The sequence below is a fragment of the Chanodichthys erythropterus genome, chromosome 21, assembly GCF_024489055.1.
Source record: "Chanodichthys erythropterus isolate Z2021 chromosome 21, ASM2448905v1, whole genome shotgun sequence".
NCBI lineage: Eukaryota > Metazoa > Chordata > Actinopteri > Cypriniformes > Xenocyprididae > Chanodichthys > Chanodichthys erythropterus.
This window is the reverse complement of record NC_090241.1, coordinates 4,749,125-4,871,598: the sequence shown is the minus strand read 5'-3', so window position 1 is coordinate 4,871,598 and position 122,474 is coordinate 4,749,125. Positions and strand designations below refer to the sequence as shown.

The window sequence follows — 122,474 nt, the reverse complement described above, 5'->3', positions numbered from 1 at the left end:
TATCTTGCCCGCTTGTATCTGGATTGGTACAGTAAGAACCATTTCAAAACTGATATAAATGAACATTATGGACAAATTGTAAACAATGCAATACATAATTTAGCACCAAGTTTTGTGTCTAAGATCAGTCTTTTTCAGTTTGTATTATTAATATACTGAGTTATGTGTATTTTACTGTTTTCCCATTAGGAAACTCACAATGTTTCAGTATAGATAGTAATTATTGGTCCCACTTTATATTAAGTATCTGTAACTACTATGTACTAACATATAAATTAATCATTTGATACAATGCAGTTATGTACACAGCCTGTTCATAACTTTACCCGTATCCCACCTCAACAGCAGCGAAAGTGTTTTGCAATACAACATGAACACAATTACATTACAATTACAAAGTACATTGTACCTAACAATTTTTTTTTTTTTTTTATGTAAGTACATACAGTAGTTAAAGACACACTCTTATAAATAAAGGTTTCTGCAGAGATGCCATAGAAGAACCATTTTTGGTTCCCCAAAGAACCTTTTAAAAGTTCTTAAAAGAACCATTTTTTATTTTTATTGTGAAGAACTTTCTAATAATCTTAGGGTACGTTTACATGACAACGGTGTACTAAAAATTGAAGCGTTTTTTACAAATAGGTGGCAACAGTCTCAAAACGATCTCTGTTCACACGGATATATGAAGATGACTAAAAACATTGTATTATGCATGCCAGGCCAGTAGTTGGCGACGTCACTTTGTAAGAAAGACCACCCTCTATAGACCTTATGTGGCAGAGCAACGTGTGCACAGCCATCTTTAGAATTTTGTCTTTGAATTTAGCCCTGTATATTTGTATGGCATCGCTGTCAAAGAATAATTAGCTGGTGAAGTGGATTTACCTGTTGTAGAGTTAATGAAATAACCATAAGCATTGTAATGTTTAAAGCAGATGTTTTAACAAATGTCAGTAGATTTTAAAACGAGCAGTTCATTCATAAATAAGTAAGATGGAAAATACAAACCGGAAGACAAAAGACAAAGAGCGCAGTGCTGAAAAGGGGCGGGGCTACAAACTATGACGCAAGCGAGTTAGCATTTTAGCGCTTCTGGTTCCATTCTCCCAAAATCAATTGGTTTTTAGTTAAATGTCTGAAATAAGATCCATGGTTAACACAAACTCTATATACTTTTACTTTTTATTCTACGACATAAAATACGTCTAACCTACCCGTGATTTTTTTTAAGCTGTTACGTGTCTTGAAAAAGGCGATTGCTAACAAGTGGCTAAATGGGACTACAGAGGCTGTCGGCGATATAAAATGTCATCACGCCAAATAGGTAAGCATGATCCGCTTTTACAGCTTTGTTATGTTTATAATTGTGCTCTTATAAACTTGTTGTCAAGGGAACCAGATGATGCTAACTGCCAATTGGCCTACAAAGTGACATCATAGTTCCACCACTATCCGCTTGTTAAGTCGTGACGTAAAGAACGCCGTTTCCGGGTCCAAGCCTCGACTCATTTCACTTGAGAATGCCATGGACGGCCGTTTATGAGCGCTATTTATTCATATTAACCGTCAATCATTTAAAAAAGTTAAACATTTTAAATACTTACAGTCTACACAACAGTCTCCGTGCTCACAGCGTCACAGATATTAATATTTTAATGATTTATAAAAGATGAATCATTGTCTGGCCATCTGGAATTTTGATATGGAGATAAAGGTTGTAATTATATATTTTTTGTAGTATTACACCACATCGTGTATGTATATTAGCACCATTTGTTGTTTTCTTGTGGTATGAGATAGAGCGTTTTTTTTTATTTTATTTTTTTATTATGAGATAGAGCATTAGGACCTGGAAGCGCTGCCGCGTGACGTCAGACTTAACAACCGGATAGACTGACCATGCAATACGCGTGCATGACGTCAACATTTTCCAGAGATGGTCTTATTATTGGGAGATATGAGGCTTTGCTGTTTTCATGATTTTGCGTTTTTGTAGTTTACACAGAGACACTAACAGTACCGTTTTCAAAAACTTGCACTTTGAAACCCAGTTCAAAAGTTTGAAATGTTTTCAGGCACCCAAAATGCCATTGTCATGTAAATGAATGGCCAAAATGCAAAAAGAAGTTTTCTATTTTTCGCTTCAAATGGTGTTGTGTAAACTCCCCTTAAAGAACTTCTTTCCATTATAAAGAACCTTTTGTGCAATGGAAAGGTTCCATGGATGTTAAAGGTTCTATATGGAACAAAGATGGCTATAAAGAACCTTTATTTTTAAGAGTGTAATGTAAAGTGTGACCTAATTATTATTTAACAACTAAGATGCAACGGGTATAATAATATACTCATGCAAACTGCTGAATTTGTGACAAAACAAGGAAAATATAAACTATTAAACTAATCACCTAATAAATCATCAGATTGAAGTCAAACTCTTTAGAATTTGTTGAAATCATTGGTTTACAATGTCACTGAGCAAACAACATTCTTGCTTTCTTAAAATGTGTTTTTGCCGAAATTAAAGATGATGGTTTTACATTTTGTGGTCATATTGCACAAGGGCTGCATTAAAATCACCCTGGGAGTTCCTCCAAGCCCTTTCTCACCTCAAGGTTTTGTGCCAGAGGTCAAAACATGGTACAGCGTGGAGGCGGACGTATTTATGTCCCCCCGAAGAGCATTCCAGGCAGCCATAGACAGTCTCGCGCTTCTGATGCCCCATGCCACACAGGGCGCACGGCCCTTTAGGTATGTTATGGTTGAGTAGATTTACACGGATGTGCTTCTCATCCCGCAGGTAGGTCGTGGACAGGTCAGTCATGCTGGCAGCCTTCTCGTAGTAGTCCGTCACGACATCGTCCATGTACATATCAGAGTGAGTGAGCTCTTCAAACGTCCTGTCATCTACAGCAAGCATAAATCAAGAGTCATATTTAGAACATTTCTTCAATCATATTTTAAAAATTACACTTACATTTGACAACAGAAATGATCTCACCTGCTCTGAAAGGATTCCCATAGATGATTCCCGACAGGAATCTCCTGAGTCTTCCAAAGGAAAAGCGGCCAATGTATCCCCCGAGCTGGTCACGTATCTGTTCCCTCTCAAACCCTCCCATTGACTCTGGTGCTACACATATGTCTGACCAAAGGTACATCAAAGGCCATTAGTTAAATAATAAAAAAATAAAAAATAAATGGAGAATATGAATGGCTTGAATATGAAAATCAACTAATTTCCGAAAATGTTTAAAAAGTTAAAAAAAAAAAGTTACTTTATTTCACAGTGCCATAGTTACATTGTAATTACTCAAATAAGTACTGAGTACTATTAACTACATGTACTTACTATAGAGTTACAGTTAGGGTTTGGTTTAGGGTTAGTTATTTACTGTTAATACTATAGTAAGTACATGTAGTAATGTGTAACTACGGCACTGTAAAATAAAGTGTTACCAAAAAACAAAACAAAAAACATGGATGAGCTTCATATACAGTATAACTCCAAGAGATATACACTATTATTTAAAAGTTTGCCGTCAGTAATATTTTAAAATGTTTTTGAAGGCTGCATTCATTTGATTAAAAATTTAATTTATTCTTTTTGATGGCAAAGCTGATTTACTCCATTCTTTAGTTTCACATTAAACTTCAGAAATTATATGTTGATTTGGTGCTCAAGAAACATAACCAGTGTTGAAAACAGTAGTGCTTTCTGTGGAAACTGTGATACATTTTTTCAGGATTTTTAATAAATATAAAGTTCAAAAGTAATGAATGTATTTGAAATAGAAATCTTTTGTAACATTCTAAATGTACGGAGCCCCTAAAGGGACATGGTGATGAAAAAACAATAAGATGGGAGGAAAAATTATGTGTCAATGATTTCCCTCGCAAATGTTTTGCATTCTCTGAGAAACTTTTCATTCACTCGCAAAATGTTTGCGTTCCACCAAGAAATGTTGAGTTTGCATGAACGCAAAGTTTCTTGAGGGAACTTAAAACTTTTGAGAGAGAACACAAAAGAATCAAAATATATTTTTTCCTCCCATCCCATATTTTTCCACCACCATATCCCTTTAGGGGTTTTGTATAAATGTCATTTTTGATCAATTTAATGTATCCTTGCTGAATAGAAGTATTAAAGGCGCAGGTGGTGATCTGGGAAATGCTAACGTTAGCCTGCTAGTATTGAAAGCATATGATCCCTGCAAATCGCTGTCCAAATCCACGATTCCTCCAAAACAATGACAGCTGCTCTGCTCTCGACAGAGCGTCACAAGAGATGGCGTTTTCATGTCACAAAGCACATAACATTACAATAATAATGAATGTAAAAAACTTAGAGAGCTTGTTCCTGACTGCTGCAAATTCATTTCGGTGTTGACATGGATACGCATAATTCTGAATCTGACTGAACAGCTCCGGGTTTTATCACGTCAAGGGTTGCCATCTCTTCATTACGGTAGTTATGGCGTGAACGCAGCATAAACTCATTGATTTGATTCGGTAGGAACTGTAAAAGATGGCTGCTGTTTGTTTACGGTGCTCGTGACTGACTTTTGTCTGTATAAACTCTGCATAGCCTGAAGGGTGCGCGAGGGTATGTAAAATCATACATTGACAGGCAGATAGGACATTGTATTATTTCATTCGAACATTTTAGGGTCCTACACCTTCCACAGACGATATACATTTCTAAAAATTCATTTAAGACCGTTTAACGTAGTGATTGCCATCAGGATATGAGGAGACAAACTTTTGAGCAATAATGCACATAGAATGATACTGTCAAAACACATTATTGGTATTATGCCGTCATTTAATGCTTACCAAGACGTCCATCAAGACGCACATATAGCTCGAGCACACTGAATGCTATGGTCGTGTGGGCTGGAATAACAATGGCTTTATCTCGCCCTTTAGGATTTCGACCATCGTCTATCTGGAACTGTGTGGGACGATAGAAAGCATTAGAGAACATCAGATTTCACAGCTACATATATAGTTTGGCCTGGGGGCACAATAGCATTTGTTTACCCTCATGGTAGTTCCACGGACTCCAGCGTGGACGGTGAGGGAACACTGTCGTGTGGTGCGGATACTCTCCATGACAACGCACAGGATCGTGCGTCCACTCTCTTTGGACTGACGGATCAAACAATGATCCAAGTCCACTTTCCTGATATTTAGAAATAAATGAGAGGAGAATAGACAGAGAGATTTGTGAGAAAAAGCATGCGAGAATATATTGATTCATTTAATTTAAGAAGTACACGAGCAAGAGTGTTGCTGTTCCGAATATTAGCATGGCCACAGGTAATCACAGCCGTGCCGAAATAACTTACACCAGTAACTTAAATTTGAGACCCAATTAAAAAACTTAATTTCAATGCTTTTGTGAGTGAAGATTCTCAGGGGAACGCAATAGGTTTGTGAGCAAACACAAAAGTTTTGCGAGCAAAGGTACGTTTCTTGGGGGAACACATAAGTTTTGTGAGTGAACCCAATATTTTTGTGAGCGGACTCAAAGTTTCTTGGGGAATGCAATCATTTTGCGAGAGAATGCAACAGTTTTGTGAGCGAATGAAATTTTTTTGGAGGAATGCAAAAGTTTTGAGAAATGAACCCAAAAGTTTTGCAAGCAAATGCAAAGTTTTTTTCTGGGAATGCAATAATTTTGCGAGAAAATGCAAACGTTTTGTGAAGAAACAAAGTTTCTCTGGAGTCGAGGAAATGCAAAAGTTTTGCACATGAACTCAAAGTTTTGTGAGCAAAGTCAAAGTAGAACGGAATAATTTTGCGAGAAAACACAAAACGCTTTTATGAACAAATGAATTTTTTTTGGAGGAATGCAAACGTTTTGCAAGCAACCACAAAGTTTCTCAGGAGACCAGGGAATGCAAAAGTTTTGCGAATGAACCCAAAATTTTTGCGAGCAAATGCAAAGTTTTTTGGGGAGAACGTGATCATTTTGTGGGAGAACAAATGAAAAATTTCTTTGCTGGAACTGTCTAACTGTATAAAAACATATACACAATGTCCTTTACCTTGCATTGAGCTCCCTCAGTAATGTAGGAACCTCCACCTCATGCTTGGTCACAATTCCAAAGGAGGCTTTTACCGCCACCGAGTCTGAACCACTCACGTTTACTCCCACCTCATGGATCAGATGGTTGCCCAAACGCCCATTTAGTGAAACATCAGACTTGTCTTCATAGTTCAGAAGCTGATATGAGGAGACCCCTGTCAACCAGGCAGAAATACACTACTTTGATATCACTTACAGTATACACTTAAAGGGACGGTTCACCCAAAAATGAAAATTCTGTCATCATTTACTCACCCTCAAGATGTTTCAAACCTGTATGAATTTCTTTCTTCGGCTTACACAAAAGAAGATATTTTGAAGAATGCTGGTAACCAAACAGTTTTTCCCCTTCTATGAAAGTCAGTGGGGCCCATCAGCTGTATGGTAACCCATATTCTCCAAAATATCTTCTTTTGTGTTCAGCAGAAGAAAGAAATTCATACAGGTTTGGAAGAACTTGAGAATTTTTGGGTGAACTATCCCTTAATTAAAAAAATACATTAATTTATACGCATACAATGCGAAAAAATTTCAAAATACAGTATGTAATAAGTGTTTTTATGCATTTTGTAAGTACAATTTACGCAAAGATGCACATAAAATTCTTCACAAATGTGTATTGTTCACAAGTGTTCATCTATACTCATCAAGTTATTTGAATTTATTTCAAATTATGAAATCTTTCTCACCTGCTGTGATCTCTTTCTCTCCCACGAGTATGTCTTTCAGTGAGAATGGGGTAGTGGCATATTTGGTCTTCTTCCAGAAATGGCGTCTTCTCTTCCTCGTCACCAGGCTGAGGGGTTGATATCGGTCCGCTTCACTTAGACTGGGCACATGGACCAGCCGTCCAGTGTCTCCTACCTGCTTCACAAAGTTCTTAGTTGCTGCCGCAAACATGACTGTAGTTCACCGCAGCTTGAGCATATCGTTACTTTGTATGTTCATTCACAGTAGTTTGAATTTGACTCGGTACTGGCTGTGGCAACATCACTACCTGTTCAAAGCTAAATGAGACTGCGGAGGTGCTGCTTGGGTTTGTCCAACCACATCATAAATAATAAAGCGGTTGTAAGCTGATCAGGATGTCCTCTGCCATATGTGTAGTGTCTTATGGGGTTCAAATAAATAGACCTGACACCATCACATCTGTTATAAGTAACTCCCTCCAAACTAGAACAGAGTTTATAGTGAGTATACTGACCTTATTAATGCTTGTTCATTATTGCTTGATTTTATTTGTAAACAGAATGTAATTAGCTTAATTGTTCTGTAATCACCTAGTTTACATTGCTTGTAATGAGGTTTTAGTTTATACATTGGACAGATGATCTGATGACCTTCTTTTGTACAGCATACTAAGGTCAAACTAGTTTACATGAAGAATATTCGTTGATACAACACTTTATTTTACTGGTAACACTTCATAATAAATCTATATTAGTAAACATTAACTTACAATGAAAAATAGCCTAATTCTAAAGCATTTATTCATTTTAGTTCATGTTAATTTCAACATTTATAATACAGAACTAAAATCAAAAGTTGTATGTTAATATTATTTAATGAACCTGAGCTAAAATAAACAAATAACAGTTTTTATTACGTAACCTAATAAATACCTTAACAGTTGTATTGCTCATTGTTAGTTAATGCATAAAATACAAAGTTCTGTCATGAAACTCTAGATGGCGTAGGCTAATAGGTCCTTTAACTCAACCTTCTTGTAATCACATCGTTATCTATAAGGCACAGCTGATTGGTTCCTGCTGTATCTGTAGCCAATAAGCTTGCTTGCTCAAACTTTAAAATACTTGGGTAGCATTTGCCGTAGCAGTCTAGCAAGCTTTCAGAAACCCTCCACCTTCCCCAGCTCCACCTGTATTGATCTGCTATGGGTAAGTCATGTACGCTATATTGTACAGCAGCAGCATGTCTTACTCACAGCAGCATGTTGTGTATACATTGGCAGTAGCAAGTCCTGTACTTGTTCTGCAGCAGCAGCAATAACCTACAACAGCATAGCAGATCTATTCTGCCAAGACCAAACATGACAGTGAAAAGGCCTCCGAGAGTTGTCATGACAGAACTAACATTATGAAATGGGACCTTAGTGTACATTTTTGCCATTTGTTTTGTTTAGTTTTGGTTATTTCTTGTTACATACTGAATGTTTTAAAGTAGAACAGAAACAACATATGTAAGAGAAAAATCATATGTTATGTTTTACCAGAATAGCACAGCAACTTCTGCTTTGAGTTTAACTTAGTTTATGGTCTGTTATGTTTAAGATAGGCCAGAAATTTTACAATTTGTGATAATGTGTAATGTCCATTTTTAGGACAAGTTAAATGCTGGTGTTGCAGTATTTCACATAGATGGTGAAATAAACCATGGTTAAATGTGTTTCTTACCTCGTAACTGAACCAAGATCCCTTTGCCTACACTAACAAAACATGTGGATACTTTCTACTGTGGAAGGGAAGTGAACCTGTGAGTCTACATAAAGTAATTTGTTAGAATATTTCTTCTCTGCAGTGTACAAGGCTCATTTGGCTATAGTGTATTTACGGAAAGACTCACTCACTCATGACCTCATGTGGCTCCTCTTTATGTCCAGAAAGAACTGAGGTCCGTTACTGTTGAATGCACACTGCTAAAACATTAATGGGGAAAAAGAACTTTTGTAAAGAGTTGTTTATAGTTTCTATAACACAGTCTGTACACATGTACAGTAATACTTTGTGAGGCCAGCCAAGAACATCCTGAGGTCACTGTGTTAGTCAGGCAATTATGACGATAAGGTGGGAGAGTGTTTGCAATGGGAATAAACTTCTTCATTTAGAATTGTACAAACAACTGTAGGACATGAATAGAAGGGAAACAGTCTAACAACCTATATTTGTCTAGAAGTAATTTGCCTTCTCAGATGTAGAAAGATTTGTGCAATTAAGCAGGCCGAGTATGAATGGCCAATCCTGTACTGGTTTCAAAATGAACCCCGCACCCGCCAAAGTTTCGTTGTTAGAGGTAGAGGAGTTCACTCAAAAATCATTTACTCTTGTCGTTCCAAACCTGTATGACCTTCTTTCTTCTTTGCAACACAAAAGACAATATTTCGAAAAATTAAAAGTGCTTTTTGTCCATGCGATTAAATTCAAAAGGCTTAAATATTGAGGCACGCTAACATGGTTATTTTATGTATGTATGCACACTTACAGTTTGGGGTAAGGTCTCTTATGGCCACCAAGGCTGGATTTTTTAATCAAAAATATTATTATTACAATTTAAAATAGCTATATTTTAATACAATTTAAAATGCATTTTATTCCTGTAATGGCAAAACTGATAATTTCCCAGTCTTTAGAAATCATTCTGATTTGCTGCTCAAGAAACATTTCTTATTATTATCAATGTATGATGAAAACAATAAGTGGCTGTTTATTATTTTTGTGGAAACCTTGATACAACTTTTTCAGGATTAGAATGGTGAAAAGAACAGCATTTATTTGAAACAGAAATCTTTTGTAACATTATATTGTCACTTTTAATCAATTTCATGTATACTTGCCGAATTAAAAAGTTTTTTTTAAAGCCCAAACTTTTTTATAAAGTAAAAACTAAAACCTCCTTCACATGTGGGCTATATAATATTTAAATTACATTTACATACATATATAAATGTAAATGTAAATGTAAATGTAAATATATATATATATATATATGTATATATATATGATCATGACCTTCATCTGCACCTCCTGGCAATACAAAGTGAAAGACGGATAGGAATATCTCATGTTTTAACTCATGAATATTAATGAGAGTGCTGAGTTATTTATGTTCATTAGCTTAGCAAATGATCATGTTTAATACCTTATGCATTTAATACCTTGTGCAACATATAAGTGACACATTAATGCCACTATGAAGTTATTAAACGTAATTTCGGGAGGAGTATGCCCATCTAAGTGAATCTCAACCTTTTTTGAGTCATGGACCCCCATCATATTTGGAACCATCCTCAAGGACCCCAGAATAAAAATGGCGCATTGGTATCATTAATGTCTTTGTGAATACCAAATGCAATCAAGTATAATTTACTACAACTACGTTTGTTGACTTGTCCTATATTTAGCCGTATTGTCAGGTACATTATACATACATTATCTTCCTCTTTTATGGGAACATGTCAATGTCAAAATATACAAAAATTAATATTCAGATATTTTATAAGGACCCCCTGGCATTATGTCAAGGACCACTAGGGGTCCATGGACCCCTGGTTGAGAGACAATTAATACCAGGGTATAAAAATAGCCTCTTACCACTATTCCTTTGAAAAATGTTTAAAATATTTTGTAAGCATGTCAAGCTTTATACAGTGATGGCCAAATAGGATAGCTTATGATCCACTACACACTAAATTATTGTGTTATTTACCTATTCTACACATCTAAGAAATAAAATAAAGCCACTGCACGTAGTTATCCTATAATTAAATCTACTGGTGTCTGCTGAGTGATGCTGAGCTTTGTAGTGTTATGACAGTGATACATGATGCATTCTGCTTCATGTTCTTCATAAGTGTGCATCATCTTAAAGAAGACTGGAGGCTCGAGTTATTTTTGCTCCAGCTAGATGAGAGGCTGGAGAACCACAGGGCGGGGGTGCACAGGCTGCCTGGAGTTTTCATACAGGGAACGTCTGCGCAGAGGCTGGCAGCTGCGCTCTTGGGTACAGTGGGCGTCTTGTGGAGCGCATGGTGAAGCTGTGATTTTTTAACAGTCTACCTCCTGTGGCAGGCACAGGCAAGGCTTGTGCCCCCCAGTCGTGAAAATGACCGCAGTTCATCACCTCAGGATACCTGTATGGCTGGGGTTCTGTTTGGCCCAGGTGTTGTTGATTACGTGCCAGGACGTTAAGACCGGTGAGTAACCTGTCTCACACTTTACTAACCTGATAGGTTAAGTTGAAGAGTGATACTCTGTGTGTCTCTGTATATCAGTATGTATAACTCTAGTATTTGAGATAAATATGTAAGAAGTGCTTGAAAATGGTGAAATAAGTTTCACACTTACCTGTTTTGCATCATACACTAAAAAACAATGGCTTTTCTCACCTTTTACTTCAATATCTGGGAGAAGAACAGCTCTTTTATCATGGCACTCTGATTTTTCATGCATCTGTGGACAGTGTAAGATTATTATGGAGAGTTTAAAAATACAAAAGTTTGAATTTAAATGAAAAACATTTAGACTGAAGAGTTTTTAAGGTGCTTCATTTAGATTAAAAATGACTGAAAAAATGTTGGGTAAATAATAAAGCCCCATTTGTGTATTATTGCAGTAAAATTATGTTAATTATACAAGTAGCATGAGTGCAGATAAAGTGGGACACTTTATGTTAGTTTGTTTGATTAATTTAAGTAAGATCCAGTTGTCTTACCATATAGTTTAGGAATAACTTAATGCTTACAGTGGTAGTTAGAACCCAAAATTAAAACTCTCATCATTTAGTCAGCCTCATTTACAGTGACTCAGTCCCTATTCACCTTCATCATGGAAAAAAGAAGCACTGGAAGTCAATGATGAGTCTGTCATTGTGCCTAACAACTTTTTTAGTGTTCCATGGAAGAAGGAAAGTCATACAGGTGTGGAACAACATGATTGAACTATTCATAATTCATACTATTAAACGTAAGCAATAATAATGGATGTGGGAAACACCACAGAGAAGATTTTTCAGTCCCGTTTATGTTATGAACAGCAATAAAAATAATGAGGTGATGGAATAGCCATATTGCTGAAGGAAGTTAAAGTTGCTGTGAAGAAAGCATTCCACTCTAACAAAAATATGTCCTAAGAATGTTTTGCTAATGTTCATATTAAAAGTTATGAAAACGTTATTTCGGACTCTTTTTTTAACGTTCAAAACGTCAATTTTTTAAAATGATTTCTTGGTTATTTGAACGTTAAGAAAACATTTAATTTGAACATTCTTCAAACATTTAGGAACCTTACGTTTGAATGTTCTCTGAACATTCTGAAACAAGCAGTAACATTAAAAAACAAGCAAAATACAAAACAAAAACTAAAACGTTTCAGAAAACAACCTTCCATGAATGACGTATAAACATTATTGTGCTGACGTTTTGAGAAAATGATTAAAGATCATATTAAATGAACATTCTATACACGTTTCGAAAACAACGTTTGTTCATAACTTCGCCAGAACGTTCTGAAAACATTATCATTCCTTACTAGCACAATTTTGATTTCCTAATTTAATTGTGAACTTGCAAGCTGAATTATCCTGATCTTCTGCTTTCTCAGCTCTATCGGAGTTATAATTTCATGGCCTTGCATGTAATGATGTGAGGTTTTCACGGACCAAAGCAGGCCACCAATTGTGGTCAAAGTTCTTTCCAAAAGAGATGCTAGACACACCCAATCATGTGGCGAATGCGTTTGCCTGAAATCCAACTATGATGTTTTCACACTCATTTAGGTTACAGGTCAGTTCAGTTATTGATCAGTGTTGTTGGGTAGCTCAGCAAGAATCGAGTCTAAAATTATATTGAAATAAAAAAAATTTGCAAGGTGAATTCATACTGTCACACTCCAACCCTAGTTTAATGTACATCAGTCTGGTCTAATATACATAAAACAAGGTGTGTGACCCACTCATAGCAATTATTCCATATGGGGACACGTCATGAGAGCCAGCTTGTTATGTTTTATGAGGGGGAGGATATTATGTCAATCACAGGATCTGCAATACAGGACTTGCAAAGAAACATTGTATGACAAATGCAATGTCCATTCTATACATGAGTATATATTAAAGAAATGTACATTCCAAAGAGGATATTTTGGTTAAAAACTTCAGACAGAGGGCGTGCCTTTTCACTTCGACAGAAATAAAAGTTGCCCACAGCCTAACCTATAATAGAGGCCGCTGTGGTTTCCCTAAAATAACGCATGTGCTTTTCCACTAAATTGGTACTTACTGTCTTTTCAGAATCGTGCTTTAAAAAGGCCAGCTTCATACAGTTGAGTAGCAGCAGGTGTCCTTCTGGTAGTAGTTTTACTGCTCCAATACCATTGACAAGACTGAAAATAATATATATTACTTCAGGTCTTTAGCATGGTTACATGGTCACAAATTTATTTCCTAGTTTGAAAGCATTTAAGATGAGGACTTTTAGCTGTCTGTCTGTCTATCTAAAAAGTTATACATTTAAATATTTAGTTCACTTCAGTTATTTTTCTCACAAAGTATCTTATTTTGAAAAGTAAAGTGCAGAGAAATTTCACTTCGTCTTCTTAATTGCTTGGAATGTCTTTATGACATAATTTGGGCCTTTACAGAAACAATTACAGCTGTCACAAACGCCTTTGATGAAAGTAGGGGCAACAAATAATTCTTACCATGCATAAAGCTGTCTGCACTTACTCTGTGTTGTTGCAATAGAGCACTGTATTAAAGGCTTTCGGATAGTCATACACATTATTGCTGATTACAGCAGTGGAAGCCATGCTATAGAAGCCAGCCATCAGGATAGACTCTGATGCGACATACTTTGAGCATCAGAACCGGCATTTACTCTGTCTGCCGTCTTTGTCACGCTACAGCATTTAATCAAGAGTTAACACAGCCTGGAGCTGTCGCTCAGAGCCACAGACAAACACAACACAGACAACATGAGAGGATTTAATTAGGCATCTTCTCCTTGGGTGTGTTTATCATAAAACTGTGGTCAATATTCTGGCTGCTTATGTATTAGGTCATTTATTATGCATTACAATTATGTGAAATAGTTTTTTTTTACACCTGCTACTACTCCTTATCAACTTTCAGCTTGGCATAGCAGTAAATTTCATACTACCAAAAGACTACCAAAGCACTCATATCAAGCCATTCTTCCAAAACACTAGCAAAGCAAACACACTTTGTCATTCATAAAACAGTGACCTAAAACACTAACAACAGGTAGCATTATGCAATGTTTTCTTTTGTTAAATTTCTGTACAAAACAAAAAGACACCTCTGTACTGTTTAAAATTCACTGCAGTATGTTAAATGGTCCATGTTTACATTACAGTATGAAATTTTTCCCTTTTGTATAGATGTTAATGAAATCGAAAGACTATAAATATATATTCGGCTACACCTAATTGTTTTGATAGTAGCCTTTTTTTTATCTTAGCATTTTTAGATTTGGAATATATTTAATTATGGTATTACTGTAAAAATGGCAAATTGCTGTCTTATTCAGTTTTGTATTATGTTTTGAACTTAAGTTTAACAGTTAAAAAAAGAAGAAAAGTATGTAAACATGCAAATTGGCCTGTAGGAACATAGATTTTGGTGGTGGTTGTGTCTGACAATATAGACAGGCTGATTCCGAAATCGCCCTCTATACCCTCAAATAGGACATTATTTGAGGGGACAGCCATTTGTAGTGCACTGTAAGAAAACCCCAGTGAAATTAAAGAAATGAAAAGAGTTTGTTTCACTCAAATAATAATGAATAATTATTATGTATTAATAATACATAATAGAAAAAAGTTGCGTGAACTCAAAATTTCATTGTAATAAGCTGAACTTAATATGATTGAGTTGAGTTGCAGCAGATTTCTGATTCCCAGCAAGTTTTGCTTCAGACTGTATAAATAAATGTTAAAATTGACCCTTTGCCGGGAGTTTGATTGATAAGCGATCTAACCAATCATAACGCTTAATCCGCCATGTTGTCCGACAAAGCAGTCAGGGGAGTTAGAAGATTAACCTTGGTGGAACTGAACTTGAAAAATGGTGTGTATTGACGTCTTTCCATGTTTTGAAACAACATTCCTTCTGATGTTCATTCATGTTTATTTGATGTATTAAATTAACTAGTAAGAAGAGATGATCGGTTCACGAGCCGCTTGAGCTGAGGCACTACAGCAATCTGTTACGACACATTAAAGAGCCACAAAATGGTTTTTATTGTTCGAAATTTCGTAAAAAAATTACACAATTTGAAAGCTGGGACTTTGTTTAATATCAAAAGTAACCTGCTCTGTCTTGTCAGTGTCCTCTTTGCTCCGCGATGTATTTTTCACTCTATGTGGCGTGACAGTGCCATGGATTGTCGGACAAAGCAATAGTAACTAATGGGGGCGGGTCTTTGTGAAGGGTCAATTGAGTGTTATTTTGTGTGTTTTTCTGCACAAGATTAACATAGAAAGACATAAGTTAGTGTTTAATGTTGTGTTATGTTGATATTTACAGGGGGTTCTGTTGTGTTAGTTTTGTAGGGTTACCATTGTGGTTAGGAGTAGAGCCTGTGGTTAAGTTGAGGATGGGCTGCAAAACTTTTAAAGGATTAGTTCACTTTCAAATGAAAAATACCCCAAGCTTTACTCACCCTCAAGCCATACTAGGTGTATACGACTTTCTTCTATCTAATGAATACAGTCGGAGATATATTAATAAATATCCTGATGCATCTGAGCTTTATAATGGCAGTGAGTGGGATCAACGAGAATGAGCTGAAGAAATTGCCTCCATCCACATCCATCCATCATAAAAACAGCTCCGGGGGGTTCCTTCTAAAGCGAAGCAATGTGTTTGTGTAAAAAAACAAAAACATATTTAACAAGTTATGAAGTAAAATATATAGCTTCCACCAGACCGCCTTCCATATTCAACTTACGAAGAAAATGCAAAACTCTTGCAGTTCAAAACGCTTACACTACGTCCTAACCTTCCCTATTCAACTTACGGAAAAAACGTAACTAATGCGACGCCAGTTTACACTTTCTTCATAACTTGAATACGGAAGCTGGTCTGGCGGAAGCTAGATATTTTACTTCATAACTTGTTAAATATGGATTTTTTTTTTTAGAGACAAAAGCATCGCTTCACTTCAGAAGGCATTTATTAATCCCTGGAGCCGTGAAGAGTATGTTTATGATGGATGGATGTGGATGGAGATGGATGTGGATTATAAAGCTCGGATGTGTCAGGATATTTATTAATATAACTCTGATTGTGTTCATCATAAAGAAGAAAGTCATATACACCTAGGATGGCTTGAGGGTGGGTAAAGCTTGGGCTAATTTTCATTTGAAAGTGAACTAATCCTTTAAGACCACATATACTGTATGTTGTTTGATTATATACATGCAAGTATATAATGACAGTCTCTTTGATAGTTATAATAGCATGTGTTATTTGCTATCGAACGTTTAACTGAGATCTGAATGTGATGTTTATGTAAATTAACTGTATGTAATTAACATTATGACGAGTTGTGATTGAAGCAGAGCACTGGCCTTGCTCTGCTTCCACGGCTTTCGGCCCCACCCCACTTGTCACAACAAATTTAAGTTCTATTAACTTAAAAAAAATACACTACAGTGTGGTGTCCGAAACCATAGTAGATTTTATTGAGTGCACCCATTCTATCCCATATTGCACCGCAATAACATGTGTACAGACGATGTACAATCAACACCTGTCTGAATTAGCTCACTCGTTTTCATTCACTCCTTCAAATGAACTGTATTAGTGGACTAACGTAGGGAATAGTGATTGAGGGTTTAGGAGGTGATTTCAGATTTAGCCATAATGTAAGCAGAAATGGTAGGAACACAGAGAAAATGTTCTATATAGGCAGACCAGTCCCATAATTTGACATTGAAAAAGGTGGATTTCTTTTTTTTTTCTTTTCTATTTGTGGAATGTAGTCTTGATGTGGTACATAAAAGGTGCATCCTCAATAGGCTGAGTGAAAAATGGCTGAAGGTCTCCAGCTGCAGACCTCAATTACAGGGTGTGGCGTATGATGTGATCACCAGCTAAATGAGGGCAAACAGAATTGGATGAATGGTGGCATTGCTCTAGTTCTCATTGAGTCTAAAACATTGTACTTTATACTTTGACTTATAATTATAGTTACTTAGATGTCCTTGTCAAGGACAGATTATGGACCAGACCAATTCGGCCAGTGCTTTATCATGAGGCTCCATCTGAGGGGATGTAAAGTTGATATAGACAGACAACGTGTGCCACTGACTGTTGCCACAATGTGAAATAAATTATTTAAAAATGTTATCCATTTCTGGCACCTCCTCAGCACTAACAGTGCCTTCTGAACAGCTTTGATGTTTCATATAGGAGTCATAGTAAATTATTGTCTCTAGCAATGTTTACATACATGGTGTGTCTATTCTTGCGGCTTTAATTTCTTATACTTGGTTATACTATATGCAAGCATCTGAGAAGGCAGTTCATTTAAAAATATTAGAATGGTAAGCATAGATTACCATAAAGTAGTTTCATTACAGTTTTGGTTATTATTACTACTGTAAAATAAATAATTAAAGGTGATGTAAGCATGATTTTAAAATACTACACATGTCAACATTACCTGAATGATATCTAATATATGTGTTTTGAGAAATACAAATTGTTAATAGTCTTTGTGATTTCTCTTTTTTCTTACCTTTTTTTTTCCTTGATGAGGGTAGTGGTAACACGTTACGACTGTTTTAGAAACGATGTTTGTAGCACTAGCAACTACATGTTGGGTATTGTGGTTAGCATGCCAAGTTTTTGTAAGGACTGTTAGCTTTCAGTGTACCTTAAGACATATGAAGGAATATTTGTAATTTTTTTTTTTTTTTACCACAATCTTAGCAGTAAGTATATCCAAGCATAACCAGGGTGGAATTTTATGACGAAAATATCAAAATTAGCATTAAAGGATTAGGTCACCCAAAAATGGGTCATTTATTACTTACCCTCATGCCGTTCCACACCCGTAAGACCTTCGTTCATATTCGGAACTCAAATTAAGATATTTGAGTTGAAATCCGATGGCCCAGTGAGGCCTGCATAGCCAGCAATGACATTTGCTCTCTCAAGATCCATTAATTTACTAAAAACATATTTAAATCGGTTCATGTGAATACAGTGGTTAAATATTAATATTATAAAGTGACGAGAATATTTTTGGTGCGCCAAACAAAACTGAATTACGACTTATATAGTGATGGCCGATTTCAAAACACTGCTTCAGGAAGCTTCGGAGCACAATGAATCAGCATATCGAATCGTGATTCGGATCGTGTGTCAAACCGCCAAACTGCTGAAATAACGTGACTTGGCGCTCCGAACAGCAGATTCGACACGCGCTGATTCATTTATGCTCCGATGCTTCAGGAAGTGTTTTGAAATCGGACATCACTATATAAGTCGTTATTTTATTTATTTATTTATTTATTTTTGGCGCACCAAAAATATTCTCGTCACTTTATAATATTAATATTGAACCGCTGTACTCACATGAACTGATTTAAATATGTTTTTAGTACCTTTATGGATCTTGAGAGAGGAAGTGTCATTGCTCCCTATGCAGGCCTCATATTCTGTAATAAAAGACAGAATTTTCATTTTTGAGTGAACCCTTCAAGAACAAAATTATTCTTGACGCTAGACTGACCTCTGCTGGCGGATTGAATTTGTGCTGCTGTTTTTATATCTCACCTTAAATAAATAAATAAATAAAAAGAGCTACAATTTTGAAAGTTAAGAGTAAAGGCTACTTCCAGTTTAAATAAATAAATAATTGAGCTTTTCATTTTTTATGTGATTAATAAGAATGTAATATTTATGTATGATGACTGATCCTTTTTTCATCTTTGAACAGAGGACACGAAAAACTGTAAAGACGGTGAACAGAATTATTCCGAAAATGAGATTTGGAAGCCAGAACCGTGCAGGCTTTGTGTATGTGATAACGGCCGAGTGATCTGTGAGGAGATCGTCTGTGAGGAGCTGAAGGGATGCGAACAGTTCATGATCCCAGAGGGAGAGTGCTGCCCTGTCTGTCAAACCTTCGCCAGTGCGCATGGAAGGATCGGTGAGTCATACACGAGATGGCCGCTAGAGGGCAGACGCCAATCAGATTTGAAAAGGGAATTAATTTAGATGTTTTTTATCATTTAATAGGCTATTTTTATTATAATTTAGACTTTGAATACATTTTAATTATATTTTGTGTTTCTTTTGCAGAAACAATTGCGTTTAAGGTATGTGAATACTTCAGGCATACAGAGTAACATTTGTTATTTGTATTTTTTCCCATCACATATTAATATACATATACAGTTTTGATTAAGCCTGCATGTTTTTTCAGGGCCAAAAAGGTGAACCTGGTGACATTCCTTATGTGAGTCTATAATATTATGCTTCTGTCCATCACATGTCCATACAATATTTTGTGCCAGATATAAGATTATGACAGTAGTGTTAAAATGGTTATATACAGATTCATATTATTTTATTATTTTCATTAATGTTTTTTTCTTCTATTTTAGATCGTGGGAGTACCTGGGCGTCCAGGACCAATGGTGAAAAAATGCACGCACACACACACGCACACAAATTATATTTTTCACACACACAACCCTTACAGAAAACTTTCTGCATGTTTACATTTTCAAAAAACATCAATTAGTATGATTTATTAGCTGTTTTCCTCATGGGGACCAAAAATAAATGTCCCCACAATCTGGTCCATATATATATATATATATATATAATACCAGGACCACACATACATACACACACATCTCCAATCTTTTTTTCTTTCTTTTTTTTGCTCTCACTCTTCAGAACCCCTGTTCTTTGTAATGTCAATCAAAGTGATGTCCATTATCTTGTGTGTCACATCAAACAGGGTCCCCCAGGAGCAGACGGCCGAGCAGGATATCCAGGAAGCAAAGGAAGACGAGTATGTGACATTTACCAATACCCATTTTAGTCATTTGTATTCTGTTATGTGGCTATTTCACCTCAGAAACACCTCCAAGTTATGTACAAATAGTGACTTTCTCTCTTATTCCGTGGAACGTACTGTAAGTTATGGCTAGTCAAAATTACTTTGAGTGAATACATAGTGTAATGATGGACCTAAATAGTTAAAAAAGTGACATGCAATGTTTTTTTGTGAAGGGTGTTCCAGGTCCACCTGGTTTTGATGGGGAGCCAGGTGTCCCAGGCATGCCAGGTGAGCCTGGTCCTGTGGGCACTGCATTGCCTGGGGTGAGTTATATTATCTGTCAGGTTTTGTTGTCCTGCATTTGTCAGTGATTAGAATTGTAAAATGTGTTCCTCTGATCTGAATATGTACCTTATCGTTGTAAAAAAAGAAAGAAAAGGGTTTTAAGTAAAACAAAATCCTTTATTTCTTATAAAAAACAAAAATTATAAAAATGCTGTATTACTAGTGTACAAGTGATTTTAATGTTTCCATTTTAGTGACTATATATAAAACACAATAAAGCCCACCAAAATCAGACTTGATCCTGCTGTTTTTAAAAAACTTGCCTAAATGTGTTCTTATCACACTCTTATATATTATTTATAATATTTATTGAAAGTTAGCATGAAATGAACATTTTGATAGTCTAGCTTATATCCTAGTGAAACTGAAAAACATATGCCAGGACTTGATTTTGTAGATCAGGAATTGATTGGATCATTGTCCTTCACTAAATGGTCATCATAGACTGGGTTGCCAAGTATGTGGTTTTCCCACGGAATTGGGCTACTTTAACACTGTTGCAGCGTGTTGTTTTTCATGTCTGTGGCTTGAAGCAACCCTAAATATCATGATATTTAGCCCCTGGAATGTGAATTTTATTATAATGCGGATTTTACTCCCCGAAACACAATTGGGCTAGATTTGAGCAGCATTTGGGTGTGTTTTTTTTTCGTGAAAACCTGGCAACCCAGATCAGAGAAGAGATGTCATTGCAAGGGAGACTGGGGGAAGTTAAATTAATATTTTTGAATTAAAGGTATGAGATTTCTCAAAATCGTTGTTGAACACTGTTGATGTTTGAAATCAATCCAAACAAACACACCCCTCTCTTCATTGCTCCTCCCACAAAATGCATGAAAACGCAATGCATCAGTGGATGTCTCTTTATCATAGCAGAAGCGAAGCAAAATAATGACAAATGAATGACAAGGAAGCACAAAAAATGAACATTCAGTACGCATGAGTATACAAATAAGAGTGGACATTACACTCAAAACCAGCATTACTCATGTATAGAGCAGAAACAATGAAACCTGGACATCCATTTTCAGGCCTTCCCACTTAAGTCTCTCCAGCGCTGGAAAGCTTTTCTTATATTAAATAGGGTCTTGCTTGATCATAACCCTTATTTTTCCAGTGATATTTCTATGACCTTTTCTTTATTGTAATGTCTCTCGGTCATCACTCTTTCTACAGTCTTTCTTCAAATCCCCCTTTTGCTCACTCTCTCCTCCCCTATCATGAGTGGACACGCCCCCTACTGCCGATTGGCTACAAGTGTGTTGTGGTGCTCGGTCCGATCAACAGCGTTTTTCAAAAATCGCTTACTGCACCTTTAAGTTTACATAGGGGAGATTAAGTTTTTAATGATGTGCCTGGATAAGTCATCTGTAATAAACACAACAATATTCCGTACAAAATGCTTAATTTTGTTGCGATAGTCTTTTCTTCCCAAGGTTCCCTTGACAAAAACCAATAGGATTTTCCCATTGGCTTTTGGATTATTGCAGAAAATAAGGTCTTTGGCTAACAAAAGCTTATATGTTTTGTTCATTGTGATAATCTTCACAAAGGAACACAACTTCTATGAATTTTTAAGCATAATACAATTGGCCAAAGGTAAAAGGAAAAGGTAGGCTATAAACGAACTACACCACTGAAGCATGACTTCAATGTCATCATCACTAAAACTCTTTCCGTCTTTGTTTAAAAACATTTTCCCCAAAATTTTGAGGTATAATAGTTTGCAAGAGCACAATTATAAACACAACAAGGCTGTGAAAGTGGACTAGTTGACAACCAATGTAGTCCCATTTAGCCACTTGTTATGAACCGCCTTTTACAAGACAAATAAAAGCTTTACTGATGTATTTTATATTATAGAATAAAATGTGAAAATATCGTCAGCTTGTGTTGACCGCAGACCATATTTCAAGCATTCATTCCAACACCCAGTCAAAAACTCATTGACTTCAGGATGAAGCTAAAACTTGTTTCTGAAATATGTCATGCCTGCATCACTCTATTGAGACATATATCTGAGTGAAACGGCTTCTCTATTAAGACAAATGTAGAGTTGACCTTGATTTAGTCCATCGGGAATTGATTGGATCATTGGATGGTTGTGGTTTGCTATTGGTTGATCTCATGTGAGTGACAGGTTGTCCCGCCCTCATGTCATTAAACATGTCATCAGAGAAGAGAAAGGATGGCACTACATAAGGGAGGGGAAGTTTGATTAAAGATTACAAGGACACGTGAATTAAAAAAAATTAATGATGTGCATGGATACATGCAATATTCCATTAAAAAAACAGGAATTGTCAATTTTGATTTTCCTGGTGACTTGAACTTGCTGATCTGTAAATCTATGGTGACAAGTGTGTCATGACTGCACTTTTTTTTCAATTCAAATTTAAATAAAATTTATGTTTTACAGAGTAACTTTGTTTCTCAAATGGCCTCTGGATTCCATGATGGAAAGCATGGAGTGGCGGGGATGGTCTCTGGAGCACCGGTAAGGATCTTTCCACATTTAATAAAGACTTTTCTATAATATTTAGCTGGATTGCCATATAGAACCACTAAACAGAGATATAATGTATATATTCAGGGTGAAAGCGGACCAAGAGGTCATCCAGGCCCAGCAGGTCCACCAGTAAGTTCTCTTAAGCTTGGCGCTGTGTTCATGCAATAAATGTCTTCATTTCATGTTTTTTTTTTTCCTTGTTTTTTTCACACTGCATGTTTTTACCAAATTTATTTTTCTCTGTGACACTCAGGGGCCAACAGGAGCACAAGGTGCGCCAGGAGATGCGGGTGATCCTGGGCCCATGGTAAGACTAATGCGTAAAGCGCATGATAAATATTCTGACATTTACTGGTAAATTATTTAAATGTGCCTGTAATATTCATTAGAGAAACTGTCCATGCCATATAGATCAAGCAAAACAATTATGTCACTTTTTTTCTTTGTAGGGCTCTTTTGGTCCAAGGGGACCAGATGGTCCTCCAGGAAAAGCTGGTCCAGATGTGAGTAGACCAACAATTCGCGCAGTGATTGCGTTATTTAAACATCATAGTGAAGCAAAATGGAGTCCAATCTTCTGAAAATGCTGTGATGTGTTACAAAGTTTGAATACACTGAACAAAAGTAAGATGGGATTTCCTGTGCTCATGATAACACAATCCTGTTCCTCTCTGTAACAGGGTGAGCCTGGACCGCCTGGAAATACAGGAGACAAAGGATTCCCTGGCTCTCCAGTAAGACAATGCTGCTGTTCTCAGTCCTGTTTTAGGGGTGGTTGATATTATATTAGATGTTTTATATAGACATGGCTGCTGAAATGTTCCTTTTATACAGTATAGTGTAGAGTTAAGGGGCTATTCACACAGGATACATTCTCCATCATCTGGACACATTACCAAATCTGCCTTAGACAGACATCTCAGACCATTGTGATGCATCTCTCTCTTTTTTTTTTTTTCTTCAGTGATTCAGGTTCAAAGAAGTTTAGCTTTTAGAAATGCAGCTCATGGAACAGATGCATCTAGCTGTTTGTGAATGCAGGAATACAATACATCCTCTTAGGCCTTGTTTACCACCTGGTATTAAGATTCGTTTTGGTCCATCGGATTATAAATGGACGAGAGAGACACATTCCTGTTTACACCTGGTGTTTTAATCTGTCTCTTTTGTCCACTTTCAACCACTTCTGCCCTGATTTCTTCATGGGGAGGGTCTGTGGTTGGATAAATGTATGGGCTTTTTCAGATCTTTCGATTTAATGGCCAAAGTAAGCTTGCGCAATTTACATATGAACGTGACCACAGTCAACAGAAAAACATACAGAGAGGAGAGCATCAGCTTTCGTTTCTGCTCTGACAGCCGCAAGACCATCTGAACGCTGAATGTGTGTGTTAGAAATCAGGAAGATGAGAGAACATTGTGCTTGGTACATTTTTCATCTTTAAACCAAACTTGGGTCTTCAGCCCGTCTGGCTAGCGCGCTTCCCATAATGTTTACATATTAGGTCAGTAGGCGGAGGCTGTTCGCACCTACAAAGCAATCCGGTCGAATGCGTTTTGGACTACCTCTGGAAGTGGTCAAACGTGGACAAGCTCAAAACGTTTTAGACCCCGTTTACACCTGCATTTAGTGTCGTCGACTTGTGATCCAATAGAGCAAAATGCATCTTGCAGGTGTAAACAGGGCAGATTTCTAAGCATGCGCACTTTTAAGATCCACTCCAACCTTCCTAAGCATAATTGGTGGGGTCATAAGAAATATTGTACTTCTACTTTTGCATGGCCGAGAAAGCTTTTTGCCCTTAGAGTTTGCCGGCATCAACCAGGATGGGCTAGCCAGCAAACAAAAATATGTTCTAAGAATGTTTTGCTAGCATTCCTATTTAGTTGATGAAAACGTTATGTGTATGTTCTAAACCAGGGTGTCCAAATTCGATCCTGGAGGGCCATTGTCTTGCAGAGTTTAGCTCCAACTTACCACAACACACCTGCCTGGAAGTTTCCTGTATGCCTAAAAACCTTGATTAGCTGGTTCAGGTGTGTTTAATTAGGGTTGGAGCTAAACTCTGCAGGACATTGGCCCCCCAGGAGCAGGATTGGACACCACTGTTCTAAACGGATATTTTAATGGTTATGAGAATGTTAAGCAGACATTCCATTTGATTGTTCTTCAGCATTATGGGAATGTTACTTTTGAATGTTATCTGAGTAGTGGGCCTAACATTTAAAAAAAAAAAAACGTTAGACGAATGTTCAACTAAATAATTTCAGAAAAACAAAAACTTTCCATGAAATATGAATAAATAATGCTTTTGTGGTAACATTATTAAAGACCAGATACATTTTGACAGTCTGTTAACATTACTAGAAGAATTTTTGTTCAAAACCTTTCCAGAATGTTCAAGTTCTGAGAATGTTCCCTGTTAGCTGGGTAACTGGGCCATGTTAACCAGCCAAACCCTGACATCTTGATTTAAGTTAAGTTTAAACAATGTAACATTTGACTGAAAAATCTTTTTTTTTTTTTTCACACAATCTTCTGGCAATCTTTACAAGTCGACATAAAATTCCACACATGTCTAGGAAAACTACTGAGTGATGACTCCTAATCTAAATGGACTAAAACACTAAAACATGTTCTTTCTGGTGAGTAACTGATCTTTAGGCTGTCAAGCAATGTTGAAGAGTTCCAGACCACAATGTCAAACAGACTCAAATACAAATCAAAGGCTTTAATAACAATGCAACTGATAATAATTACAAGATGACTCAAGCAATACACAAGGAAGAACAACTCTGAGAGAGAGAGAGAGAGAGAGAGAGAGAGAGAGAGAGAGAGAGAGAGAGAGAGAGAGAGAGAGAGAGAGAAAACAATTAAACCCAAGACTGGAACTTAAATAGTGTGGCAGACAATGGCAAATTAAACACAGATGTAAACAATGACTAATTAATTCAAGGAAGCTAAGAAGCAATTAACACAGAATGCAAGATGCCATGGTGTGAACTAGTGGCTCACAGACTGAATTACTGTGTTGTGCAATGCTTACACAAATCAAAACATCAGATCTATGCACATGCTAAAAGAAGAGAGTGTGGTGATGACAGGAACTTTCATAAATACTGCACATTAAATGCTTAGTGTATCCTTACCAGTGATGATGTGTTTCATAGGGCTCCAGAGGGTTTCCAGGGTTACCAGGACAGCCTGGAATGAAAGGTCCAAAGGTGGGTTAGATTAGAACTTCCTTTCCAATATACTGATCATTGAATGACTTATTACTAGTATTTATTACTATTAAATGTACAAAGCAAATTACACAAACAGTGTAAAACCAATGAATCACATCACCATTTTAGGGTCATCCAGGTCTGCTGGGTGCAAAAGGAGAAGCGGGTGCTGTGGGGTCAAAGGTCAGAGGTCACATATTTGGAGTCAACAAATTCATGTGAAAATTTTCTTGAACCTGTGTCCCTGTAGTTTGAGTGTATTAGCTAATGCCACTTTCTTTTCATTATAAAAGGGAGAATCGGGGTCTCCTGGCACCATGGGACTTGTGGGTCCGCCGGTATGGAGCACTTTTGATTGCAGTTCTGATTGCGATGTTTCATATAAACTGCACTTTTTTGATACTAATATTGTTCTTCGCAGGGTCAGATCGGTATGCCTGGTGAGAGAGGACGCATCGGTCCAGGAGGGCCTGTGGTAAGTCAGCCATTAATGTTTTACAAATTTGGACTTGGAGGTGAGAGTTTAATAAAATAGTTTGCTTTAATTTGCTTTTTTAAAATTTCTGTTTGTAGGGAAAACGTGGTCTTTCTGGAAATGTGGGGAAACCAGGTCCATTGGTATGTGCCATTGTTATTTAAGTATTATTTATGTAACATTTTAGTATTTAGTCATATATTTTCTTTTCTGCTTTTATTTCATTTTCATATTTTCAGTTTTTAATTTAAGTTCCGATTAAGTTTTAGTAATTTTAGTAGATTTTTTAAAAGGTTTTTTAGTTTTAAGTTTTCATCTATATATAAAAACAACACTGGTATGTGCATCAGTCCCTTATCTGTCAGTTCTCATGTGTCTAGCCAATCAAAAGACATATATCTGCCTTTATCTTCAAAGATGCGGAGTATGTTCTATTATGTGTTATCTAACCTGACACTAATATCATTTACAGGGCCCAATGGGAATTCCTGGAGCCCCAGGATTTCCTGGTGGTCCCGGCATGAAGGTAAATATGATTGATGGTTATACTTAGAACAGTTGATCTGCTGCACCTTTAAAATTTACATTATTGCAGTTTTTATTTATGGCAGGTATAAAAAGTGTGAGTAATAAAACATAATTTTTTAAAATATTGTACAGGGTCAGGCAGGAGCCACAGGCCCACGAGGTACCAGTGGACCCCAAGGCTCAAGGGGAGAACCAGGCCGACAAGGCTCAGCAGGACCACAGGGCAACCAGGTGCAGTCTCATCTGTCCCACAATCTACTTTCTAATGATTTGTGTATTAAATTATTTCCATAACATTGATGTCATTTCTAGGGACCACCAGGAACAGATGGTTCTCCTGGAGTTAAAGGACCAGCAGTAAGTTCCTTAGACACTCATCCAAGAATACTACTTAATGCACTATTTATCAAATTCTGTGCTTATTATAATGCAGAATAACATTTCAAAGGTAAGCATTGCTATTATTATTGATCATTTTTAGAGTGATGGATTTGAACTCCAGCACCTAAAGGATTAGTTCACTTCAGAATTCAAATTTCCTGATAATTTACTCACTCTCATGTCATCCAAGATGTTCATGTCCTTCTTTCTTCAGTTGAAAAGAAAACATTTTGAGGAAAACATTCCAGGATTTTTCTCCATATAGTGGAATTCACTGGGGTTCAACAGGTTGAAGGTCCAAATGTCAGTTTCAGTGCAGCATTAAAGGGCTCTACACGATCCCAGACGAGGAATAAGGGTCTTGTCTAGAGAAATAATCAATCATTTTCTAAAAAAAATAAAAAAAGTATATACTTTTTGACCACAAATGCTCATCTTGCACTACTCTGTGATGCGCCACACATTACGTAATCATATTGGAAAGGTCACATGTGACGTAGGTGGTAGGGCGAAAAAACTCATCATCCAACATTTTTTTGTAAAGGGTGTATGACTTAGTCTTTGCATGTTCATTTTGTAAACACTTGCACTTGCTAGGTACTTCCACCTATGTTATGCGTGACCTTTCCAATGTGATTACGTCATGCGTGGCGCATCGCAGAGAAGTGCAAGACGAGCATTTGTGGTTAAAATGTATATCATTTTTTATTATTTTTAGAAAATGACAGATCGTTTCACTAGATAAGATTCTTATTCCTCATCTGGGATCGTGTAGAGCCCTTTGAAGCTGCACTGAAACTCACATTTGGAACTTCAATCTGTTGGTAGCTGTTGAAGTCCACTAAATGGAGAAAAATCCTGGAATGTTTTCTTCAAAAACCTTGATTTCTTTTCGACTGAAGAAAGAAAGACATAAACATCTTGGATGACATGGGGGTAAGTAAATTATCAGGAATTTTTTTTTGCAGACAGTTTTGCAATATCATCATCTGTTCATCATAGGGGATCCCAGGTGTGCAGGGCCCTGTTGGACAGATTGGACAGCCTGGTCCACCTGGACCTCAAGGATCAACTGGACTTCCTGGAGCCAAGGGCCAACTGGTAATGACACAATGCAAATTGGAAAATTACAAACACCATAGTGGGAATCACTTTTCTCCCATGTTTATATTTAAGGTTGATATGTTGATCATACATATATTTCATGTATCTCATAGGGGGATTTAGGTTCCCCTGGGTTTAAAGGAGAACCTGGAACTAAAGGAGAGCCTGTAAGTATTGACAACATTCAGGACAGTGCTTGAGATGAGAACACATTTATAGTTGAAATGGTATATCTTTTGTTGTAGGGCGCACTTGGAATTCAAGGAGAAATGGGACCGATGGGAGAAGAAGGAAAGCGAGGTCCAAGAGGAGACGCGGGGGCCATTGGAGCCCCTGGTCCAGCTGGAGAAAGAGTGAGTTTCATTATATTACTGTGAATGACTAACATGCAAGTCTACATATTCAAAGTTATTATTGCAGTGACTTCTTTACATTTTTGTTCTTTACAATAATATTTAATGTGTTTTTTCAAGGGAGCTCCAGGTAACCGTGGCTTTCCAGGAGCTGATGGTTTGCCCGGTCAAAAGGTTAGAAACCCAGCCAATAAGGTTTCAAAGGCTGATAACAATGCCAGCAAGATCATCACCAGCACATTTCTATTATAAAATGATTTGTTTTTTTCTATCATTCCATACCTACACTATATTCTCTTTTTTAATCCTCCCAGGGTGCACAGGGTGAACGTGGTGTCCCAGGCTCATCAGGGCCTAAGGGTGCAACTGGAGACCCTGGCCGACCTGGGGAAACAGGAATTCCGGGAGCAAGGGTTGGTAAAATAGATATGTTCTGTATATTTATGCTATACATTGTGTGACATTATGTATCACACCCTGTATGCTCTGCAGTTATAGAGTACTTAAATGCTTAATTTGCAAAATAAGGATCTCTGATGATATTGAGTCCACTTCATTTAAGGTGTTCACATATTATATGTCATGTCTCTTTAGGGCTTAACAGGCGTTCTGGGAATGCAAGGTGCAGAGGGGAAGATAGGGCCACAGGTAATATATGCAGTAACACATCCTTCCGGAATTAGCCTTCTGGCTTAGCCTGAATAGATCTAAATAACAATTTTGTGAGTTCTGTCACGTCTTTTGATGAAGAGTGGTGTCCTTTTTCCTTAGGGATCACCAGGAGATGATGGGAATCCAGGTTCAGCTGGGTCTACGGGATCCAGAGGTGCAGCAGGACCCATGGGTCTACCTGGACCCAAAGGCTTCAGTGTAATTCTCTAATATATATATATTTATATTAAAAAAAAAACACAAGATTATATTCTTAATTTTACTCATGTGTCATTTTGTATATTAAAATGTATCTCATAACACCTTCTGAGCAAAGAGTTTGAAGGATGATGAGGGCTACCGATCAGATCTTTATTCCAGGATGTAATAAATGATTTAATATAGATGGAAGCATTATTTGAAGACATTTCAGTAAACAAACATGCCTTTAATGGACAAATGACACATTAATATTGTAGCTAACATGGAAACATGTTTACTAAAAAGAATCCATAAGATGAATGTAGTGTTTTTTATGCTCTGAGTTTTGCTATAAATCTGATTGTTTACCCGTTGTGTTTTCCTGTTATGAAATGAGTTTCTCTGAATATGCAGGGTGATCCAGGGAAAGCAGGAGAGGCAGGATCACCAGGAGCTGCAGGACAAAGAGTGAGTCCTGGCTTACAATTATAGTGCAACATTGCTGTGGCAACCTTATAACATGCTCTAACATTTCACAACAAGCTATTATAAATGTCATTCTCTTTTTGCGTACAGACTTCTTGTGTAAAGACTGTCAGTATTGTATAGCATAGTGATTTAAAAGTCAAGTCAATCATTATGATTTGATTTGATATGATGGTTATGATTCCTACAGGGACCCAATGGGAAAGATGGAGAAGAAGGTCCAGCGGGAACTACAGGACCTCCTGTGAGTCTTCTGATTAGTCATTCATTGCACATTTATGGCTATTTACATTTTCTGTGTATTTTGATTGGTTGAAGCAGCGCTCATAGCATATATGGCTGGGTATATTTTATATATTTTCAGGGAATAGCAGGGAAGAGAGGTGAACAGGGACCTCCTGGACTAACTGGCTTCCAAGTATGTCCTTTTTTTCTTTGGTTATGCATTCAGTCAGAAATGACTTTGTTTGACTATGTTCAAATGCTGTTAAAGGGGTCATATCATGAGAAAGTTTCCTTGATCTTATCGCATAAATGATGTACTTTGATGTACTATGAAAACAAAGTGCAAGTTTTAAAACTCAAAACTGCCTCCCTGTAGTCCAAGAAGACAATTTATCAAAATCAAGCAAAACCAGTGATTTCTGAATCCTAGGATCCCTGCCCTACAGAAGAGGATTAGGTCCAAGCAATAATAAAAAAAATTTAATTAAATTAATTACATTATTAATAATTAAATACATTAAATTTGGAGAATAAAGTCGTCGTGTTTTGAGAAAAAAAACATGTTAAATTTCAAGAGAAAAGTAAATAAAATGTCAAGAATAAATGCATTCGATCAGTGTCATATTCATTGCATACTGAAAGAGGACATGACAGAGCTGGATCAATTAGTCAAGTTATATTTTAGGCTTTCTTTCAATAACAAAAATATATCAGCTTTAGCTAATTATAACTGTATAATAAGTAGCATACAAACTTTAAAATTTGCAAGCGACTGGGTCTTTCTAGAAGAAAAAACATTAAAAAACAGAAAAAAACACTACAATTTGCTCAATGTACTCGCAAGAAAATGGGACGAAAACGCTTTACAAGTAAAACACTTATTAAAAGATCAAATTCTGTACACACCTTTTTAATAAAGCATATGTGCAGATAAGCATAATGACTTCACCCTGAGTGAGTGTGTATAGACATTTATCTTTTCTATTTTATCCTTCTTAGATTCACTGTTTTGCATTGCCGCCCTGAACTTCTGAACATGAGTTTGAGTTTATTCTCAATATTTTTTTTTCTCGAAATGTAACAATTGTTTTCTCGAAAACACAATGACTTAATCTCAATTTAATGAGTTTAATCTTGACCTTTTATTTAGACTTTTTTCTCAAAAGTTTTTTCTCGAAACACGACTTTATTCTTGAAATTTAATGATTTTTTAATCCTCTTCTGTACTGTCCACATCAACAATGACACTTATTTATTTGGTGTTCAGAAATTTTGACTGGGTCGTTCAAGGATGTAGAACACGAATTGTGGCAAAAATTTGGGAAAATCTGTCAAACTTTGTGCTGTGAGTGTCACACAAATCATTTTGGTATGAACTTGACTAACAATATACGTAGACCTCAAGGACAAATAAAAAAATGTATATAACCCATTTAAAAATTAAATAAACTTAATATGATTTGTCCCTGTTAGAGCTGAATCTATTATTAATTATGCTAAACTTCTAGGGTTTGCCTGGACCCCCAGGCCCACCTGGAGAGTCGGGAAAACCAGGTGATGAGGTGGGTTGATCATTTCTTTGTGCTCTTTACCTGATCACTATATTACAGTCTTTACTTCTTGTCATTTCTGCTGGACAGAAAGAACACAAATTGACTGACAATGGGAATTATTAAAGAACTCTATGGATTTTATTTTTTCTCCTCAGGGTATCCATGGAGAGGCTGGTGGTGCAGGGCAGACTGGTCCAAGGGTGAGCCTATTGTACTTACGCTGCAGTGTATCAGAGCACAGAATTTAGCAGTGCACTTAAGCAATCTCCCAGTATTTTTATCTGTCATTTTTTTGTAGGGTGAACGTGGAACCCCTGGAGAGAGAGGTGATCCGGGACCTAATGGGTTACCAGGATCCAAAGGAAGCCCAGGAACCCCTGGACCTGATGGTCCCAAGGTTAGAGTCATATTTTTACTCACTAATAATCATCAAGAATGCTGCATGGCTCAATGCATCCATTTAGTAAGAGATGATAAAATTCAACATGACATCAATAATCGCTGTGCAGGGTAAACCAGGTCCAACTGGAATTTTGGGAGAACCAGGACCACCAGGCCTACAGGGCATGCCAGGAGAGAGAGGGATAACTGGACCAGCCGGACCTAAAGGAGAAAGTGTGAGTGTGGTTCTGAGAGATAAGAGAAAACGGGTCTGTTTAAACAAAGGCTTTGGCACATGCATAACAAATACACTATATTTTACTTTCACGCTTTGCAATCAGTGCAACAATATTACATATAATAAATTCCTTGGTGGGTCAGGCTCTGTGAGGGATGACAGCTGACATATACTGGATGATTCACCAATATCCTCAGGCAGGAAGTTAATATTCTCTAATATTATCTGTGAAACATTATCTGTGTGGCGCTCTGAAGTAGTGAAGGAGACCACATCTGTAACACATCAATACAGAGTTCTCTGTATTTTTCTGAGCAATATACACAAAACCTTGTGTTTTAATACTCTTTATCTGTTTTCTCAGGGCGCAGTGGGTGACCGAGGGACTGAAGGGGCAGCTGGAAATGATGGGGCTCGAGTGAGTGATCTGTAATTTATACATAATTTACTGGAAAAACTGAACCTACCAGTCAATAATTCTAAATTATAAAATACCCATATTTCAAATTTCACACCCATTAACACAACAGAGGTATTTCTTTTATGTTTGTAGGGATTACCCGGACCTGTTGGACCTATTGGACCAGCCGGCCCATCTGGGGAGAAGGTTTGATTTTTTTAATAAATTAAAATAAATAAAAAAGTGGTGAATTGATCCCGTCTGTTCTGCGTCAGTGATTTTTCAGCAATACTGAGACTTTGAAGTTTCTTCTGTTTTTTAGAAGAACTGATTAAAAAGTACATTTTACAGCTGTTGCTACTTAGATGTACTCAGAACTGATTGTTCAATTACAGGGAGAACAAGGCCCAAGAGGCCCTCCTGGATCTCCAGGCTCCAGAGCAATGGCTGTGAGTAAAGCAGTTTACCAGGAGAAAACTGACATTTGCTGAAGTTCTTTACTCATGTGACTCACAATTCTTTTTGATGTATTGTATTTTAGGGCTCACCTGGTGAACCAGGTCCTACTGGTCCTGTTGGGTTTGCTGGGCCTCCTGTAAGTCCATCCATCCATCATAAAACATATTATTTTGATATAATATGCTATAAGCTATAAACATTGTTCTGTTTTTGTGCTAGGGTCCTGATGGTCAGCCTGGAGTTAAAGGTGAAACTGGAGAGGAAGGTGCAAAGGGAGAGGCGGGGTCTCCAGGACCTCAGGGAATGGCAGGAAAACCTGGACCACAGGTGAGCTATATATGAAGAGTTCAGATGCAAAAGCCTCTAAGTGCCATCTGAAATTTTCTTCTAAAATTATAATTTGTATCAAGCTTGTATGTTTATGTTCAGTTATTTCACTTTAATGGCAATAAAAAGGACCTATTAATTGCCATTAAAGTGAAATTACTGAACCTAAACATACAAGCTTGATAAAAATGCTCATTTTAGAAGAAAATTTCAGATGGCACTTAGAGGCTTTTGCATCTGAAGTCTTCATATATATATATATATACCCCTTTGAAATAGTTACTTTTTTTGTCGTACAGTCATAAATCAACCAAAAAAAAAAAAAAAATTTTATAGCTTTATTTACAAATTTTGCCTTACAACATCAAAGTAATAAAAGAAAAAGCAACAATTCTAAAAACTGATTAAAAAAACTAGAAAAACTAGAATAACAGGGTTGGAAAAGCAATCAATCCCCTGATTTAATACTTCATAGAGCCACCTTTTGCTTTAATTACAGCCATTAATCTTTTTGGATATGTCTGTACTAGCTCTGCACATTTAGATTGGGGAATATTTGCCCATTCCTCCTTGCGGAATTGCTCAAGTTCTGTCAAATTCCATGGTGAGCGGCAATAGACTGCTCTCTTCAAGTCCATCCACAGATTTTCTATCAGATTTAAGTCAAAGCTCTGACATTCACCTTCCTATCCTTAAGCCATTGTGTTGCGTGGAAGGTGAAAGATCTGCCCATCTTCAGCTGTCTAGCAGAGTGACGCAGGTTTTCCTAAAGAATTTGGATGTACTTGGCAGCATCCATTTTCCCTTTAGTCCTGACCAATCGCCCAGTCCCCGCTGAAGAGAAACCCCCTCGCCCCCTGTGTTTGCTTTTTGCCCCCCAAAAAATGAAAAAGTGCCGCACTCAGTCTCCTTTGCACTATGCAAAAACACACCTGGAAGACTCTGATGCCATCTGGCAAAAGGTGCTATGGCCTGATGAGACCAAAACTACTGGTCTACTTGGACTGAAATCCAAGCGGTATGTTTGGCGTATTTTTGTTGTAAGGCAAAATTTGTACATAAAGCAGGAAAAGGTTTTTTGGGTTTTGATTTCAGGCTGTATGACAAATAAAGTAACTATTTCATAGAGGTATGATGATTTGAAATAGGCACTATATATATATATATATATATATATATATATATATATATATATATATATATATATATATATATATATATATATATATATATATTACTGTTCAAAAGTTTGGAGTTTGTGCTGTACATAAATATAAGTTGACAAAGAAAAAAACATGTATAAATATAATACTTCTTTTAGGGAGTGGCTGGAATTACAGGCCTCAAAGGTGGCAGAGGTACTCAAGGAGCAGCTGTAAGTTACAAAAGTCATGGTATCATAATCAATGTTTATCAACTTAGAAATACTCAGAAATGCTTTTGTTGCTTTTCGTTCCCTCTTTTGCGGAATCCTCTTTGGTTTTCTCCTTTTGATAAAAGGGTCCCAGTGGGTTCCCAGGATCCCCAGGAGGTGTCGGCCCGCCAGGCTCTGCTGTGAGTGACAATCCCTAATATGAATTTAACCAACAAAGCAGTGATTAACAGCTTCAAATATTATTTGCAATGTGTTTGATTCTTTTTGACCAATAAATTAAGACACTTCTCATGTCACATACAATATGGAATCTATTCTGCTTACACTGGTATATTTCTCAGGGTCCAGTTGGCGAGCCTGGTCCTATCGGAACCCCAGGTAAAGAGGGCCCATCTGGGCTTCCGGGAGAACCTGGAGGTCCTGGCCGCCAGGGGGAGCGTGGAAACCCTGGACCTGCTGGTGTCCCTGGAGACAAAGGTGAACCGGGAGAGGACGGACTGCCAGTATGTGATTCCTTTTCACAATATAAAACTTTCTGTTCTTGCAGAATCATTCTGTGCTTTTGTGAGTCATTCATATGTAAAACTGAAAAGAAAACCGAGCTTTTCACACTGCTCTTAAGCCCAGACTATCACTTTGTAAAGGAACATTCACACTTGTTATTTAGAAGCGAGGTTAGCACAGCTTTTCACACAGGGTTATGAAACCCTGCTTTCTGGTGCCAAATGTGTACAGTGTGAAATGATGCGGTGTTAGAAAGTTACGGCTAGATGCTTAGCAACAGACATATTCACATACTTTGGACACAGAAACTTGGACACAGAAACTTCATTCTTACCTTTATAGTCCGAAAAGTCCAGGACAAATTTAGTAACATGGTAGTTTAGTCAGCACAATATAATAAGAGGATGCTCAATGCTAGTGCCTTTATGTAAACAGCTCACGTACAGCGTTTGTCCAATCAGTTACATTGACACTGGAAATATGCAAGTAAGGATGTTAACCCAGGGTTTAGGAATGAACAGTGTGAAATATCCGCTTATAAATACCCAGGATTCATCTTGTGAAACAAGATAACCAGGATTCCATTTACCCGGGGTTTAGAATGACCCAGGGTTAACTATTTCAAGTGTGAAAAGCCCTCATGTATTTAGTATGTTCAGAAGATGCGTAATAAAGGTGTTATTATTACCATATAACAGTGAAAATGTGGACTGCCGGAAAATTCTGTAAATGGCAGGGAAGTGCTGTCTGATAAATTACTGAAAATTCTGTCAATGGTGGGGAAAGAGTAAATACTGTATTCCAAAACTCATATTCTTCATATTCTTACTTTCTTAGGGCCCAGATGGGCCAACAGGCTCTGCCGGAACTCCAGGACAGCGGGGACTTGTGGGTCTTCCTGGAATGAGAGGAGAGCGTGGTATGGCAGGCCTTCCTGGACCTGCGGTAAGTCAACACTTCTATCCTCTTATCATGCAACTGAATAGATCAAAATGTGTCTTTTAGAATTATATTTTGCAGCCGTTGGTTGGTTTTTTAAATTGGTCATAGAAGATAATAGCATGGATGCCAAAAAAGAACTTCTTTTACTCCTTATCTGTTTGGCTTTTTCAAGGGTCCACCAGGAAAAGCTGGCACCCCAGGTCCCCAAGGAACCAAAGGTGGTGCTGGACCTGTTGGTTTGCCAGGAGCAGCCGGACCCCGAGGAGATGCTGGTCCAGAGGTATGAGATGTTAGTGTGAAAAACACAGTGAAAATGATTGATTACATATATATATAAAACATTATCTTAACGACTTCCTTCTTAAATTAGGGTTTGGCTGGAGCTGATGGAATTCAAGGAGCAGATGGCATCATTGGAGCCAGAGTAGGAACCCATTCATCATTTGACATGGTCTAATTATATTTTTTTTAACCAAACCAAACATGGCCAAGTTCAAATGATGTGTTAACTTGCTCTCAGGGTGACAGAGGAGACCCAGGTTCAGAGGGTCTTGCAGGTGGCCAGGGAACCCCAGGAAGCCCAGGACCTGTTGGAACTCCTGGAGGTCCAGGACAGAGAGGAGATCAGGTTTGTTTGCTGTATCCATTGCAGAACCTTCACAGTAGATTGGTGTTTAATATGTTTATTGGTCCCATTTTATATTAGGTTTCTTAAACTACTATGTACTAACATTTAAATTAATCATTTGATACAATGTCCTACACGGTCCTGTTTCACAGACAGGGCTTAGATTAGGCCAAGATTATGCCTTAGTTAAATTAAGGCATTTAAGTAGCTTTTATAAATGTGCCTTAGAAAAAAAACATGTGTTACTGGTGTGCATCTTGAGACAAAACAATGGCTCTGACATATTTTAAGATATGATAGTACAAGTTGCTTTCAGTTAAAACAGATCAAACATGGGACTAGCTTAAGCCTTGTCTGTGAAACCGGGGGTACATGTTTTTACATTGTACTTATATTTAAGAAATACCTACATGTAATCACACTGGTAATTTCTATAATTACACAGTTGACCCGTCCCTTTCCTTTTAGCCCTCCCTTAAACCTAACCATACCACCAAGCCTGTCCATAACCTTAGCCCTATCCCACCTCAATAGCCACAAAAGAGTTTTGCAATACAACACGAACAGAATAAGTACATTGTACTTATTTTTTGTACATACAGATGTAGTTAAAGACACCTCTGATATAAAGTGTGAACCATTTATTTTTATTAAAAGCATGTAGACTGAAATTATTTAAAGAAATAATCCTTGCATAATGTAATGTAAGAAACCATTTCTTTAATCTTGTTACCTTTCATATATGCAGTTTTTTTTTGTTGATTTTGCTGACAGGGTGCAAGAGGCCCACCTGGTCCCGATGGTCAGGCAGGAATCAGAGGGAAAAAAGTAAGTCTGCATATCCACATATTGGACACATCCGAAGAAGCAGATTTATGATGCTACTGAAGTTGAGTTGTTAAAAATCCCAGGATGTCCTTCGAAAAGAATAGGGGTGTAACCCTGACATCCTGTCTAACATTTGCCCATTGGCGTCTGTCAGTCATGGCCTCCTAATCATCCCCATACATTGATTGGCTTCATCACTCTATTCTCTCCACCAATAAGCTGGTGTGTGGTGGGCGTTCTGGCACAATATGGCTGCCGTTGCATCATCCAGGTGGATGCTGCACATTGTTGGTGGTTGAGGAGATTCCCCCTTCCATGTGTAAAGCGCTTTGAATACCCAGAAAAGCGCTATATAAATGTAACAAATTATTATTAACCCATAGCGAAAATGACTTCTACTCAACCTTAGGGACCACAAGGACCGATGGGAGACAAAGGTGACAAAGGAGAAGCGGGTGAGAGAGGTCAGAAGGGCCATCGTGGCTTCACTGGACTTCATGGGCTACCTGGAATATCAGTATGTATAACTGACAATATGTCACCTGTCAAACAATACAGTATCCATCTCTTGATTATCATCTGTTAATCATTTCCTTCCAGGGTGCCACAGGGGATGATGGTGCTATAGGAATCATTGGACCAAGTGGGCAAAGAGTGAGCAACAGATTGAAATATCAATCATAACTGATTTCACAAAGCACCAGCAATACATGTGCATGTTGAACAGAATTTAACTGTAAACATGTCAATGTTAGGGACCCCCTGGCCCTGTTGGACCACCAGGAAAAGAAGGAGATATCGGTCCACCTGGAGCACTGGGGGCTCCTGGATCTCGAGGGGACACTGGAGATTTTGGACCAGAGGTGAGGCTTGAGATCATGTGTATGATGTATTTTCTTTTTATTATGAGATGAGAACTTCCTGCTGATAAAAAACAGCTTAAACCAGCCTAAGGAAGTTTGCTGGTCTTAGCTGGATTACAGAGATTTTGGGCATTTTTCACAAGAAAAAAAATATCCAATCACCATCTCGGATGCAACAGCAATACTATAATTTATACAGTGTTTTTTCTTGTCTTTGGCATATTCCACCCTTAATGACTCATAGTCAGATACATTTTGTACATGGTTAATTAGCAGATGCTGCTAATGTCATTAGATGTTTAAACACTAATGTTCAGCATAAACAGTATTCACCCATCTGTCTGTAGGGACCGCCTGGAGAACCCGGCCCACCTGGACCCCCAGGTACACCTGGACCCCCAACAGCTGCTGTAGATGACCTTTTTGGTACAAACTTCGACCTTGACATCGAATCTGAGCCAGAGGAACCCCCACCTCCCCCGCCAGAGTTCAACGAGGATGAAGCAAGACCCAATAATGGATCTGATGCGGTTCTGGTCGACAGTGAGGTTCACTTGTCTCTTAAGAGTCTGGGAAGTCAGTTGGACAGCATGCGCAGTCCTGATGGCACACGCCAATTTCCTGCCCGCACGTGTCAGGACCTGAAACAGTGCTATCCTCTGAAGAAGAGTGGTGAGTGAGATGAACTAACACACATTTTAGTATTACTGTAGCTCAGAATGCTTTAGTTGTACTGGCCCTGATCAGGTACAGTATGAACCAGTACATCCTGGTTTGCATTTATATGACATCTCTGTAGGAATGATTCACCAAAAATTAATCATTTACTCACGCTGTTCCAAACCCAAATGACATACTTTTGTAGGAAACAGAAGGAGATATTTATTAGGATATATTTATTTAGGATATATCGTCTTCTGAGGTGATTGACGTCAAACCTGACATGACGTGTGTTGGTGTCAATGAGCTATGGAGATTAAAATTTCGGTCTGTTCCAAATATCTCATATGACGCATAGAACACATGTAATATAAAATATATATATATATATATATATATATATATATATATATAACTATTTTTTTTTTTTGTCTTGTTTTGCAGTAATATATTCAAACATCCGAAATAAGATAATTTTACTTGAAAAGTGATGCAGAACTGCATGAGATATAAAGTTGTCTGTTTAGTGAATGTTTTTAATGCGAGTGTATTTTGTCTCATTGCAATGGCAGTAGTTTTAAGTATAAATGTGAATTTTAAGTATAAATGTGAAAGTGAAAAAATCATGTAAAAATGTAAACAAGAAAAATTACAAATTTCTCACAAAAAACAAAAAACAACAACAACAACAACAACAAAAAAATGATATGATTATAATTTGATATGCAGTTTTCCATCTCAGGTAAATTTATTATTTTGTTATAAGGATTACTTTTTAAAAACTAGGGTTGACAATAAAAATAATTATGATTAATCTCATTATTTATAATAATATACATTTTTCAGTGTTAAATCTTGTGTTAAACATATTTAATTAATATCTTAATAAATTAACATTTTTGTTGTGACAGTCCTACAAAATACATTTTGTAGTCTTTGTAAATTTTCTGCAATTGTTCTGAAGGTCCCTAGACCACCTGAAAAACGTAAAAAAACAAAAAAACAAAAACAAAAAACTATGGTTTTTCATACTTTTTTGTAAAAAAAACATGACCTTGAACCACAGATGATCTGGGGCACTGGGGTGGCCTCATAGGATAGTAAAGTGTCCAGTGAATGTGCACTTCAGAATCTTGCTAGAAGTAGTAGGTCATCCGGGGACTTTTCACATGCTGTTTTTCGAATACTAAATCAGTGTTGTTAAGTCTGCGTTTTTCCTGCGGAATTGGGCTACTTAAGCACAATTGCCACAGGTTGTTTTTCATGTCCGCAGGTTGAAGCAAACCCAAATAACATGATATTTAGCCCCTGGAATGCAAATTTTACCAGGGGAACCCCACCAAGTAATGTCGATTTTACCCCTGGAACACAATTTTTACCGGGGACGCCCCCTGAAATGAGATTGCGGTAATTTTGGTCTAGTGTAGAGTAGCAATTAGACAGGTTTTGTTGTGAAAACCTGGCAACCCTGTACTATATAGTAGGGGAGTATTCAATTTCAAATGCACCAAAAGCTAACCAACATAAAATGATTATGTAATATTTGACAGGATACTTGATTCCCATCCTTTCAGGAGAATTCATACACAAACAGACAAGTCAAAGCAAAATCCCATTATGTCAGGAATAAAACAAACACAGCAGTCCACAGTAAGCATGGTTGTACCATATCAGGAAACAGATGGGCGGTCATCTGTCAGTGAGCTGAACCTGAACCTGAATAATGACCCAGATTGCTTGGACTAGACCTCAAACCAAGTAGTCTGAGTAAAGAATGAGAACCTACTTACAGCTTTATTTACAATTGCACTCGAAATCAAAAATAATCACCCCAAGGCCATTCAAGATGTATATGACTTTCATTCCTTAGCCAAAGAGAAATTAAGATTTTGGAGGAAAAACATTCTAAGATTTTTCTAATGCAAGTGAACGGTGCCCATTAGTAGACCATTTTTGACGGTACAAAATCCATATTTAGGCAGCTTAAAGGGAGTCCACACAATCCCAGCCAATGAGTAAGGGTCTTCTCTAGTGAATCAATCAGTTATTTTTGGAGGAAAAAAATTATAAATACTTCTTAGCTACAAAAGCTCACCTTGGTCCAGCTCTGCGAAAAGCGTTCATGAGGCAGTTCACAACCTCTTGCATGACGGTCAGAGAGTCAGAATAAACCAGTTTGATCTATATGTAATAATCAAGGATATACTGTATGTGTGTATCTCACTGTATAAAATACAACTCTCTTTCCCATTGTATCCCAGGTGATTACTGGATAGACCCGAATGAGGGCAGCGCTAGAGATGCCATCCAAGTGTACTGTAACATGGAAATGGGGGAGACCTGTATACCTGCCAACCCTGCCAGTATCCCACGCAAGACCTGGTGGATTTCACGTTCCAGCTTACCAAAACCTATCTGGTTTGGAGCGACCATGAACCGGGGAACTAAGGTTAATATGATTACAATGATGACCATTTCAAATAAAAAAAAAAAAAAGAAAACTACAAATAAATAGTTACAATTATGTCACTTAAATGTATACTTCCTACTCTTTTATTACTCCTCTTCAGTTCACCTATGGAAACAAAGAGGCATCAGCTAACATGGTGTCAGTCCAGTTAAGATTTCTCCGCCTGCTGTCAAAAGAAGCAGCACAGACCGTCACCTACCACTGCAAAAACAGTGTGGCCTATAAAGATGAGAAGAACAGCAATCTGAAGAAGGCTTTAGTCCTAAGGGCTTCTGATGGACAGGACATCAAGGCATATAGCAGCAACCGTCTGAAGTACACCGTCACCACCGACGGCTGCTCTGTATGTTTCGATTTTTGACTGTATTGTTTGGCAGTATTTATTATTTACGTGACATGGAAATCAGCAGTGGGGAAGCTACTTTTCAAGTTTTGGAATGGTCATTAGGTCATTTAGCTGCTGCAAATGATGTTTTTGATTATGCAAAAATGCTACCAATGAAAAACTCACAATTCTCTTTGTTCCTCTCTCCAGAAACCCAACGGTGAATGGGGCAGGACTGTCTTTGAGTACCGCACACAAACACTTTCACGGCTGCCTATTGTGGACTTGGCTCCAGTGGATGTAGGTGGCCAAGATCAGGAGTTTGGCATCGATATCGGCCATGTGTGCTTCTCGTGAAATCAAGGATAAAAGCATCATCATTTGGACTGGAGTTCTCAGCCAATACAGTATTTATTGTCAAACGCCATCTGTAAGGGCCTTGAGGAATTTCTGACCTTTATTTCATGATTATTCATGATGATTTCCACTAGCCTGTGGTGTATGAGTGCATGAGAGACTATATGGACCCTTTAATTTATACTTTATGCACCATGTGTTATTAAAAATATGTGAAAACCTTCATTGAAATTAACTCAAAAAATCATGTTTTACAAATATCTTGGCTGTGCTGTTTTGTAGATGTTGTTCATGCTTAAATTGCAATCATTTCTAGTGGATTTTAAAGGTTAAATGAATCTGGATGAGAGAGACGAGTTTGTTTGTGTAGTATTAAAGCGGGATCTTCAATCAATTCCCCAAGAGTTCTGTTCCCAAACCCAATTGACCATACGAGAGAGAAAACCCTATGTTTTATGTTGATAGCAAACTGTTGGACAGATGATTCATTTGTACTTCATTATTAATGAAAACTCTCACGGAAGCCAGTGTTGGTCTCGTTAAAAGCCTCATTAGCCCACAATACATGACACAAAGAAACTCTTTATTCAGCTTTTTCAGCAAGGCCGGTTTGTACTCTTAAGGGGGAGGGGGGCAGCAACTGTTTGTAATGAATTCCAGATTAAATATTTAAATTCCTTTTCAACAGACCTCAATTGATTTTTATCATGAATAAATGTCTGAAAACAAGAAATGCTTTCTGTTAGTAGAGTAACTGTTTGCTGCTGTTGAAAAAAAGCACAAAGCTAATATAGTGTGCTATAAGTTTTCATTTATTCACCATCAAAGAGCAAGTGATAAGCGTTTAACATATTAAAACAGCCATCAATGAAAGTGAAAAGGATCAGAACATCTGGAAATATAAATGGATAACCTCAGCAATGATGATGCTGAACATTTTGATAAATTTATAACCCTGAACAAGTTTAGTGTATTAAAGGATTAGTTCACTTTCAAATGAAAATTCCCTGATAATTTACTCACCCCCATGTCATCCAAGATGTCCATGTCCTTCTTTCTTCAGTCAAAAAGAAATTCCTTGATTATTCTCCATGTAGTGGACTTCAATGGCATCCAAACGGTTGAAGATCAAAATTACAGTTTCGTTGCAGCTTCAAAGCGTTCTACAAGATCCCAGACGAGAAATAAGGGGCTTATCTAGAGAAACCATCACTCATTTTCTAAAAAAAAATAAATAAATTTATACATTTTAACCATAAATGCTCATCTTGAACTAACTCTCTTCTTCTTCTCTATTAGAATTCTGGCAGTGTAGACACTGCTAAGTGTATTACTGCCCTCCACAGGTCAAAGTTTGAACTAAATTGTCATATACAATATGCTAGTTCAAACTTTGACCTGTGGAGGGCAGTAATACACTTAGCAGTGTCTACACTGCCGGAATTCAAATAGAGAAGAAGAAGAGAGGTAGTTCAAGATGAGCATTTATGGTTAAAATGTATAAATTTATTTATTTTTTTTAGAAAATGAGTGATGGTTTCTCTAGATAAGACCCTTATTTCTTTTCTGGGATCGTGTAGAACACTTTGAAGCTCCACTGAAACTGTAATTTTGACCTTCAACCATTTTTTTGACTGAAGAAAGAAATACATGAACATCTTGGATGACATGGGGGTGAGTAAATTATCAGGAAATTTTAATTTGAAAGGGAACTAATCCTTTAATAGTTTAGATATCATAATATAACATTTTACTCTATAATTGCACCATTACAACATGAGCAACATCCTCTGCAACCACCATTTTCTTTTTAAAATTGGGTAAGGATTCTAAACATAACTTAGCCGTGAATTAATGCAATTTTGTATTTAAAACACCATCTAAATTTGGTCCAAACTATAGAAAAATTCTAGAAAGAGCTAAAGCACATTTAGCATCCATATCTCTTTTAACAATTTCTGTTACAAGATTAAGAAGTTAAAATACACAAATCATCAATCTTAAATGTTGATTTTATTATATAAAAATAGAAATGACCTCTACAGACCCTTTTGAGGCTCCTGCTACATTTCTTTCAAACTCAATTTAAAATGCAAATATTTAACGTGATTTTTTTTGAGGGTTTTATGGTCAAGAATCACAGCATATACAAAAACGTCTTTCCAAAATCAGCATCGGCTGTCCACCTGATCCAAGGAAAACACCGTTCCCTCTAGAGTCAGTCCCATTTGGAACCCCTCCTGCCAAAACAACAAATGTGAAATATGAACTAAACTGTAAGCTTAATAAAAACATGCAACAAGGTTAACAGTTAAGACTATATAATAACTTTCATTATTAACATTACAGATCAGTAGTTTATGTACATTCAAGATCGTTTAACAACAACAACAGTATAACCGGCTTCACACTGTGTAAGCGGCAGTGAAGTGTTAATTCTTTATTTTGTTTCCACTCAACAGCGTAAGAAAGCTGTTCTTCTGCATCTGTTGTTGTGAAATGATGACTTTAATGAATGCAGCCACAACACATGCAGCCAATAGGAATGAGTCCCTATCAGTGCACATTCTCAGTGTTTCTTCTTCATGTTACAAATTGCAAAAATAAGCTTAGGGCACAGTACTGCTTATGTGTGAGTGAACCAAAATTTCAATTAGTCTGAAAACACAGTGAGATGACATGCATGCAATAACCAGCGCCACACAGAATCTGCAACTGCAGAACTAAACGCCAGTCGTTGACTAAGTTCACCCCCGCCCTTTGTCTCTGATTACTAATAAGGGTGTAAAACTCTCAGCTCAATTGTAATATATTTGACCATAAATCCAATTCTGCACAATTTATGCATACTTTTAATCACAAAATAGATCCAGTAAATGTGGGAAAGAAAGAATTCAGCAGATTCCATGTTGGTCTAACATATTAGAGGCACAATATGTAAGTTTTTGGATTAAAATATCCAAAAACCACTAGAACAGTGTTATATATTTTGTTGACTTGTATACTTGCATTATCCCAGATATTTCCAAGAATGTTTTTAACCCAGAGAAATAAGAAATTTTAACCAGGACATGGACCGTGTCCATGCCTCGCCTATAAATTACATCATACCCATGTTACCCTCGATTTTCGGTTTTATTTTGTAGAAACCATTGAAACACCAAAGATGCATTAATATATGTTTTATTAGACAAGGGAACAACTGTTTGGATACATTTATAGAAAGAAAACTAATCACTGTTATATAGCTCAACACGTTTAGTCTTATTGTCTGAATCTTGTTTTTTTGATTATATTAATATGATATTCTAATATCCATCTAGCTTACTGAAGTGTGCAACAAGTGTCTCATAGCAGCCGCCGAGCGAACGCACAAAATAACGTTATAATTTATTGTATTTTCAACACACTTAAATGTATCTAATGTACGCTTGACTGGAAGAAGCAGAAGCGGCGCCTGTGGCATAATAAAAGTTCCTCTGCTCTCAAGCTGTGTGTTGTGCTCGCCTCTCATTACCAACTGCTCGTTCAGCTCCCACAGCACTCGCCCTGCTCTGCTTCATGCTACAGTAACGTTAATAATCTCATCCATGAACATGATTTCCCATCAGATTCTTTTCCACCGGCTGTTAAGTGAAAACATCATCTCCCACGATTCCGCACTCAATCTAAGCATCATCAAGCTATGCCTTTGTTTTGAATAGGCGACCTCTAGTGGTGAAAAATTACATATTGTGCCTTTAAGACATACAATACCATATAGACAGCAAAATACCATATACAGACAAAACAAAATTCATGCTTGCAAATCTTGTAAAACCATATCAAAATACTAGAGGATTCACTGTGAGGTGAATCACTAATGAATGTGTACAAACCATCTCTGCCGCTGAGAGGTTATGGGTGGCATTCAGGGAGAAAAGAGAGATAAAGATAATTGAATTATTCAGGATTACAGGGTTTACAGACACAGGAGTGCAAATGATACTTACAGGGTCTAATAATCTCATAACAAGTAGGATGTCCTCAGAAACGGAAACTTCCATAATCCTCTGGATTATTGGAATTTAAAACAGTCTATAATACAGTGAATTCAGGTGAATTCTGCCAGCCAAATACTGCTCATATGCTTCCTTTGATCTGTTCATATAGTTTGCCAATCACGTTGGCTGCTTCTGCTGTTTATTTTTGACACGTTATTGACTTTTCTCCTTTCCATATCTAGAATTCTGTCATAATCCTACTTCAAAGCATGTGAGCATCATGTTCAAAATTATTTACACCTTCGTTTTTAGCATTTAAATTTGGAGATGTACATATTGCACATTGCATCAGAGAGCAAACTAAAACTTTGCGATACATAAACAAGTAGTGCTGCTGTACGGTTGTTATATAAAGATTGCGCATGAATCCTACAATATTTAGTACATGCATGCATGACATTATAAAAATGAAATCGCTTTTAAAGAATAAAAATAGGTATGCATAATTTATTGATTATCCACCAATATTTGTTATAAATAACATGAAAATAATCACCATATTGATCAGAATTTTAATAATGCTGCATATGTAAGTGAACGATTAAAAAAATGTGCTTACCTGCATCTCATCCAGTTTGGACTGGATGTCTGGGGTGAAGACAGCAGGTCCACAAATGAACGGATCAAATGGTTCTGCTCCAAACAGGTCTATATCTACAGCACAACCAGACAAACTAGTAAATAATTTGCCATTTAGCATTTAGCAATAGTTCATAGATCACCCCTTGCAAAGCTTAGACCCAGAAAATTCTGTGTGTATATATATATATATATATATATATATATATATATGCAAATATAAATGATATAATTACTGTATATAAACCAAAAACATCTGTGCATTAGAAATGAAAGCAAAATTGACTAACAAATGTTTTCATCATACACTTCAAAACATCTACACTGGCTCCAATTGTTTTCAACTCAAATGGACCATCTTATGGAGAAGCATATGACATTAGCAATTATGGATTTTGCCTTCAGGTGTTTGAAAATGTGACACATTCATCTAAGTGAGACAGCATAAATAAAGAGCCCCCCACCTCTGTCTCTTGAAGGCAGGTACGGAGATGAGATGCCGTTACAATTCAACCGTCTTGTTATTGGAGACTCAGGGGTGAATGGAACCATATCAAATATGTCAGTGGAGGGCGCTCTAGCTTGTATGCTTCCAGCCTAATAACAACAGACATAATCTTATTAAGGCATCAGAACCAGCCCACTGAAAGATCAGACTTCTTTTGTTGTGTTAAGCATTTAACTGTACATTCAGTGTATACATTTATGTGCTCCTTGTTATTTAGGCATTTATTTATTTGGTAACACTTTACAATAAGGTTCATCAGTTAAACATTATTTAATGTATTAACTAACATGAGCTAACCATGAGCAATACATTTGTTACTGTATTTACTATTCTTCGTTAATGTTAGTTAATGAAAATACAGTTGTTCATGTTAGTTCACAGTTCATTAACTAATGTTAACATGATTTTAATAATGTATTAGTAAATGTTAACAAAGAATAATAAATCCGGTATAAGTGCTGTTCATTATTAGTTCATGTTAACTAATGTAGTTAACTAATGTTAACTAATGAACCTTATTGTAAAGTGTTGCCAGTTATTTTTTATTTATTCTTTTTGAAAGAAAAGATAGCAGTGGTTCTCAAAAAGTGAGGAGACTTCCCTAGCTTTCAAATATTTCAACGTTCAAATTTACCGCATTGGCAGCAGACGCGACAACCAATGAGGTTTGTGCAAGTTTCTTCTATGTATGGTGTTCACTGAATACACTGTAATAATGAAAAGTTGAGAAAACTCAAAAACTCAGTTTTTTGTCTTAAACTTTTAAGTTTTCTCAACTTTTCATTTTTACAGTATAGCGGTTAAACACAGGCTATGTTTAGACTTTCAGTCTAAATCAGATTTTGTGCATTTTCGATTGAAATCCGATCAGATTTAGCAAGCGTGAACGGCCAAAAATCACATGCACTGTGATTTTTATATTTCAGTCTGACTGCTTTGATCAGATTTTTTTGTGGTTTATGTGAGGTCTGTGTACGCTTTGATAGTTTTTTTTTTTTTGTAATTTGAAATGAAATAAGCAGAAATAAGAAAACAGTGCCTTTATTCAGCTTTTTGTTTGTTCAAAAAAAAAGAAAGAAAAAAGAAAAGAAAAAAAAAAAAACGAGATTACGGCTTGATTTTTAATTTTTTGATTCACCGTTAGAAAACGGATAAATTACTTCAAAATTCGTTTTCTACATGTGGGCAGTCACGAGACGCTCCTTTCCGCCATTTGGTCGATCAAAGCTGAACCGGTGACGTCATTAGTTGTTCCTCATTTCTGTTCAACAAAATAATAGTCCTCTGCTGCTTTAGCAGTACCGATTCATAAACTGTACAGGGCAGGTCCTAGATTGGGCTTTCTTCTGTGCAACTGAACGTGTTTCACAGAAATATTTATTTCAGATAGCGCTACCCACTAGACAGCCATTGTGAAGCACAGATCAATGTTTAGTCAAGTGTAAATACACAGCAGTCATAATTATATGCTCAGTTTTGGAGAAGGGATGGCCATTGCAAAATCTGTAATGCAAATCGGCTGAGGGTACCAAGGATGGTGAGGGGGTCGAGAACCTTTGTTAATAAAAAAAATATTTCTCTGTTTAATATAATTGAATTTGTCTTTGTTTTATTGTTGTTGTGTTTTCTTTAAAATAATAATGAACCACAAACTGAGCATTCATTTTAAGTGGGAAAATCCAAATAGCCTATCTTTCATTTATTGGTGTTGCATCGCAATTACAACTATAATAGTACTATTAATTCTCTTGAACATAACTTGTGGGTCTAGGAAATAATTGTGAACATGAAAAAAGTGAACATGCATTCCAGCAAGCTGTAAAAGCAGGGTCACCAACTGAGTGAGCCCAGGAAAAATAATTTATTAAAAAGAAATATTGTTAAAACAAATCAAATTTGCGCATCCAATTTTTGAAGGCAGGTTAGTGTCATCTGGTGGGAGTAAAAAAAAAAAAAAAAACGTTTGTAATGCCATGGTGTAACCACTAGATCCCTATAAAGCTCTCTATAAAAAGGCTTATCAGTTGTCTAGTTGTTTTTAGACATAAATACTTATTTTTATTAAGATTAGGATATAGATTTAGACATTCTCAAAAATGACTTTTTGTCAAGGTTTACATTTTGATTTGTTTTGTTTGAAATGTTGATTTGAAGTGTCAGTTTTTGCGTTAATTTTACTACAGTCAAATTTGAACACAGAGAAAGATATTTTGTTACACATAACATCAAAATTCGACTAAAATGTAACAAAAATTAACAGGAATGCTTTATCAGAGCTTAATCAACCTGATTTCAACCTATTTGAGTCTTCTGGCTCAATTCTGCCATATTGTGACAGTCACACCAGTTCATGTGTGTGCGGGGTGCAGAGGTTTTTACTTTCAAAGGGGAGTGTCCTAAAAGAAAAAAATGAGAACCACTGCATTAAAGAAATAGTTCATCCATTTCTATACTGCATAAATAATATGGTCTACTTGTATTGTATGTGTATTTTGCTTTTGGGCAATTTTTAGAGATCTGTCTTCCATGGAATAAAAAAGCCATTCAGGTTTGAAACCACATGAGAGTAAATGATCATTTTTGGATGAACTATCTCTTTACGAATGAAAAATTCAGATTAAAGAGTGTAAGACTGTACAGTAACTAAGTGAATCGTATGCAAAGTGCACTGTGTTATTTTTGTGTACAAGACATTTACACGAGGTCGTGGCACGATGTAACCACTTGTGGGCTGTAATTGGGTGGGCTTAGCAGGAGGAGGGGTGAGCAAGCTTGCTGATTGGCTGGAATCGGGTGAGCTGACAGGCGTTAGAGTGACAGAGGAGATCTCTAGGCTGGACAGTGATGTGACATCACCACACCAGGACAAGGCAGACGGCCTCTGCAAAATGTACGGCTCATTAGAGACATTAACATGCAGGTGCTGAAAAAGGGCACTGGGGGTTGGGGAGAGAGAGAGAGAGAGAGAGACAGACTGGAATAGAGAAAAATGGGAAAACGTGTGGCGTGGGTAGATAGAAGAGAAAAACAAACACATTCTGATGAACTGAAAGAGAGCAGAATCATTGAGATTAGCAGCATCTGACTGGAATGATAAGCAAGACTCATTTCCTACTGGACGTACTGGCGAGAAGCGAGGATCCATCAGCTGATCCTCCAGGTCTTTGAGCTTCTTCTTCAGTTTTGAGTTCTCCATCTCCAAATCCTGAATCTTTAATTAGCATAAGCACATAGTGAATAAAAAGATTCACATTTTTATTTGTCAATCACATGAAAACATTTTATGTAAGTCTTTGGCACCACAGCCTGCTCTCAGGATTATTCTGCTTAGATCTGCCTATCTAGTATTTACACTTCAAAAGGAAGCTGCATATAAGCAGCATACAGTACATTATGAAAAGGAGCATTTTACAGACGTTGTAATGCGGGTAAATGTATTTACGTTGGAATCAGATTCAGGGAAGAACTAAATGCTGATTCTTCTGCACAGCCATCAGAAAAGACACGATGGTTGAGAGTGACAAAGTTGTTGAATAAAAACGTTTCATTTGATCAACTTTGTCTCAAAATGGAATAATGTTGCCTGTTGCACATGTAAGCGGTGTTTTTTATATTTTAGCACCAGTATTAACAGGTTACAGTATTCAAAATGGCCACATAAGCCATGCGGATTCACAGACTGACATTGGCAAAGTTTCTAGTATGTCAGACTGAAACTTGTTAAATTAAATCTGTTTATTGACAACAACCCAAATATTAGAGCCCCCCCCCTTTCCAAACCCTTGTGTGCACCAGTCTACAAAAAGTTTTCTCCCCTTATCTCCCCAAGCACTGTCACATCCACATTTTCTTATTTTTCTCCGTTCTACGCAAATCAGTGCAAAACAACCGCAAGCCTTCCTTCATGATGCTGTTTGTTGACATGTTCCCAAGAAGCTTCTCTCAAATTGATGGGTGTTTCTTCAACTTCGGGCCCTTTTATGTCTCAAAGGTTGATTTTTATAAAAACTAACAGCTTTTTAACTCAAAGACAACAACTTTTTTATCATGCTTTCATCATTTACTTTTGCCACTTTTCAAATGACTTTTATGGATCCAAATCAATTTAATTTTTCAATAATTATGGCTGCCACACAGCCTCTAATGAAGTTTTCTCTTTCTAAAGTTAGTGAACATAGGCTACGTTCACTCCGCGAAACCTTAATGCTAATTAATTCCGATTTGTACGATTTTTTATTTTTTTATTTTTTTGCATAGCTGTTCACATTGTTGTTTTAAATGTGGTCAATATCAGATTTCCAGTGTGAACAGATCATGGTTCTGAACTAGACTTAGCCTCAGATGTCACGCCCATGGCTGAACGTCTGATGCATATGGCACACTAAACTGGAAACTCTTCAGGAGTTTCGAAGTCATCATCTGGTTGGCTGAATTATACAGGATGTCCGGGAGATGTGTGTGTCGCGTTCATTAACGGTCCACCTGGAAACAAATGCCGTGACGCTAAACCCCCTCGTAGAAGAAAAACACTGCCGTGTTTACCAGCGCTTACCAGGATCAACTAAACACTGGATTTTCAAAAGTATGTGAAGTTTATTGCTCTATGAAAGCTGCGATAGAGTCCAGACCTTCTGCAGTCAGTCTGAAGGTCTGGCCACGTGAGACTAGTTCGGATTGACTGCATGCGCAAAAGGATTCAAACAGGTTGCTAGGTTTTTACCATAAAATCCACTTAATTGCTTCTCAAAACTAGCCCAATCGCATTCTGTGGGGTATCACGGTAAAAAAAACTCTTCTGTGGCATTACAAAACATCTGACCTGTATCAGATTTAGTACCACATATGGAATTGATCAGATCCCATGTGGTTTGTACTGTTCACACTCTCATGGGTAAAACAGATATGTCACATGTGGAAAAAAAACATGTGAAAAAAAAACAAAATCAGATTTGGGCGACATTTACCTGCAGTGTGAACATAGCCTTAGTTACCAAGTATACTGCAAAGAGCATACTTGAGATTAAAACAATGTCTGAAAAAAAAAAAAAAAAAAAAAAAATCAAGATAAAGATCAAGAATATTTTTATTGTGTCATTTGCGGTCAAACTGTAATTGAGTCAAATTATGCAAACATTTAAAAATATTTTTTTCAATTTCAATTTCAATTCAGTTTTCAAGTCTGTGTATTTAGAACACATAATACTAGCAATAAAATTTACCTCAGCAAGACACAATTTTATTATTATTTATTATTATTTTTTTTTTTAAATGTTAAAAATCTAATTTCCACAACTATAATTTCCATCACAGAAAATTCTTAAACACTATATAAAATCAAGATGGTGGGAATTTTCATTGCATCAAGAAAGAAATTAGTGAAAGGTGTGTTTAGTGTGGCTTAAAAAAGTTTATTTTCCACAGGGCCAAAAGTGCCCAGATAGTTGAAGAATCACCCTGCTATGTGTGAATAAAGAATTCTGGGCTTGTATCTGCGTCTTGAACGTGTGAGCGATAATCCATGAACATAATCTTACTCGTTTCTGAAGGTTTCCAATCTGTTTCCTCGTCTCTACATCTTTTCCACCTGACTCTAGGAACTTTTTGTAGGCGAGATCAAAGGCTTGTCCAATAGCAAGTGTGATCTCCTCCGCCTGGGCAAGATTTGCACATATTGCAATCAATAAGCCAACCAGGTTTCTACAGTATGCAACATTTGTTGGGTATCACAAGCTTATTTACTTACACATTTTTCACTGTCAAACACGTAGCACAGGTGTTTCTTCGTCTCGGGTTCTGTACAGATAAAGGTGAAGATTCTTTTATCTGTTTTGTCATCTGCACAGAAGGACATTCTGTGAAGTTGGCAGTTATGCTGCATCTCCTGGAACAAGAAGGATGAAAAGCTCACTGGTATGACTGACCTATTTTGAAGCAAAAAGCAACAAATCGAAAACAGCCCAGAGGAGAATGCTCAGAGGTTTAAATTTTTAAGGCTCATTTGAGACTTGGACGAATTCATGTGTTCTCATTTATGTTTCAACAATTAAGTTCATTACTTTTCTTCAGATGTTTCTCCCAAAAATGAACAGAAGAACAAATTACATTAGCCTATTTCACATTATTTATTTTGGCACCCATGGATGTCACTTTGGCCCTGTTTACACCTGGTATTAAGATGCGTTTTGATCCATTGGATCACAAGTGGACAAGAGAGACACATGCCCGTCTACACCTGGCGTTTTAATCACCTGGTGTTTCAGTCTCTTTTGTCCACTTCGACCACTTCAGTCCTGATTTCTCTGAGGGGAGGGTCTATGGGCAGGTAAATGTATGGCTTCTTCAGAAGTTTAATAGGCAAAATAACTGCGCTCAATATGAATGTGACTGGAGACTATGGGAATACATACAAAGAGCATCAGCTTTCGTTTCTGCTCTGACAGCCACGAGACCGCGCTGAAGACGATAAGTGTATGTTAGAAAACAGGAATGTTTAGAGAACATTGTGCTTAGTACATTTAGTCTTCAAACCAAATTTATGGCTTCAACTGGCAAAGTTTAAATCCAGTCTAGCTAGCGTGCTTCCCATAATGTTTATTGTGGCAGTAGGTGGCAGGGTTGCCAGGTTTTCACAACAAAACCCACCCAATTGCTACTCAAAACTAGCCCTATCACATTTCAAGGGGATCCCCAGGTAAAAATTGCATTCCGGGGGGTGAATCTTTTTTGAAGGGGTTCCCCCCTGGGGAAATTTGCATTCCCGGAGCTAAATATCATGTTATTTGGAGTCGCTTCAACCTGCAGACTTGGCAACACCGGTAGGTGGTCTTTAGCAGCCATTCGAACACATTCGACCATATGAGCGTTTACACCATGAACGCAATCCGAGTGTGTTTTTGACTACCTCTGGAAGTAGTTGAAAGTGGACAAGCTCAAAACATTTTACACCCCGTTTACACCTGTATTTAGTGTACTTGTGATCCGATTGACCAAAATGCATCTCAATGCCAGGTGTAAACAGGGCCAAGTTGTATTAAAAAGTGCAGAGGGGAACAGGGGAGGGAGAATTTTTGTTAACTCATTACACAGAGACTTTTGCTACATTCACACTGTCAGTCCAAATCCAATTATTTGTATTACCGATTGGAATCTGCTCTAAAATGTATAATTTTAGAGCAGATTCCAATCGGTAACACAAATTTAGTATTAATTATAGTAAAGAGTATTAATTATAAAATGTCCACATTGTGTATCGCAAATGTTCAGATCCGATTTGTCTGTCCATGCCACTCTATCGTTTTATATAGTATTCTATCAGGAATATCTGCATTGGTTTCTATGGAAATGACATTGTGTTGGTAGGCATACACCAAAAACCACAACAGCAACACGGAGGGGTTTGTAATGGACATGTTGTCTTATTTACAACATGACAATGTGTAGCCGCCGCGCTGGGGGTTTATTCCGCCAAAGACTATAGATATAGAAAGACGGTTCACTCCTATTAGTTATGAATGGGAGCACAATGCACAATAAGGTGGAATATGTCCTGCCTTCTGATTAAAAGAGACAATCGCTGGTTGATAAAGCCATTGCGTCACTACAGTTGCCGCCAGAAGCTCTGGTTCCCATAGAAACCTGAGACTCGTGCTTAGGTCTGCGCATGCACATTGGCTTGTCTATCCTGAAAAAAAAAGAAGCTTTTTTAACACTATTTGAGCATTAGAAACAACATGTATGGGACAGTTTATGTTAGATTTCATTGCTGGTTTGAAATATGTTGTTTAATTGTGAGTTCGCCAAGCAGTTTTTGAGATTTCAGGATTTTTTAAATAGAAAGGACTTGGTCTTAGATGCCTGAAATAGCTGCTCAGAGGCGTTGCAAATATGGCCGCCGAGTGAACAGACTTTCCTTGAAAGGGACTTTGATTCCATGCTGTTGTCTACACCGGTTTCGAAACATGTCTCTGTTGTATTGTTATTTTCTACTCTTCTGGCACTTTGCAACAACACAACCTTGTTTCTGCAGCGACTTTCAGCATGTTTCCTATAACAAAGTCTGACATTTATGTTTTACGTGGTGTGAGAAAGTCACATAAACCACACGAAATCAGATGAGAGCAGTCAGACTGAAATGGATTTCCAGAAATGCGATTTGAATAGGATTTCAAACCACATATGAATGTAGCTCGAAACAGTTTGTAAAAATCACATTTCAAGTGACTTTTTGCCGTTCACACTTGCTAATCTGATTGGATTTCAATCAGATATGCACAAAAAATTTTGAACTTTTGAACTGACAATCTGAATGTAGCCATAGTTCTTGCTGACCCATTCATTTAATCTGCCCTATAATATAACATATTGTAAGCAAAATTGCAGTTGCACTCAGTGTATGTATAAAAAAGCAGGGACACATTTGTTTGCATTTTCTTTTGTGATTTCACTGGAATGAAAAGCGATAAACTGGAGCATTTGTCAGTGTAGTCTGTGCACAAGAACATTATGTTGTTGCCTTCAGCCACTGATAACAGCCTTAATGAGCTCTCATCAAAATATTCAAAATAACATATTCCAGCTCCAGATCGGCACTCATTTTATGCACATGAACAAAATGAAAACTCTGCTCAACAGCTGGAAATGCTTCCTCTGTAATGGATACATTCCAGCTGAGAGCTGTTTCAAAAACTGCTAATGATATGTCCAATCCCTCAGCACCATCAATGACGCATATGAATATGAACTGATTGCAGTATTGACACTGGCCATGTATGTTAATTTCCAATTGGATGTAAACGTGATCCCTTTTCTGTAAATTAGATTTCATGATGATGAAGTTTGTTGGACGTAGTTCTCAAAGGCCCACTTCTGAAAACAATTTTAGTAAAGAAATACTTTTTCTTTTTTTTTTTTTTCTTTTTTTTTAAATATCCAGAAATCACATTAATTTCAGTATATTACCCCCAAATCAATCTAATATCCAATAACAGAGACTCTGATATGGACAAAAGCAGTGTGCATGTGAAAGGGGAAAGTTGTATTGTAAATGGTGATTGATAAAGCATATTGATGGAACAACAACACATCTGACGTTATGCATACATCCTCTCTCTCATCCAGACTGACAAGCGCTATAGAGCATAACAAACTCACTGAAGTCTTAGGGATATTGCAATGAAATATCAAGCGCAATTGCATATTCACTTAGTGTTGGTCTTTCTCCATTGAGCATTAAAAGCCCAGAAGCGATCACGATGCCCAGAAGCGATCGCCATAGGTTATTGCGGTGTTTTCCAGTGCTTGCACAGATGCTGCAGATATCTAGCAAAACATCTCACGTTACTATACATGACAACAGAATTTCTCATGTGAGAAGATTTTGCTTCTAAACAACCTGCCACCTTTGCTTTAGAAATGGAAAATAGGCATTTGTTTGTATTCTTAACAAGTTACAAATGTAAACTCCATATTTAAAAAATATTATACAACTTTTTAGTTGTTTTAGTAGTTTATTGTAGTAACATAAATTGAAAGAAGAACAAGTATAATAGCTAAAATAATATAAAATGTAATATAAATTCTTATATAATCCATAATATAGAATACTAATACTTTTTAAAATTTTAGTTATTCTAAGCAAAGGCTAATTTATAATTAATAATGTAAAAAAAAAAAAAATCTTGCTTCTGGGAGAAACATCTGAGAGATATCTCATTTATGATTGTTCACAAACATTGGCTCTCTTTTCACATCCTGACAGAGTTATTTTGTTTTGAACAAACACATCTAATTGAATTAATCAAGTGCTAATTAGTTACTTTAGTTGCTGAATTAGTTAAATTATTTTAGTTTTGGAATGAGATAATTCTACCAGTTGTGCTAACAGAACATAATTGGCATGACATTAAACAGTAAATGTTTGAAAGATAAGATAGCACATTTAATTTTCAGTTAAATTGCATTTCATTGTTCTGTCAGAGCAGGTGTGAGGATGGCAGCGGAGTAGTTTATGGAGCTGAATAAATTGCTGTGACTTTTCGAGTCTAAATTAGGGCTGCCATGCATGAAATCACATCAACTATGTGGTTTTATCTTTATTGCTAGAGCCCTTTCTGTGACTGAACACAAGATGTTTTTATATGTGAGAAAACCTACCTTAGTTTTAGGGTCCAATATCTTCACACCATATATAGAGATCTGAAGCTCCACTTTGGGAGTTTTCTGCCCCTCTGACTTCTTGATGTGCCTTTGAAACTGAGGAAGCAAAAGTGATTCAGCACATGCAGAGGAAGTACATACTATCAAGGGAAAAGCAAACAGAGCCGGAGGTGTTCACCATTTTTTACAGGCTGCTGGAGAGCAGTAGAGCATCAGGTGAAATGAGGTGTTCAAACAGATCTCTAGAGCAATACACTGACCTGCAGAAAGTCCAAAGCTGGACATAAAATGGGCGAAAGAAATATCACCCAGGAATAGGACATCATTAATCGGTCCCCTAAAAATCCCATGAACGAGTCACTGTTCTATTTCAGTCTCATAAACAGTTTTAGTTATGAGCAGAGTCTTGTGTATTGACTGTTTGGTTCAGTTATTAAATAACAACAAAGCAGTAAGCAGTTTTTATGTTTTCTAAAAGAAATGTGAATGGTGTTTGCCAATGCAGCACACACAACTTTGTTTTAGGGTTGTAATTTTCATTAGTGAAGCGGTTTTATTAAAAAAAAAAACCTCACAGGGCAGAGGTTGAAAACTAATTTCTATGCTCCACATAATCTTTCCGTGTGTGCGCTATAAAGTTTACACCTCAGTAAAAAACAGCTGTGAGTTTTAGTGCATACAGGCACGTCTGCTTCATAATACGACATTAAAAAGCTATCTTTGTGGTCAAACGTTTCGCCCTCACCTTGTGATTGCTTGGAATTCCAAAAGGAATCAGATAGGATCTGTTTTAAAACCACATTTGGAAGTGGCTCAGAATGGATGCGAAAAAAATTGGATTTTTGTGTTTGCAACAAATTCCGATCTGTGTCAGATATGAGTAAAAAATCTGCTTTTTTGTGCCAGTGTAAACCCAGCCAATGATATTCTTGTCCCTGAATATGGCGCAGGTCCCTCATTTAATATAAGTCCATGGGATTTTTTTATTACTAATTCACCAAGCGAAATCACCTAGAAAAATAATAGTACACCAACTCTAAACAATTTAGTGCCATCTACTTAGAATGTTAATGTGCCTCTATTATGCTAATTTAAAGGTTCTTAATTTGTTTTTAAAGGTCTCCTACAATAGATTTACATACATCCAAGGTCAAAACACACTTTAATTTTCTCAAAATATACAGTGCAGCTTCAGCTCTTTTTTCACAGTGTCTGAAACTTTATTTTTTCCTTCACAGAAACTGTTCAATCAAAGATTCAGTCTCTCTAAACTCATCCTTTCCGTGAGCCTACTCTGCTCTGATTGGTCAGATGGCCATTGTGATTGCTCTACCGCTTACAGCATGTGTCGGAAACTACATGCCCATTATCTAATTTGAAATTCCGCTTCTGAGGTTTCCTCAGCACTTGAGTGATACAGAGATACAAACAGGTGGACTTTATGTTGGAATTAAACTGCTGTTGTGTCATTGACTTTTCATATCCTCATACTTTGTAAGTTCATGCAAAGTGGATCTGCTTTCGCAACACACAAAAAAATCTTCTTGACATGTCCACAACACAAACCAAAATCTTCCAGGCCTTGGCTACAAACCATACTATCCCAGGCCTTAGCTACAACTACAGTGTTTAAGAGCCGGTCAAAGTAGACGTTGTTCATCCAATTAAGACCATAGGCGGGCATTATGCAAATTTGCTACAAACATAGAAACTAAGACTGGAAACTAAGAATCCAAACAACAACTGGAATTACTCTTTTCAGGCAGTTCAGAATTGGCTCTTTCTTTTGGGAGACAATAACTCTTTGTTTTGCACTTTGATCTTTGAAACTTTGCAGACATTTTGCATTCACAAACAGCTATATAATTTAATTATTATCGATTTAATAATGAGTAGCTTTTGCCTTGTGTTAACTGGCATTCACATAAAATTGAAATGCAGCTTGAGTCTGATATATGAACTTTGGAAGTAAACTTAATTTACCCTTTTAAAATGTCTGTATATTTACATTTAATTATCACAGCAATTTCTGCCCTATAAACAGGCATGAAGAACCATGAACACATTTTAGAGCTCAGAATAGTGAAGCGCTGTGGACACACTACCTTCAGCTTCCTGACGGCCACACGGACCATGTCTGTCCCTTTAGGCTGCTCCACTTCTGTGATTCCCAAGAACTACATGAACACACAGTGGACACAATGTTATTAGTTTTAAGTAATATATCAATAATATAAAACTGGGCTGATAAGCATACATTATGTGTGTGCGTAACAGCCTGTACTTGATGAAAACTGATGAAGGTCAGAGAAGGGGAGTCGTGAGCTGCAGTAACAGTCCTTTCACACACACACACACACACACACACACACACACACACACACACACACACACACACACACACACACACACACACACACACACACACACACACACACACACACACACACACACACACACACACACACACACACACACACACTCAAGTGCATTTAGTACAACTTTAAACATCACTACATCCATCATACCAACAGCTTCAGTAGAGCAGGCTCATCTCTCACGCACTTACAAAAACACATCTCATATCCCAAAGTCAAAGACATGGGGCCCTATCATACACCCGGAGCAAGTGTTTTTTGCTAGTTTCAGCCCGACACAGTTATCATTTTCACTTCCAAATAGCAAACGCACTCACATCCATCCGTTCACCCATGGGCGTGCTGGTCTGAAAACTAGGTGTGTTCAGGCGCATTGTTGGCGTGTTGCTATTTTGGTCAATGACCAACAAAAACCTGGTCTAAAGTCAATGGCGCAGTATTTTTTTAAAAAATTTTTATTTAAAGGGTGCATTAGTAATATGCGCTTATAGGCAATTGCACAACAACACACATACACTCTGCTTGTTACACACACAGAGACGTTCAGCAGCACACAAACATTTTTAAATATTAAAAAGAAAAGGATTCCTCTCCGGAGAAGCGTTCAGTCCTTACGTTTGCAAATTCTGCCATGTAAATAGTAAATCCACCAGAGTGCAAGTGCACCTGGCTTTTAAAGGGAATGGGAGACGAGACTCTGATTGGTTTATTGCGTGTTATGCCCAAAACACACCCATGACTCATTAAGAGACTAGGTACAATCCATTTGGACCATGTGCCTGGTGCGCTGACCATTTTTTTCCATCATTAAACTAGCAAAAGAGGATTCGGACATGCCCTAAGTGCACCTGTGCCGTGCGCTTCAGACCATGTGCTTAAATCATTCAAATAGGGCCCATGGTGTACAGAGTGTGCATTCGCAGCGTAGCGCTGTCACTCCCCCTTTTGTGTAATAAATATAGAAGAAGCACAGAGAAACAGAGGAACAAATAAGAAATACGTCTCAAACTGTACCTTTGCATTATACACAACATGACTTCTCACCAAGGCTTCAGGTGTGTGCATACTTGGTTTATCTGGATGAAAAAAGAGAATAAAGATAAAGAATTTAGGTGTAATGGCAGATAACTGATATTTTCAGTAAGTCAGCACAAAAAGCTTGGAATGTTGTAAGAATTTTTTTTTTTAAGAAAAATATTTGGACTTTTTGAATTATGTATTTCTATGACAACACTATCAATTGCAAAATGTATATGCAGTGATCACATGGTCACAAGTCAGAGCTTTCAAAAATTACGAGTTCAACGAGGATGTGAATGCTTTTTAAGTCGGAATCTCGTAATTACGGTAATTCCACCATGGCGTGAACGCACTTACTGTACTGTACAGTTACTGACTTGATGTAATTTCATATATTATTAATATAATGTTTGCTTCTGAACAGCAAATTATCAAATTTTGTGCCATCTCACCAGCCGTTCTGCGTGTCCTATTGTTCAAACGGGCAGCTGAATGCTACAGTTTTTTTTTAACCGGGTCCATAATCACAAGGGTCTCCTGTCTTTCCATGCATCAATTTAAGTACTTTAAACATGAAACAAATGTCTCAAACACAAAAAAAGCCTTTTCATGTTTTTTTTGTTTCCGAGCATTTTTGAGAAAGGTGAGGATGTGAGGATAACAATACTGATGCAGTACTTGAGATAACAGCAATGCACAGCATGAATAAATCAAACTGATTACTCTTGCTTTTATTTATGCTGCTGTTGTTGCATTTGTTGTCAGTTTCAATTATTTTCATGTGCTCTTTAATCAGACCTCATCTTTTAATTAAATGTCTTCTTGTAGCTGGTGTGTTAATGCGCTTCACGTTTAATTAGAGCAGGGGTTTTCATACTGTCCAGGGAGTTCAGGGCCCCCCAGGCGGCTTCAAAGGGGAATTAGGGGGGTCTGCAGAAAAGGATATAAAAATAATAGTGTAGTAAATGATTATATTTTCTAAATGACTTCATAATACTAATAAACAAAAGTTAAAAATTACAATTTACACTACCACTTTACACTAAACTGTCACAAAGCACCATCCTTCAGATGAGACATTAAACCGAGGTCCTGACTCTCCGTGGTCAATAAAAATCCCAAGATGTCCTTCAAAGAAACAGTAGGGGTGCAACCCCAGCATCCTGGCCAAATTTGCCCAGTGGCCTCTGTGCATCATCATGGCCTCCCAATCATCCCCATATATATCCACCAATAAGCTGGTGTGTGGTGGGCGTTCTGGCGCAACATATTTTGTTTTTTCCCCCTGCTATACCAAAAACATACTGAACAAACAGTGACGAAACAGAGGTACGTACCGAACTGTCATTTTTGTGTACCGTTACACCCCTACAGTATGAGATAAATCACAAATTATTTTTTACAGATACAAAAAATATTTGAATAGACAGAAATTATTTTTAAGATAATGCTTTCAAGATATATTTTTTAATTTATCACAATATAAATGTCACAATCATCATAATCCATTGCCTGGACTCATCAATGATTGCTTTCAGCTGTGTCTCATCATCTCGTTATCCCTGCCTAAATAAAGCCTGGTTTATCAGTCACTCCTTGCTATATCTTGCATGTCTGTTTGTACTGCTTCCAGCCTTGTGTCCTGGTTTTCCCATGTCTTGTTTTGGATTCTCTGCCTGGTCATTTGGATTTCACAATTTACATCTGCCCTTATCTCAGTCATTGTTTGGATTGTTTACTTGTGTCTGACCTTTGCCTCAATTTGGATCCTCAACCCTTCGTGTCTCTGAGCAGTCCATAACAGAAGATCTAGCCAAAAATAAATCCAGCAGTACGTCTCGTCCACCTTTGTCAGGGAACTCGCTCACTCGAGGACCACATTCAGGACTTCCTAGGTATTGCTAATTTCACTAACCTCCCAGACTATGCTCTCAGTGACTTCTTTTGTTATGAATTCATCAACCCGTTGCAATCCACACTGATCCATGATGGTCCTCGAGGATCACTGAGCGAGTTCCTAGATTATGCCCTCCAGCTAACTGGATCCTCCTTCACTGGTTAAAAAGGACGTCTCATTTTTCGGGAGGGGGCAGTACATAAGCTCCAGTGGCCATGGAGTTTGGCACATCGTGGTTTCCAGCAAGCACCAGAGCCTGATCGCAAGATGGCCGCCACGCCAGAGTCATCAGCCAAGATGGCCGCCACGCCAGAGTCATCAGCCAAGATGGCCGCCACGCCAGAGTCATCAGCCAAGATGGCCGCCACGCCAGAGTCATCAGCCAAGATGGCCGCCACGCCAGAGTCATCAGCCAATATGCCAGAGCCTCCAGCCGTCATGGCCACCATACCAGAGCCTCCAGCCGTCATGGATGCCACATCTGTGTTTCTGGTCATCATGAGTATTGCACATGAAGACATCAGGGCATTCCCTAATCACTTGAGACTGGCTTCAAGTCTAGAGGACACACTGCTGACATTGGTGCAGCTGGCATCTCAGCGGTAATGTCAAGTCTGGGGGGTTCTGAGGTAGTCCCGTTGTCAGCGGTACTCCCTGTTATTGCAATGGCTATTGTGTGTGGGCCAATAGCACAATGGATGTTTATGAAATATATTTGGTCCTTTGAGAGTGAATCATCATATTTGGTGGTCAATGGCATCAAAATGTCTGAAGTGGAATAATGTGAGTTTAGGATAGTTTTGTCATGTTTCGCTGTTGCATGTCCTCATGTTGAAAGTTTATAGGCTGCTTATTTATTACGGACCTTTCTTTGAGGGGTCCCCCTGGAACTTTGGGGACCTCTGTGAATGCCTATATTACTTATAAGGCAGGAAGACCCTGAACAGGCAGCAGCAATTTTTTCCTAGCGGGCTGACTGACATGTTGTGTTTTATTTCCTATTGCCCTTGTAGGTGTTGATAGAGAGCCCCTCATTGTTCTTTCTTTTCTCCCTTGAGCTAGGAGTGAAATTATGGGTTGATGAATTGGCAAAAGGAGACCTCTATGGTCAGTGTATGCTGCCGTGATCTAGACCTGAGTCAGCAGGGCACGGCTTTAGAAAAATAAAGAGAAAGTGAAAAAACTAGAGCGAGAGAGAGAGACAGAATGAAAGATTAAGGGACGTAGAAAGAGACCAAGAGAGACAGCGAGTAAGAGAGATGGCCCTTAGAGTAAAAGAACTGTGATGCCGACAAAAAACAATAATATAATGAAGCTGACAAGCCGTCCAATCCTGTGCCAAAGAGGAGACAGCTCTCTCACTGTTTATTTGACACCTTTATAACACAGGCTCTTCAGCATTCACAGCCACGCAGGTACAAACACACACACACACACACTTTAATCAGCTGAAATCTCATACTGCACACCAATTAATGCTCGACACAGAGAGAGGACAAATGCTCAGACATAACCTGCTGCAGCAATGTCATGAGGACATAAGAAAAAACTGCTTATAGCTTTGGGTGGCACAAATGTCTTTACATATGAAACTTGATTTTAACAGTTTCTTAAGGAAATGTCAGTGCTTGCCTATGCAAAACTTACAAGTACAATGATAGAGTTAGACTGACAGTTTTTTCAGAATTAAACTTTCCTGATAATTTACTCACTTCCATCTCATCCAAGATTATGTTTCTTTCTTCAGTCGAAAAGAAATTAAGGTTTTTGAGGAAAACATATAGTGGACTTCACTAGGGTACACTGGGTTGAAGGTCCAAATTGCAGTTTCAGTGCAGCTTCAAAGGCTCTACATGATCCCAGACAAGGAATACAGGTCTTATCTAGCGAAACGATCGGTCATTTAAGAAAAAAATAAAATAAATTATATATATATACTTTTTAACCACAACTGCTCATCTTGCACTGCTCTGCGATGTGCCACACATTACGTTATCATGTTGGAAAGGTCATGTTGGAAAGGTCACGTGTGACGTAGGCAGAAGTACCAATCCAGTGTCTTCAAAGCAAAACTTTCTCAGTTGGGATCATGTAGAACTCTTTGAAGCTGCACTGAAACTGGCATTCGGACCTTCAACCCGTTGGTAGCCGTTGAAGTCCACTATATCAAAAACCTTGATTTCTTTTTTGACTAAAGAAAGAAAGACATAAACATCTCGGATGACATGAGGGTGAGTAAATTATCAGGAAATGTTAATTCTGAAGTGCAATATTTCATTAAAAAAAAAAAAAAAAAAAAGAATTTTGTTTTCATGGCGACTTTAACTTGAGAAATTATTTTTCTTCAATCATCTAATTATTAGAACACCTACCACCTTCTTCACCACATTTTGAGCCAGGAAAAACCCTGGACACCACAACCTTTTTTTGTACAGCAAAACATAGCAACACAATACCTCTCCAAGTACAGAAAATATGAGTCTCTACTTAGAAAACTGAGAGTCATGCGACCTCCAAAATTTATCTACTAGGTCATTTCAATATTTAATTTAAATACTGAAGCAAGTAAGTGAAACGACAACGGTCAAATTACCAGGTTCATGTAGCTAATTGGTCTTTGAACTCAAAAATAATAAACTTGGTGCAAAGGAGATGGGTCCATTTTTAGCTTTACCCTTTACTTTTCCCTGTACCTCGCTGAGCTATGAAAAGGTTACTGCACCGCAGGACATTTCTGTCCAGAGCTCAGGTCTAAAGGTCATTTTGTAATGCTCCCACCGATTAGCTGTCAGTTTAAACACAAATAATCATAAAGGGTAGGCATTCAAAACAGGTGAAAAGCAGGAGCATGTATGAGGTCACTTAATGTGCATTACATTAGATGTTAAATTACGACCTTCTACCAGAGTTATCATGACAGGCTTATTTCTCTTGTGAATACGATTTCAAATTCAACCTTTTGCTAAAGAAGACCAAAACTCTGATGCAGCTTTTTCACCTAAATAAAGTTCATCCCTAGTGGCAAAAACACCCTGTTCCACACAGGTAGTTTTCAGTGGTGTATAAAGGCCTTACATAATGAACCGTTATGATTTTATTATCTTAGAATGAGCCATTTCTAAGTCGCCATTTTGCGCCGGCATGTTTCTACAGTAGCCCTAAACGGACAAACTGAGTGTGTTTCACCACTATGATGTTGTTCTTCTTCTTCATTGGTGTTTTTAGAGGCAGCTTGCATTATCACTACATTGAATATGCATGGAGAAGTAGTATTAGTAGTATTAGTAGTAGTAGTAGTCATCTGGTTCTTTCTTAGAAGTAAGAAGAAATCTAAGAAGTTAATTTCCTGATTCAGTTCTCATTCACAAATTCCTGATTTAGTTAAATTCTGATTTAATTAACTGATTTAAATTTCAGAATATTTCAGTTATAATGCCAATGTTTCAATAATTACATTATTACCTAATAATGCATTATAGCACATTCCAGGTTCAGTAATGGCTTTTAGAACGGCGCTTTTCGATTTTGGAGAGGAAAAATATTTTATCCTACAATATGAGTAAAAATTCTGCTTTCTGACTGAACTGCAGTAAAAAAAAAAAATGTAAACATGGATAAATTCTTTAACAGTTTCATAATTTGTATGTTTTGGGGAGGCATGAATCATTCAAACTCATACAAAATGTATTTATGCCTAAAATCTGTAATATTCCTTTTGAATCGCATTCTGCAGAACAGTTTACACACAGCAGTGTCCCTCATTGACTGTAAAGGTCAATGAATGTGAAGTCTCACATAATTTCGAGTTCGTTAAGCAGCATTATCACTTTCTGAGGAATAGAGTCCTGTGAGTGTCTGTTTGGACTTAACGATAATTTCAGCGAATGAGCAAATCCCAATAGAGAGCTATGAAATATTCAAAATAACCCACTACTGCAGTGTCTGTGGCTGGAGATAAACTCGCCAAACATGGGCTGTGACCATGCCAGCAAGTCCAGAGGCTCTTCTGTCACTCCCATTAATAAAACATTAGCCTAGAAGGCACACTTTCTGTTGGAAGTAGGCTAACCTATGTCACCTATGAATCCAGGTCTGTCTGCCATGTTCAAACTAGCCAAAGTGTGTGTGGTGAGAAGGTTTGGAATTGGAAACAAAGAACAGAGGTAAGTGCCAGAAATGAAGCTTTGAAAACCTGAAGTGTGGGGGTGAAACTTGAGTGAATGCAGTTTGGGCATGGAAGTCATTACTTTCCCAAAGAAAATATGTCGAAACTAAATAGTCTGAGGTTCTTCTACCGGGAGCAAAAACCCCTAGGAACTGCATCCCTTATGGTGCACCTAATAAACGTAATTAGCAATCATATACAAAACATTTAGCCAACATGTTCTTCAGTGGCTTTGGTTTCAGGTAAATTTAATGTATAGTGAATCCTGTCACTCAAAACAAGTTTATATATAAACAGCCTGTAGTTCAACCAGCCTTATAAATGCACATTCATCTTCTTCAGTCAGTTAGGCTTGCTGGCATTTATTGGCAGCTGACATTGCAGGAACAACATCAACTCTATTCTCATACCCTTTCTCCTGTTAAAAGCCCTGTTCATTCTGCAGAGTTTGAGAAGTGCCTGTGAGGTGAGGACGGACTCCAATGAGAAGCCACCTGAAGAAAAAGCACAGAGAAACAATGATTGTGAAAAAGTGGTTTTAATCTCAATGTAATGTTCACTGTTAAAGGGTTTTTGATTTAGTCAATAACAAAGGCAAAACCAAATATATATGAGCCGTGCGATATGGCTGTATATCAGCACGGCTGTAATTCGGCTGTAGGTAATCACAGTGTGCTGATATGCAGCCACATCGCACGGCTATGAGAGTGATATTGCATTTATACAGCAGTTCGATGGCATGAGTGTGTAAATAAGTAAGAAATAACAAACGGAGTGTCTGTAAAACCCTCTTTTGTGCAGAACTACTTCCTTCCAACATGGATTCAAATCCCAAGTTGACAGTTTGACCAAGCCTCTGTTACTAAATCTAAAACGTCACCTTAGAACTAGTAACAAATTTTATTAGCTCACTAAACGCAAAACTTCGAAGAAAAAGCAAGCGTATAGAGCTGCTGACCTCAGTAACTCGGATGAGCCTGTGTTATCGGTTTTTAGAGGTTGTTATTGGTGAATAACAAAGGGGAAAGTGGGGTGTGTTGTGCCAGTTTTTACTCAAAGTGACTTTAAAGTGAAGCCACTGCAGAAATGCCTTCAACTTAAGAATGTACATATATTTCAGGATGTGGTGCATCCCTGAGAACAATAACTTTGGATCTGAAATAAATTGTTTCAGAAATATAGTTTTGAGGAAAAAAGTGGTCTCATGACACAACTTGCCCCTGGTGCGGGGTAAGTTGTGCCTTTGCGGAGAATACGTTGGGGTAAATTGTGCCAGTCATTTTTTAAGTAAAACAGAACATTTTAATGTTATGAACTGCAATGCTATATGAAAGCAAGACAAATTCAATACAAAATTACTCATTTAAGGTTTATTTAGATATTGTCACCCTATTAAACTGTTGGAATAAGCGATATTTTGTAGATTTTGGGAAAACACAAAAAACTTAAACAATATGATAAATATGATATTTGTGAATCATTTCAGGCAAAAAGGCTTTGGCAATAGATCCCTTTTGACATTCATAGAACGCTGTCCGTCAATAATATAAGAATACACCATGTTCCACATTATTATGCAAGTGACATATCAGTAATATTTCAGTATAAACATTCAGATTTTAGTTTTTCTAAGAAAATGTTTGTTTGTTTATTTATCCATGTCTTTTTAGATAACTGGTATCAATCTCAGACTAAATAAATAATTTGCCAGATCTATGGAAACCCCCACATTATTAAGCAAGTCAAAGTTCACATGCAATATGAGGAAGAAAGATCTTTCTGAAGATGAACATACCTGTTTGCTGCTCAACACTGGCTCTTTTTTTTTTTATAGCTGCCCTTTTAATACAATTTAAACTTTGAACTTTCATTAATAAGCCTTTATCTGACCGAGTTCTGCTGTGCTCTAAATCACTCTCAAATCTTACGATAATTCGATAATCTCCATTCAGTTTCACATAATATTAGTTGTTTTCATGCCTTTTGCACAACATTGCACCATTTCATGCTTTTCTTCTTCAGAAAGTGTTTTATAAGTGTGTGGCATGATGGGTTTCTAAAATCAAGAATGTCACATAGTTTAACTGCTAAAATGTAAGAGTACAATGTACAATTACAAATTAATAATATGTTGAAAATAATCATAGGTGGGCACAACTTACCCCAGGCCTTTTGGCACAAATCACCCCGGACCCAAAAGTTTGAAAAACTAGCATGATCCAGCAGTTAAGAACTAACATCATGCTAGCTGTATAGACTCATTGTGTAGCCTGCTAAAGCACTAAAACATGTGTGAAATGTTTTCAAACTTGTCTATAATTGTTCAGACACTACCATCAAAAAACCTTGATCATAGAAATTTTCCTTTGAAAGGAAAAAAAAATGTTTTTTGAGCTAAAATGTGCTTTCCTCTCATGCCATGTGTCTCTCTTCTTTGGAGGATGAGTGAAATGGATAGCTTTTCAAAATGATGTGGTCACATGACCAATTTCTTCTATGGTTTTCCAGAAACAATGGGTGGAACTACTTCCCCCTGGCACAAATCAACCCCCTCTCCCCTACCGTTGAATGGCACGATTGACCACTCAGAATCAAGTATTCTACAGAGCCGTGTAATAATACCCATTATAAATGACAATAGGAAATAAACACAATTGTGCAATTCAGTCAAACGTACAAAAGCAGTGCTCTACATGATGTAAGTTAAATATAGCCTTTATTAATTTATTTAATTTAGCCCAATTTGATTTGCTCAGGAACAAGTAATAGATTAATAAGACCAAAGATTGTCTTTTTTATGTACACAAAATGAATTATATCTCATGTTTAACCACTATAAGAGCCAGCGGCAAATCCCTGAAGCACTGGCTGAGAAGCTGTTCTCGGCAGGTACACGAGCACTGAACGGCCGCTGATGGCATGGAGCTTGCATCTCCAAAAACGTCTAAACATCGTAAAATAGGCACTATGATTAAATATGAGTCACATATTTCAGCTCTAAACAACTACATTCTAAAAAAAAAAAAAAAAAAAAAACACTCTTAAAACTACAGTTTGTGGTACAACAAGTATAGTATTTGTAAACAATACAGTGGATTTGCTCAGCCACAATGACAGTCAGGTTTCAAAGCGCAAGGTTTTGAAAACAGTACAGTTATCTCTGTGCAAACTACAAAAACACAAATTTATGAAAATGGTGACATCATGCGCATGAGTATTACATGTTCAGTAAATAGGTGCATAGTTTTTGTTTACAAAGTGACAGTGCCATCTACTGGCTTGACATGCATAATACAGCATTTTTAATTGATTTGGTGGATCCATGTGAATGGGGATCTTTTGACAAAAACGCAAAGGAAAAACTTTTCAGTTTTTAGCACATCGTTGTCATTTAAACATACCCTTAGTGCCCCTCAGTGCCCATGGCAGAACTTTGCCCTGAGGATGTTGCAGATTCATTCAGAGGTAGGGTGATCCAGCAAGTACTGAGTTACTGAAATAACAAAAATGCATTTACCATTGCACCCTTGAGCAACACACTTAACCCCAGTTTTTCAGAGTTTGCTGCAGCTAGACTGTCACCAATTAGTGTGGTATGTATCACTTGCACTTTGAGTGTTGGATGACAATCCTGTGTAAAGCTGACTAAAATTTTTTTACATCTGTTTAAATGTATCCTGACATAGTTTGCTCAGAGTGTAGAAACAGGATTTCTGTGGTTCAGAATATAGCCACCCTTAGTCATATAGCTGACGTCAATTCCTACTTTTGCTGTGAAGTGTTTGGTTGATGTTGAGTCGATGAGTGAGATGACATAGAAGTATGAAAGATCAAAGCCTCAAAGAAACGTCGGAGGCTGAGGATGTCAAAAACACTGAACCAAAATATCAAAAAGTAAATTCCCTCGGGCCGATCATTTTACATTAGAACACACACACTTCAGAGACCCCATGCATTTGACACACTGCAAACACAGCTTAAAATCTCACCTTGATGCCATGCAAAACACATTTTCTTTTAACCCTGTAAAGGCTGTCATATGAAATAATACTAAAAAAAAAGTTTCATGTGTGTTCTTTGGGTATCATATTTGAAACATCAGGCTTTTATGGCTCAAATAGTATGATATAGAAGAATATGGAGTTAAAAAAAAAAAACACAGAACAGAATTATGCAAATTGGTGCAGTTGCTGATATTTATATGACCCAAAAGTATATAGTATTTATAAGTAAGAAATAGCTTCTGAGATCTTTAAAACTGTCACGTACAGGCTTAGACACAATGAAGGTAGATAGATGGGTCAATTCAAACAGGCGAGTTTATTAGTGAAGCAGCAGGAACACGGTCCACAAACAGGTAAGATGATCTATAGAGAGATACTTCTTAGGGGCCTTTACACGACACCGTTTTCAACTAAAAACAGAAAACTTTTTTATGCAGCGTTTTGGGGGCCTGAAAACGCTAACTTTTGAAAACGGGTTTCAAAGAGCAGGTTTTTGAAAACGATACGCGTTTACTCTATAATTTTAATGTGTCTGGCTTCTGGTGTCATTCGCTTCCAGTTATTTTTCTTACCATATTATTTTAATGTATTGTCTTATTTATAAACACGCTGGTTTGTAGCACAAACAGTTTTACACTTCAGTGCACTTTGATATTCTTCTCGTTATTTCCCTATAGCTGCTAATAAATCGTAAGTCTCACACATTCACAGAAAACACCTTACTTCTGCGTTGCAAAAAAAGGTGGATAGCAGGGGTGTCCAAACTCGGTCCTGGAGGACCACTGTCCTGCAGAGTTTAGCTCCAACTTGCCTCAACACACCTGGCTGGAAATTTGTAGTATGCCTAGTAACTGGTTGATTAGCTGGTTCAGGTCCCTGTTGAAAAAACCAGCATATGCTGGTTAGGTATGTTCTGAAGCATTGTTTGAGCTGGTCCTTAGTTGTTCATCAGCTGGTTTAAGGTGGTCAAATGCTGGTCCTAAGATGGTCCTGAGCTGGACCAGCAAAGGATCAGCATAAACCAGCTCAAACCAGCTGCCTGCAACAAAACATACCTAATATGCAGTTTTTTTCAACAGGGGTGTGTTTAATTGGGGTTGGAGCTGAACTTTACAGGTCAGTCGCTCTCCAGGAGCAGGATTGGACTCCTCTGGTCTATAAGGCATGCATGTTTTGTGCGAGTGCTCGAATGCGCATGTGTGCAGTTGCATAGTTTTACTTTACAAAGTGACATCGCCAACTACATTAGGATTATTAGGGTTAAGGCTGCTGTGATTGCTAAGATAAAACACTGCAAATACAGCAAGCAATGTAATCATCACAATCAATGTCATCTCTACTGAAACTTTCTGAATTTCAGTTGATTTGATTTGATGCAAAGCTTCCAAAGCATTCTAAAGGTTTTGTGTCATGTTTGGCTCAATGGTTGCGTTTACACTAAGTCTCAATGCACAAATCTTTTGACCACACCCTGATTTTTTTTTTTTTTTTTTTTTTGTATCTGATATCTGTGTTTACATAAATCACAGCCCAAATTGATTACTGTTGGTGATCGTTTTACTATTCGACATGATGGCCCATCAGGTTTTGAATGGCTGTGCTATTAAAGTTATGTATATAATTCACGTTGGGTGGTACCATGATTATTTGCCAGCATGGATAAGTTAAAAACTGAAAGTGCAAAAACTGAATGGATAATAACATTTGTTATTTTATCTACTATTTGTTAGATCTAGAATTCTGTAGTGCATTAAGATTACATGTATTTGAATGAATTCAAATGAATTAACGAGAGAGGGAAAGAGAGAGAGATCGTGTGTGATTTACCTGTCTGTACAGCGTCTGTAATAGTGAAGCTGTGGGTTTAATTACAAAAACAGCAAAGTTGCTGAGAAATATATATTGTAGCTGTTTTATTTACAATTAATGGGGCATGGATGTTTCTATGCTCCTGAATGTTTCTGTGTTCGCAAATGGAAGCTTGTTTCTGCCACTAAAAAAAATTTTTTTTGCAACTGCAAGTTTACATCTCACAATTCTGACTTTTTTTCTCAGATTTGTGATATTAAATCTCACAATTGTGTGTTATAAAGTCAGAATTGTGAGATATAAACTCGCAATTGCGAGAAAAAAGTCAGAATTGCAAGTTTATATCTCTGAGAAAATAAGTCAGAATTGTGAGATGTAAACTTGCAACTGTGAGGAAAAAAGTCAGAATTGTGAGATAAAAAGTCCCAGTTACCTTTTTTATTTTTTATTTAATGGTGGAAACAAGCTTCCATAGTTCGCAATCTCTTACCAATATATACAGGCACATCTGCTTCACAATACAACATTAAAAAGCTATTCTGTCTTGTGGTGGCTTGGAATTCAAAGGAGAATCGGATAGACATGTTTAGATGTAGGTCAGATGTCCAGATATCAGATATGTTTCTAATTTAAAAACACATTTGGAAGTGGCTCCAAAAAAATCTGGGGAAATAAATCATCGGCTTGTGCGGATTTTTGTGTTTACACATGTGCAACAAATTCTGATTTGTGTCAGATGAGGGCTAAAAAAAAAAAAAAAAAAAATCAGATTTTTGTGCCAGTGTAACTGTAAACGCAGCCAATGACAGGAGCAGGAGTCAAGTGGCTTCTATGAACAACAGGGAAACACATCTCTTCCTTTTATCAGAGTCAAAGCTTTGCTCTCTGTCTGAACTGCAGCGCAAAAGACCCTTAGCTCGAAATACTTCATCCTTTGCCAGCACTTCAGCCGTCAGTCAAGAATCGTCCTCAGAGAAGGAAATGGAAGAATGAGAAAATATCGGAAATAGAATGTGCGGAAGAGTGAGGGCCAATTTGACAGACTGAGTTCAGGAAAGTTGCTAAACCGGATTTCTTTCTGCTTGAAGTGCTTTTTAATCTTTCAGTTTTGACAATCTTCCGTTCAGGATAAACGTGAAAAAACTTACGATCTTAGAAAAAAATGAGAGGGAAGAGCAACATGTTAAAAATATGCATGAAATGATACATTAAAGAGGCCACTCATGCATTTAAGGAAGGATTAGTTTAATGAGACACAAGGATTTATTACTCTTGACTGAGCATGACAGCCTATGTCTTAAAAAGGCACATATAATCTCACAACATTGACGAGGCAGAGAGGATGTGAAGCATGGTGACCTTTTTCTGGTTCAGAGCTTTAAAGGCAACACGTGTTGTTAAAAAGAGAAACTCTAAAACTAGTTGCTGTGCATTTCACATGGTTCTAAATATTTATTTTGTCTATGGAGAAAACCCTACATTTTATAGGGCTCCAGCCCTAATTAAACACACCTGAACCAGCTAATCAAGGTCTTCAGGGAGACCCTCTTTAGCAAAAATTTTGCAACTGGTAGGATTTAGTTACTGCACTTCTTAGTCATCATGAATGACGTAAATGCTAGAATTCGATTGGTTATCAAGGCATACTAAGGAGAAATAATAACAGACACACATGAGACATGACATACAGTAAGAGCATAATATAATTTGTTCTTGGAAAAATTTGATGATAAATGTTTGAGTTTCAATTCTCTCATCCAATTCGATCTCAAACTATTCAAATATTAAATCTCTCACTTTTGATTTGATCAAATCTGTTAAGATACTAAACTCTAGTAGAGATGTGAGGAAAAAGATTAAAAGAGAAAAAATTGAGAAGCAGGAAACATTACAGTCTCTAGATTAAAAACCATGAGAAAGTGAGATCAACTTTGTGATATTTCTTTCTTATTGATTACATTAAATGCACTGTATAAAAACCAAAAACAAATGACAGCTTTTTTTTTTTTTTTAACCAAAAAACTTTCTTTAAAATAAATAAATACTTTGCTAGCTAATGCAATGACATGGTTGCATTTGTAAGAGCTCAAATACTTTTTAGGGCTTTTTGAAAAAATCAGTTGTTTAACTAGAATATAAACATAAAAAAATGAAACATGCATGTAGAAAAGCGATAAACTGTGTGAGTTCTCATTTCATGCCAAATTTATTTATTTTTTGCATCAAAATATAAGTGTACTGTACAGTATATGCCAAATTCTAGTAAATGTTTGAGAAGTCTTGCTCTTACATACTCACTATTACAGATTGTTCAGCACATTCACATTAAGCAGGTGTGACGGACTTAAAACGGAGATATTTAAAATAATTCAGGAGAAATAATTTTCTTCAGCTAAGCTGAATTAGCACTCTCGACAAGACCTTACCACTCAATTCAAGTCCATTAAAATGTATTTTTGCTTCCGACGTTATACGAGTGTCTCAGCCAAGTGTTGCACTAGCTTTTTGATAAATCTAAAATGTGTTACCAGTGAAGGAAAAGGCTTGAAGATGGTTTTATATATTTAAATAAAAGCAGAGATCTGACAAATGTAAAATAATGGGTGTAATTATATTCCTTATGCAGAGACAGCTCAGTTGCCTGAAACTGAAAAACACTCTTGACAAAGTCATTTAAAGTTGAGGTGTGAAATGGTATAGAGACGGGTAGCGGGGAGCACAGGAAGCAATCTCATTCCAATCATATTCCATTTTAGGATACACATCAAATCACATTTAGCTGCAGATTTTAAATGGGGATGGAAATAAGTGTAGTGATTCCCAAGGTCCAAAACGGTGTAGACACATACACACACATGCCAGTAACTGTGACAGGAATCAGATTTTGACAGGGTGAGCCTGATGTCCTGAATCTTCATGAAGTTTTAATGGGGTGCACTTGTTCAATCTTTTCACACATTATATGCTCCTTATTTGTAATCTCTGCAGCGATAGCACACTTGCAAATGGATGATAGCTTATATGACATAAGCTAAATCACTATTAACTTGCAACACCCCTGGCAACCCTCAAACTCTACCTATAGGTGATGGATAAAAGTACAGTACACTTCTGTAAGATTTGGTTCAGTTTTGCTGGCTCTTCTTTGTCCCAGTGATACAGTGGAGTGGGGGAAAACACCCCCTTGGGGTAAAAGATACGTTTTTGATGTTGCTATGGACTAAGTTTACAAGAGTGATGTAGAAGTATTCACAGTAAAGCTTATACTGGCGACGTACCTGAGAAAAAATGGATTTCACGGTAAGTGATTTAATTTTCAATTTTAAAGCTTGCTGGTTTGGAGAACATCACAGTTATATAAGATATGAGAATAGTAATGCCTGTAGTTAGGGAGTACATGTTATTTAAGGAAAATATAATTATATTTTCAGAATTTTTTTTCAATCCTTGCCTGTGGGATAAAACGCCCCCAAGGGGGTATCGCTTCATAATTGCTGTAGTTACCATGTTCTGAACATTACATCCTTTGTTTTTTCATCAAATGTAAACTAACTACTGTATGTGGTTGAATAAAATATTTGGAATTTATATTTAAAAATGACCTCAAGTTAGCATCAGCTAACAATATTTTTCAAATAGGCTGATTTTCAGCATGGTTCATGAATAAATATTCCTATTTATCTACTGTTATTTTGGCTTGTCTTTTTTAATTTTAAGCTAAAACTGCCTGTACTCTACGGAAGAGGATTAGGGCCAAGAAATAATAAAAAAATAAAACCATCGTGAGATTAAAAGGTGTTAAATTTCGAGAAAAAGGTTGAGATAAAATGTTGAGAATAAACTTGTTAAATTATGACTTTTTTCTCGTAATTTAATCACTTTATTCTCAACATTTTATCTTGACTTTTTTCTCATAATTTAATTAGTTTATTTTCAACATTTTATTTCAACTTTTTTTCTCGAAATTTAACAACTTTAATCTCGAGATGGTTTTATTTTTTTTATTATTGCTTGGCCCTAATCCTCTTCCGTAGTACTCTGATTTTGCTGTAAATGTATGAAAGTTAAAGGCAGATGCGTTTAAAGGTGCAGTATGCAATTTTGACAGATAGCTGTTGAAATTGTCCAAATTCAAAATATTGGACAGAGTTGCCCCCAAGAAGAGTTATTTCAACAAAAATATATCAAATGTAAAGTGTCACGCAGGGAATTGTGGGAATGTCAATTTACAGTTTTTCACTGTAAATTTTACAATGAATTGTTATTTTTCACTTCCAAAAACTGTGAATTTAACTGTATTTTACCATAAAATTACATTAAATGTACCGTTAGATCTATTACAGTTATTCACCGTATATAGTACAGAAACTTTCTGTAAACCAATTGACAGTTTTTCACCGCAGCATTTTTACAGTCTTTTACTGTTAAAATCACAGTCCTTTTTTACAGTGTGGTATTATTCCTGCTGAAAAATCCAGCATAATCCAGCATGAATTCCATGTTGGTCCAGGCTGATTTATGCTGGTTAGAGCTGGTCTACCTGGTGGATCAGCATAGTCGTGCTGTTCTCAAGCAAAATGAGCTGGTGTAGCTGGTCCACCACCACTCCTGCTTCCCATGCTGGGGACCAAACCAGCAACCGTAAATGTATGAACCCAGCATGCAAACCCTTATGCTGGTGACCAGCAATGCAGGATTTGTCAACAGGGATATTGTTTAGTTTGAATGTCACTGGAAGTTCTATTTAAAGTAAATGTATAATCTTATTTTTTTATTTTTTATTAATAATAATAACATAGCCTGTACATTTGACATCTACTCTGACTCCGGCTATTGGCTACTTTCAGGAGTACAGGTTGAGCAAAGTCAAAGATAAATTATTTTGACAAGAAAATGACCAGATATGAGTATATGAATAACCTTCATATATAAAGCTAAAACTATCATTTATCACTGCAGGTTTTCTCCTTTAAGACAGAGGACAAGCAATTTCTTCTGCATTGCCTCAAAAATGCATGACCTGCAGCTCTATTAAGCAAAAAAGGACATTGCTATCAATCAGTCATGCATTCTTAAAGTGACAGATACACTGCAGGCTTCTAGAGAACCAGTACTAAAAACAAGTATATGGGGTCGTCCAGAGTACCTAGAGGAAGGTCAGGTCATCACTCAAGAAAAAAAAAAAAAATATCACAGCAGACAGACGTGCAAAAATCAATGCAGGCTCTCACATCCATTTTGAATCCATGTTTTGCAGTCTGCATCAGGCTTTTTTAAGTTGCTTAACCAAGACTTTCCTGGGCTACCAGCCTCACCATAAAGACAATGTCATTCAACGAGCTTCAACATTTACTTGATGAACATCTGGTCAACCATTTCAATTGCATTGTTGTAAAAAATGTACAGTGGGTACGGAAAGTATTCAGACCCCATTCAATTTTTCTAAATATCAGCCATTTGCTAAAATCATTTAAGTTCATTTTTTTCCTCATTAATGTACACACAGCACCCCATATTGACAGAAAAACACAGAATTGTTGACATTTTTGCAGATTTATTAAAAAAGAAAAACTCAAAATATCACATGGTCCTAAGTATTCAGACCCTTTGCTGTGACACTCATATATTTAACTCAGGTGCTGTCCATTTCTTCTGATCATCCTTGAGATGGTTCTACACCTTCATTTGAGTCCAGCTGTGTTTGATTACACTGATTGGACTTGATTAGGAAAGCCACACACCTGTCTATACAAGACCTTACAGCTCACAGTGCATGTCAGAGCAAATGAGAATCATGAAGTCAAAGGAACTGCCTGAAGAGCTCAGAGACAGGATTGTGGCAAGGCACAGATCTGGCCAAGGTTACAAAAAATTTCTGCTGCACTTAAGGTGCCTAAGAGCACAGTGGCCTCCATAATCCTTAAATGGAAGATGTTTGGGATGACCAGAACCCTTCCTGGAGCTTGCCGTCCGGCCAAACTGAGCTATCGGGGGAGAAGAGCCTTGGTGAGAGAGGTAAAGAAGAATCCAAAGATCACTGTGGCTGAGCTCCAGAGATGGCAGAAAGTTGTAGAAAGTCAACCATCACTGCGGCCCCCCACCAGTCGGGGCTTTATGGCAGAGTGACGGAAGCCTCTCCTCAGTGCAAGACACATGAAAACCCGCCTGAAGGACTCCAAGATGGTGAGAAATAAGATTCTCTGGTCTGATGAGACCAAGACAGAACTTTTTGGCCTTAATTCTAAGCGGTATGTGTGGAGAAAACCAGGCACTGCTCATCACCTGTCCAATACAGTCCCAACAATGAAGCATGGTGGTGGCAGCATCATTCTGTGGGGGTGTTTTTCAGCTGCAGGAACAGGACGACTGGTTGCAATCGAGAGACAGATGAATGTGGCCAAGTACAGGGATATCCTGGACGAAAACCTTCTCCAGAGTGCTCAGGACCTCAAACTGGGCCAAAGGTTTACCTTCCAACAAGACAATGACCTAAGCACACAGCTAAAATAACAAAGGAGTGGCTTCACAACAACTCTGTGACTGTTCTTGAATGGCCCAGCCAGAGTGCTGACTTAAACCCAATTGAGCATCTCTGGAGAGACCTAAAAATGGCTGTCCACCAACGTTTACCATCCAACCTGACAGAACTGGAGAGGATCTGCAAGGAGGAATGGCAGAGGATCCCCAAATCCAGGTGTGAAAAACTTGTTGCATCTTTCCCAAAAAGACTCATGGCTGTATTAGATCAAAAGGGTGCTTCTACTAAATACTGAGCAAAGGGGCTGAATACTTAGGACCACGTGATATTTCAGTTTTTCTTTTTTTTTTTAATATATCTGCAAAAATGTCAACAATTCTGTGTTTTTCTGTCAATATGGGGTGCTGTGTGTTAATGAGGAAAAAAAAATGAAATTAAATGAATTCAGCAAATGGCTACTATATAACAAAGAGTGAAAAATTTAAGGGGGTCTGAATACTTTCCGTACCCACTGTATATGCAACATGTGCCTGAGAAAAAAAATGTAGAAAGCCAAAACGAACATTCTCACAGAAGACATTCATCAATTCAACAAGATATTCATCAAGTTTCAAGGCGCAAGTATTGAGCACTTAAATTGTTCTCTTAAGTTTTGCTTTAGGAACCGGTAAATCAATTTTACATTTCCATTTTTGTAGAATCACAGTGAGTTCATGCTTTCATGTTAGTGTTTTCACATCGCAGTTTAAAGCCCTTACTTGACTGCAGGTAACCAATATTTTTCATCATTTCATATACTGTATGTGTGAAATGTTAGACCAGGATGGAAAGTTTCTAGAAACTGCAGCTAGGTTAATGTATGAATACGTTTCAATACTTTTCTCCAAACCAGGTGTCCTAAATTACCTGTTCAATAGAAAAAGACAAACACAATTCACAAGTTGTTTGCCTGGAAAGAAAAAAGTAGTCAATAACCATCTGTGCAGTATGGATGGCTCCAACATTCAGTTTCTGCTTCCAAACTATTAATAAATCAAGAAAAGTAGTTTTACATTACAGATATGGAGACCAAAAGGGACATGCTGCTCTGTGAAGCATATAATCTCATTATCAGGACTGTTAAGAAAGCCAATTAGGGTGTAAATCATCAGACGGGATAATTCAGCGCTGAATATGCAGCACGACGTCCTGCTGTATTGGCAGAAATATAGAAAATATCATCTCAAAAAGTCTTAACACCATCCTAAATCAGTGCAGACAAAGACCTTTCAGGATGTTGTTGTTTGCACTGCACTTCCATACAATATATAAATAGTTAAAATTTGCCTTTTGGACTTGTCATGCAGAATATCAAGGCTTTGTGTTATATGAAGGAGAGGACTTTGTTAATGATTGGTAGGGAGGTGTACTTAGCAAACTTAGCACATATTGACATTTTACTGTAGTCCTAGTGTGGGACAGTGGATAAACAGTGTATCAATGAGCTATAATGGCAAGTTCAAGTGTATAATCGAACACACACCAAGAGGCAAGCCTGTGTTGTTCATGTCTCATGGGCAGTGCATACACTTGACAAGACAAAGCACCCTGGAATAATGAAGTAGGTTCATAAATCTTAGCCGCTGACTTAGAGCATGCGTTAAATCCGTTTTTATAATTTTCCTCTAATCTTCATGGCTGTTTCTGTATGATAAGGACTTCCCCTGGTGAAATGCTGCAACTTCTCCAGTCACTTAAAATATGCCCATATTTTACTGTCAGGCATTGATTTCTGAGGGGCCGTTTTCTCTCCTCTATGAGCACCGGTAAAGCAGCTCAAGGACAGACTGAAGCAATTTCAGTCATTTGGCTTGTTTTTCGTCAAATAAATTTGAATGAGCAAGAGGCAGCAGGAGAAGGCAAAAACAAACTGAATGAATCTGATGTTCAAGCGGTCCTGTCAAAGTTGATTGAGCTAAACTCTCTAGCCAAAGGAATAACTGCTGTTTTTTATTAACTAAATGAACATCAAATAATGAGATTCAATGAGGTTCTAAATAAACATTTACAGCAAGTAAACAAGGGCTGTATCGGACTTCACATTGAACACAGTGTAGACTTTCTATGTATTCCCATCTAGGGCTGCACGATATTGGAAAAAACTGACATTGCAATATTTTGTTTGTATAATGAGATATGAAAAATTCATTCACCAGATGACTTGAATAGCTCTATTTGGAAAGAATTAATCATTCTAGAATCATTGGGGTGATTTTGTAGGAGAGTGAATATGCATTATAAAATAAAAAAATATTCGGATCAGGTTCGATTTTCTGCGTTTTTCGCATCCGTGGCACGCATTTTGAGAGACGTTTTGACAATTCAGAGCCACCGTACGCGAATGCAAAAATCCAGAATGCCATCTGACAAGTTGATCCACGTCTTCTACACCACAAAACAGCAGCACTGAATGACTAACAACGTGAGGAACACAAAGAGACCGAATATAAAGACAGATTGTGCCAGTAGTAAAGCATCAAACAGAGCCACTGACATTCTGAAGTAAACTTTGAAACGCTCGGATAATCCCGCAGCTCCTTGATGAGGTGAATTCTTCTCTCTCTATGCAATCTCGGGATTGAATAGACCCAATATTTCCTCTTTCTTTTTCTCTAGGAGACAACTAATCGTGCTCACTGCTTGAAGACTTCATTTTGTATTGTTTTGCGATTTGTTTTGCGATTTTTTTCGCAACGCATTCATTAATACGCATCGGACTCAGTGTGCAAGGTCTCGGTGCGTGACGAATTTTTAGGATTGCGAATACGAAAAAACGCATGCGAAAATTTCGGACTCAGTGTGCAAAGGCCTTAACGGTATTTAGGCACTGCGTAGTCTTCACTGTATAAATTAAATATAATTAATCTTTGTTAAAGCAACAGAAGTGATTTTCTCTTTGTGTTTTGTTTTTTGATTAACATTCATGACATAGACAGCAGCAGGAATATTAGGCTGCTGTCACTTTAAGACAAAATGCGCGGATCCAAAATACCGTTACACAATTGTTTACCTTCACCTAAGCCATAAGCAACTGTGCTTACGAGGATACTTGCAGAGATGTCACGTGTGTTTTGAACCATGGTGTCGGATTAACAATCCCTATACTAGACATCGCACAATGCAATATCAATGTTAAAACGATATATATTGTGCAGCCCTATTACCATCCAACATTGTGTTTTGTAAATCACCGTACAATTATTTTATAAAAATGTGATTAAACAATTACAAGTAGATTTACAACCATATTCAGCTGCTGTGTATGTGTTATTGCCTATGTGAAAAAACTCCTTCGACCCCAGTGAGTTTTATCATGAAGAAGGCATGCAAATATTTTTTACAGTTCCCCTGAGAAACAATTCTGAATAGTGCTTATACTGGTGTAATATTGTCTCTTTACCATGGGAGGGAATCAATAACAGAGCATGTCCAAGCTGCTTTCAACAGCAGCCTTGGAAAATCCATTTACATGCTCATATAAGCTCATTTTCAGCATTATTTATATTCTGAACCAACCTTAATTTCTCTCACCACAAGATACAGTTTTTTTTTTAATCCAACCACATTTCGAGGTGCATATATTAAATACTTTTTTCTATAAGAAAATAAAAACATGTTAGAGCCCACAGAGCTGCATTTTTGGAGCAGAACACTAAACAGAGCATATAATCCCTTAAGATACATTGTTCCTGCAAATGAGTGTGCGCTAAGGCTAGGTGATATGGCTAAAGATATAAGACCCAAAAATGAAAATTCTGTCATCATTTATTCATATCAACTTGTTGTTTCAAACCTGCATGTGACTTTCTTTTTTTCTGCGAAACACAAACAATATTTTGAAAAATGTCGGTAACCATAAGGTTTATTTTTATTCTTTTCATTGACTTCCACTGCACGGACAAAAAAGTGTTGTATGGTTATTCTGGTGGTTATTCAGCTTCACAAAATCAACAAAGTGCATGGAAGGAAAAAACAAGACAAATGTCTTTTATTTTGTCCATACCAGCAACACTTGTGAAGTGGAGAGGAAAATAATCAGAGTGCAGATTAAAAAATACTGTTTTACATTACTGTAATTGTTTATTTTAATGAAGAAGGTCTGTATGCCGGAATGCATTGGTAAAATAAATAGTATTTTTTCAGCCCTACTCTGATTATTTTGTCCTTTTCACTTCACAGGTCTTGCTGGTATTGGACAAAAGAAATGTCATTTCAAAACAGACATTTCTCAGAATATCTTACTTTATGTTCCACAAAAGAAAGAAAGTCATACAGGTTTGAAATGACAAGATGGTGAGTACATAATGATAGAATTTTTTTTTGGCAAGCTATCCCTTTAATGCGAAATAATGACTGCCCAACTCTGTAGTAACAGCTTCCCAGATGGAATCGATACATTTATACTGACAATTTGAACTGATTCACAGAAATGAATAAAACTCTAGCATATTTTTTGGTACTGATGCTTTTAAAAAAGAAACTGTATTAAAAAGATCTCTGTCTTAATGCTCTCATACTCTAAGACAAGACAGGACTAATGACCAAGTAAAAAAAAGTAGTGGCCAAAAAAAAACAAACAAACATTGAAATTATTGTGAAAATAATGCATCATAAATACATTCAGTCCTGGTATGCACTTAACTAAATAGGTATTTCTCATTCTGTAACAAGGCACAGAGAGTGGGTTTTTCGGTTGTTTGTATTTTCAGTCAGTCGCATTCGATGCACCATTTGATGAAGTGAAGGGCAGAAACAGGGAAACAAACTCATGGTTAATGAGCATGTTCTCCCCAAGAACTGTTAAAACTGACCAGGCCAGAATGTGACAGGACAAGAAACAAACAAAAACTGCAATAATTGTATCTGTGCATGCTGCCATTCCCTTGGCAACGCTATCAACATTAGGTCAAAAAAAGCAAATGGCAACAATTTATAATTTAGCATCATGAATAATGAAAGGCTCCTAAAATAATCTCAGCCAGGAGATGAAATGTGGTCTGGAACAAAGGCCATGCTAATACTTGGCACATCGTCACATTTACGTAAATAACCAACACAGGGTAAAGTACAGCACATGCCTGTGTGCAGCTTCTATTTTTTGTTTATAATGAACAAACCACCTAAATCTATGAGTTTAAATTCAGATAATATGGCTGATTGCTAGTCACGTCACTGTAGCTCGTCAAGGTAAAGGTAATCGCAATGTTAAAGGGTTAGTTCACCCAAAAAAATGTCGCCCCAAACCCGTAAGACCTTCGCTCATCTTCGGAACACAAATTAAGATATTTTTGATGAAATCCAAGGGTATCTGATCCACACATTTTCTGAACGCGGACTCAGTATTGCATGCGTTGTGCTGCTCACATGACCAGAGCCGGCCAATACTGAGCCGCCGTTCGAACAAACACTGAAGCTCTGCAACGAAAATAGTGTAGCAGTATGACAGGGGACAGATGAATTTGTTGAACAGAGTCGTTATTTTTGTTTTGTTTTTGCGCACAAAAAGTATCATCATCGCTTCATAAAATTAAGGTTGAACCACTGCAGTCACATCGCTGGTTTCAACAATTTCTTTAGTAACTTTCTGGACCTCAAAAGGTGCAATTTTGTTGCTGCCTATGTGTGGATCAGATACCCTCGGATTTCATCAAAAATATCTTAATATTCTTAAATTAAGGTCTTATGGGTTTGGGACGACATGAGGGTGAGTAATTAATAACAGAAATTTCATTTTTGGTTGAACTAACCCTTTAAAGGTACAATATGTAAAATTTTTGCAGTAAAATATCCAAAAACAACTAGGCTAGTGTTATATATTTTGTCCAGTTGATTACTAACAATATCTCTAATGTTTTCAACTACTTGTAAATCATGAGAAAATTCCCATTCTAAACAGTGACACGGGGCAGTGCAGTCGCCTGTCAATGACGTCAGTTCCCTGTTACCGCCTTTACTGACGTAAAAACCACATGACAACAGTGCCGTGGACAAATGCGGAAGTAGTGTCTAGCGTCCAGCAAACCACTAGCTTGCTTCAAGCAGTTCCTTATTTACTTCTTGCACATTTAATGGTGAATTGTGTTACTTATTTATGGAACATAATTACCGTTTACCATCTGCCGCTGGTTCTGTCGACAAGGACAGCTCCCGTAAACTCATGACCGGAAAAGCGGAAGCGGCGCCGGTGACTGTTTCATAATAAAAGTCCCGCTGCTCATGAGGCGTGTGTTGATCAATCGCTCCAGCTCCTCGTTCAGGTCCCACAACACTCGGTCCTGCTCTGCTTCATACTACAGTAACGTTAATAATCGCATCCACGAACATGAGTTCTTCCAGACTCCAATCCCTATTCTTTTGCACCATCCGTTGAGAATGAGACCACATGTCCCAAGTTTCCACTCTAAAACTTGGCGTCATCAAACTATGCCTTTGTTTTGAATAGGCTTCTAGCGACCTCTAGCGGAAAAAAATATCACAAATTGTACCTTTAAGTAGTTTAACAACAGCCTTAACAGCCTTTTGTGTTTTACAAGAAAACCCCCCAATGATTTGTGTGTGTGTGTGTGTGTGTGTGTTTGAAAACATTTTGGCAGTAAAACATTTTTTATTTTTATTTTTGAAGCGTGTAAAAAGAGTTTTGCCTGAGAAACTTTTTTCCCAACTGCCTCAAAAAAAGTTGCACAAATTATTTTTGGCAAAAAGAACAGAGAAAACGATAACATAGCCATATATTCATGCAGATATGCAGTACTTTCAAGGGTACTTTTGTAATTTTTAAACTGGCTATGTATGAATAACTAATCTAACATGAGAAAGCAAGCCTCAGTTACAAATGCTAAGCAAAGATTAGTAACATTCACAGTATAAGTGCCAGACATATAAATATGAATTAATTCTCCTCTCATCTATTCGCCACTGTTCACAAAGTTGGAAAGAACGAGAAGTGCTGTCATTCAAATCAATAGAAATTAGTCTTACATTCATCGTTTAAATGAATCATCTGAAAGAACCAATTCACTAAAATGAATTCTCAGTGCTTTATATGGATAAGAAAATGTACAGTAGGCAAGTGTGTTTGATTACATGTGAGTATGCAACATGCAACCATGTGCTGTAAGGGTTTAAAATGAGCAGTGCCAACTGTTGTTGTCATTTTCTGAAAGGGTTGGGGTTTGGGGTGGAAACTAATAGGTTTAAAATTATATCCATCCATCTTAGTTTGTGCAGCACACCTATTTATGTCAACCCAACAGCCGAGTGGATACCGCTTCATAAATGATCTTAATGCATCATGTAGCTTTTAATCATGTTTTCATGAATGATGCTGGTTTCATTTTGTGATAATGAGGGTTATTGTATAATTAATATAATTCAGAAAGGACATCATTACTTAATAGTCTGTGAGATATTCTGTCAAATGGATGCAGTTTTGTCCACATAAAAGGCACATCTCTGGATAAAGAACAAAGACAGGCTGTGAAGTCAGTGCCAAATGAAGACCAGAGCATTTGCTAGCAACATAAAGGGCTGTCTAATGCGCGCACACGCACACAAACAATTTTGGCATAGATAAAGCAGGCATAGCTGTCCTCTACATTATAACAATGAACCAGGCCAGCTCAAGCGCTTCACAGCTCACATCAAAAGCAACAGCTTTTATTTTCATATACTGCCATAAAGCCTTTGTTTTAGTGCTGCCTAATACAGACATACCAAGGGCAAGCGTTTGTTTGTGGGTTAAGTATGTCACCAGTAAATTAGAATGTCTTCCAAAATCCAAACCAGATCCTCTCTTGCTCCAATTCAGAGAAGACCCGGAGGGAAGACAAGAAAGCTGTGCAGACAACAAAAAACAAATACAACAACCCATGCTTCTGTGCGAACAAAGCATACGTACCTAACAAATGGAGGACGCATAGACTTTAGATTATCAATATGGACAATAAAACTCTACAGACCATGATTAAACTAACTGTGGAGTGTTGATAGGCAATGGTGAATGATGCACCAAAACAGAGGGCGGTGATATATTTATGGCACTTTCTCTCTAGAGCAGGTCTGGTACAGGAAAGATAAGACCCTTCTTCCCTGCACAGGTAGAACAAAACACCTGTAAAGTCACCCTGTGGGCTGTTCAATGGATTGGGGTTGAATGAAAAAGACACCAGTGGTTACATAAACAAATGCAGCAAGCTCTGGAATATACAGACTAGAACGTGCTTCTGAATGTGCAAATAGACCTGGATTATTAGTTGAAAACTGTCACCGCCTTCTTTTTGAGCACTGATCTGAACTAATAAGTTTAATTGATGATTGCTTTGACCTAAAGTTTGTCTCTTTTTAAAGGTTCCCTCGAATAAAAACTGAATTTATCTTGGCATAGTTAAAAAACAAGAGTTCAGTACATGGAAATGACATACAGTGAGTCTCAAACTCCATTGTTTCCTCCTTCTTATATAAATCTCATTTGTTTAAAAGACCTCCGAAGAACAAGCGAATCTCAACATAACACCAACTGTTACATAACAGTCTGGGTGTACGCCCTAATATTTGCATATGCCAGCCCATGTTCCCAACATTATGAAAGGCATTAGACAAGGGCAGCCAGTATTAATGTCTGGATCTGTGCACAGCTGAATCATCAGACTAGGTAAGCAAGCAAGAACAATAGCAAAAAATGGCAGATGGAGCAATAATAACTGACATGATCCATGATATCATGATATTTTTAGTGATATTTGTAAATTGTCTTTATAAATGTTTCGTTAGCATGTTGCTAATGTACTGTTAAATGTGGTTAAAGTTACCATCGTTTCTTACTGTATTCACAGAGACAAGAGCCGTCGCTATTTTCATTTTTAAACACTTGCAGTCTGTAGAATTCATAAACACAACTTCATTCTTTATAAATCTCTCCAACAGTGTAGCATTAGCCGTTAGCCACAGAGCACAGCCTCAAATTCATTCAGAATCAATGTATACAATATAACAGTATACAATACTCACATAATCTGACGCATGCATGCCGCATGCATGGCGAACACTTTGTACAGATCCATTTGAGGGTTATATTAGCTATGTGAACTTTGTTTATGCACTGTTCAAGGCAAGTGCGAGCTCCGTGGGCGTGGAGCAGGAGAATTAAAGGGCCAGCAGCCCTGAATCGGCTCATTTATAATGATGCCCCAAAATAGGCAGTTAAAAAAATGAATAAAAAAAAACCTATGGGGTATTTTGAGCTGAAACTTCACAGACACATTCAGGGGACACCTTAGACTTATATTACATCTTTTTTATAAAAGTTCTAGGGCACCTTTAAAGTAGACACTCAGCAGATTATTGCAGAAGTGAAAGCAAAAAATAGTTATAGAAGTTTACATTTATTGTAAAGCAAATGTAGGCTACTGAACTAAACTTTTTATTTTATTTTATTTTATTTTATACAAAATAGGTATTTTACAAAAAAAATTGGCTGAAGTATTAGAAAATCAAAGCCATATGTCTAACCAAGTTTTGTTCCAGTAGACATCACAAAAATTGATAATCTCCCTCAAGTGTCTTGCATTCTCCTGAGAAACTTTGCATTCGCTAGCAAAAGCGACATTTACATTAAATCGGGAAGAGCAGAGTGTGAAGGCTGAATACCACAATACCACAGCTACAGTATATATAAAATATTGCAATCCACACAACATAACGGGAGACATATCAGAGTTTAAGAGAGGGCAAATTGTTGAAACAGGTCTCATTGGCTCATCTGTGACCGGCGTACCTCCACGAAGGACGAGCCACATTCAACAGGAGTAACTGTCGACACAAAGAGGAAGCTGTCTGAAAGGGATGTCCAGGTAACCTGGATTGAATCCAAAAAAACATAAAACCACAGCTGCTTAACTCACTGCAGAATTAAATGCGCACCTCGACTCTCCTGTTTCCAGCGAAACTAATATCAAACTGCTGTATATTGATATAAACAGTATCGCCGCATCCTATTTCATTTATAAAATATTTATCGATATATCGTACAAACATGTTATACAACCAGGCCTAGTTGGCAATGACATGAGGATAAGTAAATGATGACAGAATTTTCATCCTTAAAGAATGCCTGGGCTGTCTCAGATGGTTTTAACTATCCATTTCACAGCATTGAGGAAGAAAAGAGGAGAAAACATTGTGCCAGTAGTATTTTTAAATGTCTTTAGAGTATGTGTCATAATAAATCCCATACAGTAGATAGATGTATTTAGAAAACAGTTGCATCTAACCATGGTAAGGAATGAGGGGTCATGCATGGCAAACCTCTTATGTGAAATCTGATATTTTATAATGATCTTTGATTGTGTGGGAAAAATTTGTTTTCCTTCAAATATTCTAAGAAATAAAAAATCCAGACAGAATAACATAACTCAGAGCTGTAAAGTGCACATTATGCGGTGCATTTCACCTGCCATCTAAACGCAACCATTAAATTTTCATAATAGTCTATTGTATGATGGATATACTGCACAGCTGGCTCTTTATCTCCACATTTTTCCCCATAATATCACATTGACTATGCACTCTGTCTTCTTCTCTATGCTTTTCTATTTCACATTTACTGTTCACCTCACAGCATTCTAGCTCTCTCTACTTCTTTCTCTCAAAGCATATTAAGATAACACTCTGTCTGAATATTGATTACTCATGAAATGGAAACACAAACTACTCCAGAGAAATATGAATGGAACACAAGTAAATCCCAAAAGAAAAAACTTGCTGTACTGGTTCAGAATTTACATCTCAATCTCATACACTGACAAAGTCAGCACCTGAAAATTAGAAATGTATGAAAAAATGCAATACATTTCATGACAAATCCTAAACAATGCATTATTAATCATTTCAACACAGAAGTTGAACACACACTGCAGCTCATAACTCAACACCTTGAATTTGAACAGACTGTCAGCAGTCAAAATATAGCGTTAGGTTCACCTTGACTGAACCCTGGCTTGTACATTACTGGACTGTGCCTGCAAACCTGCAAACTTCTGCCAAACAGAAGAGTAAGAGTAAAAGTGGCATTATGCAACTTGTCAAGGTGTCACGATGCACAGGTTTTTAAAGGGATTGTTCATCAAAAAATGAAAATTAATTTACTTACTTTCATGTTGTTCCAAACTTGTATGTCTTTCTCTCTTCTGCAGAACACAAAAGAAGATATTTTGAAGAAAGTTGATAACCAAACAGGTTTGGTGATCACTGACTTCCATTGTATTGACAAAAAAAAAAATAAAAAAATCTCAAAATATCTTTTTTATATTCCACAAAAGAAAGAAAGTCATTTAGGGTGATATGAGCGTGAGTAAATGATGACAAAATTTTCATTTTTAGGGAATGGTTTACAATGAGTGCTGTTGAGGAATAGGGTCAATGATGTATAAGAGTATGCAGAGTAAAGAAAAGGAAAAATCTTTGCCTTGCCAAAAATGTGCCAATTTTTGTCTATTACAATAATATGAAATTCTAGTTATTTTTGGATAGACATACTTTCTCAATTCTCATTTTTGTAGCTGTTCTTGGACCGGGACTACTGTGGCATTATTTGAGTTTTTTTCCCCATGCCAGTCTAGTATAAGCATTTGAGGGTTAAACGAGGAGAGTGGCAATCATCTAATATCCTATTCTTTTATACAGGTTTGGTTCATAAATCCTCAATTTCAATAAATAATTCACAATCAATAATTCTCGCCACAAGTGATAACCTTGAGAGTCCAAATCTTTTTGCTGTGTGCAATAATTCTTCCATTCATCCATGTTTTATTATTTGTGTCATCTGGAGGCATAACGCAGATTAAGTTAAGTGGCTGGCATAGTTTCCCCTTATGGAACAAAAACAATAAGTTCAAGTGTAAACTGGTGAGCAGCTGCACAGCACTTCCTCTACATAAAGAATTTGGAATTGAACCAAACAAGCAAACATGAATAACACCCTGCTGAAGTCAAAAGAAAAATTGACCCAGTAAAGACATGTGACAATTGCCTCAACAACAGTAATGCAACATATCTGTCACGAGAGCACAAATACTGTTAGGGATTATAGTTTTGCTAATCTCAGCCTCATTCCACTTCTCTTTATCCCCAGAGTTATGCTTCCTGTTTTCTCCTAGAGAGGAAACAATGTAATGAGTGCATTCTAAAGGAGGCGTTGGGCGTCTCCAGGAGCAAAATAGACTTTCCTGGCAAAGTCTACAATGTTTTTTGGACCGCACCCAAAGAGACACTCCCAGGAAGTCTCAGGGTGGACACCTTATCCACCTTCCCTGAATCTCTTCCTGTATACATTCTTAAGTTACAATACCATATGCCTTTCATCTCACACAGCTTGTGTTCCTATAAGCACATAGGTTTAACAGTTAATTCCCATACTTCCTCCTTTAGGGAAGGTCATTTTGGTGTACTATTTTTGGTGTACAAACTCTAAGGCTATATTTTGCAAATCCATTTAGTTTTTGGTAGTAAAAAAAAAAAAAAAAAAAAAAAAAAATCAATTAACAACAGCAACAAAAATGCAAAGTGTGCAATATAGTCCAAAACTTAAATTTTTGCTCACTCTTTCCTCATACAGCAAACAATGTTAGAGTATGTTCACCATCTAGTGAGCACCAAATGAGTTAGCGGTCTTTAAGTGCGCATGAATGTGTAAAACACAACCAATTATGTTCTTTCATGCGTCTCATGAGTTCAGCAATGCAGTGAGATGACATGATAGACAAGGGCAGGGGTAAATTCCCAGTCTTCCTTCCTCTCTTTCTACACTGACAGCTCTGAGAAAATCTCTTACCGTTGTTAGTAGCAACCGATGTACATACACCAAATATTGACTGAACAAATGGATCAGATTTCACTTGCAAAGTGACAGTGCGAAGTCAGTACATAAACATCAGATTTCAAAACAAATAGGATTTGTGTAGTGTGAACTCGCTTCACAAATATACTCGTTTCCATTTTCCCTAATGCTTTTAGAAGCTAATCTACTATCTGTCTACTAACACATCACCATCAAAAAGACCATTTTAGTCCCAATGCCTAGAGCTGCTATTGATATCTTCTTATTCCTAATCTATCCTAATGCTACAGAGGAGAGACATTTCTGCCAACTTACTGAGGGGAAAATGAGTTTATTAACACACACAGACAAGAGAAATGTTGTCTTCAAGATCAGGGTGAAGAAACATTCTAAAAATGGTATGTAAATCAAACAGCTGTGTGATATATAATGTTTATTCAGGTAATATTTACTGTTTCCATCAAAAGGCTACAACAATTTCATAAGGGTTCATTGAGTGTCAAAATGCTTTATTAGCACTGAAGAGAAAACAGCATATAAATCATGCATATTTTGTTGTGACCATGAGCCCCAGGCTTTAATAACTTACTTTCACGTAGTCTGTGACAGAATTACAGCGCTATAATGACAGCCCAATGATAGAACTGGGGACGTTTCTGGCCCACAATCACGATCAAAATAACAGTAAATTCACGGTTGGGCATATCACATACTCCTGAAGAATAAATGCATGAAATAATCCAGCCCACACCAGCTGTTCACTCCAGTTGAACGGTTAAGATATCAGTCACAGAAAACTGAAGACATAAAAAGATTGATGCAGGTCCTTCAGACCACTTGAGACACAATGGGACCTAATGAAATCTGTCCCTTTTCTATCATTCAGATGTGTGAATTACATCCAAATGACTTTTTATACAAATAATTAAACAGATCCCCACAGCATTTCTGTGTCTTCAGATACACGATCATAATCTATTAGACAATTAAACAGTAAAAACTACAATAGAGCACTCCTAAATCATTTCCAAAATAAGTGAATACAGTGAATTATACCATGGTCTTTTTTGAAGTCTGATTGGCTGAAAGGTGTGCGTTATGGGTTAGTTCACCCAAAAATGAAATTTCTGTCATTAATCACTCACCCTCATGTTGTTCCAAACCCGTAAGACATCTTCAGAACACAAATTAAGATATTTTTGATGAAATATTTGAGCTTTCTGACCTCCGACTGCAATGTTATTACCACCTTCAAGGCCCAAAAAGGTAGCAAAGATTTCGTTAAAATTGTCCATGTGACTACAGTCGTTCAACCTTAATGTTATAAAGCGATGAGAATACTTTTTGTGCGCAAAAACAAAACAAAAATAACAACTTTAATGAACAATTTCTTCTCTTATGATGTAGTAGCTGGACAATAATGAGCCAGTGTTATGACGTAGAACCTGGAAGTGCTGCACTGTGTTTACTACATAAACAGTGTAGGAGACTGAGATAGAACGACATGAGGGTGAGTAAATAAGGACAGAATTTTCATTTTTGGGTGAACTAACCCTGCATTTCACCCATCCAAGTGCACACACACAGCAGTGAGTATTGAACAGACACACCAGGAGCAGTGGGCAGCCGTTTTGCTGTGGCATCCGGGGAGAGATTGGGGCACCTTGCTCAAGGGCACCTCAGTTGTGGGTAATGAGAGTGGATGAGAGCTCTGTTCATTCACTCCCCCCACATACATTTCCTACCGGAACTGAGACTCAAACCCACGACCTTCAGGTTACATGTCCGACTCTCTAACCATTAGGCCACATCTGCCCAACTAGAGATCAAAGATTGCCCTATGCACAAACAGAAACATTAAGGAGCAGAAACCATTTGCCATCTGTATGTAATGACGCAAAGGGCATAAGATGATTATATCATGATGCATGATTTTCATTATCTTTATCGGATATCTTGGGAGTGAGGAAACTTTTGCGAGGAAACAGCTGAATGAACTGACATTATGTCCGCTAATCTTAAATGTGTTTACCATTAAACATTCATTTTGGAGTTTTTGGCTATATTTGGAGTTTGCAACAATATAAAAGCTGCAGAGAATTTTGCAACAGGTAGGATTCAGCTACTCTATCACTACTCTTTCATTTGTATGGTATCTGTCGTAAAATATGAAACTGATGTTTTTGATTTGACTGAATGTTTCGAATAGCAGATAGATTGTTGAGTGAAAAAGTTTTTTCGAATTTAATCTTCCCCTCTTCTGTAGCCCACACTTCTTTGTATTCAAACTTGCAATCATGCAATCGTTGGCTCGAGAAGGCTTGGAATGCAATGCAAAAGTTGTGTTGACTACATTCATGACAAGTTGGTAGTGCTTTTTTGTCATTTGAGAGCTTGACATCCACTTTTCTTTATAAAATTACATTTAGAAGCGTAACTGGTACAACACTTATGCTTTCACAAATTTGCATGTACATATAATCAGATACAGAACAGAATATGTGTATTTGGCTTGCTGTCCGAGGGGAGGGCTCCGAGCTCTGATTTTGGCCTGAACCCAAAGTACACCCCCCCACCACATCCCTGGCTGGGTTAGAAACAATCAAGAGTGAGGAGTTGGGGTGGGGGAGAAATGCTGCAAAACTGTTGCAGAACAGAGGTTAAGTCAGCTATATATATATATATATATATATATATACACACAACAGTTCATTCTGGTTCTCAAATCTGATTGGCTGAGAGGTCTTTCCAGCAATGTGATATTCTACCAGTATTGCTACGGGAACCGTTTCACCTTTTGAATAACTCCGCTTGCAGCATTCTCACAGCGAGTGTCATGACGGACGAGCAAACCCACCATATTTTTATATATACTACTGTTATTTTGTAACGGAATGAAGTTTTAAGAGTTTTTTAGTTGAGAATGTAGTTGTTTAGACCTCAGACATGCTAATTATATGTAAACATATAGCGTCTATTTGAAAATTTGTTTAGATGCTTTCGGAGAGCGAGCTCCAGGCCATCAGTGACAGTTCAGCACTCATGTACCCAATGAAAACAGCTTCATCTTGGCCAGTCCTTCGAGAATTTGCCGCTGGCTCTTATGTAGATAGTGTTTAAACATGAGGTGTAATTCGTTTTGGGTATATCAAACGGGCAATCTATGATCTTATTAATTTATTAATTGTTCCAGAGCTAACAGATTAGGCTTAAAGGCTATATTAAGTTTCATAACTTTATATTTTCATTGAAATTAAATCCTGCACTAACTAGATGGCTGTATTTTTATGTTTAACTGAACTGTTTGCTTGTGTTTATTTCCTATTTTAATTATACTGTTATAATAGCTATTTATGTTAAGTTAAATATTATCGTTAAATAAATAATATTTTATATAAATAACATGCTGTGTTTTTTGGTAATGAGAAAGAGTCAGTGATTTCGACTTCAGTGAAAGTTACATTAATACGCCATTAGATGGCAGCATAGACTGTCTTTACGAGTGAGTCAGTCACAAAAAAAAATGATATTGACATAGACTGAAACAAAGGACGTTGTTTTTACTTTAAACAACATATTACGAGACGCAACAGACAAATTCAGTGACTAGCGCTGCCATGGGAAATCCTCTTATAGAAGGACAAAGACAAAGATATTGCTTTCCACAGCGGACATTCAAACTGATTTTGTGATAATGAATATAAGACTGACCTAAAGAATATCAGCTAGATAATTAACTCGCTTAGTCGATCTCCCTCTCATAATACTCTGTTCTACATTTTACAATGAGCTTCACTGAAACGACTCAGCATTCCTTCGTTGCTACTTCTAAAGTGACGTTTCAGAATTAGTAACGGAGGCTTGGGCGCAACTGTTAAACTTTAGATTTAAATCCATGGTGGAAAGTATTAGTTCCTCACAAAAGAGGTTTTTTTAAAGACAGTCTGTTGTTTATTATTTATTTACACACTTGTGTTGTTGAACTGTTGTATAAATGCAATATCACACTCGTAGCCGTACTGATATAATGTGATATCGCATGGCTACTTGTGTGATATTGGTTATATATGTATGACTCCTCTCATGCTAACTGGGTAGATTATCTGAACGTGTTCCTCCCGAACTTTGTTAATAAAACATAATTTATTATGCCATAGAAGAAAGATCAACAGAAATGGAAGATGCCACAGATGCTGTCGATAAAGATCAAAAGTGATGTCAAAAAGGAAGCAAAGATACACATATTCTAGTGTAGTTGCAAAAAGTCTCTTTAGCCTCTCATGCTTTAAGGATGATTTAATGAGTAGTCTGTCATGAAGACAAAACAGGAATAATTTAATTTTTTGAGAAAAATCTCTTAAATGTGTCTTTTTTCTTTGTTATAAATATTTTGTTTTGTCCAGTCATAGGTCGATTGCCCTTAAAAGTGACTGAGGCACTGCTTGTTGAGAATCCTGATGACCCTGACATAGCAATTTTGTCTCACATCAGCCAATAGTGTTAGTTTGGGGCAGGACTATTTGTTTGTCCAGCCAATGACAGATAGGGAAGTGTTCTGGAAACCTGTTTTAAAACATTATTTTTTGCAGTTCCATTTGGAGATTTTGGCAACACTTAAGGTTTTTATTTTAACATTAGTTAACATTAGTTATTTGTTAACATTAGTTAACTACATTTGTTAATATGAAAAATTTATTTGTTAATACTAAAAATCAACAATCCTTCTACATGATTTATTAATCTTGGTTAATCTCAACATTTACTACTACATTTTTAAGATCAATAGTTGTATATGGTAACTGTATATGTTAACGAACATGAACATTTTTATTAATTAATGTTAACAAATGAGACCTTATTGCAAAGTGTTACATAGATCGTCTGCCCAGCACCCCACCTCACAATCATATAATTATATTTACAGAATATTGACATAATCACAGACATCTGTAAAAGCACATGCTTGGTTTCTTATTATAGCTGCACAAGTCATATTGCATACCCTGATTAATCAATACCAACATTCCTGATACCAACAAAATGGCAATAAGCAGGCAAATAAAAATGAAGAATTGGTCATAACTTGTTTACTCATTTATTTTTGGATCAATACGGCTGGTCAGGTTTGTAAAGAATCATAAGATTTGTGAGCTAAGTCATCAAGAATGGGCTTGATCCTCATACAAAAGATGTTGCTTTACTTAAAACTCACATTGTCAGTTTAAACGGAAACCTATCGGTTTCTACGCTTCATTGGAATCAAATGGACAACCCTTAGACTCATGCAGCAGCACCTGCTCAAGTCAATTACAGTTTAAAGCTCAAAAAACTCAAATCTAATTTGAAAGAGACAGCATGCAGACATGAAGTCAGATGCTGATTCACTGACAGGAAATGAAGCATCAGACGCCGTTGAATGATTATCTCAGTCTGGATGTTTTGAATGGGAGGGCTATGGACCCGCACATCATTCAGTCTTTGTGTCGCACATGTTTGTTTCTATTGTGTTCATGCCGAATGCTGTTTGTGAAAGCAAAAGGGATGTTGGCAATTACAGCTCAGAGACAGATAGATTTTTCTTAGTTACTAATCAATGCCTGGAAAACAAGTGCAGAGCTTAAAATTACTATGGTAATTTGTATGTTTCTGAAGATCAAAATGCCAGAAACATCTGTTTAGGTTGAATTTGTGTCATCTTTTGAAATATTTTCATATTTCAATTTGAATGAAAGTTGCAAAACATGTGATGATAAAAGCTGTACTTCTGAAGGGTGAAATAACACTCAACTTTTACTAAATTAGTATTCCATGTTAGGAGGTTTCTATCGGGCAGCTAAGGACATGCTGCTAATTTGCTCAGGGTAAAACTTGCTGGCAAACACAATAAATAATACTTCCCTGTGCACTAAGGACCTAATGTGAAAGAAAAAAACAAACAAACCTAATCTAGGGTAAATTCAGAGGCTCAAATCTCGCTAGACAAAAAAAAACAAAAAACATTGAATCTTATTTGTCATTCAAATTATGTTTCATTTGATGTGTACTTTATCAAAACTGAATGAGTGTGTGTGCCTGTGCAGGGTAAAAATATGTGTCCATGAGTATTTATGATTTTTTTATGATTGACAACTTTTATTATTTATTTTACTTCTCATGTTTAATTCATTTATTTTTTAATTGACTTGTATAAATAAATGTGTACCTTAATGTAATTTATGTCAATCCGAATAAATCTGATATCAGATTCTGAAAGTTTTAATTATATGTACTCTAAACTTTGCAATTCCATTTACATATGCATTACATGTTTTCCAAGCAAAACTTGAGCAAATGTGCAGCGCGCCCAGTCACCACATTTAGAAAGTCATAGCAATATTGTCAATGAAATTTCCGGGTAAATGGGTTATTTATAAGATCTACACCGCCCCCTTCAATCAATAGAATTTTAATTCAGATCAAGCTCAATCTGATTAAATTGTATAGGCCTACATGACGACATTTCAGTCTGATTGAGCCATCAATCCAATTATAAATGGATTATTTGGTTGCATGTAAGGCTTGTAATGATACTGATTCCACTGAACCAGATGTTGATTCAGCAACTTCTCTAAAGGGTTCAGTTCAGGTCATTTAGCAAAAGGTTTATCAAACTGATTCTTACAGATGACTCATAAGTATGTGAGGTTGATCCATTAAAAGAACTATCTCTTATAAGTCATAATTGTTTCATGAATTCGTGAAGAGAACACATTGGAAAGTCATGTTGTCTTGGCATTATTTTGCTCACATCCAATTCACATTTATCACATTCAATCAGACATGCTCACAACACAATTTTTACTGTGCTGAAAACTGCAATGTTTAGATAGTGCCACAGTGTTTTTAGGGGAAATAGACATAAAAATGATTTAGTTGTTTCTGCATAGAATGAAATGAATGTTTTAAAATTAAAACATCACACATTTAATCTTTAATCTCAAATTCTTCCTGAACCTCATTTGTTTTGACTGCATACTCATAAAATCATTCTTACACTTTGAAGGGTTGAAGAGGCTCATAACAAGAATATGCACTCTAAAAAGTGTGTGCTTTGCTTCCTTTTGGCCTGTAACAGCAGGAAATAATCAGCAGCCAGTGTTCATCTCAGTTCTCCTAAGACAAAGGCAATCAGGTTACCATGGGACAGCATTTTATGAAGGCCATCAGATCAAACTATAAGCCTTCTTGAGTCCAAATCCCATGCCAAAACCCAACCCTATAAGGCCCAATAAAGATTAGAACCCAAGATCGGCATTGGAAGCAAACCACTCAAGTACAGGATAAGCCAAATCATCAAATCAAGCAGATTATACATCAATCAGGCATAACATTATGACCACCTGGGCCACAGGCTACAGCCACCATGCAGGAATACCATTTCCATGAAAGGGTGTACATGGTCTGCATCAATGCTTAGGTAGGTGGTATGTGTCAAAGTAACATCCACACGTTGGATGGTAGGACCCAAGGTTTCTCAGCATTGGCCAAAGCATCACATTGCCTCTGTCGGCTTGCCTTCTTTCCCCAGGTAAGCGACGCACACGCACCCGGCCATCCATGTGATGTAAAAGAAAACGTGATTCTTCAGACCAGGCCACCTTCTTCCATTGCTCCGGTGGTCCAGTTCTGATGCTCACATGCCCACTGATGGCTACAGTCACTCATCTGTTGGATCGGACCATACGCGCCAGCCTTCGCTCCCCACATGCATCAATGACCTTTAGCTGCCCATGATGACCCTATCGCAGGTTCACCACTGTTCCTTCCTTGGACCACTTTTGATAGATATTGACCTATGCAGACTGGGAACACTCCACAAGAGCTGCAGTTTTGGAGATGTTCTGACCCAGTCGTCTAGCCATCACAGTTTGGCCCTTGTCGAACACGCTCAAATCCTTACGCTTGCCCATTTTTCCTGCTTCTAACTCATCAACTTTGAGGACAAAATGTTTACTTGCTGCCTAATATATCCCACCCACTAACAGGTGCCGTGATGAAGAGATGATCACAGTTATTCACTTCACCTGTCAGTGCTCATAATGTTATGCCTGATCGGTGTATGTCCTATAGGATCCAGTATACTGGACATGGCAAAGTTCCAAAGAAGGATTTCACATGCTTATCTCTAAATAGGTTAGAGGTTTATGATGTCATTACAGCATCAGTTTTTGTAGATACTGTATGGAAACAGACATCGCAGCATGTGACGCTAGCAGGGCTCATGCTTTCTCCTAAAAATCAATTGGAGTTTCTTAAATAATCACACGTTCAAGAAATGCATGACATTTGTGTCATGTGAAGATTATGCGATTTGTTACATTTTAATAACTATTTGATTTTAAAGACACCTGCAGATTTATTTAAAAAAAAAAAAAAAAAATGTTCCCCTGTCCTGATAATCATTCCATTAAAATGCATTCAAAGCCTTATGTAAATGTCTTGCCTATGTAAATGACACATGGCTCTTCAAGAATATGACAAAAATATATGCATCCTCACGAAAGACCTTTGAAAATTAAAGGAATAGTTCATCTGAACATGAACATGAAATTTCTATTAGAATTTACAAAACCTTATGTCATTTTAAACCCATATGATTTTTTATTTTCAGTTAAACAAAAACAAAATATTTCAAATGACGCACAACAACAGTGACCAGTGGCTAATGTATAATGTAATGTGTCATGTGGTTATTCACTGAAAATCTTCCCTGCATGCACCAGCCCAGTATGGTTTAACTTGTCTTGCATATGCATATGTAAATACCCTGAATGTTACCCATTAGACAGAGTTCTGATGGCATGTTAAATAAGTACAAATAATGCATAATAAATAATATTAAATAAACATATCATGTGCTTGAAATGGAAGCTTGAGTTACAAGTGGCAGCATGTCTCTCTGGATCAATGTGAAAGCTGTCAAACATCACAAATGTTTGACACTATTCTGCTGGAGACAGTTATTAACCATCAAAAATATGTGTCTGTGCATGTCAAGCATGTTAATGCCGAACGCCATTTATTATGTATCTTCTTGACTAATTGAGGGATAGATTTCTGGTAATAACGAATTCAATTTCTGCATACAAGTTAATGGCTTCAGAAGACTTGTTATTAATGCACAAAATCTAAATGTACGCTTTTATTGTGCTTTATTGAGAGCCTTTTGTTGTAGGCCTATGGAAAGGAGCAGCTTGCCTTGGACATATTTCAAAATATCTCTCAAAATAGGTTTGGAACAACATGAGGGTTTGTAAATTACAGGATTTTTATTTCATGTGAGTGAATCGTTCTTTTCACATCAGCACAGCTGGTTTAATCGTGAAATTTCATTTTGACTAAATCATATGTGGAGCATGAAGGTGCAATTATTTAGCAAGACCACATTTGACTGAAATTCTCAGAAGCAAATGGATTTTCAGTCTGTGAGTCTGGCAGCCTCAGTTATTAAAGCACAACAACAGTAGCTTGCCTGAGAATGTCAGAATGTCATTATGCTGTTCTCTCGTTTTCCTCTGTCAAGGGCAGCAAACGCGGTGGATACCGTGTCAGCAATATCATTATGAACATTATTCTGTCTGTGTCACTGCTGGGTCGGTGGCTGAGCTCTGGGTCAATGGATTTGGCTAATGCACAGCAGAAAAGTGCTGCAAACCACGGAACAGTTAAGCCGGGTGAACTGAACAACAGTACCAACTTTATAAATCGGCGATCACGCATGCACGAGTTTCACCGATACACCTGCCATTCTACATACAGTAAATGAAAACGTTTTACCACAAAAATATTATATTTGACTGTTATCTGTTTTATAGCACACGTAAAACATAGCAGTATAGTTACAGAATAGGCTAAATGTGAGGCGTAAAACATCTGTTTTTGAAAACAGCACGCGCACGCAACAGATCTACACTCAAGCAAACTACTTTTACTTTTATCTTTAAAACATTTTTATAATAAAAGCCACTAACCATATATTCACCGCAACAATAGTCTATTCAAAGAAAGAGAAGTTCTCTTACAAGGAAGGTTGATTTTGTAGTTATTCCCCGCAAACCTGAGCCCGTCCAGTCGCATCTGCAGCGAGGGGATGGAAGAGCGCGCGCGTGTGTGCCTTCCCCTCCGCGCGCACTCCAGCCGCTTAAAAAGTTTAATGACGTCAACCGGGCATTTTAAAACGCCGCTTTTTTCACAGGAATGTACGACGTGCTGTCTTCCTTAAAGAGACCGCACACCGTTAGGACCCATCACTGAAAGAGTGTACAGAATCAACTGTTGAACGTAGATCACTCAAAAACGACAATTTTGTCGTCGTTTGCTCACCTCATGCAGATTCTTTCCTTTGTGCAAACACAAAAGAAGGGCTGTTCAATCAAACTGGGTTTCCTGACATGATGGTGTCTTAAAAACACAGAACTCATGATGTGAACAGTAAGAAGCTCTGCAAATGCTGAAATACAACAACAATCAGCATTATTATACACCTTATTTGAGTAGGCGACACCAATTTTGACTTGATTGTGCAAGGCTTCCGGTGGCAGCCACTTCCGGTTATTTTAGCTGTATAAAACAGTTCATTTTGCTGCTTGATATCAAATTATTTTAATCTATTATAGAAATCATAAACACACTAGCTTGTAGCACAAATAGTTTTGCGGTATACTGCAGTTTGTTCATTTTATAGTTACAGTGTTTACATATAGTGGCTATTGAATAGGAATCTTGCACATTCACAGAAAATAGCTTGTGCATTGAAAAATAAGGTGGATAGTTTGCCATTGGGTGGACATTTGAATATGTGAGGTGTTTTTGTTTTAAAAATTGTTGGGAGTTTGTAACTTGTTGTTCTTAAAGGAACACTCCACTTTTTTTGAAAATAGGCTCATTTTCCAACTCCCCTAGAGTTAAACAGTTGAGTTTTACCGTTTTCGAATCCATTCAGCCGATCTCCGGTTCTGGCGGTACCACTTTTAGCATAGCTTAGCATAGTTCATTGAATCTGATTAGACCGTTAGCATCACGCTTAAAAATGACCAAAGAGTTTTGATATTTTTCCTATTTAAAACTTGACTCTTCTGTAGTTAAATCGTGTACTAAGACCGACGGAAAATAAAAAGTTGCGATTTTCTAGGCTGATACGGCTAGGAACTATACTCTCATTCAGGCATAATAATCAAGGAACTTTGCTGCCGTATCATGGCTGCAGCAGTGCAATGATATTACGCAGCGCCCGTGAGCCCCTGCTTGCACAGGGAACGTGCCTTGCAACCATGGAGACGTTTGTGAGAGACGCTGCGTAATATCATTGCACTGCTGCAGCCATGGAACGGCGGCAAAGTTCCTTGATTATTACGCCTGAATGAGAGTATAGTTCCTAGCCATATCAGCCTAGAAAATCGCAACTTTTCATTTTCTGTCGTTCTTAGTACACGATTTAACTACAGAAGAGTCAAGTTTTAAATAGGAAAATATCTAAACTCTTTGGTCATTTTTAAGCGCGATGCTAACGGTCTAATCAGATTCAATGAACTATGCTAAGCTATGCTAAAAGTGGTACCGCCAGAACCGGAGATCGGCTGAATGGATTCGAAAACGGTAAAACTCAACTGTTTAACTCTAAGGGAGTTGGAAAATGAGCCTATTTTCAAAAAAAGTGGAGTGTTCCTTTAAGTAAAAGGATTAGTTCACTTTCACAATAAAATTTCCTGATAATTTACTCACCCCCATGTCATCCAAGATGTCCATGTCTTTCTTTCTTCAGTCGAAAAGAAATTAAGGTTTTTGATTAAAACATTCCAGGATTTTTCTTCTTATATTGGACTTCAGTGGCCTCCAAACGGTTGAAGGTCAAAATTACTTTCAGTAGAGCTTCAAAGTGTTCTACGTGATCCCAGACGAGAAATAAGGGTCTTATCTAGAGAAACCATTGCTCATTTTCTAAAAAAGATTACAATTTGATACATTTAAACCATAAATGCTCATCTTGAACTAGCTCTCTTCTTCTTCTTCTTCTTCTTCTTCTCTATTAGAATTCTGGCAGTGTAGACACTGCTAAGTGTATTACTGCCCTCCACAGGTCAAAGTTTGAACTAAATTGTCATATACAATATGCTAGTTCAATAGTATAAAACCATTAGTTCAAACTTTGACCTGTGGAGGGCAGTAATACACTTAGCAGTGTCTATACTGCTGGAATTCTAATAGAGATGATGAAGAAGAAGAGAGCTAGTTCAAGATGAGCATTTATGGTTAAAACGTATATAATTATAATATTTTTTTTTTAGAAAATGAGCAATGGTTTCTCTAGATAAGACCCTTATTTCTCATCTGGGATCGTGTAGAACACTTTGAAGCTCTACTGAAACTAATTTTGACCTTCAACCATTTGGGCTCCAGTGAAGTCCACTACATGGAGAAAAATTCTGGAATGTTTTCATCGAAAACTTAATTTCTTTTCGACTGAAAAAAAGAAAGACATGGACATCTTGGATGACATGGGGGTGAGTAAATTATCAGGAAAATTTTATTTAAAAGTGGACTAATCCTTTAAATGCAAGTGCAAGTCCGTAAAGAATATGAAGATATATGCAAACATTTTCCGTAGCTGTATGACAGTGCAGTGGATGCATAGCAGGAGTGTGACTGATTTGTAAGCATTTCATCTTGTTATATCACTGGAACGGAGTGAAGATTGAACACTTCTGCTCTATATGCAACATGATCTGCATTGATGACAGCCACAGCAAATGCTCAGTAAAACTTCAAATTGCAACTTATTATATCACATACTAATGAAATGAAAACTTGTGCTTAACAATTCCTCTTTATCAGATGCAGCCCTGCTGCAAAATTCATCGTTTTCAGCAGAATAAAGCCTCTCATGGTGTTGTGAGGTCAAAATCAACCTCAGCCATATTGTTGGATGTAAATTATGCCTCTTGCTTTTTGTGTACAAAGCTGTGGTATAATGCTGCACAATTTAGCTGCAGATATACAGTCTAATAAAATTTTAAGCTACTAGCCAATACTACATCAAAAAAGGTACAACAAATGATATTAAAGGGTTAGTTCAAAAAATGAAAATTCTGTCATTTATTACTCACTCTCATGTTGTTCCACATCTGCAAGACCTTCGTTCATCTTCAGAACACAAATTATATCAGTGGTTCAGAGTGTGTATCAAACTGCCAAAGTCACTTGATTTCAGTAAACGAGGCTTCGTTACGTTAGTGTTTCGAAATTTCAATGGTTCACCACTATTCTCGAAGCTTTGTAATATTAAGGTTGAACCACTGTCTTCACATGAACTGTTTTAAATATAACTTTAGAACCTTTCTGGACATTGAAAGTGTTAATTATCTTGCTGGCAATGCAGGCCTCACAGAGCCATTGGATTTTATCAAAAATATCTTAATTTGTGTTCTGAAGATGAACGAAAGGCTTACGGGTGTAGTAGAACGACATGAGGGTGAGTAATTAATGACAGAATTTTCATTTTTGGGTGAACTAACACTTTAAGAAGTATTACAATTTTTATTAAAAATAGGCATGCAAACTATGTTGGCACATGTTTTAGTGAAAGGCCGACTGTTCGCAGCATTGATCGTTAAAGTTCCTAACCATGTTTCTTCTACACGTGATACTTAAACAGCCAGTAAAAAATGTTTTCCCATATAAGAAAAGTGGACTATAATTTATACTGTCAGGCTCCAAAAAGGAAGCACTATAAAAAATATCATAAAAATAGTCCATATTACTTGTGCATTCTATTGTAAGTCACTATCAACTTAAACAGTATGGAAAAGAACAACTTGGAAATTCTGCCTATAGTATGTCCTGTTGCATTTCATGTAAAATGTAAATAATATGGGGTTCGAAATGATGTAAGGGAGATGACAATGCCATATTGATTGAACTATTCTTTGAATATTACACCATTTACATTATATTTTACCGTGCCATACTAAGTGACTATAAAAGATGTCCGGTTTAAAGGGTTAGTTCACCAAAAAATGAAATTTCTGTCATTAATTACTCAACCTCATGTCATTCCACACCTTTAAGATCTTCGTTCATCTTCGGAACACAAATTAAGATTTTTTTTTATGAAATCCGAAAGGTTTTGTTATTTTTGTTTTGTTTTTGCACACAAAAAGTATTCTCGTCGCTTCATAACATTAAGGTTGAACCACTGTAGCCACATGGACTTTATTAACAATGTTTTTACTACTTTTCTGGACATTAAATATGGTAATTTCATTGCTTTCAATGGAGGATAAAAAAAACCTTGGATTTCCTCAAAAATATCTTAATTTGTGTTCCGAAGATGAACGAAGGTCTTACGGGTTTGGAACAACATGAGGGTGAGTAATTAATGACAGAAATGTCATTTTTGGGTGAACTAACCCTTTAATAAAAAACTACAGGATACTGGAAAATGATTTGATTGGTTTTGTTTGTTGGGACACTAATGTAGGAATGTCACAGAAATCACCTGTCCTGAAAATTTGAGACTTGACTTAAAATGCAAAATAAAACATGACCTTTGGTTAAATATAACTGCACTAATTATTATTAGCCCAGAAACAATGACTCTCATTCACTAGAAGCTATTAGAGTCACTCATTAGAGTGAATCTACCTTTGTTCACATTTTTAAACAGTTCATCTAATCAATCAACAGATGGTAGGTATACTTATACAATCTAGCAGTAACACTTACTGGCTTACAAGTGCAGCTGCTAATCATAAACTGGGAGAGCAATCAGTGCGTGATCTCCCTTCACCTGCATGCGTGATGTCTTGGTCTCGCTCCACATCTGTGCCTCTTAATTTCTAGAATAAACAATATCCGTCTCTTCTTGTGTGTCTAATCAATAATGTGTGCCATTCAGGCAGTATGTTCGAAAACCTGGATTCCATTTATCATTTGTCATCCACAACATATTTGCAATCAATTTAACTTCCTGCTCCGAGAGGAAAACATATGTTTACAAATGCACTGCACACGCAAATGTTCAGTGGGTTATGTTCCAAAATACTAATGTGTTTTTGTCTTTATTAATAAGCAAATATAAATAGATGGTTTAATGAATGGAATAGTGATTGACAGCCTAATTCTGATATTTATGTAATAGCAAATGTGCATTTTTGTTGATTTGTCCATCTATCCATCCTGATTCTTTTATAAATCTAAATGCATATGTTAGGTAACGTATAATATCTGAAGCCATGAAAATGAAATGTGTGTATTCTACAGCCCTCAGAGCTGTAATTGTTTCCTCTTTTTCTTCTATTCATTTCCTGTTCTATTTTCATTTTTAGCACACAGAAGGTATTGGCTTTATGTTTTTTCCAACAGTCGTTAATGAAGCACAGTAACTAATCTACTCCCATTCAGGGAAATCATTATTCATTAATTACTTTAAAGCACTGAAATGCATCTTTCTAAACAATCTCTTAAGCATCAGGAGCTCAACACACCATGCAGTGACACTTTTAAATGCAGACACTTTGACTAGGCTTAACAGGTTGAAAAAAGAATGACTATAAATAAAAATAACCTCCTTTCTTCTCCTTTCCCATCTTTTATCAAGTACAGGTACAGCTCCCACAATTTCAAGCGCCTCCCAGTTCTTGCCCTTTGTGAACAAAAGTGGGTGTGACTATAGTAAACAGCAGCAGTTTTAATTATAAATATGTGATCCTGGCCCACAAAACCAGTCATGGGGGTACATTTTTTGAAATTGAGATTTATACATCATCTAAATGCTGAATAAATGAGCTTTCCATTGATGTATTGTTTAAATAGTTTGAATAGGACAATATTTGTCCGAGATACAACTATGAAAATCTGGAATCTGAGGGTGCAAAAAAATCAAAATATTGAGAAAATCGCCTTTAAAGTTGTCCAAATGAAGTCCTTAGCAATGCATACCCAGACAGCAACATAGTGTGGCCCAGATCCGGTCCACATCTGATACATGTGGATTACATGCGGACCAGATGTGGGCCGGAACTGGGCAGACACTATATTGCTGTCACGGTATCCACCCACAAAAATACATTTTTGATATATTTACGGTAGGAAATGTACAAAATATCTTCATGGAACATGATCTTTACTTAAAGGTGCCATCGAATGTTTTTTTTTACAAGATGTAATATAAGTCTAAGGTGTCCCCTGAATGTGTCTGTGAAGTTTCAGCTCAAAATACCCCATAGATTTTTTTAATAATGTTTTTTAACTGCCTATTTTGGTGCATAATTAGAAATGCGCCGATTCAGATTGCGGCCCCTTTAAATCCAGACATTAATACTGCCCGCCATTATATAATGCCTCGATCATGGGCTGGCATATGCAAATATTGGGGGCGTACACGCCGACTGTTACGTAACAGTCAGTGTTATGTTGAGATTCGCCTGTTCTTCGGAGGTCTTTTAAACAAATGAGATTTATATAAGAAGGAGGAAACAATGGAGTTTGAGACTCACTGTAAGTCATTTCCATGTACTGAACTCTTGTTATTTAACTATGCCAAGATAAATTACATTTTTAATTCTAGGGCACCTTTAATATCCTAATTATTTTTGGCAAAAAAAAAATTAAAAATCCATAATTTTGACCCATTCATTTTTTCGTCAGCCTATCAATATGGTATGTCTTGCTGATGATCTATACACATACTGACAATATTTTTTTCAATCATTTATTGCCTTTAATTAAGTCTGAGAGATAGGTGAACACAATCTGACTGAATTAACTATTTTACCTGTAATTAAATCTTTTATTATATTTTTTTAATTTAATTTAATGTTATTTATTTGGTTTATTTGCATTTATTTAAGTGCTAAAACAAATATTAGGCATTTTTTAAAAACAAAAATTATTACATTTTATTTGAAGTAAAATTATTTGGATTTTTTTCTCATAGGAATTAGGTAACTGTGCTTTGTTTCCCCCTGCGTTAAACCACAGCCCCAAATATGTTATCAAGTGCATCAGTTATTTATGTCACATGTTTAACCAATCAATAAGGAGAAAGCAGAAGAGGTGATTTGCATAGCCTACCATCCCACCATCAGATACTTGGATTGAGAATTAAGCATTTTTTCCAGGATTAACTGTAAAAAAAAGGCTTTTTGATTTCATGCAATGTTTACAGCCCTACCTCTGAATATATTTAAACTGTGTTATTATACTTACACTGTGTGATTATAATCACATCCTCGTGTCTGATGGACTCACATCGCATCCAAAAAGAGAGCAGTCACACTTGTGTATCAATTCACATGAGCAGACATGACACAGATGTAAATAATCAGCCATGCACTGGGGCACGCTGGTGTTAGGCGATGGCCAGACAGCAGTAAATCAGACAGAATGTCTTATAATGAGTCTCTCTCCTGTCTGATCCTGCTAAAGATCTGCCTAGAGCAACCTCATTTAACAGAATCTCTTCATTTGCATCAGACACTTCATAAACAAGAAGTCCATTAAAACACTCTGCTAATAGGATTCTGTCTCATTCTTCTGCCTCAGCTTGTCATTTAAAAACACATCAGACCAATAATCATTAGAACAGACAACAGATCTTGTTACAAATGCATGACTCATAATGGACATTTTATCCATTTATTGCTCCTTGAGACAGCATTATAAATGTATTTTCCTCAAAGTCACATTATAAGTTGTGATATTTTGTTTAGAGATTAAACCATACTCATAAGTATGTGTATATTTTATTACTTTTCTACTATCGATTATTTTATAGGGTGTACTAATAAATGTCACAATTTGATCTCTAAAGAATAGCACCAACAATGCCATTACATCATTCATCAACTTATTTAGCATAGGCTTATTGTTTGCATAAATTACCCTTTTATTCATTCTCAGTCATCAAATTCGTACCATTTTAAACTTAATATGGTAAGACAGGCCAAAAATACAAATAAATTCAGAATTTACATAGCAAAACAACTTAAAGGTAATGCCATAAATACTTAATTAATAGCAATAATAATTAATATAAATAATAATAAGTTGTTTATAATGCATATTATCTTATTTATTATTGCAATCTATAATTACAAATAAATACAACAGGTTCTGCATATCTGTTATTGACAGATAATGAGTTTTGTACCAATTAAACTCTAAGTTAATAACTAGATGGTGTTAATCAAATTAAGGAAATTAATCACATATTAAATTAAGATAATTCAAGGGTATTATTAAATAGGCAAAAAGTGGCTTTCGAAGTCAATATATTGTTTTATTATTTTATCACTGAACAAAAGCCTAACACTGGCCTATAGTCCACAGAAATTCATTGTGAACTTGAGAAAAATTAAACTGAATTATTTAAAGCTGCAGTCTGTAAGTTTTGCCTCTTTGTCGCCATCTCTGTTTGAAACTGGCAATTGCAGTTATTTGCGGAATTATCATCTTTACATGGATTGTGCATCGGCACGGCTCCTCAGCGCGGATGAATCTAATGTTTGCTGTCAGTCACCGCATCGGTGATACTGTACTTCAGAATCACAGACTGTAGTCTTGAAGTATGAAGTATGACCAAAATAAGAATTTTCCCTGGAAAATATCATCTGAAGAAATAAGTAACATGTCTGCCCCTTTTGTTCTGACCAACTGAGAAAAAAAGCATTACAATAAATCACACTGCCAATGGTTATTAAATCTAACGTTTGCTTAGTGCAGAAACGCAACGAATACCAGGTGCTCCTGTGAGTTTGGTATTGAACATCAGTTATTCGTCAACTCTATATCTCTTATGACTCAAATATGAAATAAAATATTTTTTAAAGAACAATTTTGACCTTAAAGAGTAATCATCTCTGACAATATTTTATTTCTGTTCAACCGGAGAGAGATTTTCCACCTACCATTCTCCTCAACAGATTACATGCGACTGAGCAGAAAATGGCCGACTCAACTCATAGTTTACCCTAGTCGCCTGTAGGTGTCCCCATATCCCTTTCTTTTAGATGCATTTAATACATTCTATTCAATTAATATTTTAGAATTATTTTACAAGATGAAAAACATTTTGGCACAATTCATTACAAATTTCTTTTCCTTGTTACATTAGCCCGGATCACGCCAAACCGTGCAAATTATTATTATTGTTATACATTGTTCTCAAATTGTTAATGTTAAAGGGGCTCTGTGTAGGAATGACACCCAGTGGTCGAAATAGGTACTGCAGTCCAAATTCAAAATATTGTTTGCTCACAAAAAACCTACTTTAACAACATCAGCATTGCGTGACTATGTGTATTTAGTGTGTATTAAAGTTACCTGTAGATTTCAATATCTGTACAGTCTAATCTCTAACATTACTTTGTCATACCATAGAATCCGCCGTCAAAATGATGTAGAATTATTGCAGCTACTGTGAGAAAAGGCTATAAATGATCCGCCTCACAAGTGATATGCCTACCCAGATAGCATACATATCCGGGCCTCATCAGGGCCAACTATGGCACATATGGCTCAGTTCTGGCAGCGGTCATATGGGCCATATCTGGCCCACACACATCAAGCTGGGTTTAGTGTTGTGGCTCGCTGTGCATGGCCCAGATGTGGCCCATATGACCTGTGCTGCTACAAGAACTGAGCCATATGTGCCATAGTAGGCCCTGATGAGGCTCGGATATGTATGCTTTTGCCAGACACATTCAGGTTGAGTCAGGGAGATGTGGGCCACAACTGGGCCAGATGTCATTTGCTATCTGGGTAGTTAGCTGAGACTCGTTCTTTATGTAAACAGACGTGACGTAATGACAAATGGTGGCATACTCAAATTTCCCGCGAAAACCCACCAGTACCATCTGAATTATAAAACATTATTACAAGCTTACCATTGTGAATTGGGCTAAGGTAAGGAGATAGTTTTGAACACTGGCTGGTTTTGTACTTGCTCAATAACCCAAAAAAGTTACGGACAGCAGCTTTAAATTAAAATAGACACAACCTTGTGAGCTAACACTCATTCTTCAGTACGTCAGTTTGACAGAATGCAGAATGTTCTATAATTTTTTACACTGAATGCAACAGTGCATCATACTCTTTTGCAAAGTTATAGTTATCTCTGTGCGGCAGCTGCATGATAACAGAACTGAACAGCTGACTTCACCATTGCAGCTTGGTTGAATTCAGCCAGCACATATTCCACCTCGACTCCAATCTTAAATCGTAATGGCTCTAACTCTCAGCTCAGTACAAAAAGCTTCAGTCTGTCAGGTTTATCGATTTGTTCTCCACAGAGGAGCTGGGCAGCAGGGTGTCAGAAAGTTGCATCACATTGCATTGCTAATGATGCCATTTAAACTCTGTGGAAGATCATTAGCTTCAGTCTCGTTTTCCTCGCTCGTCTTCCTGTTTCCTCCGTGTATCTGTCTCTGGCAGTGGGAGTGAAGCTTCAGGGAAATGATATGAGACAGGGGTGATAAAACACCAAAGCTTCTGGTCTTTATAGGGCCACACAGGAAGGCAGATCACAATCAGGTCTCTCGTCAGATAGCGGTTAGTGCAATCAGAGCAGTATTAGCGGAACATAGAGATAGAAGAAAATATTTTTTGCCCCAAGCCTTTTCATCATAGTCTTCTATAAATAACTGAGCAAAACCTATTCTCGGCGGGGTTACCCTTTCAAAAGAAAGAATGAAACATGGAAAATAAGAAGATAAACTCAGAGCGCTGGCTGTTTTGCATATGAATTAGTTTATGTTTGGGGTTTGATTCTTTGACGTGTTGTAAACAAAACATTCAGAAGTGTCATCCCTTGGACATTGCGTCCTAGTTGTGGAATAACAACTTTATCTTTCTTAAGTACTTAATTAATACCTCCTTCAAATGTTGGCATTTAATTTCCACTTATTTTAATGTATGCTTAGAAAGCACGAAGTGAAAAACACATAAATAATAATTACACCTGCATTTCTCTCCTGCTCCACTAGAGCATTTCATTATCATTAGCCAGTGCTGTTCGTTTAAATGAGTTTTGAAAAACACCTAACTCATTATAATATATGTCTGATAATGCTGTGAGTGAATTAAATGGATTATAGATCCAGCTTTAAGAATTTCATTTCTTCATAGTGCCAAATCAAATTTGTATAAGATTTACCCGCTCTACAAACATGTTTTTGGTGTCTGCCACACTCCCATCCTGTCACAATACAGAATTATTGGTATGTTACCATGAGTAAGTGTGGGTGCGTGTGTGCATAGGATGTGAAAATGTTTGTCATCAGAAAAGCTCCCACTAAGCGTTATATGTGTCACAGATTAAAAATATATTAAAGATTTTCTGCAAATCAACAAAACACCCTTTCATTCATTTTAAATCAAATTTACATTCTGTCTACTGCGTGAAATGTTTATTTTTTCTCTTGTCCTTGCTCCTCTCACACACAAACACACATCCGCACACACACACACACATGAGCTGCGTCTCATTTCAAAGGCTACGTCCTCCGGAGGTCGCATTTGAAGGCTGTATACGTCATTGAGGCAGTCTCATTTAAGAAAAAATAACCATTAGCTTGCAAATAAGAAAGAAATTACAGTATTTTACACCTCACAAGGAATAACAATACATTTTATTATTGTTAGGGTGGGGAAAACACCCCCTTGGGGTAAAACGCCAATGTTTTTCCCAAAACAACCACCAGATAGAAGTCAAGACACATTTTTGTTGCAACTATTGACTACATTGACAAGAGTGATGTAGAAGTATTACACAGTGAAGCTTACACTGGTGACGTACCTGAGAGAAAACGTAAAGATTTCACTGTAAATGTTCAGCAGTAAGAAAAACAGTGTTTTAAAGCTTGTTGTTTTGTAGAACATCATATGATATGAGAATAGTAAGGCCTGTAGATATGGAGTACGTGTTATTTTAGGAAAATATAATTATTTAGTTTCTGGGGTAAAATGCCCCCTTCTCACTATCACGATTACTGTAGTTACTCTGTTCTTACATCAAATTCTTTGTTTTTCAATCAAATGTAATCTAACTAGGTGGTTGAATAACATTTTTGGACTTTATATTTAGCATCAGGTAGTTAGCTAGTCAGTATCAGCTAACAATATTTTTAACAATATATTCTTTTTCAATTTAATCCAAAATTGCCTGTACTGTGATTTTGCTGTAAATGCATAAAGCAACTTGTTTTAATGCATAAAGCAGACTGTCAGACTGGGGGCATTTTACCCCACCTGTACGACAAAACGCCCCCTTGGTACAAATGTAATTTTTTATAAAAATTTAAACATGAAAACTCTGGATGTTTTTCATACTTGCTTTATAATTTAAGTCATTGTCACTAAAACTATGATAGCTATTCTGGACACATTTAACTCCCTCACCCTACCCTACTTTTCTTAGATTAAATAAAACATCCTTGATGACGTATACAGCCTTCAAATGCAGCCTCCGAAATGAGACGCTGCTAAAGACGTACTCATAAAGTACACATCCTATTCAACAATGACATTTGCATGCTTCTATAGTCAAGTTAACAATTATTATCACATCCACAACAATCCAACATGCAGCAGTAGCTGTTTAACAATGTTGGATGTTTTCAGTTGTATCTTGGTCTGTTTATATCAGGACTCTTATTTTGAAGTGTAGTTGTATTGTTTTTGTCATATCAGTGTTTATGATTCCTCCCTGATTATCCTCAGGTTCCTTGTTTAGTCATTTTATATAAATACCCCTCATGTGTCTCTTGTCAAGTGTTAAATGTAACTTGTTGGTTTCCTCAGCTCAGCTCAAGTCAGAGTTCTAGTTTTCTTGGTTGAATTGTCATTTCTTTTATTACTGTTGTCTTTTTTGTTGTAATAATGCTGCACTTTGGTTCTTCATGTCACACCTTGTGAGTTACAGTCATTACAAATTACAGGCAATGAGATGTAGTTTCTGCAGGCTCAAGAGAATTAAGAAAATAGACAGAAAAAAATAGAAAAATACAAGTAATAGGGATGGTTGTAACTCCTTTTTAGCTAATTATCTCAAACTTTGATTTTTTTTTTTTTAATCATTTTGATATAATTTTGATATAATATTTCCAGTTTTACCTGCTACAAATAATATGAAACTCCTGCAGGTAGATGCTACACAACCTGTGGTATGATGTAATACAATATTTTGTAAGTAGTTTTCCCAGTAGGCTTTCAAAAGCTTTAATTGACGTTTTCCTTCTTCCACACTTCACATCTTCACATTTTTGCTAGTAAAGGGCTTGTGGTTTCATTAGCCAATCAGAATTACTATGATGTAATTTTCCTGTTCCAGACTAATTAGTCACATGGCATTTACAATACAGGTGATTGAGCCTGAGTTACCATAAACAAAGATCCCAGAATTCGAACTGATCCATCTGAGTGCCACTGAGATGGAAGGTGATGCAAACAGAAGGCTTTCTTCAGGTATCATAGTACTTGATAAACAGTGAAAATAGGCAGTATGTAACGTGTCATACCACTTGTTCAATAAAATATAATGGCTGTAATGGCTATTGAAGTGGTTGCGAAAGGTCACCTGTGGATAGAAACTGTTCTGATGTCTGTTGATCCTCCTGGTCTGAAAGCTTGCCAGACGCAAGGAGAACAAATAGCTTACTTTTTTATCTTTGTAAGTGTCTTGTAAGCTTTAATGCACTTTTGCAAAAACACCTTCTAATCGAACACTAAAACTTTTGCAAGAAAATAAATCAATGCAAAGACGTCACTCAGACACACTTTAGCAAATATTATAGCAGAAAGACTGAAGCACTGAATCATCTCAACCAGGCCCTTCAGTTTCTCTTTCTTCTTTGTGCCACCATTCCAGAAATGTCTGTTTTGCCATCTTTTCTTACCCCGTGGTGATAACAGATGGGAGTTCAGTGAAGCAGAAAGCTGAGTGATGTGAATTTATCCTCTTGCCCTATTCCTCTCCCAGACCCACAAGCGAACAATAAACCATATGATTGCATTGCAGTGTCGCAGCTACCAGCCATTTAACAAAACCAAAAACCTACATCATTCAACATCCAGATCGAACAGCAGGAGGCCTGAGTCACTGGTTCTCAATTTCACTTGTTTTTATGTTTCAAGTTAGACTGATTTCTTATAGTTGTGTGAATAGACCACTACTTATGAAATCTTCTAAACATGTTTCAAAATGATAACTCACCATGCATCAAATGCATGTAAAAATGGCTTTGGTGAGAAAAAAGGGTTACTCGCCAGTTGGCTGGTAACTAAAAGTAACCGCAACATTCATGGATTAATAATTGTAAGAATGATATTCTGATCCTTGCTGCCATAAGTGATATGAGCATTTGTGAGCCTCTTAACTATGGAAGCCCATTTTTGCCCGAGAAAAAAGTTTAAAATAGTAAAGTCATATGAAAAAAAAGTTGCAATTATAATAGTGAAAATTATAAGAATGTCATAATTGCAAGAAATAAAGTCAACTAAGAGATATAAAGCCACATTTATGAGTCACAATAACAATAAAGATATAAAGTTGAATTGTGAGTTAATAACAAGAAATAAAGTTGCAATGTTAAGACACAAATTTGCGTTTATGGGAAATTAAACTCTAAGACTCTGACTTCCATACTAAAACAACTTTTATTTTATTCTGAATTTTATCTTTCTAGGATACTTAAACTATTTATTTATTTTTTCACTTAAATTCCATGATGTGATTCATATCTGTTAACTCCTTAACATAGAATCACCCAGATGAAAATATGAGGGAAAAAAGCATAAATCTGAATGCTTTTGTGACAGGTGCAGTTTGACTGAGAGGCAGAAATTGTCTCATCTCATCAGATTTATGATATTCTGAGTGACAGAAATGTATATATTAAAATAAAATAGCTATATAATTCCGTTTACATAGGAACTAAAATATAACATATAGCAGCCATCACAGAGCCAAGCACATTAACTGCAAAAATACTGGTTGAACATATCATTCTGGTGATGAAATTGATAAGTCAGGGGATGATTAGGATGGTATATATACGCTTTCATCTAAAAATGTCAAAGAGGTGCAGAGTTGCCTCAGATCTGTGAAAAAGTCCATACAGTATAAAACATTTCAGGTTATGACTGTATTTCCCTGGGAATGAGACACTGCATCTTGGATTGACGCATAGACACAACAGATTACTTTAGGCAGGGTCAGAGCGTTAACCCAGGGTGCATCCAAAAAGGGATGTACATAGACCATTTAGTAGTAGAATCCCCTAAGCCATTATGTCCCATAAATATAGAAGTCCCTGCCTGTACAACCTTTCTACCTCCCTTATGGGCTATTCTGGCCCTAAAAGCTGAGCTCTAAGGAATAAAATGTCTCAGCTCTGACAGCCTCTTTCCACTTGACACACTCTTAGGGAATGATTGCCACAGGGAGAACAAATTTTAGCAGCAAACTTGTCCATTACCACTACCTCCAGGGGGAGATGCAACCTCATTTCTTATACAAAAGGCTGCAGTACAAGAATGGCACATATTCTTATAGATGCAACCGATTCTTGCAATAAACACCTCTGGAAAACACAGGGGAGCTGCAGCTCTACTTAATTACCGCAAGACAATAAAGGAGAGCACTCACACCATGCTTGCATTCTTCCCAGAATCCAGGCAGATTCCGATCACTTTATTAAGAAAATAAATGGCTCAAAGGGCAGCTTTGGCCCAAAGGGAGCTTCCATCTCTGATGTTGCTGCATCTCCAAGGGGAGCCTTAAAACAAGACAAGGCTCAACCCCAAGGTAGCCATAGGGAAGCCTAACCTTACTTCAGGACCCCTGAAGTGTTAGGGAGGTGGCTCAAACCTTGCTTTTAAAAAATGGAGCAAGGGACCTTACTTTAATACCCAAGACAGTCAGGGAGGGAGTAAAACTCACTCAACTTTACAACTCAAAGGGCAGCTCACCAAAGGGAGCTCAGCCTTACCCTCAGCCTTACTTCAAGACCCCTGAAGTCTGGGGGAGGAGGCTTGAACCCTGCTTTAGGTAGATCATTCCTCTAGGACCTGCTATAATCAGCGCCTATGTTTTTTCTTAATTATTTTACTAGTGCTTACCGTGGTAAGTGACAGATAACAAGGAGGGATGCCCCCTAGACGAACTTCCTCAACTTGTTAATGTTGCCATATTGGAAAAATAATGCCAGCTAGAGGTGGCTAAAGACCCTCTCCTCTAGGGGAATGACTGCCTCTATATGATGACCCAACAGTAGTTGAGGAGGGAAAGCAAACTGAACAGAGTGGATATAATGACCTACTATACTTTGTTCACTTTGTATTAACCCTAAGGAGAGTACCTGAGTAACGCTCCATTATATATAGCACTTATTAAGCAAGCGACTTCCTTTACTTATTAGCATAGTCAAAACTAGGGCCATTCCAAGGGGAGTGGTATCCATACTTCAAGACCCAACCATAGCTAGGGAGGGACGTAAACGAAGTAGAGGGAATTATACTGCCCAACTTGTTCATTCACCAGGCATCAATCCTTGGGGCCATCCAAAGGGGAGATATGTCCCATGTCATTACTCAGACAGGGAGGCAAACAAGAGAAATGCAAGCCACAGATTGCCAAAAAACTTGTCCACATACTGTACTCCAACCCCAATGAGTCTGCAGGGGAGCTATACCCTAGTTCAAAACCCCAGTACACTGGGGGAGAACATCTCAACCCTGACTTACTATAAATAAAGGCACTTCTCAGGACCAGGTGTAGTTAGCACTGTAACATGGGTCAACTAGCAAGGCCACCATGGGTCACCAACAATGGCTGGGGAGGGAGGTAAATGAGGTAGGAGAATGTATTGCCCTACATTATCCATTCACCCAGCATCAAGCAATTACCTCTCAAGCAACCATCCACAGGGGAGTGTACATTTTTACTTTAACCCCTAACATAGGGGAAAGTATAGCTCAACCCTGGGAAAAAAGATACTTCAGGGTATCAGAGTTGAGCAAGAGATATATCAGACACAATCAACCTCCGCCCACAGCCACTGACCCATGGCACTCTCACTTTGGGAGGCATGTGAAGGAGGCAGGATGTCCTCAGATAAGTGTCCACCGTCTTACCTGAAGTATCTTTGCTGAAAATGCGTCGGCATGCATAAATCTCAATCAAGCGCTGCTCAGTGCGCATATGAAACAGAAGACAGAAAGAGCAGTTTCAGATTCCTGTTTTGCCAAAAACCTGCTCTAATCCTGTGCCAGTTTGGCCATGGCTACTCTCCACAGGAGGGGGTCATGATGATAATGTAGGTTCTGAACATAATACCCTCACGAACCCCCTGGGAGAGACATATCTCTTGGAAGCTGCTGACTAAGACTCAAAAGCTCTGAGATCAAAGCATCATGTGTTGACAGAAGAGGGGGCAGATTTATTAATAACGTCCACCTCAACTCTCTCTGCATCTAATTCCTCAGAATTAGACATTACACATTAATCAGTGAAATTAGAAACTGACATGAAAGTATTAGAGCGAGCAGGAGGAGTTCCAAGAGGGAAACAACTTCCCATCCAATTCCTCCCATGCTCCACCTACAGCCCTGTGATCGATCCCACCTCGTTGCTACGCCAGCCACAGTACAGAACTGCGGGGTATAGGCACTCAATTCTCATCCCTTAAAAGAGAGAAGACAAAAGCTTCTTACAAGTCTCTTTCAGTCAGTCTCGCAAATACATCATAATGAGCACATCCAGTTGAATGCGCTCCACCAGTAGCGTTTGTCTTATACACACATAAAAAAAAACGTCTCCTAAAGACAAAAAGATTTCATGACATGTAACAATGGTTTATTGGTGTGTCTTTACACGTGCTTCAGACACCGGTCATGCTGATGGCGTTCCCCACAGCGTCAATCCAAGATGCAGTGTTGAGTTCCACTTCGAAAGGGAACCATTTATGTGAAAATAAAATGATAGTGCCAACTGATATCTGTTTTTTTTTTGTACAATTTTGCACAAACCTAACAGCACAAGAGTCAAATATGTCCACCGCATTTTGTTTTGAACTGTATTTGGCCAATGGTGGTCATGTTTCTCAAGATAGACAACTGTCCTTATGTACAATGAGACGACATACCAATTTTGAAGTGAATCAGACCAAGAGGTCTCAGGTTAGAGCCAATTTCTTGTTTTTCCTTCTTCAGGCACCACCAAGTGGCCAAGTCCCGCCACTTTTTCTATGTCTCCTCAAAATGATGTTTTATTAACAAAATTCGGGAGGAGCAACGTTCAAATAATCTGACTAATCACGTCATCTCGGCGAGCTGTCAGCAATCAGTAATCAACATATCTACCCAATCAGCATGAGTGAAGCATATATATTACACGGTCGACTCACCCATATTCCTCGACAGTTTGACAGCATCCCTCCACCACCCCGTCTCCTCACACCTGCACTGGTTACTTTCCAGAATACTAACCAGGATGGGGGAGTAATCTGGGTTCGGGCCAAAATACCGAGCTCGGAGCCCTCTCCTCGGACAGCACGCCAAATACGCATACTATTTTCTATCTGATTATTTATAAGTGTGAACTCGTGAATTAAGCCTTTAGCCAGGTTGACACTGTATGATTTTGGCCACTATTTGGCTGTCTGAGGCAAATTTTGTCAATCCTAAGAGCTTCTTCTAATCCTAGGCCAAAATCTGAAGTCTTTGATTGCTAGTTTGACATGTTCACCAACAGCCGATTAATGACCATTATGATCCAATCTTGTCTCTGACGAAAATCTGGCAGAAGATTTGAGGCGCAGTCATGCAGTATCTTCTATGACAACTGTCAAATCAAAAACCAATAGGAGCACAGAACCCAATGACAACAACAAACCACCACTTGCTCCACACACACGTCTTCGTTTTCTTCCCAGTTTTTTTTAAGAAATGCAATGATTAAAATTAAAGAGATTGTTTTTGAGATTATTAGATGGAGGTTTTAAATCTGGTGAAAATATGTATTCCGATTAAAGAGTTTTATCCATTTACATATAGATGGCAACACCATTTGTCAATGTTCTTTCGACATGTAGGACCAAAATGTGGACTTTTTCCCTACATTATTAAGGAATTCGACTACCTAGGTTATTTTTTCAGTAGTTTCATTACGAAGAGAAGCAATTTGCAGTGATTTGCACAATTAATTAAAATGTTCTAACTTGCCATAAGCCAAACCATGGCAAGTTTGGTATCCTTGTATTTGTCATAACCCGAAGATATGTCTCCTGAAGAAATGCTTGTCTACTAGATGGTGCAATCCCTGAACTTTCAAAGTTTCAAAACAATACGCCAATGGCTGACATGGGACAATTACGTATTGCTCGACTTTAAATTCACCACACTGAATCTAAAGTCCCCAGTCTTGAGATTAGTAATGGGAGCAATAAAGCTTTTCAAAACTCTGAATCAATTAAACTAATTGCTTTGCAAAATGATTCACTGTTTCGAAGTGCTCAAAACTCCACAGGCTGATGCCACCTGCTGGTCAAAATGGTATAAACATGTATTTATTTAAAGTAATCTACAAATTAATAAACACCATTAAATATCTATTCTGTGTTCTTTTATTAATGTATAGTGCGTTTGTGCATTATTAGGCGGGGTGTGGCAAACTAAGTCAATATCACCTTCTTTTCTTTTAGCCTATGCCTCTTTTATGCTTCAGTTTTAAAATACATTAAATGAACTAAAAAAAAAAAAAAAAAACTTTATGAAACTGACTTGAGATCAGTTTAAACCATTAGGCACTTGTTCATACGTTCACCAGATAAATGCCATCTAGCGGCAATCTTTTTCAAAAACAATGT

At 37.2% G+C, this 122,474-nt stretch overlaps 3 protein-coding genes across 12 annotated transcripts; 1 reads left to right on the top strand and 2 right to left on the bottom strand.

Annotated features, from left to right (window-relative positions):
• Nucleotides 1-2,605: 2,605 nt before the first annotated feature.
• On the bottom strand, nucleotides 2,606-6,994 carry pjvk (pejvakin). 2 transcript variants are annotated; one of them, XM_067374727.1, is made up of 6 exons: nucleotides 6,784-6,994; nucleotides 6,054-6,249; nucleotides 5,044-5,185; nucleotides 4,837-4,954; nucleotides 3,002-3,145; nucleotides 2,606-2,907 (listed from the first exon to the last, which is right to left on the bottom strand). In XM_067374727.1, exons 1-6 carry the CDS (start codon nucleotides 6,992-6,994, stop codon nucleotides 2,606-2,608), a joined length of 1,113 nt encoding a protein of 370 aa, XP_067230828.1. The 2 variants fall into 2 exon arrangements, with proteins under 2 accessions (XP_067230828.1, XP_067230830.1); XM_067374729.1 differs by lacking the exon at nucleotides 3,002-3,145.
• A 10,899-nt stretch (nucleotides 6,995-17,893) lies between these two features.
• col5a2b (collagen, type V, alpha 2b) lies at nucleotides 17,894-42,667 on the top strand. The gene is made up of 54 exons (XM_067374256.1): nucleotides 17,894-17,909; nucleotides 18,798-19,010; nucleotides 19,163-19,179; nucleotides 19,287-19,319; nucleotides 19,468-19,500; nucleotides 19,830-19,883; nucleotides 20,105-20,194; nucleotides 22,636-22,713; nucleotides 22,810-22,854; nucleotides 22,979-23,032; nucleotides 23,175-23,228; nucleotides 23,406-23,459; nucleotides 25,897-25,950; nucleotides 26,083-26,136; nucleotides 26,247-26,291; nucleotides 26,375-26,428; nucleotides 26,527-26,571; nucleotides 26,901-26,954; nucleotides 27,089-27,187; nucleotides 27,269-27,313; nucleotides 28,340-28,438; nucleotides 28,555-28,608; nucleotides 28,687-28,794; nucleotides 28,915-28,968; nucleotides 29,109-29,207; nucleotides 29,389-29,442; nucleotides 29,566-29,664; nucleotides 30,061-30,114; nucleotides 30,323-30,376; nucleotides 30,497-30,550; nucleotides 31,866-31,919; nucleotides 32,066-32,110; nucleotides 32,209-32,307; nucleotides 32,420-32,527; nucleotides 32,894-32,947; nucleotides 33,083-33,136; nucleotides 33,325-33,378; nucleotides 33,471-33,524; nucleotides 33,608-33,715; nucleotides 35,037-35,090; nucleotides 35,216-35,269; nucleotides 35,432-35,593; nucleotides 36,432-36,539; nucleotides 36,709-36,816; nucleotides 36,907-36,960; nucleotides 37,057-37,164; nucleotides 37,939-37,992; nucleotides 38,402-38,509; nucleotides 38,593-38,646; nucleotides 38,748-38,855; nucleotides 39,203-39,527; nucleotides 41,777-41,964; nucleotides 42,086-42,328; nucleotides 42,521-42,667. Exons 1-54 carry the CDS (start codon nucleotides 17,894-17,896, stop codon nucleotides 42,665-42,667), a joined length of 4,425 nt encoding a protein of 1,474 aa, XP_067230357.1.
• A 1,741-nt stretch (nucleotides 42,668-44,408) lies between these two features.
• gulp1b (GULP PTB domain containing engulfment adaptor 1b) lies at nucleotides 44,409-102,736 on the bottom strand. 9 transcript variants are annotated; one of them, XM_067373476.1, is made up of 12 exons: nucleotides 102,636-102,736; nucleotides 90,889-90,925; nucleotides 67,823-67,906; nucleotides 61,345-61,406; nucleotides 60,058-60,129; nucleotides 57,950-58,048; nucleotides 53,541-53,678; nucleotides 53,332-53,448; nucleotides 50,913-51,008; nucleotides 47,754-47,886; nucleotides 47,270-47,364; nucleotides 44,409-44,907 (listed from the first exon to the last, which is right to left on the bottom strand). In XM_067373476.1, exons 3-12 carry the CDS (start codon nucleotides 67,848-67,850, stop codon nucleotides 44,836-44,838), a joined length of 912 nt encoding a protein of 303 aa, XP_067229577.1. In that variant the 5' UTR covers nucleotides 67,851-67,906; nucleotides 90,889-90,925; nucleotides 102,636-102,736; the 3' UTR covers nucleotides 44,409-44,835. The 9 variants fall into 9 exon arrangements, with proteins under 9 accessions (XP_067229577.1, XP_067229580.1, XP_067229573.1 ...); XM_067373479.1 differs by lacking the exon at nucleotides 102,636-102,736 and adding an exon at nucleotides 62,228-62,280 and having other exon boundaries at nucleotides 90,889-90,906; XM_067373474.1 differs by lacking the exon at nucleotides 90,889-90,925 and adding an exon at nucleotides 46,546-46,556 and having other exon boundaries at nucleotides 44,830-44,907; nucleotides 102,636-102,728.
• Between the last annotated feature and the right edge of the window lie 19,738 nt (nucleotides 102,737-122,474).

Coding starts and splice junctions, on each gene's coding strand:
- gulp1b (XM_067373472.1), bottom strand. CDS start 102,690: ATGCGACTGGACGGGCTCAGGTTTGCGGGGAATAACTACAAAATCAAC. Junction 67,907..102,635: donor CTACAAAATCAACCTTCCTT/GTAAGAGAACTT, acceptor CTTTTTCTTCAG/GTGGCTTCTCATTGGAGTCC. Junction 47,365..47,753: donor CCTGCCTTCAAGAGACAGAG/GTGGGGGGCTCT, acceptor GTTGTGCTGTAG/ATATAGACCTGTTTGGAGCA.
- pjvk (XM_067374727.1), bottom strand. CDS start 6,994: ATGTTTGCGGCAGCAACTAAGAACTTTGTGAAGCAGGTAGGAGACACT. Junction 6,250..6,783: donor AGAGAAAGAGATCACAGCAG/GTGAGAAAGATT, acceptor CCTGGTTGACAG/GGGTCTCCTCATATCAGCTT. Junction 3,146..4,836: donor GCGTCTTGATGGACGTCTTG/GTAAGCATTAAA, acceptor ACCTTTGGTCAG/ACATATGTGTAGCACCAGAG.
- col5a2b (XM_067374256.1), top strand. Junction 35,091..35,215: donor GAGGTACTCAAGGAGCAGCT/GTAAGTTACAAA, acceptor TTTTGATAAAAG/GGTCCCAGTGGGTTCCCAGG. Junction 38,856..39,202: donor CTGGAGATTTTGGACCAGAG/GTGAGGCTTGAG, acceptor ATCTGTCTGTAG/GGACCGCCTGGAGAACCCGG.